Source organism: Lissotriton helveticus, chromosome 12, assembly GCF_964261635.1.
Source record: "Lissotriton helveticus chromosome 12, aLisHel1.1, whole genome shotgun sequence".
In the NCBI taxonomy this organism is placed as follows: domain Eukaryota; kingdom Metazoa; phylum Chordata; class Amphibia; order Caudata; family Salamandridae; genus Lissotriton; species Lissotriton helveticus.
The window spans coordinates 171,535,593-171,679,771 of record NC_136073.1 but is presented as its reverse complement, the minus strand read 5'-3'; the positions used below and the strand labels follow the sequence as shown (position 1 = coordinate 171,679,771).

Sequence of the window (144,179 nt, the reverse complement as noted above, 5' to 3'; positions counted from 1 at the left end):
CGTTCCCATGCAAAAATCAGCAAGCACATCACTTCGCATGTTTCTCAACCACCAGCAAGATCGTTGAAGAGAGTACAAAACAGGTGACATGGTGCGTTAGTAGCAGGAAGTTTACAGCTGCTCTGAGCTGGTGTAAAGTCGGACTACATCCTGCAACATGAAAGGGAGCCCAGCCAGAGCCACACCTGAATGACAACAGATGTAATGGAGCCAACGATCATGCAGCTCGGACACCCAGCACTGCTCTGCCACCCCCGCCACCAGCCCCTTGTCCACCATCCCCCCTCACCCCCCCACAAACAAATGTGACAGCAACCTTGGGAAATCTGAAATGAAACAAATTGGCTGATGTCGCACAATTATAATTAAGAAGATGCATGTGCGGTTGGATAAATAAGAATCACAGTCATGTATGGATTTACATATAAAACATTTTATTTAAACAAAACAACAACAAATAAAACTAGGTACAGCATGGCGTTTCATCCCTGGACCATTTGTGAATCACAGCCTGCAAGACAAAAAACAAAATAAGATTGTGCGTCATGCGTCCATCAAAGGAGAGAGAGAGAGAGAAAGAGAGGAAGAGTGAGAGAGAGGAAAAGAGAGAAAGAAAGAGTGAGAGAGAGAGGAAGACAGAGAAAGAGTGAAGGAGTGAGAGAGAGAGGAAGAGAGAGAGAAAGAGTGAGATACAAGGAAGAGAGAGAGAAAGAGAGAAACTGTGTGAGAGAGAGGAAGAGAGAGAAAGAGTGAGACAGAGAGGAAGAGCGAGAGGAAGAGAAAGAATGAGAGAGAGCGGAAGAGACAGAGAAAGAGAGAAAGAGTGTGAGATAGAGAAAGGAAGAGATAGAGAGTGAGAGAGAGAGAGAAAGAGTGTGACAGAAAGGAAGAGATAGAGAGGGAGAGTGAGTGTTGACACTGTGGACCAAATCCTCACAGCTCACCTTTCTGCCACTGGTGTGTCTCCAACCACATGCCGGGGCGTAGTGCAGCCCTCCAGTTTAGTCATCTGAAACATAGTATAGAATCAGTAAATGTAAATGTAAATGTGGGATTCTTGTAAAGCGCACTGTTACTCTACCCGAGTGTCCTGGCGCTGTAGACCGCTGGGGAACCCGTCCTGGTTTTCCCTGTGAGATGGTCCCTTTCTAGGTATCTCCAGGGTGAAACCAGGCCTCCCCGGCGTCTGTGGGGGGGCCATTATAGAGATGAGGCAAGCTTAATGCCCAGAGTTGCCGAGTGTGTTCCCTGGTTGGAGTAGGCACTGAGGCGAGAATTATCAAGTCCGTTGACCCTGGTCCAAGACCCTGCCGCGTCGGGAATTGAACCCTGGTCCTGGGCCGTTCTCTGCTTACAGGTCTGCCGCCTCTAACCAGTGAGCCACACCACTCCACGTAATGGCAGAGTACATACAACTGCACACTCCTAATTCTCTGTTTCACCCCTGCGCACCCAGGCTCTGCAGCCCATCGACTCCCGCCACCCAGAGGCGTCTGCCCGCCTCTGCGCACCCAGGCTGCTGTACCCCTTCCACTCCCACTGCCCAGAGATGTCTGCCCGCTGCTGTGTACCCAGGCTGCTGTACCCCATTCACTCCCACTGCCCAGATTTCGACTGCCCATTCCTGCGCACCCAGACTGCTGCACCCCATCCACTCCCACTGCCTAGAGGTGTCTGCCCGCTCCTAAGCACCCAGGCTGAGAGGAAGAGAGAGAGAAAGAAAGAAAGAGAGCGAGAGAGGAAGACAGAGAAAAAGAGAAAGAGTGAGAGAGAGAGGATGAAAGAGAAAGTGTGAGATACAAGGAAGAGAGAGAGAAACATTGTGAGAGAGAAATAGCGAGACAGATAGAAAGAGAGAGAGAGAAAGAGAGGAAGAGACAGAGAAAGGGAGAAAGAGTGTGAGAGAGAGAAAGGAAGAGGTCGAGGGTGAGAGAAAGAGAAAGAGTGTGAGTGACAGAAAGGTAGAGATGGAAAGTGAGAGTGAGTGTTGACACTGTGGAGAAAATCCTCACAGCTCACCTTTCTGCCACCGGTGTGTCTCCAACCACGTGCCAGGATATAGTTCAGCCCTCAAGCTTATTCATCTGAAACATAGTATGGAATCATTAATGGCAGAGTACATACCACTGTGCACGCTTAAATCACTGTCCCGCCTTTGTGCACCCAGGCTACTGCACCCCATCCACTTCCACTGCCCAGAGGTTTCTGCCCGCCGCTGCGCACCCAGGCTGCTGCACCCCATTCACTTCCACTGCCCAGAGGTTTCTGCCTGCGCTGCGCACCCAGACTGCTGCATCCCATCCTCTTCCACTGCCCAGAGGTGTCTGCCCGCTGCTGTGCACCCAGGCTGCTGCACCCCATCCCCTCCCACTACCCATAGGTGTCTGCCCACCGCTGCGCACCTAGGCTGCTGCACCCCATCCACTCCCACTGCCTGGAGGTGACTGCCCGCCGCTGCGCAAACAAGCCTCTCTGCTCACCTTCCGCCAGCGGCGTGTGTCTAAGAGTGTCCACCACGTGCCGAAGCAACCTCCTCAGCCTTTGCGTACACTCGGTCAAGCTGAGCTCACAATTCAAAATAGATGTTGATTGCCAGGATGGCCACGCATCAACGCAGGCTGCACACGCGCTCAGCTCTGGTGGCACTAACTCAGTAGAACTGAAGTCATCGCCTCGTGGCGGGAGGTCCCTGTCGAGGGGGGAGATCGTCAATCTGTGAATCAAAGCCTGCTAGACAAAAAGCAAAATAAGATTGTGCGTCAGGCGTCCATCAAAGGAGAGAGAGAGAAAGAGTGAGAGAGAGGAAGAGGGAAAGAAAGAAAGAAAGAAAGAAAGAAAGAAAGAAAGAAAGAAAGAAAGAAAGAAAGAAAGAAAGAAAGAAAGAAAGAAAGAGTGAGAGAGCGAGGAAGACCGAGAAAGAGTGGGAGAGAGAGGAAGAGAGAGAAAGTGATATACAAAGAAGAGAAAGAGAGAAACAGTGAGAGAGAGAGAGAGGAAGAGAGAGATAGAAAGAGTGAGGCAGAGAGGAAGAGAAAGAATGAGAGAGAGAGGAAGAGACAGAGAAAGAGTATGAGAGAGAGAAAGGAAGAGATAGAGAGTGAGAGAGAGAGTGTGAGTGACAGAAAGGAAGAGATGTGACCAGTGAGACGACGCCATGTGGCGGTAGGCCTGCGCTGTCTGATGGCTCAGGCCTACACTGCGGTCCAGCAGGGCACACAAAACCTGAGCTGTCCAGCCCGCCGGGACGGGCCATCACTGGAGACTGCACACCCTCTCAGCAGTTACGGTACCCGTACCTCATTGGTCCGAAAGTCACCGTCCCGTGCCGGTGTGCCTGTGCCGGCCGCCGTGCATTCGGTGTGAGCAACTCTGAAATGGTGTAGAGCACGTGCGCCCGGTCTTTATTATTGCCAGGGTCACGTGTCCTGTGACATCTGTGCTGGATGGGTGTGGTGTGGGTGTATACCAGCCGTGAGGGAGTGGCTGTGGCATATTGACAACTAGGCCTGTGACCATGTAGACGGGCCCTGTGTACCAGGAGTCGGGGAGGTATCGGATGGTGGTGTAGGAACAGGCAGTACACTGATTCTTGGTGTTAATGAGGGTTTTATTGGTATTCCCCGTTGGGATTTCAACATGAGAGTTCTCCGGGTTCGGAACGTAAGTCTCTCCCTCGCGAACTGACTGGGTTCCGTTGTGACGTTTGGAAGGACTTCTTCTCCTAGGTTGTGTGTCGCGGCCCCCTCGCGGTCTGGTCACGGATGGTGGGGTGTTTATGGCCGTCGTCGTGGCTCCGGTGACCCAGGGAAAGGAGAGACCAAGCAGAAAGGGGCCGTTAGTTCTAGCGTCCTCAGGGAGGGCATGCACCGGGGTCCCAGGGGTGTAGTGTAGGGAGACACCACTCGTGCTCACACAATCAAGTAAAATGCGGTGCGGTGGTGAGGGGAGGAAACAGACTGTGAGGGGGAGTAAACGCGGGATAAATGGACACAAGAGGGGGAAGGGGGACGCAGGATCTCACACGGGGCTATTTACACTAAAGTACACGCTTGCTCCCTACCCAAGCCGCCATACGCTGACGTACCTGGGCAAGCCACGCTCCTCCCCCGGGAGAGTGGCACGGCGACTCGCAGGGTCGTTGGCCTCCTGGCTTCCCCTCGGTCGCTCCTCCGCTAGCTCCCAGCTGTTCGTCGGGTTCTCCGCTTCTTCCTCCGTTTCTCTCGTCTCCGGTTCCTAGTTCTCCGTCTTCACTCTTCTCCGACACTTCGGGGGTGACGTCACACGCCATCCACATTGCTTCCTCACTTTTGGCCAATCCAGGCCGGTTGACGTATACAGTGGGCGGATCCTTCTCCTCAGTGTAAGTCCAGTTAAAGGAGCCGCGTTCTTCCTCGGCGTACTCCTCGGACTCCGTGTCCCATGGATCGGTCTGCAAAGAAGGAGGATGTGCCGGGTCAGAACCAGGTGCCCACCAGTCACTTACAGCACACCCCCCTACAGCACGCGGCCTCACCCTGTCACACACCTCCCCCCCTGCATTCTCCCGTTTGGGGAGAACAGGCATGCGAGAGAGGAAATCGGCGTTCCCGTTGTCCCTCCCTTTCCTATGTAGCACCGTGAATGCATAAGGCTGGAGGAAGAGGAACCACCTCAGTACCCTAGCGTTCTGTGTCCTATTCTTATGCATCCACTGCAAAGGGGCATGATCGGAGTACAGGGTAAAGGCCTTCCCCTCCAGATAGTAACGAAGCTTCTCTACAGCCCATCGGATTGCCAGACACTCCTTCTCGACTGTGGGGTATCTTTGTTCACGGGGGTGTAGTTTCCTGCTTATATACAGTATCGGGTGTTCCATATCGTCCTCCCCTGTCTGAGACAGTACAGCCCCGATACCTGAGTCGGACGCATCCGTGGCTAGTATGAACGGTTTATCGAAGTTTGGTGGTATTAACACCGGACTGGTGGTGATGGCATTCTTCAGTCGTTCGAAGGCTGCTTTGGCTTCCAGTGTAGGAGGAACAGGCTGGCTGTTCCTAACAGATTTTTGGAGCAGGTTAGTCAGGGGGGTGGCTATGTCGGCAAAGTTCTCTACGAACCGTCGATAGTAGCCCATGAGGCCTAAAAAGGCCCTTAGTTCTTTTTTTGTCCTAGGAAACGGAGTTTCGGTGATGGCTTTGATTTTCTCCACTTGGGGAGCTATCACTCCGTCCCCTAACATGAACCCAAGGTACTTCACTTTAGAGTAAGCCGCTCTGGATTTCCTGGCGTTCACGTGCAATCTGGCGTCTCTCAAGGAGGCCATAACCCTGGTGACATGTTCTCGGTGTTCAGTCCAGGTCTGACTGAATATGACTATGTCATCCAAATATACGGAGCTGTAGCCGGCATGGGGGGATAACACCGTGTTCATGAGCCTTTGGAACGTGGCAGGCGCCCCGTGTAGGCCAAAGGGAAGGACATTGAACTCGTATAACCCGTCCTCAGTGGCGAAGGCGGTCTTGTGGCGATCCTCCTCTCTCAAAGGCACCTGCCAGTATCCCTTTGTCAGATCCAGCGTTGTGATGTACTTGGCTTCCCCTATTCGCTCAATCAGTTCGTCCACCCTGGGGATGGGGAACGCATCGAAGGATGAGACGGCGTTCAGTGCCCTGAAGTCCATACAAAAACGGGTGGACCCATCAGGTTTGGGCACCATCACGATTGGGGAGGACCAGTTGCTTTTTGAGGGCCTGATGACGCCGAGGTCTAACATGCTCGCGACTTCCTTCCTCACATCAGCCCTTTTTGCTGCTGGTATGCGATAGGCTCTTAGCTGTACCCTGCTACCCGGGGTTGTATTGATCTCGTGCTCTGCCAAGTGTGTGCAACCAGGAGTGTCCGAAAACAAGGGGGAAAAAGGGCGGAGGTCGCTCAGCAGTTCATGTTTCTCCTTGTCGGACAACTCCGGGTTGATGGGTAGTTCGGATATGGTTGTTTTTTCGCCCCCTTCTGGAAGGGTCAAATTGGCTGATCGGGGTGTAGGACCCAGCCATTTTTTTAGGAGATTCATGTGAAAGGTCTGCTTGCGGGTGGGAGACATTAGTAGCCGGTATGTGGTATTGCCAATCTTTTCCAGAACACGATACGGCCCCTTCCATTCGCTCCTGAATTTCTGGGTGGAGGAAGGAAGTAGCACCAGCGCCCAGTCCCCTTGATTCATGGATCTCCAGCGTTTGCCTTTATCGTACTGTCGCTTCTGTCTTGTTTGAGCCGACTGCAGGTTTGAATACGCCAGTTCCCTCAGTTTTCCCAAGCGCGACCTCAATTGCTGGGTGTAGTCCAGGAGTGACCGCTGTTCGTTGGCCTCCTCGTGCTCCCATGTTTCCTTGGTTATGTCGAGCAGGGACCTTGGTTGCCTGCCATACAATAGCTCAAAGGGTGAGCATCCAAGGCTACTTTGGACCTGTGCCCTTACTACGTACAGTGCCAACGGGAGCATTCGGTCCCAGTCCTTATTCTCGGTGGACAGCAGTTTCTTTAGGGTGTTCTTGAGAGTCCTGTTGTACCTCTCCACCAAGCCATCCGTTTGGGGGTGGTATGCAGACGTACGGATGTGGTGGAGGTCCAATGTCTTGCAGACCTCTTTCATCATGCGAGACACAAAGGGCGTCCCCTGATCCGTCAGGATCTCACGGGGAAACCCAACCCTCGAGAACAGTTCAACGAGCTTTTCGGCTACGTTCTTTGTGGTGGGGCTGCTTAGTGGAAAGGCCTCCGGGAAACGGGTGGCATAATCCACCACCACTAGGGCGTAGGTATGCCCCCTTGAGGAGCGGGGCAGGGGCCCTATGAGGTCCATGCCGACACGTTCCCACGGATTGCCTATCACAGGTAGGGGTTGTAACGGGATTGCTGGTGGTCTGGACATGTTCTTCTTCTGGCACACCTCGCATTGTTGACAATACGTCTCGGTTTCTTTGTAGATCCCCGGCCAGTAAAACAATCGGAGTATGTTTTGTGTGGTCTTCTCTGTGCCGCTATGCCCTGCTGTCAAATGTGTGTGTGCGTAGAACAATATCTGTTCTCGGAAGTCACTCGGTACCACCAGTTGCTTGGGCTCTCCCTCCTTTCCCTCCCGATATAACAGGCCGTTTTCCATAGTGAAGCGGGGGTATCTCTGGGGTGCTCCCGTGGTCTGGGCGACGTGGGCGGCCTCCCAAGCGTTCAGGAGAGACGGGTCATTGGACTGTGCAAACTTGAACCCCCTGTCTAGGACCCATGGTTCGGAGGACAGGTAGGCTTCTGTCGGATGTTTGTTCAACTCCCGTTTAAACAAGGCTAGGAACTGCGGATTGTCCACCCCCAATATCAGTTCTTCAGGTAAGGCACTCACCACTCCTACCTTTACCGTACAGGGTTCCCTCCCCGGGGAGTGTATGGTGATACGGGCAATGGGATACGTCTTGACATCCCCATGGACGCACCGTATGTGTACTTCGCCCTCCTGCCCTATCTGTGAGGGATGTACTAGTGTCCCCCGTATTACAGACTGTCTGCAGCCGGAGTCTAGGAGTGCCTTTACTGGCGTGTGATTTACCCGTACCCTTACGTAGTAGGAGGGCCCCATCTCTGCGCTGTACATCACGGCCTTGGGTATGTAACCCACTTCCATGGGTTCCTCCGTCGGTTTTCTTCTGGGGCACAACCGGGCGATGTGGCCCCACTCCCCACATTCGAAGCATTGAGGCCCCCGTAGAGGGGTTATGTCGGGCCGGAAGGGCCGTGGTTTCAGGGGTTCAAAGACGGCTTTTTTTCTTTCCGGTTTGGGCGGAGGGAGGGTGCTTTTGGATGGCTTCTCCGGTTCCCAGGGAAAGGTGCGTGGAGCGGCTCTAGTATAGTTGGCCGCCATTTCAATCGCCTGAGCAGCAGTTAGTCCTGGATGTTGCCTCAGCCATCTTTGTGTGCCGTAGGGCAGGGTTTCCATGAACTGTTCCAGGATTATACTTGTCATGACTTCCTCTTTACTCCGGGTTTCGGGTCTCAGCCATTTTTCCGCCGCCATTTTCAGACGTAGATATAACGTCTTTGGGTTTTCTCCGGTGATGCCCTTTTCCTTGCGAAACCTAAGCCTGTAGGCTTCTGCGTCCATACCGAGGTGGTCCAGGATCACCCCCTTGATCTCGATATAGGTGGCCGTACCTGTTTGGTTAGCGACCTGGTATGCCGTCTGCGCTTCTCCTGTCAATAAGGGAGCGAGGAAGAAGGGCCACTTGTCCTCAGACCACCCACATGCACGGGCAGCTCTTTCGAAATTGACCAGGAAGGCATCCGGGTCTTCGCCCACTACATACTTCTGCAGGGATACCCCCGAAGGATGAGGTCCTTGAGGCCGTCGATCTCCTGACATAGCCGTACCGGGGGATGCCACTACCTTCTGCAGATTGTCCATTTGTTGGGTCATTGTGCTACGAAACAGGGCTCTGTCTGCATCAGCTGTGCTGATTTGTTGGCCGATAGCCCATTCCAGTTTCTGTTGGCCATCGATTAAGGTCTGTATCACTTGGTCCATTATCGGGTCTTGCTCAGAGGGAGTAGATCCCACTTCTGACACCACTGTAGACGGGCCCTGTGTACCAGGAGTCGGGGAGGTATCGGATGGTGGTGTAGGAACAGGCAGTACACTGATTCTTGGTGTTAATGAGGGTTTTATTGGTATTCCCCGTTGGGATTTCAACATGAGAGTTCTCCGGGTTCGGAACGTAAGTCTCTCCCTCGCGAACTGACTGGGTTCCGTTGTGACGTTTGGAAGGACTTCTTCTCCTAGGTTGTGTGTCGCGGCCCCCTCGCGGTCTGGTCACGGATGGTGGGGTGTTTATGGCCGTCGTCGTGGCTCCGGTGACCCAGGGAAAGGAGAGACCAAGCAGAAAGGGGCCGTTAGTTCTAGCGTCCTCAGGGAGGGCATGCACCGGGGTCCCAGGGGTGTAGTGTAGGGAGACACCACTCGTGCTCACACAATCAAGTAAAATGCGGTGCGGTGGTGAGGGGAGGAAACAGACTGTGAGGGGGAGTAAACGCGGGATAAATGGACACAAGAGGGGGAAGGGGGACGCAGGATCTCACACGGGGCTATTTACACTAAAGTACACGCTTGCTCCCTACCCAAGCCGCCATACGCTGACGTACCTGGGCAAGCCACGCTCCTCCCCCGGGAGAGTGGCACGGCGACTCGCAGGGTCGTTGGCCTCCTGGCTTCCCCTCGGTCGCTCCTCCGCTAGCTCCCAGCTGTTCGTCGGGTTCTCCGCTTCTTCCTCCGTTTCTCTCGTCTCCGGTTCCTAGTTCTCCGTCTTCACTCTTCTCCGACACTTCGGGGGTGACGTCACACGCCATCCACATTGCTTCCTCACTTTTGGCCAATCCAGGCCGGTTGACGTATACAGTGGGCGGATCCTTCTCCTCAGTGTAAGTCCAGTTAAAGGAGCCGCGTTCTTCCTCGGCGTACTCCTCGGACTCCGTGTCCCATGGATCGGTCTGCAAAGAAGGAGGATGTGCCGGGTCAGAACCAGGTGCCCACCAGTCACTTACAGCACACCCCCCTACAGCACGCGGCCTCACCCTGTCACACACCAGCAGATCACTGCAATGAAAACCTGGGCCATGTAGCGTTGTTGTCCTTCCCTGTAAGCGTAAGCAGAGTGGACTGGCCTGCCGTATGCCAGTCCTGCGTGAGGCTGTGAAGAATGACTCCGGAGCTATGGGCGTGGCTCCGTCATGAGCTGTATGAGGAATCAACTGATGCAGGTCTCAGTGTTGTAGTGCTGCCGTCACCCGGGTCACAAGCGCCAATGTGTCACTCTGTGAACCAAGTACCACAACATGGCCAACATGGTAGGTATGGGGAATCACTGACCCTACATTCATCCATAGTTCCACACATGAAAGATGGTGGACATGACACATCTGTGTGGATATGAATGTTCATTGCACATTCAGTGGAGTGTTGCAGCTGTAGCAATACAGGGCCATGGAAAGTTCAAGTTTCAGTTTTTGGCACATGGAGGGCAGCCAATTAGAACCAAGCTCGTGTTCGGGGTTAGGCTGCGCCAACATATGTAGTTATACAATCATTCCGCTAATCCCCAAGCACTTATAAATTCACTATACACTGTCCTTGCAGTACTCTAATGATCCAGTCTCTACGTACGTACTTGTACAATGACTGAGACAAAGTTACATAACCAAAGTTTTCCCCACTGCCATAGGTAACATGGTTGCATACGCTGTCCACAGCCCAATTTAATGTGGTAGGGCCCAGGGGCAGCATCTTGCATACATAATGAACACACGGACACAGATAGCTAGTGGAACTGGGTATGGGCACGTGAGCTTTGTTTTGAGCTCTCTCTCTCTCTCCCCGTACACGTCGCGGGGAACGCTACCTTTCTGGGGCAGTGATATATAAAATGACCATCCAGCTCCGGGTACCTGCATTGCCTGGAGTTTTTTATTAATGTTGGGAGGGTGGGCTTCATAATATGTCCTTGTAAATTACCATAGAAGCCTATGTTCTGGTGTTAACATGGGCTTCTATGGGAAATAACAAGGCCGTATTATGAAGCTCATTATCGCCGTTTTATCAGCAGTTTCTTGCCAATAAAACTGTGATAATTTTAACACCGGTGGTTGATGATATGCAGCTAAGTTTACTGGTAAAAAAAAAAGAGGAATGGGCCATATTATCAAGAAAAGGCGATACATTATCGCTGTTTTATCGGCAGGAAACTGTCGATAAAGCGGCGATGATGGGCTTGATAATATATCCTTGTGAATTGCCATAGAAGCTTATGTTGACACTAGAACCTGGGCTGCTATGGGAATTTATAAGGGCCTATTATCAAGCCCATTATCGTTGCTTTAGCGGCAGTTTTCTGCCGATAAAAGCGGCGATAATGTATCGCCCTTTAGTGATGATATGGCACTGACGGGTGTATTATCAAGGATCGGTGTTAAAATTATCGTTGTTTTATGGGTATGAAAGTGACGATGAAACGGCGAAAATGGTCTTGATAATACGCCTTTGTTAATTCTCATAGAAGCCCATGTTCTGGTGTTAACATGGGCTTCTATGGGAATTAACAAGGGCCTATTATGAAGCCCATTATCGCTGGTTTATCGGCAGTTACTGGCGATAAAAGCGGTGGTAATGTATCACCTTTTGTTGATAATATGCCCCTTCATTTCTATGATATTATGTAAAACTTTCCTGTTTTTGTGTAGCAGTTGTACTCTCTACGCATGCGCAGCCTCGTTTTCGAAGCCCACGTTTTTTTCTTTTTCTTCAAGTTCAACAAACAAAGCTTTCTTTATTTTAGGTATTGCATTTGGCGCTTTGTTTTCCCGGGTCGTGTGTGCCATTCGCTGCTGTACTTTTGTAATATATTAATAATCGTATTTTATCTACATTTATTTGGAACGTAGTGCCGAGGCGACAAACGTTGATCACGTACTCCGTCCACCGCCATTTTAGTAGTTTTTCACCGTTGTTTTTATTACATCTGTTACTTTCATTTTATCGTCCTCCTATTTTCTTTGTGATCGACGAGATTTCGAGTCACAGACACCATGGTGTTTGTCCTTAAACTCTGATGTTATCAGACTAGCAGCTAGATTCATCAAGCTTAAATCCGCTCGCAAAGGGGCAGATTCTCAGAATCTGCCCCTTTGCGACCGGTATTTTTGCATTTGGGATGCATCATCCCAAATGCAAAAATCACTATTTAAGAATTCGCTAAATTGCGATTCTTTGCATTTAAGGAATCTCAAATTGAGATTCCTTAAATGGAATGCATGAAAGTGAAAAAAATAGCGAATTCGCTATTAGGGCACGTAAATGACTTCATGGTAATTTGCAAAAACTTTGAAAAAGGCACTTTTGTGCATTTTTCAAAGTTTCATGTTGCGCACACATCAATTTCAGGGGTGCAACAGGGTGTCCTTTGGACACCCCTGCACCCTTGAAATCGCAATCTCAATTTGCGATTCGCTAATTGCGATTAGCAAATTGAGATTGTCTTCCCATTCATTCCTATGGGCCTTCTATATTGAATTTCACTACAAACATAAAACATATCTTAAATGTTTTTTTCTAAGAGCAATTTCTTACTACAATTTCACTACAAACAGTGAGTTCAATAGTGCTCATCACATAACAGCGGCCCAAAAAAAGACAATCCATAAGGATATCTTAAAAAAAAACAGTCAACATTGTCAATAACAATATAAAAAATAGAAATAAAACATATCTTAAATGTTTTTTTCTAAGAGCAATTTCTTACGTAAATATAAGATATCTCAAGCAATCATAAAATAACAATATATTCTGATTAATTTTCTTACACTGTAAATAATGTTACTTACAAGTACATGCTGGGAAAATACACAGCAACAAGTCCTTAATGGTGTCGCACACTTTTCCTTACGGCCAAATAGTATGCATCAAGTCCTTTGTTTGGAAGTTGTTCAATAGTAATCCTGAACGTTCGCCTCCCAGCCTTCTGTTCCAAAACCACCAACATCATCTACGGGTCTCCCAGGACTCATCCATCAATCCGACGCTGTTCATCATCTACATGGCCACCCTAACACAAGTAGCCCACCATCACAACTTCAACAACATCTCCTACACAAAGAACACCCAGCTCATCCTCTTCCTCACCAAGAAGCCACATACCAGCAAAAGCAACCTCCACGACACAATGAAGGACGTCACTAACTACATAAAGAGCAGCACTGTAAACACAAACTGGTAGAAGATGAAGGTACTCAGCCTCAGACCCACTCCATCAACCTCAGACAACTCCTGCTACCTGACTACAGTGTGAAGGGTACCAACACCTACCAACCATGTGCACAACATAGGATTCAACCTCAACTGCTCCCTCTCCATGTGTAAGCAAGTCTACACCGTGTCCTCGTACTGCTATAACACCCTCCACATGCACTGCCACATTTACAAGTGGATCCTAACCAAAAGAAGAAGAACATTGACACAGGCCCTCATCAGCAGCAGACTACACTGTGGTAAAACACATGAGTTCTAGCCAAACACCTACAACAACTACAACAAATCCAAAAGACCACTACCTGACTGATCATCAATGTCCCCGGCTGCACCCACATCACCCACCACCTGATACACCTACACTGCCTCAATATCAAGAAAAGGATCACCTTTAAGCTCCTCACTTTCACTTACAAAATACTCTACAACACCAGACTAATCTACCTTAACAGCACAAATCCTAAAGGGCAAATTTTGATCCTAAAATTTTTTCTTTAAAAATATTGGGTAAGAATTTGGTAACTCTTTGGCAAACGTTTCTTAAAAACTAATTGAGTATCATTACACTGTATCCAACCTTTCAGACATTTTAAATAAGCAATGTAATGTCCAGATGTGGTAGAAGATCCATGCACCATGCACCTGGTCGGACCACTTCCTTATATCCTTTTCCCTTCCCATTTCCCCCCCGTGTCAAAACCCCTCATCCAGGGATTAGTGGAGTAAGGAATTGGAGCCGAGTCGACATAGCCGAACTCTGTTCCCTCCTAGCCACCTCTAGACCTCCCTGCTCCCCACCCCACCACCCCCCTCCCTCTCTTCATGCCCAGGCTGAAAATCTCAATGCCTGGCTAGCCACGGGCAGAGACAGCCGGGCTCCACTCAGGAACGTAAATCACAAAAGGCCCCATGACGCACACCCCTGGTTCACCCAACACCTGAAAGAGAAGAAATTGTCCCTGCGCCAATCAGAGCGAAAGTGGAGACAGAACTATTGCCCCGCGCTGAAACTTTCCTTCTCAATGGCTTTACAGGAATACAAAGCTGCTATCCTGAAGGCAAAAGCTGATTATTTCTCACAAAAGATTCTCAGCACCGACAACAAAGCAAAGGAAATATGTTCCATTGTGGACGAACTTGTCAAACCTGATCGAATCACCATCAAACCAGCCCCCTCCCAACAGCTCTGCGATTCCCTCAATACCTACTTCTTTGATAAAATAGCCATGATAAAAGCCAGTATTCCTAAAACTATCCCCCCCCCGCGGAGCCCGTTCAGATGCATTATAATCCATCCTCATTTGATTTCTTTCCACCCATTACACAAGAGATCTTCTTCTCTCTCGTTAAAAAAGTCTGTTCTGGTTCCCCCACGGACAGTTGTCCCCCCCATATTGCTCGGGAGATCTTTCTCCAGCTACCAGAAACTCCTCTGTCTCTTCTCAATAACTCCCTATCTTCAGGGATTGTCCCCAACTGCTTTAAGATGGCAGAAGTGAGGCCCATCTTGAAGAAACCAGGGGCAGATCCCTCTGTCCCTGGCTACTTCAGACCCATCTCACTCTTACCTTTTTTGGGTAAAATCCTGGAGGCATATGTCACAAGCTGCCTTAGCACATTCATGGAACACTCCCAATACCTGGACCCTCACCAGGCAGGTTTTAGATCTGAGCATTCCACGGAATCCATCTTACTAGCAGTCCATGATGAGTTGAGACGCGGTGCAGACCATAACATCTCGCAAGCACTCGTCCTCCTGGATTTGTCGGCTGCCTTCGACACGGTCGACCACAAACTTTTGGTCGAACGTGTCGAGGGCGCCGGCATCCATGGTATCCCTTTAAAGTGGATTTCCTCCTTTCTCAGTAATTGTCAGCAAGCCGTCCACTTATCCAACTTCATGTCGGAAAAAAAGGAACTCACCTGTGGTGTCCCCCAGGGCTCTTCCCTTTCCCCACTCCTATTTAACCTTTACATTCGGCCATTAATATCAGATCTACGGAAGAGGGACGTAGCCATTTTTAACTACGCCGATGACATTCAGCTCATTTTCACCATCAATTCCTATCCCTCTGCAATCGAATCCTTTCAGTCTACCTTGATGTTCATCCATCTTGGATGAACACAAGCCAACTCATATTAAATCCTGACAAGACTGAACTAGTATTAACCAGGCCCTCATCAAACCCCTGGAACCCCAGTTTCTGGCCATCCAGCCTGGGCCTTCCACCTACCCCTGCTGAAACAGTCAAAAGCCTTGGGGTCTCCATTAGCAGCGATCTGACTCTAAAGACCCAAGTAAACTCTGTGGTCTCTTCCAGCTTCTTTCACCTGCACAGGATCAGAAAAATCAGCAAATTCCTCTCTTTCGAGGCCCTGGTTCAGGTTACCCTGGCCTTGGTAATATCACAAATTGATTATTCCAATTCTCTGTATGCCGGGATTCCCGCCTATCAGCTGCAGAGGCTTCAGCTGGTTCAGAACCAGGTGGCCAGGCTTGTACACGGCTTACCCAAGTCGCACCAAGCCAAACTTCTTCTCAAAGGTCTTCACTGGCTTTCTGTGGCGCAACGTTGCCTCTTCAAAATAGGTTGCCTGACCCATAGAGCCCTGTCCTCCCATGGACCTGTCTTTATCTCCGACAGAGTGGGGCGCTACATTCCCCGCCGTACCCTTTGTTCTGCAAATTCAAATCTCCTGACACCCTCTACCTTCAAGCGCAAGAAACACGGAGGGATGAGATTTGCCTTCCTTGCCCCCCAGTTCTGGAACTCACTGCCTCCCTCACTACGTCTAACAGAGTCCTACCCCATGTTTAGAAAATCCCTCAAAACCTGGCTGTTCTCTCAGGCCTACGATTAATAACTCACACCTTTCCATCTGTTCACGCCTCCCCACCTCAGCGCCAAGAAACCGTTGGTGAACGTGCGCTATATAAGTCCCTATTATCATATCATATCATATCATGAAAAATAATAGCAACACTTATAAAAGTTCTTCCTGATATTGAACATTGGCCGGCTACAAAATTTTTAACGTTTTCAATTTTGTTCCATCACTTCTACAACATTGCAGCATTAACATAACATACTGTCCATATCTTTGTATAAATAATGTTGATGACATTTTTGATTTACATTGGCTACACTCCATGTTTTGACTTGCTCCTTTAATTAGATTGTTAAAAGACACTGATTCACAGTCAGGTAAAGTCAAATATATGAATCTCTCAGTGTCTATGTGTGACGAGGAGGACCCGAACCCGGGTCCTCCAGGCTTACCTATTCACATGTCCCCTCTTTTTGCACAGCACACTGACGCCTGGAACACCGCAGGAGCCGACATCCACAAGCCCTTGCCGATCACGGAGGACCCATGTTTCTTTAATTGGGCGGAACCGGACCTGGGACCCGCCCTCCGTGCGCAGGTAAAACCCAGCCCAGACTTCACACAGGTGTGTATTACACCCGGAGGAGGAGACGAGTGGCTACAGGAGGACGGAGCGGAGTGGAAGAAGGACGAGGTGAGCGAGGACGGAGCGGAGTGGAGCGAGGAGAGCGAGGACGGAGCAGAGCGGAAGAAGGACGAGGAAGAGCGGAGAACGAAGGAGACAGAAGGGGAGGACCGAGGGGTCGAGACCACCGGAGGAAGCCCGAGAGTGGAGCAAGACTGCAGCGACACGCCAGGAGGCCAACGTGAAGGCGCATCGCCCAGCCACGCTTCCCGGGAAGTGTGGCTAGGACAGGTACGGTCTCGTTTCCTGGGCTGGGCGGGACGTAAGCGGGACAAGCCCCCTTGACCAGAGTTGTAATCCCGTGCACGAACCCCCCCCCACTTCACCTCACAAGTAACGGGGTTGTGACTCCTCACTCCCTTCCCCTACTTACGGGATACCGCTCACCAGAATAACGCTGATTTCCCTTTACTTTTCTGCTGCGGTATACCGGCCCTCGTGTGAAAACGGCGGATGCCCGGACTACGCCTCCCAGAAGACAACGGGAGCTGAGACGGCGTGGAACCACCAGAGAGACTACGGAGGACGTTGAAACCCCTCTCCCTTACTATCGAGTGCCTGTTCAGAAAAGGAGGCTATACAAAACAATAAAACCAGCGTTACCTAGAACCCCGTTGTCTGTGGATTTGTTCGACCACTTACCCCACACTATGTCAGTGCTACATGTAAACAAACAATTTCGACAGTCATGATGCCATTTATAAGAAAGGCCAAAAAGGTTTTCAACATCTATACCTTCATCTTCCAGTACACCAAGCATAAACATTAAAAATTCCTGACAATCTTGCTGAATATTCTGCGTAAATTGAGTAGAACCAGAACATATGTCCAAAACATTTCGAATATCAGAAACACTTTGTATTTTACTTTTATCACTAGTACATTTCTCATAAACAGAATTCAACAATGAACAGAATCTTTTGTCCCGATTTTCTACAATTTGCTGTTGGAAACTTTGAAGAAAAAAAACAACATTAACAACTACATTAGCATAGCAGTTGACACCAGAACTATTTTCAAATCGATAACCAACATTCTCTTCAACTCTGTCCTTTGTCTTTTTGCTTGGAGGAGCAACTCATCTTGTTTTTTTCCTTTCTCTACAGTTTCAGAACCGATATTCTCAAATCTTCTTTTTCTACCTACCACACGCTTTTCAATCACTGGATATTGACCTAAATTGGGTGCATATTCTCTTCTTAACCTATTATACTCTTTCACACAGTTTGTATCTGCAGAAACCTTTATCTCATCAAAATCAATCAAGTACAATCCAGATAAAGTTCTGACTCGAGACAAAGCAACATATGCCATACCTTCTTTAAACACGGTACTTCCAATATTCAGTAAAGCACAATCTACACTTAAACCGTGAGATTTATGAATGGTCCCCGCATATGCCAAACAAACAGGAAACTGTTTTCTGCAGACATACACATCTTTTACAAGCAAAAAACGAGCTGCACAACGACTAACTTGTTGTACTTCAGCAATTGCATCAAATTTGATTTTCAAAAATTCAATGCGAGCTCTGTTTAGATAGTTAACAAAATCAACAATTTTACCCATTGCTCCATTTACTAAACCTTTTTGCACATCCAAATTACGTCGCAAAATTACTCTACAATTTACACATGCATACAAATTATTTTCTAAACCAGCAGTTTTACTTATCGATTTCTCTAAACAATCCAATTTCCTCTTCAAGTTTTCACTCAAAATAATATTGATTCTCTCAGGTTCTATTTTATCAATTGCTTCCAATTTTATAATTTCTTCATTTTCCAACTTTAACATTTCTTCATTGAATATAGAACATTAACGCAGTGTTGGCATTAAGCAGATTACAGATTTGTTTTCTGCAATTCTCATGTAAATTTTTTCTGGTACAATATTTGCATTTGGAAACAAATTGGAAAGTAATCGTGTCTGTAAAGCTTTTTTTCCATGTTCGGACAATTTTCCAATTCTTATATCTTGAAGAATAGTTCCATAATCAACATCATTTGATTGTCGCATATTTGTAGTAAGTTCCTTATACTGAAAATATGACCAAATGTTTACATTGCCAATACTCCCCAAAGACTTTCTAGTATCTTCATGCACAAGTGTTTTAAACACTGGCTGTCCTTTTACAGGAGTAAGTTATAGAAGATCTCCAAAAACTATGACGTGTTTTCCTCCGAATAATACGTCATACTCTGTTTTAAGAATTTGCTGCATTCTTAAATGCACAAAGGTAAGCATTAAGTTTGAGACCATGCTTACCTCATCAATTATGAGAAGCCTAATTTTCTTCAACACTCGTGAAACTTCATAAAAAGCTTCTCCAGATAGCTTGAGGTATTGTAATTTGTTGTCATGCTCTACTGGTAGCATTATTAAACGATGTAAAGTAATTCCTTTAATATTGTGTGCCGCCAACCCAGTTGGAGCAGTGGCAACACAAGACAAATGCGACTCAGTTCTTTTCTGTAGAAAACTTGTGATTACTTTAATTAAAAAACATTTTCCTGTTCCAGCTTGTCCACTCACATACATATGGATAGGTTCAAATGATGAGCAAGAGCACTCTTTCTTCTCATGAAGAAATCCATGGTCAATCTCTTCTCTCACTTGCTCATGTATTTCTTTCTGCTCATGATTTAGTTGTTCTTCTAAGATTCCTAAGTTTGTAAGATGTCTTGACCTTGATACATTACTGTTTCCACCTCTTCCATAGCAGTTGCTGCTTCATTTAGAACAATTGGTTCTCCTAGTGGGTCCTGACTCAACGGAGGAGAAGTTTGACTGTCTCGAGAACTATCTCCAGCAATCTCAGCTGCAATTGTAGCTTCTTGCTCAATTCCGTCATTCAACATATTGACATAATTAGCAAAAACAGGACATTCTATAGTATCTTTAGTTGCATTGAAGGAATCTTCGTAGCTCTCAAAATCTCCAAGTAATTCCAATTCTGAACGCCATGGCTTGAAAAGTTGCAAAAGAGCTAAATAGTAAAATTCCCTTTTGTCAGGTGTTTCGCAACTCAGTTTACGGTGATTAATCAAATGTCCTTTTCTTTGTTTCACCAGACATCCTTCAGAACCATTAACGGCATATATACCATTATTAATGTTTTCGGTAATATTCCGTTTAAAAATATAGTTTTGCAGCACTTCATAGAGACAAATGTTCTCAAGATGATGACTTCTATTTGGATAATATGTATCCAACATGTTTGTTTTCAGAATATCAGTACTTTCTAGCTCTTGTTCAGCTAAATATTCAATTTCTTGTACAGATTTAAGAACTCGGTTTCGTGTTGCAGCAAGACCGAGACTCACCCAAATGATTCTTCTGGATTTAGAGTACAGACTTGCAGATGATAAGCGATCAGAGCATTCATACGCTCCAATTTCTCGATGAGATAACATCTTCAAACTGTAACTGTATAATTTCTTACTTAGACTCTTCTCATGGGAAATCTCTTCCCACATTTCCTTCAATTCCGTCTTTTCTGACTTTGTTATGTACGATGTCACATATCGAGCAACAGCAATGGAATTGTCTGCAACATATTGAATATCCATATTAGCATTCCACATAGACAAAATAACTGAGTTATAGTCATTTATGTATTTTGACTCTTCATTTCTTCTTAAGTTGTAGGTATTTTTTGGAGACTTTCTTGTGATATTATGTCGCAAAGATGACATAAAACTGTTCACTCTTCCTTTCGATATTACAGGTCGAGGAAATGCAAAACGGCATTTGCTGTAGAATTTGTCCTTAGATTTGTACTTTCGACAACAGTATTTGCTACAACGATGGCTTTGGAATCGTAAGACTTGTTGTCTTAAGTCCTTATCTTGTGTACTTTTGGGTACTTCACATGTAGCATATTCTTCAATAAAAGACAACACAGTATCATCTGAGTCTGTTCCAAATTTAGGAGCATCTTTGATCCATAATAGCATATGTATGTGAGGAGCACCTCTAGCTTGATACTCCTTTCTCCAAAAGAAATCCAGAAGAGGAGGACTTTTTTTGTTGGTGATAAAAGACATCATAGCTTCGCATTTATGATTTAAATACCTGCATACATTAACAGGATCCAAAGAGCACAATTCTCCAGGTGTCTTGTATTCGATATTTGGTATATTTGGATTTGCCTCTCGAAGAAATTGAAGTAAATCATCCCAAGCATATTCAGCACAGCTTAGAGTAAGGAACCATGTAGGAGTTCCTAAGTTCCTTAGCATACATTTGAGTTCTCCGTGATGACGGTCCCCGTACTCATTAGTACCACGCTGACATGCCATCAGATTAATCAGCTGAGCTTCCAACACATTATCTTTCTGCTGTACTTTATCCATAAATTCCTTTGCTGAAACATTTTGCAAATGTACACCTGTTTTCAATATGTGGTTTACTGCATAAGAAAGTCGAGACAAGTCACTCTCAAACAAAAGATGAAACAAATATGGAATACATTGTCGAAATCTTCCATCTTCTGCATATAATCTTGATGTCCTGTATTCAGATGCAGGAATCTGCACAGGTCGTTCATCATATCGTCCTCATTTTCCTGTAGGAAACAACTGAGGGAAACAACGAGCTTCCAAGCTTTTTTGTCATACACTAATGGGACTTCCTTTTGCTTCTTTCATTTGAAAAAACTCTATAGCATTCCCCATCATTTATTTGTAACGCAATGAATGAACACTTTAATGTTCGTAGATTTCTTCAGTTCTGGACACATCCACTTTTTCAATTTGACCAGATGGCAAGTCAGTATCTTCTTGTACAGATATTTCTTCTTCTCCCACATACACATTTTTGTAATATTGATTATTTTTTACCAGATACAACGTTGCCTTTTTCACTTTCCAAACACCCACTAATTCTTGCCAGATTTTCTTACTCTTAGTAGGAACGCCATTAACAAGAATAACTAAAGGTTCATCCTCTACATTTTCTACACCAATAGTTTCAATATTTTTCTTTAAATCTAGAGGCAAATATACAACTCTTCCCTTTAATCCTCTCTGTAAATCAGAAGGAGGCAATTTTCCTGTCTTAGGCTCCATACGAACAATAGCCTGAAATGGATGCACACATTGAATAAGAATAGACTCATAGGTATTTAAATCCATCAGTTCAGAAGGAATATTTACCAGCTCAAGATTATTATGCACAGCTCTAGCAGGCATTTTGTTCTCTTCTAATTTGTTTTAACAATATTTACAAATACTCTGATCAGAACCCAAATCAAAGCAATTCTCTACCAACAAATGAGTTGTAAAATCCTTCCACTCATTATTATTTTCCTTTTCACTTTTTAAATACAGATCAACAATCCTGGTCTGATTTTTATAATGAATTCGTCGTCAACAGATACAAGAATCATTTGGCCTTTCACCTGAAATCACCTTAAACTGTATCATTTCTTGTTCAAAATTTTCTACACTGCACTGTCCTACATTCTCTTCCACATTTTCTTCTATTAATCTCTCACTTTCGGCACTGTCTTCCTGAGGATCAAAGTAACTAATCTCAATTTCATCACAAACATTTGTTACGTCTGATACAGATCCACGCAAAAGAGCACTGTTCAACTTTTTTAACATTAGTGCTGGACTTTCCGCGTAATACAATGTTCTGACTAATTTCCTCATCTGAGTATGATGAACTGCTAACATCCTGAAATGGTGGAAAACACTTCGACATACTTTTTCAGAAACACAAGGTAGAGAATGACCTTGTAAACCAGAGTTTTCTCTCACTTTGCAAGGGTCTAGTCCTTGTAACATCTTAATCTTTTGTTTAACACTTTTCTTGGTTTAATTACGTAAGAAATTGCGTAAAAAATCAATAGATTCTTGCCGGACACTGCAAATACTACTATAATTCCAAGTGTACACTGGAGCTTTAGGACGTCTCCCTAAAACTTCAGCAGCTAACACCTCTTCTGCATTTCTAGGAACAATTGTTTCTTTCTCAATAGGACAACCATTTGTAACCTCATAAGCACGACCAGTAGTGTCAACTGCATGCAACAAATCATTACTCTGAAGATAACTTTCTTCATTAAAAAAAGGCTCAGAAGTTGAAGAATGTTTCCATTCACCCAAAAAAACCTCACAAAAATTACTTCTGTTAATTAGTCTTCTCCACCTACTTTTGCTCTTCATTAAATGGATTGGTTTATCTAGTGATCTAATTCTATTGATTACTAATATAAACAGTTTTCTTTTCAATTTCAAAGCTTTCTCAACTACATTTTCTATAGCTTTCTTCTTCTTACAAAATACTGTTTTTTTCTTATATACCTTAATTTCTTCCATTAACCCCTTCGGTGCTCATGACGAGCTCAGCTCCTCATGAGGTATACCTCTAGGGTGCTCATGACGAGCTGAGCTCGTCATGACCACACCCATTTACATTATGGCCCAGCACAGCAGAGGGATAACTCAAGCAGTCAAGGTGTTAAATTTGATACCAATCTATTATAAAACATTTTTTTCCTCATTTCTATGAATTGATTTTTTCTCCTTGTACTATACACAGTTTTGTCTGCACTTGATTTTCCATTATTCTTTTGTTTATTAGTAGGTTTTTTTCCGTTGCTGATACACTAAGGACATTTTTTTGTTTCTGAACACTATTCTTAGTCTTTAGTATTTTCCTCAAAAAAGTGCTCCTGCTCTTACCAGGAGTTTCTTTCTGTTTGTTAAGACATCTCTCTTCATGTAAATCTTCTTGGTGAGTTCTCTTCAAATACACACTTTTCTTTCGTTGCTTCGTCTGTTGGTACTTGGTTGGCATGATGCAGTACTTTTAGTATCGATAAACACGACCTATCATAAAAAAATATATGTAACATTACAAAAAAAATATATCAAATATTCTGTTATATTACTGTCCCACGGCAGGGGAACCCTCTATGTTAGAGTCTAGTCTCGGGGGACTACCCAGGGGTGCAGAAGGAACGTGAGAGCCAGAGTCTTTCAGCAATGCTTTTAAAGAGGGTTTTATTTTTATGTAGCAGCGTCTCTGTCTACTCGTTATACGTTCCCGGGCAAATGCTGCAGGGTCAAAGGGCGGCTTTCGCGGTGGCTCCAGTTTGCTTCACCGGATCCACAGGGCTGTCTTCCTCTACTCTTCTCCGATAACTCTCGGGGAGCCCAAAAACAAAAGAGAAACTGGTGTCAGGCAGCCATACGCGGTCATACAGTTCATCGGGCCGGGGGTGAGGAAAACAACCGGTGACGGTGCTCAGTCTCTACACGCAGTGTGGGAGTGCTCGTGTAGGGAAGGGTCTTGGTGGGGATTAATTTACACGGGTCTGTACAACTATACAGGCGGAGGTACGCGCTGAGCCACCCAACCCGCTACCCGGCCCCGTACCTGTTGCAGCCACGCCCCTCCCTTGGGTGCGTGGCGGGGCGACTCGTGGGTCCGTTGGCCTCCTGGCTTCGTATCCGCCTCTCCGCTCCACTCCTCTCATCTCGGTTTCTCTTCACTGGCCTCTCCTCTGCTCTCCGCTCTCGATCCACCTTGCTCCTCCAGGGATACGCCGTCCGTCGTCTCCTGGGCCGGTCTCCCTTTTCCTGTTTCCGTCCTGCTGAGGGACGGGGCTTCCTCCGTCCATGCCGAGGATTTAAAGGGACCGCCGTCCTCCATCTCCCTCGGCCAACCTGTTTCCAGTTCTTCCATCCATGTCGGGGCGGGCAGCTGTTGGGAACCAAAGGCAGTGGGTGAAAGGGGGGTGGATTCCCACCAATTGTTGCGTTGCTCAGTGTCCGGAGCAACGCAACAATTGGTGGCGTCACATACCTCCCCCCCTGGCATCTCCCGATCGGGGAGAGGAAAGACACGGGACAAAAAGTCAGCATTTCCGTTCTCTCTACCCTTGCGATGAGTCACTGTGAAGGAGTAGGGTTGCAATGACAGGATCCACCTTAGCACCCTCGCGTTCTTGCTACTGTTTTGGTACATCCACTTTAATGGGGCGTGATCAGTATGCAGGATGAATGGTTTCCCTTCTAAATAATACCGTAACTTCTCTACAGCCCACTTGATGGCCAGGCCCTCCCTCTCAATGGTGGAATACCTACATTCCCTGGGAAACAGCTTTCTGCTAATGTACAGAAGGGGATGCTCCTGCCCATCTGTTCCGGTTTGGGACAATACTGCCCCGATGCCGACATTAGAGGCATCGGTAGCCAGAGTAAACGATTTATTGAAGTCGGGGGACATAAGCACCGGGGCAGAGGTCATGCTTTCCTTTAGCTGCTGGAAGGCGCTAAGAGCGGCTGGTGATGGATTCGTTAGGTTTCGGGTTTTGGTCTCCTTACCTAGTAGATCTGTTAAAGGGGCAGCCCTCTCGGCAAAGTTATGGATGAAACGGCGATAATAGCCTATAAGGCCTAAAAAGGCTCGTAGATCCCGTTTGTTGTTAGGAAACGGGACATTGGCGATGGCTCTCACCTTCTCACTTTGGGGGGCTATGGTTCCCTCTCCCAAGACGTACCCCAGATACCGGACGCTCGTAAACGCTGCTCTGGACTTTTTCGAGTTGATGTGCAATCCGGCTAGACGTAAGGCGTCAAAAATGAGAGTCATATGTTCCAGATGCGTTGTCCAGTCTTTACTGTAGACCACTATGTCGTCCAAATAGGCCGAGCTGAAAGTAGAGTAGGGCTGCAGGACTGAGTTCATGAGTCTTTGGAACGTCGCCGGAGCTCCATGAAGGCCAAAGGGGAGCACGGTAAACTCATATAAACCGCTGTCTGTGACGAAGGCCGTTTACTTGTGGTCCTCCTCACGAAGAGGCACCTGCCAATACCCCTTCGTGTGGTCGACGGTCGTAATATACTGAGCCTCCCTGATTTTTTTGATCATCTCATCCACCCTCGGAATCGGATAGGTGTCGAAGTTAGAGATGGCGTTTAATGCCCTGAAATCCATACAAAACCGTTTGGATCCATCCGGCTTGGGTATCATGACAATCGGGGACGACCAGGGACTTGTAGAGGGGCGTATTACCCCTAACTGGAGCATTTCTTGTACCTCTTTTTGAACTGCTTCCCTGCGGGCAGCAGGGATTCGGTACGGTCGTTGTCTTACCGTTTTCCTAATGGGGTGTCTATGCAGTGTTCTATTCTGTTGGTCCTTCCGGGTAGGTCGGAAAAGATATCGGTGTAGGTTTTGAGGACTGCCTGCAGGTCAGACTTCATCGAGGCAGTTAGCTCCGGATTTATTACGAGCTGATCCACAGTGGATACTTCCCGGGAGGGGGGGGAAGCGGCTTCCATCCAATGGGATTCTTGGGGTATAGGCCCCATCCACTCCTTCAGTAAATTGATATGGTACGTCTGCGTCTTATTGGCGGAGATTTTTTAACCTGTATGTGGTCTTCCCTATGGTTTCTATGACCTGAAAGGGTCTCTTCCACTCGTTCTTTGCACTGCTGCTGATGGAGGGGAGAAGTACCAGGGCCCACTTCCCTATGGCAATGGATCTCAGTTTTTTTCCTTTGTCATAGTTCTTCTTGTATCGGTTTTGGTGGTGTTCCAAGCTGGTATGGGCCAGGTTCTGCAGTTTTCCCAGTCTGGACCGGAGTTGAGTGGTGAAGTCCAACATGTTTTTCTGTTCTTGTAGTTCTTCGTTTTCCCACAGATCCCGGGTCATTTCTAGGAGGGATCTGGGCATCCGTCCGTACAACAACTCAAATGAGGAACACCCCAGACTGCTTTGTTTCTGTGATCTTAGAACGTAAAGGGCCAAGGGAAGCAACCGGTCCCAGTTCGTGCCTTCTGAGGATAACATCTTTTTCAGAGTTGCTTTCAAGGATTGATTATACCGCTCGACGAGGCCATCGGTCTGCGGTGGTACACCGGCGTTTTCAGATGTTTAATGTCTAAGGATTTACATACCTCCTTCATGAGTTTAGATGTGAAAGGGGTGCCCTGATCCGTCAAGACTTCCTTCGGGAAACCGGCGCGTGCGAACAGTTCCACAAACCGTTCAGCTATGGCCGAAGTGGTAGTGATCCTCAAGGGGAAGGCCTCCACGAATCTAGTGGCGTAATCCACTATGACGAGGGCATATACGTTTCCTTTTGTGGACCGGGGTAAGGGTCCAATAAGGTCCATGCCTACGCGTTCAAAAGAAACCCCTATAATAGGCATGGGTTGCATGGGAGCTGCTCTAGGGCGATTGGTGTTTTTCCTTTGACACACCTCACACTTAGCACAATACTCTTGTACCTCCTTATATACTCCAGGCCAGAAGAAATGTCGGGTTATGCTGTCCGTAGTTTTTTCCTTCCCCGCATGTCCTGCAGTGAGATGGGTGTGTGCGAAAAACAACACTTGTTCTCGGAAAGAAGAGGGTACCAACAGTTGGCAGCAGCTGGTTTCGGTGGCCTGTCTGTACAGTAGGTCGTTCTTAATCAGGAATCGGGGGTACGTCTGGGAGGGATTATCCTGAGTCTGGTGAGCGCTGGCCCACGCATTAAAGAGGGTTCTATCTTCGCTCTGCGCGAACCTAAAACTCCTATCTATTTCCCAAGGATCCGGCGTTAGGAAAGCGGGATAGGGTTTGTCCTTCCTACAGGGACTCAGGCTTAATTTCTCCTTGAAGAGTTCAAGTTCAAGTTCAAGTTCAGTAATTTTTATAGCGCACTACTCACACAGAGGGTCTCAAGGCGCTTGAGGGAGGGTGGATGCTTTACTTGTCGAATAACCAGGTTTTTAGCTGTTTTCTGAAAGAGAGGTGGTTCTGTGTGAGGCGGAGGTGGGTGGGGAGAGAGTTCCAGGTTTTGGCCGCTAAGTAGGAAAAAGATCTTCCTCCCATGGTGGATCTATTAATGCGTAGAATTGCGGCGAGGGCTTGATTAGATGAACGAAGTTGGTGGGTGGGTGTGTAGAAGGACAGTCGTTTGTTGAGGCATTCGGGTCCTAGTTCGTAGAGGGCCTTGTGTGCGTGGGTGAGGAGACAAAACTTTATTCTCTTGTTGACGGGAAGCCAGTGGAGATCTTTCAGGTGACCGGAAATGTGAGCTTGACGGGGGATGTCCAGTATGAGTCTGGCTGAGGCGTTTTGTATGCGTTGGAGTTTTTTCTGTAGTTTGGCTGTGGTTCCGGCGTAGAGGGTGTTTCCGTAATCTAGTCGGCTAGTGACTAGTGCGTGGGTGACTGTCCTTCTTGTTTCGGTGGGGATCCAGCGGAAGATTTTTTTTGAGCATGCGCAGGTTGTTGAAGCATGATGATGAGACGGCGTTGACTTGTCTGGTCATCGATAGGGAGGAGTCAAGGATGAAGCCAAGGTTACGTGCGTGGTCCGTGGGTGTGGGTGCTGTACCTAGGGCAGGTGGCCACCATGAGTCGTCACAGGCAGAGGGGGATGATCCTAAGATGAGGACTTCTGTTTTGTCCGAGTTTAGTTTTAAGCGGCTGTTCTTCATCCATTCGGCTACTTCTTTCATTCGTTCGTGTAGATTGGTTTTGGCGGTGTTAGGGTCTTTGGTGAGGGAGAGGATCAGTTGGGTGTCGTCAGCGTAAGAGATGATGTTGAGGTTGTGTTGGCGTGCGATGGATGCGAGGGGACTCATGTATACGTTGAGGAGGGTGGGGCTAAGTGATGATCCTTGAGGTACGCCGCAGATAACTTCCGTGGCCTCTGATCTAAAAGGGGGGAGGCGGACTCTCTGGGTTCTTCTGGTGAGGAACGAGGTGATCCAGTCTAACGCTTTACCTTGTACTCCGACGTTGTTGAGGCGTTGTATGAGTGTGTTATGACAGACTGTGTCGAATGTGGCGGAGAGGTCAAGTAGGATGAGGGCAACTGTTTCTCCGTTGTCCAATAGTGTTCGGATGTCGTCTGTAGCAGCAATGAGGGCGGTTTCGGTGCTGTGTTTGGCCCGGAAGCCGGACTGTGAGGGGCCAAGTGAGTTGTTGGATTCAAGGAAGGCGGCGAGCTGATTATTGACGGCTTTCTCAATGACTTTGGCCGGGAAGGGGAGGAGTGAGATGGGGCGGTAGTTCTTAAGTTCAGAGGGGTCCGCTGTGGGTTTCTTCAGAAGGGCGCTGAGTTCGGCATGTTTCCATCTTTCTGGGAAGGTAGCGGAGATGAAGGAGCAGTTGATGACATCACGGAGATGGGGTGCGATGATGGAGTCTGCTTTGTTGAATATGTGGTGGGGACATGGGTCGGTTGGCGATCCTGAGCGGATTGAGTTCATCAGGCGAATGGTGTCTTCGGTGGTGATTGGGTTCCAGGCGCAAAGGTTGTGAGAGTGCTGTTTTGGTTCAGAGTTGGGTGGAGTGGGTTGGTCTTCGGATAGGTTTACAAAGCTGTTATGAATGTCGGCGATTTTGTTGTGGAAGAAAGAGGATAGAGAATCGCAGAGGTCCTGGGAGGGAGTGATGTCGTTGGTGCCGGTGGTGGGGTTGGTGAATTCTTTGACGATGTTGAATAGTTCCTTGCTGTTGTGGGCGTTGTTGTCGATTCGATCCTTGAAAGCTGATTTCTTGGTGGATCGGATCAATTGGTGGTGTTTGCGGGTGGCGTCTTTGAAGGCGATCAGGTTGTCAGTGGTTGGTTTTTTTTTCCATGTTTTCTCGAGGGTACGACATAGCTTCTTGGATTTCTTAAGGTCCTCGTTGAACCAAGGGGCCTTTTTGTTTCCTTGTTTGATCTGGTGGTTTTTAAAGGGTGCTAATTCGTCCGCGCTGTGGGTGATCCATTGTGTGAGATTAGTGGCAGCTTGGTTTGGGTCCGATGATATGGCGGGGGGGTTTTGGTTAAGCGATGTGAAGAGTTGGTCGGTGGTGATTTTGTTCCAGTTTCTTCGAGGAATAGGTTCTGGTGGGATGTGGGTCGTGGTCTTTTTGTAGCTGAAGTGGACGCATCTGTGGTCCGTCCAGTGGAGGGCTGTGGTGTGATCGAAGGAGATGTGTTTGCTGGAAGTGAAGATAGGGTCGAGCGTGTGTCCGGCTAAGTAGGTGGGGGTGTCAACAAGTTGTTTGAGTCCGAGATTGGCTAGGTTGTCCAGAAGGGTGGTGGTGTTGCTGTCATTTTTCTTTTCCAGGTGGAAGTTGAGGTCTCCCAGTAGGATGTAATTCTCGGAGGTGAGGGCATGTGGGCTGATGAAGTCGGTGATGACTTCGTTGAATTGTGTGCGGGATCCTGGTGGTCTGTAGATGAGGGTGCCTCTAAGTGTGGTTCTGGGGTCGGTGTGGATCTGGAAGTGAAGGTGTTCGGCGGTCGTGAGGTCAGAGCTGGTCGTGATTCGGATGGTGTTCTTATGGGCGATGGCGATGCCTCCTCCTGTTTGGTTTGTGCGATCTTTTCGGATGATCTTGTAGGTTTCCGGGATGGCTATGGCGATGTCGGGCGCTGATGAGGTGTTCATCCAGGCTTCTGTAAGGAAGGCGACGTCCGGTGATGTAGTGTCAAGTAGGTCCCTGAGTTCAGTGGCATGTTTGTGGACCGAGCGGGTGTTCAGCAGGATGCATTTCAGGTGGTTAGAATCTGTGTTTGGAGGAGGAGGATTTGGTATGGGTCTTGATGCAGGCGAACTTGCAGGAGAGGCAGGAGAAAGGACCATGAAAGTGTCCTGGGGTAGCTACGCAGCATTGTGGGGTGCTACCGGGGTTGAGGGTAAGGAGAGTGGCGGTATCATACGTTATGCGGGTGGAGGGGATTTTTTGGGGACCAGGGGGTCTGGCGCTGGGCGCGGTCCAGGCGCGGACGGGCGTAGACGGGCTTACCTTTGGCGCGCATGGGGCGCGACCGCTGCGCGTGAACGCTGCGCGTAAAAGCATCTGTCATATATAGATAGTGGAGGGGGGTGGGGCGAGGGAGGAGCAGCTGGGAGGCGGGTGCGGGCGGATAGCCGGTCTGTGAGGCAGAACAACAAACAAACAGACAAAATGGCAGCGAGCCAAAAAGCGCTACAGGACGAGATGGGGTATGGCCTAAAAGAAGCGCTAATAGACTGGTCAGCACAGTCAGATAACAGTAAACAGAGCAGGCAAAGCGGGTGACACAGACAAGAAATAATGGTGCAGTAAAAATCTATGCACGGTCTCCAAAGTACAGCGCTACAATCTTTAATCAATCTGCAGTGCGAAGCAAGTCAGGTAATAGGCGCTACAGTCAGGTAATAGATCGCTACAATGCCTAGCAGCTTCTACCAGTGCGAACAATGCGTGCAGAGCGTGATCGTAACGATACCAGCTGATGTGCAGGGAGCAGCGAGGGGAGCGACCGCTTCGCCGAGGCTCAGGACGGTCACAGCGCTATTGCCGGATGGGTAGGGCTTTACTCTCTGTGGGAGGGAGGAGCAGCTGGGAGGCGGGTGCGGGGCGGATAGCCGGTCTGTGAGGCAGAACAACAAACAAACAGACAAAATGGCAGCGAGCAAAAAAGCGCTACAGGACGAGATGGGGTACGGCCTAAAAGAAGCGATAATAGACTGGTCAGCACAGTCAGATAACAGTAAACAGAGCAGGCAAAGCGGGTGACACAGACAAGAAATAATGGTGCAGTAAAAATCTATGTACGGTCTCCAAAGTACAGCGCTACAATCTTTAATCAATCTGCAGTGCGAAGCAAGTCAGGTAATAGGCGCTACAGTCAGGTAATAGATCGCTACAATGCCTAGCAGCTTCTACCAGCGCGAGCAATGCGTGCAGAGCGTGATCGTAACGATACCAGCTGATGTGCAGGGAGCAGCGAGGGGAGCGACCGCTTCGCCGAGGCTCAGGACGGTCAAGAGGGATAGGAACTCTGGGTTATCTGTGCCCAATATCATCTCCTCAGGTAAGCTGTCCACCACTCCCACCCGGACTCTACAGGTAAATCTATTCGGTAGTTCCACCGAGATGGAAGCCAAAGGGTATGGCTTCACGTCTCCGTGGACACATCGTATGTACACCTGGTTCTCTTGTATGTACTGTTCGGGCCGGACAAAGCGCACCTGTACTACGGATTGTTTGCACCCTGAATCAAGAAGGGCTTTCATCTTGAAACCATTCATCCTCATACTCACGTGGAAGGAACTGCCCAACTCTGCTGAATACATCACTGTCTTTGGGAGGTATCCGACCTCCATCGGTTCCTCCGGCGGTCTTTTGCGGGGACACATCCTCGCTATGTGTCCTCACTCCCCACACTCATAGCACTGGGGTCCTTTAAACATCGGGGATAGCATTCCGCTAGCCCGTAGTCTGGGGGCTTCCATTGGGGGCCTTGGTTTCTTTTCGCTCTTTGGTGGCGGGAGACATTTGCTGAATTTATCCGAGTCCCCGATACCGAGTCGGGGCTGGGCCCGTGCATACTGGGCAGCCATCTCAATAGCTTGTTCTACTTCCAAGCCTACATGTTGCCCCAGCCACCTTTGTGTAGCATAGGGCAAAGCGTCCATAAATTGTTCCAGATATATTTTGTTAAGGATTTCCTCCTTGCTGCAGGTCTCCGGTTTCAGCCATTTATTGGCGGCCATCCTCAAACGGAAAAACAGTGTTTTAGGGTTCTCTCCGGGTAGGCCTCGTTCTTTCCGGAATTTCACCCGGTAGGCTTCCGGGTCTAAACCCAGGTGGTCAAGTATAACTTCCTTCACCACCACATACGGGTTGTTGCCTAGGGCGTTCGCCGCTTGGTAGGCAGATTGCGCTTCCCCGGTTAGGAGGGGGGCGAGAAAAAATGGCCATTTGTCCTCGGGCCATCCCAAGGCCCTGGCGGCTCGCTCGAAGTTAAGCAGGAAGGCATCCGGGTCTTCCCCGGGAATATACTTCTGCAGAGCAATACCGATAGGATGCGGAGTGTGGGTGCGGGCATCCCCGGCAAACAGAGGAACGGGAGGTGGCGCGCTCTCAACCCTTCTATCTGCACCGTTAATGAGGTCTTGAACAACTCCCTGTCGCGGACAACTGGCGTTCCACTGCCCACTCGAGTTTCTGTTGTCCCTTGATGATATGTTCAATCAGGGTATCCATCTTGTCGCCACAGATGGGGGATGTTACTGATCCCACTTCTGACACCACGTGTCCCAGGGCAGGGGAACCCTCTATGTTAGAGTCTAGTCTCGGGGGACTACCCAGGGGTGCAGAAGGAACGTGAGAGCTAGAGTCTTTCAGCAATGCTTTTAAAGAGGGTTTTATTTTTATGTAGCAGCGTCTCTGTCTACTCGTTATACGTTCCCGGGCAAATGCTGCAGGGTCAAAGGGCGGCTTTCGCGGTGTCTCAAGTTTGCTTCACCGGATCCACAGGGCTGTCTTCCTCTCCTCTTCTCCGATAACTCTCGGGGAGCCCAAAAACAAAAGAGAAACTGGTGTCAGGCAGCCATACGCGGTCATACAGTTCATAGGGCCGGGGTGAGGAAAACAACCGGTGACGGTGCTCAGTCTCTACACGCAGTGTGGGAGTGCTTGTGTAGGGAAGGGTCTTGGTGGGGATTAATTTACACGGGTCTGTACAACTATACAGGCGGAGGTACGTGCTGAGTCACCCAACCCGCTACCCGGCCCCGTACCTGTTGCAGCCACGCCCCTCCCTTGGGTGCGTGGCGGGGCGACCCGTGGGTCCATTGGCCTCCTGGCTTCGTATCCGCTTCTCCGCTCCACTCCTCTCGTCTCGGTTTCTCTTCACTGGCCTCTCCTCTGCTCTCCACTCTCGATCCACCTTGCTCCTCCAGGGATACGCCGTCTGTCGTCTCCTGGGCCGGTCTCCATTTTCCTGTTTCCGTCCTGCTGAGGGGCGGGGCTTCCTCCGTCCATGCCGAGGATTTAAAGGGACCACCGTCCTCCGTCTCCCTCGGCCAACCTGTTTCCAGCTCTTCCATCCATGTCGGGGCAGGCAGCTGTTGGGAACCAAAGGCAGTGGGTGAAAGGGGGGTGGATTCCCACCAATTGTTGCGATGCTCAGGGTCCGGAGGAGGGACCCCGTCACAATTACTTACAAGAAGAGAGGGAGGAGTATGAGGACAAAGCTCGGAGTATAAAAATAAGAGGACTTACAACAAAAGAACAAGGAGTATGAAGCAAGGAAAATGTAATAAAAAATGAGAGTATAAATAGACAGTACAATATAACGGAATATAGAAACAGCCGCGGCCCGTGGAGGGAGTTGCAAGGGGGCAGGCAGGTGGGGCGGAGGAGGGGCAGGGTGAGGAGTGATAAACAATGGAATCTGGGGGCATATTACCAACAAGAAGCGATATTTATCGCTAAATAGGGTTAGCGGCGATTTTTTTTATCGCTGCCTATCGCTGGATATGTTAGCGGAGAAAACATGCTATTAGCAACGTTTTTCTGCGTTGTGGTAAAATGTCCAGCGATAGCGGCGAAATGCGTGAATATCGTTGAGAATACAGCGATATTCACGCATTAGAGATGAAATGGTCTTAGCCATGTTATCCACTTGCCATTGGATAACATGGCTAAGAACTGGTCTGGGCAGGTGTTAGTATTTGGAGATAATCGCGGTCAACACAAATATTTCCAACGGTACGCCTGCCTTGCTAATAGGCGATAGCGATGTTAGCGACTGCTTTCAGTCGGTAACTGGTTGGGTACACCCACTTTGCAGGTCATTAGCGATAAACATCGCTGACATGCAAAGCGGGCCCTAAACTGCTTGCTATCGCGTAAAAGCTGTCCCTAACATCAGTTAGCGACAGGTTGCTAATAGGACGATAGAATTGTCGCCGCTTAGCGTCCGAAAACGGACGGTAAATCGATGATAATTGCCTATCGCCCCCTTTGGTAATATGCCACTTCGATCATTGCAGGTAAGTAAACAATGAAATAAAAAAATGAATTTCGGGACATATTATCAACAAAAGGCGATAGATTATTGTCGTTTTTAACGGCAGGAAAATGCTGATAAAGCGACGATAATGAGCTTAATAATATGCCCTCGAGAATTCTCATACCAGCCCAGGTTAACACTAGAACTTGGGCTTCTATAGCAATTTACAAGAAGCTATTATCAAGCCCATTTTCGCCGTTTTATCGGCAGTTTACTGTCCATAACAGTCGATAATTTTAACACTGGTTCTTAATAATATGCCCGTCAGTGCCATATTATCAGTAAAGGGCGATACATTATCGCCGCTTTTACCGGCAGGAAACTAGCACTAAAGCGGCGATAATGGTGTCGATAGTATATCCTTGTGAATTTCCATAGAAGCCCAGGTTAACACCATAACCTGGGTTTCTATGGGAATTCACAAGGATATATTATCGAGAGCATTATCACTGCTTTACCGGCAGTTTCCTGTCGATAAAAGCGGCGATAATGTATCGTCCTTTATTGATAATATGGCCCATAATCCCTTAATGTTCAGAGGCACAAAAAGATATTAAAGAAAAAAACATAACAGCATGCATTATAGCAAAACACGTTTACTACTATAAAACGTTTAACAACGGACGAATATAGGAGCATATTATCAATGCAGGCGATAATATTGATAATATATGAACACTTTATCGGCAGTTTCCTGCCGATAAAGTGATGATAATTGTATCGCCGAGTCTTGATAATATACCTTATAATTCGTTAATGTACATAGATACACCGCACATACGCACTCCCATACAACTTTTCAACTCAACTTTTAAATTGAATTCTAGATTAACAGGAATACCACTCACACAGTGGATATTCTTCTACAAAATCTCTGGAGTTCAGTGTTTGCAGCACAACCATCAAATGGAACATTTTCCCTCTTATTTTACGTATACATACATTTAAATAACCAATTAAAATCGTGTTCACATTAATTCAAAAGAAAACACACATTTTGATTGGTTTAACATTCCAAAGCTTTCGAACTAATAGAACTTTAAACCCTTCCCCGTTCCACAATCTGCCAGTTACCATAGAAACACTTCAGGGAACACCTAACTCAGCATACAGGTGAAAAGTTCATCATACATTGTTGCAAATTAAAACAGCAAGTGTGCTTGACTGTAGAATATACCAGCTTATCTTATGTAACGTTCTTTTCTATCACTTTTTCTTAACCAATAAAATTATGGCTTTTAAATAAGAGGAACATGGAACCTAGTTTTCTGTAAAATGTTGTCAAACAACCAATCATGTCTTTTCTTTTTTCAAAACTACATGTTGTCCACCATTTTAGAAAAATCTTACTTTTGAAACTAGCATTTCATTTACAGGCGCCATCAGAGTGCATCCAGACCTCTCTTCAAAATGCTTACAGTGTGGATTGTGGGACACAGCTATATTTTCTGGAGTCAAAGGTACGCAGAACGGAAAAGAATTCACAAGGACCTAGGTTTACCAAATGTAGACATTAAATGGTTTGGACAGAGAGGATTAAAGTTGCACCAATTGATGCCATTGGTGAAATCCTTTATGCATCTCCAACACCCTGACCTCATAATTGTGCACTGTGGTGGCAATGACCTAGGCACTTTGACTGGGGTAGCTCTGGAAATGCTCATGAAGGACACCTTTGCCCGATTGATGACACTGTTCCGAAAACTGTCTTTGTATATTCTAATATATGCCAAAGGCAGAGATGGAAGTGGTCCAACCACTAGTGTCCAAAGTTTGAAAAAGCTAGGAAATATGTGAATAAATCTGTTTCTGCCTTTCTTCGAGACTACCGAATGGGGTCCGTTTACAACAATAATCTGCGTTTCAATATGCATGGCATCTTTAGGAGAGATGGTGTACATTTTACAGATGAGGGGAACAGAGTGTTCCTCATAAACTTAAAAACATTGGTACTTACTTGTAGGTACTAAAATCTCGCAATAAACACAACGGCTCTTTTTAGAGCCACACAACACATAAACAAATACACTTCATAAATATCTAAAATTATTTTTAGTTTTCTTGGTTATGTACGCGTACGTGACAACTTTCAACATTACAGCTGTACGTTGTTCATACGTGGTTGGTACACGTACAATAAATGTACCACCCCCTGAGCAACACTATAGGTTGAGAATGTTTCTATTGTGCTCCCTTTCCTTATTTGTCAACTTTGTTTTACTGTTTCCTTGTGACTCGGCTGCCGTGACAAATAAGATGGATTGCAACACTTCCCGGTTTGGAGTATTGACAGCCAATCAGCATGCAGCTCCTGCTCGTAATTGTACATATTTCTGTACGCGTACGTTGCGATTTAAAAAAAAAAATAGAGCCTAAACATGTATGTACGACCCCCTAACCACGCTTGATCATTACCACGAAGCCATTAGCATGCATTTCGGGTCATATTATCAACAAAACGAGAAGGATTATCGCCACTTTATCGGCACTTTCCTGCTGATAAAAGCGGGGATAATGTGTCGTCTTTTGTTGATATCGCGTTTTGTTGATAAGTTGGCTCGAAATTAGTTTTATTAATGTAATTGTTTATTTACCTGCAATCAGCCAGATTCCGTTGTTTATCACCCCCCACCCTGCCCCTCCCCCGCCCGCCCTGCGTGTCCCACCGCAACTCCCTTCACGGGCCGCGGATGAAAGACGCGGTAGCGATCTAGTCATTTACCACAGAGTTGTGGGGAATCCTTGGTGAGGCGCGCGCTCACTAACGAGTGCGCACTTCACAAAGGACGTTCCGGAGTTCAGACCCGTTTTGAATTGCTCCTTAGACATTCCTGAAGAGAAAGTGGAAATATTTCTGTGAGAGTTAAAGATCGTTGTTTGACAAGTTAGTGAGTAAGTAAACTTACCTGACATTATAGACAATATTGAATGTAGTCAGTCGATGTATTTTCTCTAACTTAAAAGAAGAATCGATAACATTTGTGATAAGCAAGGTCTTAAGGGAAAAGAACACATTGAGTTAGGAATAGAAGAAAGACTTTTGAATTAAGAAGGAACATTAATGAAAAACACAAGATATTGAAGGATGGACAGAATAGATAACAAGCAACTGCATAAAGAAAAGTTAGTAGAAGAACACAAGAAAATTTATAATAAAAATTAGACAATAAAGTGAGAGGCGTAGGTTAATGAATGTTACGTAATTATAGGTTAAAAGCAGTGAGAAAAATAAAGAACCGTAAGCTGCAAGGTTGCAGATAAATACTAGAGGAGAGGCTAGTTCGAAATGGGAAGGAGTAGGTAATTAGTAGGGTTAGACTAGTTATAGATGAGGAACAGAGATAGAGTAAAGACATGAAGTATTCAAAAAGTAGTGTGATAATGATGTCTAAATATACACTGATACACAGTGTTGTTCACGACAATGAATACTATCTTTTCCATTATAGTAAAACACATTTACTGTTTTGGAATGGGTAAGGTGAATAGACATATTCTACACTTTTTAGTAGTGTATTTTACTATACCAGCTGAGTCTTTTCCTATAGTCATAAGGAGGGATTGCTTTCAAAATTTAAGAAAAGCTAAGAACAGGATATCCTTATAAGTAATTATAGTTGTATAATTTTGCAAAGGAGTACAACTGTACTAATGGAATGTTATTAGATAATTGTATTTATATAGTATTTTTTGTAGGCCAAAATAGGTGAAAACTGTAGTTTTGTATTATATATTACGAAAGTGATAAAATGAACTGTTTATATTTTTATGCAAGGAGTAAGAACATAAAGGAAAAATTATGGAAAGAGAACAGCCTCTTACTCAGGAGATTTTGGATATTATTTTGAGTATAATTGAAGAACTAATCGTATCTGTCACAGGCAATGAGAGTGAAGAAGGGGAAATTAGTGTTGCAGACATCAATTTTGATTTTGAAGACGAAAGCTTTGATGCAGATTTCGTTGATGTTTTAAATTATGTTGAAATTTTAGAACACATTAAATCAGAACCTGCTGACGAGGAAATGTATCTGAATTACATAGCTGATGAAGTTGTTTTGGAATGTCTGTTAAATTATGAGATGTTATAAGAATACATTTATTGTTGAAAAATAATAAATGTTTGAGAACTATCTACTAATGCATTTATTGTAGTTAAAGTAAAGCAGTTATAGATTCAGTTATATATTCTTTTAATGTTTGTATTGATTTAAAATATTCAAAGTGAGTTTGAGGGTATCGATTGCTTAAAATCCGTATGGAGTATAGATGTAGTCTTGTATGCAGGTGCAAACTTGTGTTTTATGCCTTCAATTCCCCAGTCTGTATCCTTAGACTTCTACCAAACACCCTGACACTGCTGTTTTAGTATTGTAATGAGCCACTCAGCATTATGTTATTTTTGATTGTACGGGGGTAAAACTAAAGCTGTAATAAATTTAGTGAGGGACTTTCTTTGCAGAAGTGTAATGATGCAGTCAGTATCTAGATACTCATGGATTAAAAGAGACCTTACGGCATAGGTTGTTTCAAAGCTCTATGGACTGTGGATGCACTGTTCTATGTACCAGCAAACTTATGTTTTATAGTGATGTCATGAGTGATGTCACTGACCATGTCATGAGTGATGTAGTATGCAACGTCATCAGCAGTGCACTGCGGGCGCGCGAGTTATAGTTCGCTGAACTAACTATAACGAGGGAATTTCAATGGTTTTGTATGGGAGAAATGTCCAGCTAACTATAACATGGGTGAAACCTATGGTTCTTTCAGTGAATTTCTAAGGTTTTTAAAATGCTAATTCCTAACTATAACGTGTGTGAAACCTATGGTTTTTTCAGTGAATATATATATATATATGTGGGACATCTGCTTGGGATATTGAACGGCACCTACATGCGGAGGCCCATCTGCGGGCTCGGAACTTTTTGGCAACAGCAATATTTACGTGCACCCGTTAGGGTAGAGTTCGCTGATCCAGACTACAACACCCACAAGTCAATACGCTCAACAGAGCAGCCCATCGAAGGGTGACATTTTTCCTTGTGTGTGTATGGGTCAGAACAGCACGAAAGACTGTCGAAGCCTCTGATGAAGTGCGGTAGCACAGAAACGCGTCAGGCATGCATAACTCGACATGAAAGCTGTTATTTGCATCGGCATGCCGTTTCCACTCTTACCCTTTAAAAGCCTGGTGCTAGCGGATGTCTGAGTGCGTCTTTGTTCCGGTGGGGAACTTTGGAGCTTATACATATATATATATATATATATATATATATATATATATATATATATATATATATATATATATATATATATATATTCCTCTGCTCCCAAACACCAGCCGGTAGCACACTCGAGCGGGTGCACAAACAAACGGGGGTGTACCCGTTAATAATGTCCAAGCTCCAAATATCCAAGGGTGTTCACCCATAAAGAAAATAGCACTCTCAGGGGTCGTTCCACAGATGATTTATTACGGGTCGCGTCGTTGCTGTACTGTTCCCGTAATAAATCATCTGTGGAACGACCCCTGAGAGTGCTATTTTCTTTATGGGTGAACACCCTTGGATATTTGGAGCTTGGATATATATATATATATATATATATATATCCCTGCCCTATATATATCCCTGCCCAAAACATAGTCCTATTTCTAGGGCTGTGTCCTGCTTTTTCATTCTGAAAATCTGGTCACCCTATTCGGAGATCATTCCCATGCCAAACCAGATATGGAAATCAGCTTTAGAATCCGCTATTCGAAGTCTGTATAGAAGGGTGCTGTGGATCCAGTCCCAAGAGGGGAATGGGCCAAGAGAGTGTACTCAAGAATCTTCCTACTCTCCAAGCCTTCAGGGCAATTCAGATTGATCATAGACTTGAGAGGGGTCAACAAGTGAATATGGAGGATTCTGTTCAAAATGGAGACCGTTCAGAGAATTATTCCCTTGATTCCGGACAAGGGCTTTATCATTACTATGGATCTATCAGTTGCATATTTCCATATTCCTATTGCACTGACTCATCAAAGATACCTGAATCTTTGCTCTATGGAAGCACTTTCAGTTCCAACTATTACTCTTTGGCATCAATGTTTCTCCAAGGGTGTTAGCCAAAATGATGGCACAGTTGGTTGTGCTCCTCCAGCTTCAGGTCTTGAGTGTGGTCTGTATCTAGAAGACTGGCTCCTTCCTGTCCCATCAAAAGTGGGGGCATTGAAAGGCTGGGTGGCATTGAAGGACTGCTTACAGGAACATGGTTGTCTTATCAACATGGAACATGCTGATCGATCCTACTCAGGACAGTACTTTCATCAGCGCCCATTTCAGGATTGACTCGTGCATGGTATACCTTCCAGAGGAGAGATCAGTAAATTTGAGGACAACTCTCTTATCTCTTATGGACTTCAATGAAGCAGCAGTGAGATTGTGGCACAGGGTCTATGGTGACATGGCTTCCTGTGTGTTTCTAGTCCTGTGGAAATGACTGCACAAGACCTGGATCATCTGGCAAAGTGCTGGAGACCAGCGTCCATGGACTGGGAGCAACCTATCCCAGTTACAGACTTGATAAAGACCCAACTTCGATGGTGACTGCAGGAGGACTCCTTGAACGGGTTTTCTGCTTCACACTCCATTGGAAATGATTATATCCATGAATGCCAGCCCCTTAGGTTGTAATTGCAACATTACAGACCATGGAGGTCAGGGGTGATGGTCTGTCAAGGACAACCTGCACATTTTGAACTGAAAGGAGTTGTCTCTGGGTGCTGTTACATTTCAGACCTTACATTCTGAATCAGCATGTGTTGCTAAGGACGGGCAACACTACAGTGGTGTCATATGAGAATAGACAGAGGGGGACAAAGACTGTCTCTCTCAATCTTGTAGCCTTGAGGATTGGGATCTGGAAAATATCTTCTTTCCCTGAGAGCAATTCTTAACAAGGGAAAGTACAGTACAATTGCAGACAGGCTAAGCAGGGTATTCTCCTCGTCGTAAACCGTGTCCCTCTCTCCCCTGGTGTTTTACCAGCTATGTCACAGATTTGGGGTTCCATTGATGGACCTCGCTGCTTCCATGGAAGACACTCAACTTGTGAGGTTCTTCTCTCGCTATCAGAACCCAGAGCATGAAGGGTAGATGCTCTATCTTCACCTTTGTCTTTTCAGCTTCTCTATGCATTCCCACCTACTCCTCTCATTGCTTGTCTTCTCTCAAGGTTCAGAGGGAAAGTGTGGAGATCATAGTAGTAGTCCTGTTCTCGCTCTTGGTTACATATTCTCAAGAGCCTAGAGGTTCTACCTCTTTGAGAATACCATGCTCTCCCTTCCCTCTCCAGTCAGTGGGGGTGCCTACCCCAGTGGCTGGTCGGTCTGGAGATTGAGAGTATTGGGCTCCTTAACCCCTTCCGCGCTAATGACAAAGCCAGCTCGTCATGGGCGTTACCTGCGCTACGCGGATGACGAGCTGGCTTTGTCATAAACAGCGCATTTTTGAAATTCCAGCGCACAGCGGGAAAACGCGGTAGCGGTTAAAACAGGGGTACCATAACACTTAGCTGAACTTATTTAACATGGTTCTCCTTATGAAGTCTTATGGCAAACAGTCACTGTAAAAAATGTAACGTTTGGTGTGCTGCCAACTCAATTTATGCTGTCCAGTGTGAAATCTCTCATGTTCTCCAGTTTCTTCTGGATAGGTTTCAGAAACAATTGGCAGTTATTAGTCTCAGCGACAGTGAGCTGTAATAAAAGTATTCCAAGAGCCTGGGACTCTTTCTGAAATTATTTTGAGTTCGTAGTTAGACTCTTGAAATGTGTTTTCCGTTTCTAGACCTGTATATAGACATTCATTCAGTTCCTCGTGACATTTAGCATTGGTATTTTAAGCACTGCATGTGTACTTTTTGAATCCTTTATTTTAGTGGATTTGAAATACTTATCTTTTAAGGTGTCGAGGACACAATAGACTAAGAATAATGAGATTTACCTGCTTTTAACCAGTGTAGATTCTTATCGAAGGAATAACACAGGCAACGTTCACTCTAGAAACAGCAAAAATATGTATTTATTAAGTTGAGAACAAGAACCACAACGACGGGTGCTTCCAAAAAGGTAGAAATATTCATAATAGATACGTTGGCGCTATCTCAGAAAACGGACTACTAATGGTGTTTTGGCCGCCATCTTTAAATGCGTGGCCTCCTGTACACATCACGAAGGGTGGAGACAGAAGTCTTACATTTCCGTCTTGAAGTACATATTAATTGAAAGAATGACCAAAAGGTATACTTAAATGTAAATTGAATTCAACAGTTGAAAATAAATTAGCAAATCTTTAAACGCATTATAAAATGAGATGTTATTGAGTTCATAATCTCTTGATTTGGTACCTTTTGGTGTGTATTTTTGCGACTGGTTAAGTATGAAACGGTTACATTTTTTATATGGTATTAGCTCGTTATTATGGTGTATTGCAGGCCACTTTGAGATTCGCGATTTTGCGCACTCTTGTCTCTTTACTATCGCACTATCCAGATCTACGAGGCTTGTAACGCGCGTTTGCAGCCAATTGGAGTACGCCCTGTTCAGATCCGAACCAATCGCAGACATGTTGAGAGGGAGGGACGTTAGAAGGTATTCACTAAGCTTTGCCGGGAGCTGCGGCGAAGTGGAGGGGGGAAAGCGCCGGGGAAGAGTACCGTGGGAGAGGCGCCATGACCTCAGCATCCACCAAGGTAACCTGACAATGTCCAGCAAGCCACCGCAGAGCATGTTGGGTCAAGGAGTCTTTAGATTTCTAACCCCTATGTGCGACTCGCACGAGTCGCATCGTTGGCTGTGTGACAATAGGAGTGTGACAACATGACTGCATGTGGTCGCAGGACAATGCGTTAGGGCAACCGTAAGGGGATGGCCTGAAAATGAATGGGATAATTTAGGACGGTAGTCCTAAAGTTGTCAAACCGGCGATACCAATAAATATGTTCTCGATTTAATCCTACAGCGAGTGTTTCCTTGTTATAATAACTAAAGCTAGTGTGGTCTGAGGCGTACTTAGTGGAGTGTGGCGTAATGCATCTTTAACTAGTGCTTTAAATGGGCAGGTACTGTGCACCTGCACTTCCATAATTTGACAGAGGCGCATTGCTTTTATTGGGGGAGCACCAGCACTTCTCTGTAAGCATTTATTGTAAGATAGGACTTGCTGTTCTGTGTTTTCATTTTATGCAGCGCTTTCATCTGTCAATAAACAGTAAAGTGCAAGGACAAGGCGACATGGGGGAGACCCGTGCCTTTTACTCTAGAATAGACCTTAAAATGACCACTCTGAACAACCATCAATTACAGCCTTTTAGTTCTGCAACATGCATTTGTACATGTTCTTTAAAATATACATATAGGGGCAGATTTATGTTGGTAATGCGCCACGTTTGCGTCACGCAACTGCGGCGTAAACGTGGCGCATCCCTACGACCCATTTACAACGTGACGCATCTAGGCAGATGCGTCACGTTGTAAAGCCCTGCGCCACTTGTGGGCGTTCCGGCGCAGGCTGGGCGTTCCGGGGAAGGTGCGCCTCGCAAAAGTGGCTGAGTGAAATCTATAAGATTTCACTCAGTCACTTTCAGGCCAATTCTGCGTCAAAACCCTGCGCCTGCTTGAAGCAGGCGTAGGTCTTGACGCAGCATTGGTCAGATAGGGCACCCCCGAGCCTTGCTGGAGCTGAGTCGCGCTTGCGACGCAACTCCAGCAATGCGCCACCTTTACGGCACAGATGCGTCACGCATCTGTGCGGTTTTTGCCCCATGGTGCGCCGCATTGTAAATGCGGCGCACCATGGGTGGCGGAGCAGCGGCGCAAAATAACTGGCGCATCCCTGGGGATGCACCAGTTATCATAAATCTGCCCCATAGTGTGCCTAGGTCTTCCTGGCGTTTTATAATTTATAATATCGTTAAACTATACATAAAGTGGACTTTTGGCATATTTTGCCTCTTACAAGTACAGTCAGTCATCACACTGTTAGTCGCATTCCGTTCTTTGTCGCCAGGTGCATTCTAGCGAGAAAGCTATTGTTTTTAGTAGTTTTCCCCCAGAAATGACAATGCCAAAAGGGCAGGCACCATTTGCATATATAAACAGCATTTGTAAAGTAAAGTAAAGTCCACATTTGTAAAGCGCACAATCACCCGTAAGGGTCTCTAGGCGCTGGGGGACCGTCGGGAAGATTAAGCGAGCTATTGCCCAGAGTCACATGGTGCTGGGCTAACCTGCGGCCGGAGCCGGGGATCGAACCCTGATCCCCAGATTCCAGCGTCAGTCGCCCTGGCCGCGGCGCCACACCGCCACACCTCTCCCACATTTGGGAATGTATGCCTGTATTTATTTGTATTGACACATTAAGGGGCAGATTTATGTTGGGAATGCACCACGTTTGCGTCACGCAACTGCGGCGTAAACGTGGCGCATCCCTACGACCCATTTACAACGTGACGCATCTAGGCAGATGCGTCACGTTGTAAAGCCCTGCGCCACTTGTAGGCATTCCGGCGCAAGGTGGGCGTTCCGGGGCAGGTGCGCCTCGCAAAAGTGACTGAGTGAAATCTATAAGATTTCACTCAGTCACTTTCAGGCCAATGCTGCGCCAAAACCCTGCGCCTGCTTGAAGCAGGCGTAGGTCTTGACGCAGCATTGTAAAGATGGGGCACCCCCGAGCCTTGCTGGAGCTGCGTCGCGCTTGCGACGCAACTCCAGCAATGCGCCACCTTTACGGCACAGATGCGTCACACATCTGTGCCGTTTTTGCCCCATGGTGCGCCGCATTGTAAATGCGGCGCACCATGGGTGGCGGAGCAGCGGCGCAACACAACTGGCGCATCCTTGGGGATGCGCCAGTTATCATAAATCTGCCCCCAAATCTTTTGGCATTGCTGATGCTTGCTTTCTTTGGTTTCTTTTATGTGCTGGCCTGCATAGCCAATTATAAAATTAGGACTATACGTCTCAGAATGCAAATAATACAGTTCGACTAGACGAACTAAGCCCATGTAGACTCCACATCATTGAGAACGCTATACAAACCTGTTGCCCTTCCCAGGGGAATAGAGAGGAAACTAAAATAGTCTATGTAGAAGTGGTTTTTAATAAGTATAAAGTACAATAGTAAACGGACAACGCCCTTGAGAGCAGTTAAATGAGGCTTTGGACTGGTCTCTCTTAGAGAACCAAGCAGGGGGACCATATCAATACTGGGAAGTGTGTTATATTGTGGCATCTTAGACTCGGTGATAAATCCTATTTTTACCTTTTTTTCCAAAAGAAAACACATGATAAAGATTACAAAAACGTTGCAGAAAAAAACATAAAATGATGCAAAACTTAATCCCAAACAAGAAATATGAGTTTAGGGCGATTTAGTAGCAAGATTACAATTTAGAGGTGTGAAGTTGCTAGGGTCCATAGTTGGAGAGCTGTCCATGAGTTCTTGTGTTTGTCCTGCTGTTGCATTTTGTGGTATTTTCTTTATTGCAAGGGGTTTAATGTTGAATCATGTTTGTTACCAGACCTGCAGTAGCATCTCAGGACTTGCGTGCACAGTTACTGAATCATGTTCTTGCAAGTGAGTATCTGTTAAGCATGAGCTGGTGGATTAAGGGTATGTAAGTAAGTTTGTGAGTATGAGCATTGGCCTTTTCCTGATTGTGTACTACAATATTTGTTTCTGGGTTTGAAGTGTAAGGAGATAAATAGCTAACTGGATGAAATATTGTAGTAATTCTGGGGCATAATATCAAGAAACAGAGTTAAAATTATCGCCGCTTTAGTGGCAGGAAACTGTCGCTAAACGGCGATAATGGGCTTGATAATATGCCCTTGTGAATTCCCATAGAAGCCCATGTTCTGGTGTGAACATGGGCTTCTATTGGAATTCTCAAGGGCCTATATATTAAGCCCATTATCGCCTCTTTAGCTGCAGTTTCCTGCTGCTAAAGTGGTGATAATCTTAAAGCCGTTCTTGATAATATGCCCCTCTGTGTTTTGTATGAAGATTTTTATTTCAGAGTGGGTCTCTTAGAGCTAAGAATATAGTGCAGAATTGCACCATAATCTTGCCCTTCTAAAATAAAATGGATGTGGAGATTTTATTTTTGATTATTGTGGCACCTTCTTTAGCCGGAGTAAAGATTCCTACTATATGCTGATGACCCCTTACTTGCGTCTCAATCTTGGTTGAGGATGCAGAACTTGCCTAACAACTTTCAGAATTATTGCAATAAGAATGGGTTATTTATTAAACAGACCAAAATTAAACTTATGGCATTTAACTCCCACAAGTTTTTCCGGGTAAATTAGCCTAGCACATCATTAAATTCGGAAATGTGATTAACGTTGATTTTTGAGGGTTAGATATTGCTATTGGGAAGGTCATGTCACCAGCCATGTCTTTGTACATAGCTCAGGCTCTAATGGCCTCTTGGTATGGTATTGTCATCTGGAGGAGTACTACCATACAATTGTTATCTGTCACTGAACAGATTTTTGAAAACCTTGACTCGACTTTCACGTAGTACGCCAAATATCCCCGTCAATTTTGAGTTCGAGTTAACATGATTGAGGCTTAAGGATCCTTTAATATATTGCTCTCTGTGGAGAAGTGACAATTTTCTTCTTTGTAGAGCGGCTCTTTAGGATTTCATGTAAATTAATTGTAGTATTAACTCAAAAGGGTTGAAATATATATGAAATCAGTTACATCTCTGTGGATTTAGGAAACAGTTGGCGAAATCCAGAAGATATTAGAGTTAGTACAGCATAAATTGTAATGTTTATATATTACCTAGTAAGAACAGACATTCATGTGGTGCTCGAGTGCAAGTTGCCTAAATGATCAATATAATAAATATATGCAACCAAGAATAAGGTAAAATTACAGATATTTACGTCTGACAGCTTTCCATGAAAGGATACCTGTCATTCGAATTGGCATTATGTAGATCAGTAACACTTTTCATAGAATTCTTGCCCCCTGACTCAGTAGAGCAAGAAGAAGAAGAAGGTTGTCCATGGGGAAATGTTATTCCCTCTGGGGAAAGAACATGCATTTGAACATCAATCTGCCTTTTACAAGTGCATAGTTATACACTATATACAAGTATGCATTGGGGAAATGGTTAGTTGTAAAAACGTTGCATAATATTCCAAGTAGTATTCCTGAAAGCTGCTCTAGGTGCACTTTCCAAGCAAACTACTGACACTGTTTGTGAATTACTAAAAAAATAAAAAGTGTAATACTACATTCTGGTGGGAGTGTAAATCTCCTCATGCACCTATACACTTTGTGAAAGGCTATTGTAACTATTCCTTTTACATAATAGTGATGCATTTGCTTTAAGTGTTGTGATTAAGCTGTGAATTTAAGTTCATGTTGTTATTTGTATAGTATGTTAACATCACTCTGTGGTTGTTTCGAAGTGCTGAGTTTGACAGGACGGATGACTCGCTTGGTCTGAGAGAAAGAGATGAAAAAAGGAGAAGACAATGGAACAGAATGAGGAAGGAGCCTTTGGAAGGGAGATTCCTTCCCAAACACCCTTTTGTCTAAGTAGACAGTGATAGTGTTTTCTAGGTAGCTGGCTGAAGGTTTGTTCAGCGGGGAGATGTGGGCTGTGGGTAGGAACTGTTTTGAAAGTTGTATTTGTAGCCATTGTGTTTTTGAATTTGTAGGGTGGTAATAGTGTGTTGTTGTTTTAATGTTGTAGTGTATCTATCTGTAGAGGTGTACTGTTGTGGTGTTGCTGTAGTTGTGGTGGTGGTGCATGAAGACACTTGGGTACATCTCAAAACGAGTGCCAACACAGTGTCCTCAAAAATTCTCTTAGACAATGGTCTTAAAGAGGGCTGTGGACTGGCACCTCTTCTATTCAATCTCTAAACTGCAGATATTGGGGCTGCTCTGCAAGTCGCCTGCCTAGTTTCTCCGAGGCTGGGCAGGATGAGGCTGCCGGTACTACAATATGCAGATGATACTGTAATAATGGACCATACTAGAGTTGCCCTTCAGAGAGCCCTGAATGCGCTGGATTGTTTCAACCAAGATAACCCATTTACTGATCAATCAGGAGAAGACCAAGATAATGATGTTTGGGAAACACCAGCACAAAAAGCAAAATCATTGGTTCATTGGAAACCAGCAAATTGACACAGTAGCAGCTTATAGCTATCTTGGGGTTGGCTCTCAGAAACGGCCACCCCAAATATTCATCTAAACATCTTAAAACAAAGGACAACAGTGTTACTCGTCTGCTAAGGCAATTAAAACACCATTTGTTAAGTTCAACAGCTGAGCCGATACTGACAGTCTTAAGAGCAAAACTACTTCCTGCCATCAGCTATGGTCACCTGGCCTTTTCCGGAGAGCTAGGCAAGATCCTAAACACAACTCAAACCAAAGCATGCAAATTGGTGTTGAAAAGGAAATCAAGTCTAAGACTGGTATTTGGCCTTCGGAGGCCGGACTTGATAGGCCAGGCGGACCTGATAAAGTTGTACATTAAGACCTTGAGGGCTCCGAAAGACTCATTTAGACGTCAACTAAGGTCCGTTCTCGAGGAGACAGGCACAGCCTGGCAGAGTAGCCTGAGCCGGGCCATTGCCACTTTATAGAGTCAGTAAGTCTACAACTGTCTGAAATTCCTAAATACTCTTGGAAGAAAGAGGTGAATAAGCAGCTCCTGGAAACATAATTTGCTCTTGACATCTAATCCCTCAGCACAAGTCCGCTCACAGAATCACTGTACAACTCGTTTATTTTGGGAAAGGCTCAACCGTACCTGCGGGAAGCCCTGTCAGTGGAGACTCGCAGGAAAATACTCTCCATGAGACTCATCACGCTAGGTATCACAGATTTTAACCCAGCGTGGGCTCGTAAGGGGGTGAGCATCGAGTGCAGGCTATGCCCCTTTGTTAAAGAATTTTGGCTACACCTTCTGTGCTGCTGCCCCAAATTGAACAAAGAGCGCCAGCGCCTTCTTTGCCCGCTGCACCTTGCTAATGGAGCAAGGACCTGCAGGGAAGCTTCGGCTTTGTGTTTCTCAGACTCAACGGCAAGAGACTTAGTAAGATAATTAGGAGTGCCATAAGGGAGGTGTCACAGGGAGAGGCTGCATCTGCAGTAGTTTGATGGCCCTCTTTCATCTCTTGCTACCTGTGTCTCACAAAGTGGCGATTGTGGGTGGGGGGACCGTGTTAGGCATCACTAGGGTCAATACTTTTACTTAAAGCTCCTTTTTCATAATTTTAGAATCATCCCAGTTCTTAAACTATTTTTAAATAAACCCCAGAGAGCGTGTACAAATGAATCGAGGAACCCAAGCACTCGTAAGGATGATGGAAGAACTGGGGTGTGGGCAGGGGTCTAAGGCGAAATTGTTCTTAACAATTGTTGTATTCCAACATATGTTATTTATTTATTTTTATTCTTTCTTTCTTTTCTTTTTTTTTTACTGTAATGATTTTAATTATTTGAACAGTTAATACAACCAATATTGCCAATACTGGTGGTGCAGGACAGAGGTGAAAGCAGGGAAAAGAGGGCACTAAGATAAAGCAATCAACACAAGAAAATTGGAAGTTTTTAATGCTAACAGCATTGAACAGTTTACCCTGAAATCTTACATAACACGTTACAATAATTTTGTCCTGAATAGCAGAAAAGTGCCATTAGAGTGAAACTTACAAAGCAGATTTCTGTTGTAATGTATTCGCTTTGAAGGTTTGTTGGGCTATCCCTTAAAGATACATAGCTAACAAATCTACATGTGTTAAATACTCCACCTGCCTCAATGAAGATCATTGGTGATACTATGTATTTCAGTAGCTTATTGCAGTGTTGTGGAACATATTTCGTCTAGTAATCAAAATGTAGAAACTATTGGAAATTCATGAAAGTGTTCCCTTTTCCATTAGGATAGATTTTGAATGTTTCTACTTGCCTAATGTTTGATTTCATTCACATTATAACGTAGTCACCCGTAAGTAATGTATAAAAAACAGCCTCTATTTTTCTTAATCCAGTCTAGTTGTAACAGTATTAATCACCTATAAGAATATTGCATATTACATTATTACAGTACAGTTTTGATGTTATAATGTCTACTGGTATAGCCAGTACATTGTACAAAAGGCAGATTGGTGAACATCTGTACAACTGCTGTCTAAATGATGAAATGGGTAGCTGGCTTTTCAGCTCATTCTTCTAGATATCTTTCCCTGAAAAGTCACTTATTTGAAGACAAGGAGACATTGATGACAATATATTTGTTTGGTGTGTTACTGCAGTACGTTACAAGAAAGAAAGAATGAATCTGTCTGCAAGTTACTACGCTTTCAGAACTAAAAACTGACTCCTATTGCAATGATTCAAGTATGTTTGCAACTAATTTTAAGTAGGAAATTGACGTATTTATTTTGACAGCACAGATTTCACTTTTATTGAATCCCGGAACATCTGTTTAATGAGAAGAAGCAGGAGGGTTGGAGAAAAGATAATCGTGTGACCATGTGTTTCAGTGAAAAAAATGCCCCCTACCATTTGGTTTTAAGGATATTGCTCATTGCCTCCGAGTTCTGTGACGCTACAAATTAACTCCTTGTTTTTTTAAATATCCTTATATTGCACCAACCGGGGTACTTTATCCCATATGCCCCCCTTAACTAAATAACTTTACTTTGTATGCAATAAACAGCCTGGATACAAAGAATAACCTTCCATAATATTTGTCTGTCAGACACCATTTGGAGGGAGCCATAGAGCAGGCCGATACTACTAGGTTCCAACACTGGTGCTTTAGGTTACTTGCTACTGCCATCCCGGGGTCTGTCCTACTTTGACTCTGTAAACTGGGACCAGTACAACCGCCTCTGCACCTGACTCAGGGTAGCGAGGACAAGCAGTTAGAGGCTTCTCAAGGAGGTAGTTTGGGGGGATAAGAACTCAGAACTCAACAGTCATCCAAAGACAATAATGTATGATTCAGTCCTGTTCTTATCTTTCAGTTAGGAGAAAGAAATTTCGTCTCACAGTAGAACAAAATAATACACAGCGCAATTGGGGTCCTCAGTTACAAGGTAGTAATCCTGTTTACGATCTTTGGTATCAACTTCTGCTATCTGAGCTTTTTAATATCTATAACACACAGTATATATATCATGGATAAATGCATGGATTATTAAGCACATATGCAGGTCACCCAGAAGTATCCCATTTTCTAAATGTGCAAATCAGTACAATTAGCTTTTTTTTTACTACAAGTTCACCTGGGAAAGTCTTAAGGTTGTGCATTCTTATGTCCTCATTTCTTTGTTTCACACAGTTATGACCTGCAGTTACCTATATTGCTGTAGGTGCAGTTTATGCTGATGAGAGTGGGCAGGTGAACACATTTAGCATACCTACAGCTTTTGTACTGTGGTGACCACAATAGCTACCTTACTTGGAATGTTGCTGTTGGGCGGAATCAGTACAGGAGGCTCACATGTTGGCACTCGTCTTCCGCAGTAGTGGCGTTCCAGGCCAGTGACAGATGAACCCATGTGCAGCCTCTAGGCTGTTCAGGACTTCCACATCAGCTGTGATGAGAAATCTTCAACTCTGATGGCTCTCGGCCTTTCAGCAGGTGAAGATTGGCACAGCAATATTTTGTACTTCCATCTTGGCACTATTCATAGCAAGAACTGTGCAGGGAGACAGGGGGATCTCAGCACTGCACGTGTTCCTCCTGGCTTCTCTTCCTCTTGATTGTCCACTATCCGGTTTTCTGTGCTCCTCATGCTGGAAACTCCATGGTCTTCTTGTAGACATTCCTCCTGCAGGGCTAGACACACTTGGTCCCTCTTTCAAGAGGAGCAAACACAGGCTTTTTAGCCTCTATACAGACCTCCAGCTCCTTCAGCAGAAACCGTCAGGTGAAGGCCCCTCACCTCTTGGTGAAAAACTGGCGTGCAGGTGCTAGCCCTGGGCACACAGCAGACCTTCAGTTACTCTCCAGAACACACCCCTTCCATGGTCATTAAGACCTTGCAAAAGGAACCAAATTGGATCTCACCTCAGGGGTGTGGAATTTTATAAAATATCTACTTGTCCATCGGGCAGGATGCTTCATAAAGCTACTTGTCCTGTAACAAAATCCACTTGTCCCTTTGGTGCCATGTAGTGCGGTGACAAATTATGGCAGCAATCTCATTATATAAGAGCTCTTATATAACCTCTTTGATTATGCCAGGGCTCATACCATAGTAGTGTTTGAATACTTGCAATCCCCTTATGTTGCCACGTTTCCGCAGATCTACATACTGGGGCTGTATTTAGTGGTGAGCAATAGTTCCTGGGTTAGAATGCCCTTTTGAGTCTGGGCAAACCTACTAACTTGCATGTTTTAAGTCTTTTCAAAAACTCTTCTCTAATCTTTCCCAATACTGAGAAATGTTGGAAATTTACTTCTGACAATGACAGACGTAAACCTTCTTCCAGAGTTTGGGAAAAAGTGGTTGGAGGGAAAGTGAACTTGCAAACACTCAGATTTTCGCATGAGCAAATCTACACATGCATATTTGCTAATGCTAAAATGCAGTTCACAAATATTTTCTAGGAGTACTATTTCTTGTCCTACTTCTGTAAATTCTTGGGAATTCACAAAAGCTGTATAGCTGCACTTTATGCAAGGACATATAACATGGGTGCATTTTTGAGACTTTCTTTAATATTTGGGCCCCTAATTTGGTCTGGCGTTGACCATGGCCTTTTGCGTTTATGAAAATTCTGTCTCTCTCTCTGTATCGTCTGGCTTCACTGTGAATGACAGTATTCTGCTCTTTCACAAGGAGTATATCAGTACACAAAGTAGTTATGTTCAGTGCCAGTAACCACTGTGGTAGTGTGCCCTATGAGACCAAAAACTATTTTTGCTTTTGCCAATGTTTGTTATAATGATGAGGGCCCAGCAGCACCCACACAAATAAGGTTTTACAAAAACCATGCCAAAACAAGTCACACATTGACAAAACTAAAAGCTGACCAATTTCAGACCTACTGGCTTTGCAAATGCTTGTTTATTTTTGTTTCCCATAATCTAATTGAAACTGGTTACACTGATTTTCCATTATGAATATTTTTGGGAAATACTAGCATGCATCAACACATGTTACTAAATGATGCTGCAAACAAATGGTACCTGAAAGGTTACAGTAGTTGAGCGACATGTTTTTTATGCCTGCTTTAATTTTTTATGAACATTTTATTTTGAAAGCAAAGAATCATCAATCTTGCTTTCAAATTCTGCAAATATTTGCATCAAATCAAAGAGCATTCCAGGAGCATTATACATAGCCTCATATTGCTAAACTTTGAAAACGTGGGTACACATTTTCATGCTGAAACCACTGTCAGTAGTGCAGTCAGATCTTACAATATTTACTTGGAGCGCTCACCCTAATAATAAAGGCTTTCAATTAATAAACCATAAATACAAGTTTGAACAACATTGTCGTATGGACACAAATATTACCTTAACTGGAGACCGTACCCTTCCTTGATCCATAATGTGGTACTGCAAACTGGCAGCCAAAGGTTTTGTGCTGCAGGGGGTTGGGCCTACATGTCCCAAGGACAAAATACAGATGAAAACTTATTGCCCTTGACCCCAAACAATATGTCCTGGGAGTCTGGCTATAGGAATTCCACATCCCTGCACCTTTATACCCATTTTTCAGACAGGATGTGGATACAGTGTTCTAAGTTTCAGAACTGGTGTGGGTTGGTTCTCTTTCAAATGTAATTTTCTGGCTGCTTCTCAGACACCCCCTTTGTGCAAGGTGAGGACTCTCACAGCAGGTAGCAGTGAGGCTGCCCTCAAGCAGGAATATCCAAAACAAGGGCATAATGAAGTGTGAGATCAATGCACTTGGCTGTAATGAGTCTTCTTGAAGCAGTAATCAGGGGCAGCCTAAATGGTAGGCCTTACCTAGACATGTTCTCATCTTGAAACGAAATGAAATGAAAACGGGTATTTAATAGAGCGCACAGCTATTCAAACAAGAGTGCTCTGGCGCTTAAGCAGCGATAGGAGAGGAGTGGAGTGAAAGAAAACAGTTGTTTATTGAACAGCCATGTCTTTAAGCTCTTTCTAAAAGAACGTAAGTTTGGGTCAAGCCTCAGGGTTTCCGGCAGGCTGTTCCATAATTTAGCACCCAGAAAGCCAAAAGATTTACCGTCTGTAGGAGTAAGGCCTGTTTTGGGCACAGTGGCCAAATTAGTGTTTGAGGACTGCAAGGGTCTGGATGTAGAGTAATGGTTGACTCGTTTAATAAGGTACTCAACACCAACCTTGTGGAAGGCTTTAAAAAAGATGGTCAAGGTCTTAAAGTCTATCCGCTCTTTGATGCGGAGCCAGTGCAAGGATTTAAGAACCGGGGTCATACAAGTTCTAGGACTAGCTCTTGTAATGGCTCTGGCAGCCGCATTTTGGACCACTTGCAGGCGCTGGGTCAGACATTTTAGAATATCAAGGAACAAACAGTTGACATATAGTCAAGCTTAGATGTCACAAGAGCCTGCACGACGATCCTTCTGCTCTCCAGTGGTAGGAGCGGCAGAATTTGTTGTAACATTTGGAGTATACCGAAGCATACACTAGAGAGGTGTTGAATCTGAAGGCGCATCGACAATGTTTTGTCAATGATTATTCCCAGGTTTTTTACTTTCTCTTTTTCAACAGGCCGAGGTGGCAGATCCTTGGGCCACCAAGAGCTCCAGTCGGGTGTTTCAAGATTTCCAAAGAAAACAACTTCCGGATTGCATTTTAGCTGGTTAACCTTGAGCCAATTAAAAACCTTCGAGAGACAGGAATTAATATTTGCCCCATCAAAGTCCAAGCCTTTTTCACACGAGAAGATAAGCCGCACATCGTCAGCGTAAGAGACAATTTTGGCGCCCACTTTCTCAACCAAGGATGCCATGGGAGAAAGATAAATATTGAAAAGGGTCAGGCTAAGAATGGAGCCTTGAGGGACGCGGACATTGACAACGGGGACTGGAGAGGAAAAAGGTGGAGGTCAAATGTCCTGGTGTCTATTTTCCAAATAGGAAGACATCCACTTGAGGATGGTCCCACCGAGGCCGATGTTCCTAAGTCTATTTAAAAGCCTCTCGTGTAGGAGCGTATCAAAGGCCTCCGACAGATCAAGAAGTATCAGAACGGCCTTGCCTCCCTCGTCCAGGCTACCCTTGCTGGACTCTGTCACAACAACGCAGACTCAGTACTGAAGTTAGCCCTGATCTGGACTGGGATTCATGGAGTAGCTTCCCTTCTTCAATATGTTTTTGCAAGAATTTGTTTATGAACGTCTCTAAAACATTTAAAAGGGCCGGAAGCAGGGAAATCGGCCTATAATTAGCCTTGAACAATAGGGACTGCAGTCCCACCTCTCATTACTGTCATCTGCCAAATGGCAGTGCTCAGAAAGAACTAATCGGTAAACTTCAGCTAACAAGGACAATGTTGAATGTCTAATGGTAGCCCATCTCCTTCCCTCACTTTAGTGTTCGAGTCTCCACCCCACAGGAATGTAGGTAGTACAATTCCAATGCCTTGAGAAGCTGTATCCACACTCCATCTTTTGCCCTGCTAATACAGTGGCTATAAAAGTGGATCCGCTTGTCCCAGTAGATGTACTGTCTGTCACACTCTCTCTCTTTGTCAGTGTAAAGACCATTTGTTTACTTAAAATGTGAACTTTACATGAAAGGGGTCAGTAGCCCATACTTTCCTCAAGACGTAAAAAGGTCTGGTCGCACTAATGATCCACACAAACTCTTTACACAGAACATGCATAGACTTATGCCAGCTAAGACGGCATGATTTGTGTGCCCCTCGGGGTCTCGGAAGAGGGCCTGAACCTTGTTTCAGAGCAACTTGTTTAGGTCTCTTAGCGTGATGCCAGGGCCAAATAAAATGCCCGAATACTAATTGCACATTCACTTGGGCACATGATGCAAGAGTACCTGCCTGTTCATCATGCATAGGACATTTCCACTTCAAAAGTCTCATTTATCTCTTGACTAGGTGTCCAGTAAAACTTTATTTTACACACATTTAGTATATATTCAGATGTGTAGGGTGTAATATTCTAATTATTACCAATGAGCGTATGGTGGTACAATGACTCATGAGAGGCGGAGACTTGAATGCGTCACAGTGCTCCTCTCCTCCCTTAACAATGGTACTAGCATATTCTACTCTGTGCATCTGCATATATGGATGTAGTCATGGCATTTTTCGTGTGTATTTGTTTTAACAAATATATTTCACCAAAATCAGGAAGCAATAGGTAAAATTTGTGCAGCAAGGCACAATTACACTTGAGATATTGTGAATATTAGGAGAATGTTTTTCCTTTTGTAAAGTAACTGTAACTGTTCTAGGAAATCTGTGAGGGTAGGAAGGGCACTGTAGAAAACATTGCACAAGAAAACATTAAAATGGTAACTGGGGAGAAATAAATACTTTTGATATGGAGGCCATAAGCAACTGAGAAACAAATATTTGTTGGTTCACTTCACTCTCAGCCTAGCCTTGTGTCCGATGTTTTCTTCAGGAGACAGAGAGGAGTGTACTCAAAAGGTGCGTTGCGTGAATGGTTTCATGAAAGGTGTGACTTCAGCGTTGCATACTTTGGTTGCTGTATTGCCGTTTGTATAGCACATAGCACGTTCCTATTTTGATGAGGCCTATAACAATTTGGACTGGTCTAGAAGAGGCTACACAATTTGAATGGTTGTTGGAAAGTGTATTTTTCAAAACTAGTATTTTGATGTGCATGAGCTTCAGATGTGTGCTTCAATCATATCACAATGAATTTGTAGTTGTGCTTTAAGCATATGGTGTAGTGAAAGTAAGTAGCTATTGTCTCAGTGTGATATTTATTATTAGTATATCAATTCTTACTGACAGAGTGTGATATGCTTCTTTAATAGCCTAACTGTATATTTATGTGCAGTGCCTCACACACAGACATTGAGTACCACCAGCTCTGGTCCATGCCCTAAAGCGGGGCATTCCTCTGAGAAGCTTACCTCACCTTTCTTGGGATGTGTTTAGTGATTTCAGCCCACACCAATACCAAGTGGAAACTCAATAGAAAGATGAAAGTGCTATAAAGGCTGTAACAAAGGATAAATGTAGTCTAGGCAAATGATAAAAAGATTTCATACTATACCTGCCTAAAGTGCCTTCAGCTAAGTGATGCATAACATGCCCTGCGGTAGCACATGATGCAGACGCATTAGGTAGATTTGAGGTCATAGGTGTGCTTATTGGGTGAGAGGCGAGGATGATGCTACTGCCAAGAACTCACATTAGTGATCTCCGAGGGCATTGCTTTGGCCAGCAACCTATTGACAATTCCTCTCTCTATTCTTTGAAGGTGGGTGAGATTTTCTCGGCAGCTGGAGCTGCCTTTACCAAACTTGGAGAGTTAACAATGCAGCTGCACCCTGTGGCGGATACCTCTCCAGCAGGGTAAGTACTTATTGCTACTGTTTCTTTTAACAGCACCCTAGTAGTTTATGCATATCGGTGCCTCAGTGATCATCATATCTGTTTATGGTCATGCTACATGTAGAAAAAATATGGATATACCAGCTTACCATCTTCTGTGGAGCACACTCATTACTGATTTCAGGCTCCAAGCAGACCGTCACTAACTTAGACCAAAGGATTTTGAGTGTTAATTCAGCCTCCATGGACCCGAAGAAAACAATCTAAGTTTTTAATCAGTCTTGAATGTTCTATCATACCTCAGAACAGAGTACTCAAATGGTACTGAACCATTTGAGCACACCTGTGCCAGACTGCAAGGACAGCTAAGAGTTATGTTGGCCTCTGCGTATGTATGTGTACTGTATTGGTGTGAATGCATATATTATTGATTGGTGGTTACTGTTTTGCACTTTCAGCATATTTCATTGCAGGTCAGCTGGTGAATAGTCAGAGGACCAAATTTAGTGGTGGGGAGAAGGGGGGCTTTTACCAAAAATCTGTAGATGACCCATCCTCCCACCTTGCATTTAATCGCCCCATTTCTAGGAGGAATTTGTCTCCTTATAGTTATCATTCTGGGCTGTCTTGGATGCATTCAGGCTTAATCAACGTCTTCATGTCCGGGAAACATGCACAGACTTCACAGGTGACAAGAAAGGGGAACTCCTTAGACCCATCTAGGATCACTTGTGGCATACTAGAGGTTTCCATGTCGGCCACTTTATTGCTCATTTTTAATATGGGGCTCATGAGATTCATGATGAAGGAATCCAGTTTCTCCATTCACCAAAATGCAAGCGATTTTGTAATTTATTGGTCTGGTCCATAAATTCTGAACTTATTGTCACAGGGATTCTGTTTTGGAACAGAACTATGCCTGGGATCACAGATCATCGGTATGTAGGGATCAAGTCAACATACCACATCAGTTCCCATGAACCCCAATCCAGACTAGCTCATAGTGCCTCAGCTGCACTCCTGACCTTCCCAGAGTAACATGTAATTTAGCACACCAGTACATACTCCAGTCCTCTCTGGGAAGCGCAGTAGCAGGTCATCACCTTTCATCCACAAGGAACTGAAGCAAGAAACGAAAACAGTTTATAATATTTATTGACACTATTGTGCTCTATTATGAAGCAACTGTACTCCAACTAGAAATCATACAAAACTTAGTAAAATAATTAGCATCACCAATAAACTGTACACAATGAGAAACTGTATCATGGTTATTGGTGGATCTCACTAAGCCTAGTCTCACAATAATATAATAAAGATCTCTGGGGTGGTGATGGGCCCCATACTTGGCATTTGCCGTTAGCTGGTCTGCATCTCAGATTGCACAAAGCTGGCACTCTGGTTCTGGGACCTCTTATATGCTAGAAATCTTCCTCTCTATTTCTGAAAATGCAATTTTCGGCTTCTATGATAAGAAATATCCTACTCATAAACAGCAGCTGGGTCTCTTCTATTGTGTCTAGGTATTGGTGTCCGGCCTCAGAGAATAACAGGGCACAATGTTGTTTGACCTTGAACTAAATGTTCAGATTGAATCTCAGCAGAAAAGCAGAATAAAACATGTGCAGCCTATTTCTAAAATAATAGCGTGGCACAAAACAAGCATTGGAAATGCAATAGGTCTCGCAGCATTAGAGTTAGTGCTTTTAGAATTGTTTATGGGTTTTTTTGTAAATCTTTAGCATTTTTGTTTCCTGTAGCCAATGCTAAAGAATTAAAAAAAAAAACCATAAACATTTCTAAAAGCTCTAACTCAAATGCTCCGAGACCTATTCCACTGTGTGAGGGTGAGGGGTTGAGGGTGAGTGAGGGTGAGTGAGGGTGGGTGAGGGTGAGTGAGGGTGAGGGGTTGAGGGTGAGTGAGAGTGAGGGTGAGGGTGAGTGAGGGTGAGTAAGGGTGAGGGTGAGGGTGAGTGAGGGTGAGTGTGAGTGAGGGTGAGTGAGGGTGAGTGAGGGTGAGGGTGAGTGAGGGTGAGGGGTTGATGTTGAGGGTGAGGGGTTGAGGGTGAGTGAGGGTGAGTGAGGGTGAGTGAGGGGTTGAGGGTGAGTGAGGGTGAGGGTGAGTGAGGGTGAGGGGTTGAGGGTGAGTGAGGGGTTGAGGGTGAGTGAGGGTGAGGGGTTGAGGGTGAGTGAGGGTGAGGGGTTGAGGGTGAGTGAGGGTGAGGGTGAGTGAGGGTGATGGGTTGAGGGTGAGTGAGGGTGAGTGAGGGTGAGGGTGAGTGAGGGTGAGGGTGAGTGAGGGTGAGGGGTTGAGGGTGAGTGAGGGTGAGGGTGAGTGAGGGTGATGGGTTGAGGGTGAGTGAGGGTGAGTGAGGGGTTGAGGGTGAGTGAGGGTGAGGGTGAGTGAGGGTGAGGGGTTGAGGGTGAGTGAGGGACCGCAAAGCTATGGGGGGCAGAAATACCACAGGAGGGGGCTATAGCATAAATACCACTGGGAGTTGATAGTTAGCTGAAGAGGTTTCTACGCTATGAAACGATGTTTGAAGGCCGGAGTGAGGGGAAGTACAAATGTTTACAATAAAATGTGGTGCCCAGTGATTGAAATCGAAATTTTGAAGTACAGGTACTCCTTGTTACAGAGTACCTATTTGGTACTGAGATGTGTCAGTACTCTCTCATTAAAAGCATTGGAGCAGTGCTATCCCTTCTAAATGCAGTCTTGCCATTTATTCCCCTGACTCTCAAATGCTTAGGTGTTCTATAGCGTTCGTAGGTATTGTTCACCGTTCGGTTTTCCTTAGCACTTTAAGTTCTGAGTTAATATATTACACAGTATGCACACGGAGCAGTTCTGTATGTGCAGGTAATGAACGCTGGCTCCCATGTCTGTAAACTTGTTTCTCGTCACTAAACTTTGACCCAGTGAGAAGCAGAAAAGTAAGACAATAAGAAGGCAAAGATAGAAAATAGTGCTGTCAAGTAAAATAAATAAAACACACTGCACACCTTCTGCTGTGGGCTCAGAGACGAGAATGGACAGGGAAGTAAGGCCCGGCATAAGAGCTGTGGCTATTTTATTTTTTTTAAGCGCAGCAGGCGTAGTGTTTATTAAAGAAAACATGCTGCGTGCGCCTCCTGATGTGGGCTGAGAGACGAGATGGATGTTGTGACTGCAAGTGAGGCAATGCTGTGATGCAAGATCTGACCTGCTTTCTGCATTGCAGAGGCTATGAAGTCCCTTCTGTAAAACAAGACTACACACCTAACTCCAAAGGATACGGTCCACAGGACATTTTTGCAAGGAGCGCATGTTAAATATTCTCACTCAAAGTAACTGTATGTGGTCAAACAATTAGTCTGACACCTGAGTTCCATAATATGCCAAATGCAGCTCACCACCTCCATCAGATAGTTAATACATAAATTATGGATTCATGAGAAGTGTATATGTTCTAACACTTATTGGAGGGTGGTGCTACAGATAAACATTAGACCAAATCTTTATGTGGGATGTTGGGGGAGGGGCGAGGCAAAGGACGTGTGTGTGTTGGTGTTTAGAGTGCCGGGTGTGTGTGTTAATATATGTGTGGGTGAGTGGGGGGAATGTGGCGTTAGTGCCATTGTGCATACAACCACAGATGTGTGTATCTGTGTGTGGGGTGAGGGGTGTGGTCATGCATGTGTGAGGGTGGGGGAGTGTGTATACATGTGTAGCAAGGAACAGTGTGTGTTTGGTGAGTGGGAGAGCGCGTGTGTGCTTGGAGGTGGTGAAGGATGGGGTGGGGCAAATACATTCCTAGTAGCAGGATCCGCCACAGATGGTAACCGCTGTAGCCAATCGTAGATCTGCTGATGATTATTTTTAACCCAGCTCGAGTCTTCACTCATGTTCTGGAACCATTAGAGTGCCGGTGAGGGAGGCTGGCCGGCTACACATCCCAAACCGGTAATTTTCTCAATTACAAACAAATGGCGACAGAGGGTTTCGAGCATTCAGAAAGAAGACTGGCATCTTACAAAAACCATTAATCACGGCCTAATTCGACAAGGGCCCATTAATTACAGAGCCAGAATCTCGGAACCAATGAATTCTTTTCCGTATTAAAGAAAATATTGGAACTTATGTGGGATGTTGGGGGAGGGGCGAGGCAAAGTATGTGTGTGTGTGTTGGTGTTTAGAGTGCCAGGGGTGTGTGTTAATATATGTGTGGGTTAGTGGGGGGAGTGTGGCGTTAGTGCCATTGTGCGTACAACCACAGATGTGTGTATCTGTGTGCCCCCTATACATTTTGCATGCGGCCCCCCGCAAGACTTTACATTCTCTTTCCTAACTCTTCTGACAGAGAAAATAAATCAAAGTACATGTGGACACAAGTAGGCTAAAATGATTAAAATGGAAAGTGATTTAAAAAATTGCTGGTTTGTCCTTGGACTTGATGGGAAAGCTCTGCTAGCTGGTCTATATCTTTGATTTGAAGACTATCGAACATCCTCAGTACTGGGGGGAGGGGCGGACACAGGCTCTTCTTATGCGCATAGCAAAAAACTGAAAGCACTCCTGTGGCTTTGGCTCCAAAAAATAAGTGGTCTGGCGTAGGCTGCTTTCCTATGAAAGGCGAAGTCCATTAGCCCACAGCAGGGGCACACTCTCCTGCGCTCTGCTGAGCACGAAGGCTGGACGGCCTCTGTCACTTAACAGATCGAGGGAGGGGGGGGCCTGGCATTACAAAAACCCAGATGAGGCAGTTCACGGATGAGGGAATATGCCCAAGCTCTGGCCGTACACGTTAATGTTGTCCCGTCCCAAAGCCTAGCAACACGTTAATGTTGTCCCGTCCCAAAGCCTAGCATGAGGCCGACCATATTAATGTTTTTTTTGTATATACATGTATAATTTGAATGTTCAGGGACACATTTTGCAGACTTGCCCCAGCCGAGCGGGCACCGAAGGCGAGGGTTAGGCGGGCCGCGGTGACAAGTGGGGGCCTGGAAGGGAGGAGTGTGTGTGTTTGACTGATCAGTGCACCGGCGGCAGCTGCTGAGCCCGATCGGGAGCCCCTGACAAAGAGGCGGGCTGGGAGCGCGCTCTTTTTTAATCAATATATACATATATATATTTTCATTTTTGACGGGGACACATTGTGCAGGCTTGCCCCAGCCGGGAGCGAGATGTGGGCAGTGTTACTAGGTTGCAGGCGGCCAAACACAGCGGGGTGGTGCCGGTGAGTACTTTAACGTGTGTTGGGCTCCATTAAAACATGTCCAAGGTGTTTTTTTCTTTTTCCATATTGGGAGGGGGCACCGAACGGGAGGCAGTTCACGGATGCCCGTCTGTTTGGCGGCATAGTCATATATTTTATACATCTCGCTCTTCCAGTAGTTTTCAAACACCTCCAACTGCAATTCGTGGCCATGATTCAAAATGATGCGCCTAATTCGGTTCTTGTATCTTGCGACTTTGCGCTCAAACAATACACTTCCACTTTGTTTCATTTAAAAAAAAAATACTTAATTTGGTTTCAAGCCGTGGCCTGCCAGGTCACATCGGCTTCATGGCATGTAAACAAGAACGCACAGCAATCTGTTAGAATAATTTAGAGTTGCACTCGTAACTGAGGTCAGAAAAGCAGTCGCAGAAACGCGATAACCTACGATAACCCCCAGAATTTAATGGATGGGGGTGGGCGGGGAGCGTAGGGACGGCTCAGAGGCCTGAGGCAGAGCGCACCATATGGAGAGGGAGGGGGGTGGCAGTGGGAGGGTGATTGATGGGCGGGGCAGTGCTGGGGAAGCCTTTGATGTGGCCTGGCGGCCGTGGAAGCCGGGCCTTTGAAGTGAAGCTAAGCTTCACTTCGAAGGTGTCGGAGGAATGCGGGCGGCTGTGCACGCGCTTTTAAGCTCAATGCACATGCGCATTGAGCTTAAAAGTCACGGGCACTGCAAGGAATCGCCACGATTCCTTGCAAGTTAGATAAAGTGTAGATGAGCCCCTATAGTCTCGCTTGCTCGATGCGCATGCGCATCGACAGGCGAGACCTAATAAATATGTTAGTTTGTAACATATGCACAGCAAAAGGAGCCTAGAATGTGGGCGGCGTTTGCGGTTGGGCTAACATAAGCCACTGTGGGCCCTGTAGGGAACACACAACACTATTTTCAAAACTTTCAGGACTGGATATTGTCTAACTTCCATAGTCTTATTTTAGAAAGAAGGCAAATTAATTCTACTATACAGAGAATCCCACTTAAGTAAAGGATGGGTCACTGAACTCTACATTAATGGCTGTACACCAAGTCTGCCTCCTGGTGTAATTTCACTGGGCTTTTGCATTGATTAACACCTCTCCATGAGGACCCATATCTATCATTCCTGAAAAAAAGACTGATGCTCTTCAATCCATTAAAAAATGTAAATCTTTAAGACTTCACTCAGTGGTAGAGATGTGTGTGATCTCTCAAACTGTATCTGGAAATGCTGCACTTATTGGAGTATCTAAAACCTCATTGGCATATTTTAAAGTGCCTACTTTCAGCAGCAAGGCTGCTATCTGCAAAAAAGTTTGACCACATCACCCAGGTGTTGCACAATCTCCACTGTCTTTCGACAGAAGCCAGAATTAGATTTTAATTGGCTTCATTGTTTTCATAGTGCTCCATTGTCAACACTCTTTATACCTCACCACTTAATTGAAATTCTTAGGAAAGAAGCTACGCTTTAGAAGCAGAGACTACTTCAAACTGGAACCCCAAAAATAAAATCCTACCAAGCTGCACCACAAGTGATTCCAGAGCAATTTCCTAATTTGTAGAATTCTCTCCCTAAAGACATTGGGCGTCTAGATGAACTCTTTCATTATAGGAAAAATTGTTAACTCTCTCGTTAAATGGCTTTTTAATGATAGGTGGACTAAAGCCCCCATCCCCCCACACACCCTATTAACTGCTTTTCTTCTTCCTGGGTTCTTACTGCTTCTGTTTCATTGCTGCTTCCAGCTATATTTGTAAAGAGGAATTGGTTCTCCATCATTGTTACGATGTAAAGCACAGTAGCACCCATCATGAAAAGAGCAGTGCTATATGAAAATGTTAAATACATTTAGGGGTGGCAAAACAGTCTACTTTCGGAGGGCGGAGACACACCTAGTGCAGCTGTCGGGAATCCCTTGCTAGCCGGCCACTTGTTACTTGTCCCGTGATTCTACATTTTAGGAATCTCCAGTCTATTTAGGGCAGATTTTTTTCCCCTTCGCAGTCTTTGACCGGAACATTCCAAAAATTTCTCACACTTGCCTTTTGTCTGGGAAGAGGAGCTAGGTTATATTGACTTTTTATGAATACTCCCATCTGTATTCTTTTTTTTATAAATAAGTGGTAGCCTGCATTTTTGTACAGTGGTTAGAGTATTCTTTGTAATGAGGCACACCTATTATCCCAACCAGCACTCCCCTTTCCAGCATCAAAAGATCAATAGGTGCAGAGATTCTTCAGTCTTTCTAGGAGGTCTGTTTCATTAATTATCACTGAACACTGTTTAGACCTCAGACTATTTCGTTAAGTTACTCATAAATTCTGACTTTGTAATTATCTTGATGCATGTAATGACTAGACTTTCCTTGCAAATATTTCTACATCTTTTTGAGGCGCTGAAGTCCCATCAAACAATCTAGAGAGGGCAGGGCATGTGGGCTCCAATTGCATCCCACATAATTAGTCTATGGTTTCTCACTTGTCATGCCAACTTTGCAGCCAGGTTATGAGTTAAAAAGCCAAATCTTGGTATTGTTACTGCTTCGGATTGGGTGCGCATCTTGACTTACTTGAAGACAACACTCTAATACATATAAGCACCTTCTGTGCAAAGTCCTGCAGGTTACTTTGTGCACCTCCTCCATGCCTAAAGGCCTGCTGGATCTTTTTTTGATGGTTTTCTCCTGATTGGGTAAACATTTTCCCCAGATTTGGCTGAATGAATAACAACACACTGTCATTGAAGGCAAAACGCATTCTATTTATCTGGGTTTTGTAGACCACTATTATCTTTGCTCTTATTTTTCTGTGATTCAACGTTGCTCTTTGCAAGTTTTAAAGACCAGCAGCCTTTTCATATGGTCAACCAATATAACACTTTTATTAACCATTCATTATAAAGAAGGCTGTAGGATGTGTGCAGTTCTTCAGAATCCAGTGCTGGTGTTTTTAGCAGCTCATTGTTGGAATGCATTTATTTGAGTTTTGTAAATCACTACTTGCTGTTTCACATTCCATTGGTGAGCTCTTGTGCCAGTCTTTTGTAGACAATCCACAGTTCTGTGGTGGTGACTTGTTCAGAGCCCAGTGTCCTTCTTGTCTTTGTATTTTATGGCTGTGCATTTTACAGGTTGCACACTACAGATCTGATGCGAGGTGCATTCTTGATAAACCTGGTAAAGCAGGAGTTTGGGTCTTTCATGCCCGGTTCTTTCACCAAAGAGTGGGAGAATCATGTTGATGCAAGCCAGCAGATAAATGCTTGTCTGACCAGGTGGATTATCAAGTTTAGTCCTGAACGCAGATATTTGCATAGCAACTACTTTTAACTCTTAATTCCAAGTTCAGATTGTTTCATACTATGAGCACCAATGCGTCGAGGACCCTTTCTCAATGTTTATTTCTCCTGCATCCCTTCCAACCATGAAAGTTTTTGAAGAGTGAATGTTCTGGGCAGGGATGTAATGAGTGTAGGCTGCCTGTACCCCCTGCAAACTCGAAATTAGATCCCCTGAGGCAGAGGCAACTATTGCAGATTGGCTGACAACACCGATAGAAAAGATCAAAACACAGAGACCAACTCTGATTGTCTTAAAGGGCATTTTATGTTTCTTAGAGATGGAAGGGAAGCCCCCAGTAAACGCAGGTTTGGCACTAGGTTTCTTCCGTTAACTGTGGAATAAAAAAATAATAATTCACCCACTCTTAACGTAAGTGTTTTTGAGGGCACTCTGTCTCCATGTATATTTCAGACACCAAGTATTGATTTCTTGAACTGAGTTCTGTGCTGTCAGGGTCTCTGCAAGAGTTTATGCCTGTATTATTGGGGCTACTGGGTCTCTCTTTACGTATTCTGCAGGAACTGAACTCTTATTTCTTGGTGCGGGATGTATGACGTCATGTTATTCAGTCTCTCTGGCTGTGTTCCTTGGGGCACTGGGCATTTCCTTGTGTACACCTCAGGCTCAGAGTACGGATTTCTTGAAGCAGACTGTATGACGTCCGAGTTCCTGGTCGCTTTGGCTGTGTCTGTGATCTCTCTGTGGGTATCAAGCAACACACTGAATCCTGTCCTCTGATAAATTAATAGGTGGGGTGGGCACTGCAAAGTTGTATCTCACACTATTCTCACATTGTCTCTCTCATTCTCCCCCTCTCTTTGTTTCTCTGCAGAGCCAAATGGACAGATACAGAGATTGAGATGTTGAGAACGGCAGTGAGACGTTTTGGGGACGACCTCAATAAAATCAGCTCCGTTATCAAAGACAGAACAGTGTAAGGAGCAAAAGGGAATGTTTTGCTAAATTATGGACACAGACCCACCATGTTAGGAAAGTTACCAAAAGAGACTAAGAAAGACAAAAGAGTTTGTGTCACCAGCCTGTGAAAGGCAAGGCTGACTAGCAATAAATGATCAGGAGTGCGAACACTGAATATATTCAGTTATTGTAGCCTACTTACATGGGCCTCATATCCAGAAGAAAGTCCCTCCATAATGCAGGTTCTTTTTCATAATGCAAGAAGAGGAACACAGCACTTCATAGAGAGAGAAAAAAGAAAGCCATGTGCTTATCTTTGGCAGAACCAATGTTGAGAACTCCTGTATTTAGAAGCATATCACTTGAGATACACATAGGTTTGAAATGTAAATTACTGTTGTCGTGTCCTGGAAACTGAGTAATTTCTCCTTTATTAAGTGTAAAGTCTTTCGTTGGCAATTACAGTTTGGTCACCTCAGAGACTGATAACAGTTTTTCTGTATGAGTAAGCGTGAAAGGTCGCAGGACATTAGTAGTGACAAGAAATGGGCATGATTTAAGATATGAACAATGATGGGGAAAGTGAGTCGGGTTGGAAGATGATAAACTGCGTAGCTTACCTTTGATAGATGAGATGGTTTTTAAATAGGTACATCTTCAGGTGTTACTGAACTTCTGGAGTTATGACACAAGCATTTGTATGACAAAAGGTTAGGGTGGTTTTGCAGTGTTTTAAACCGGTGACTTGCTTGCCTTTTGGCTTATCTTCAGCCCTTTGAACTATGTTACGGCCTCAGGCCTTCCACTATATTTAGAAGGAGACAAAAACTGTTTTGGTATGGGGGGAAAAAGCAGTCACTATCGAGCTAAGAGTCACGTCAGGCAAAGGGTGAACTCTACTGCAATCTTGGAATTATGGTCACCTACCAGTTCATATCACCGCCAATGACTTGCCTGTCTCTACTCCGCATTGGCGCATACATTCTCTAGCATGCAGAGTGTGTGCTAACGTGTTGGTGGAGTGATTCCAGTATTGCATTTGAGTGTAGCTTTCTTTCTACCTCTCCTTCCAAACTATTAAGGAGCCAAAACCACAAGCACTATCCAAGTCTCACTGTTATGTAAATGTCAGCTGCACTGGTCTCCGTGTCATGTCTTTGCATTACATCAGAAGGAGTATCCTTCTTCTATGACTAGTGCTTGGCACAAATAGCCAACTCTTAAGTTTCCTGGCCATGAAAAGCTTTAGCCAAGCTGACAAACTTGGTTGTTTTTAATTGATTCGTTTAGATTTCTTATTTGAAGAATAAAGGGGCAGTCATCTGTTTGGCACCTTACTCCTCAGCTACCAAACTGCTCAACCTATGGCTCCTCAGTGCTGATCCATGAGCCGCCTCTATTTAATATCTATATAGCCCCCTTGGTTGAGTCTTTTGGATTCAAAATGGTCTCTTATGCAGATGATACGTAGCTGATCCTCTCATTTGAGAATAACTCTGCTGCAGTTCAGGAATCCTTCAATGCCTGTGTAGTTTCAGTTTTGGATTGGATGTGGTCAAGCAACCTTAAATGCAATATGGATAAGGCTGGAATTTTATTGTTTTGGTCATTCCAAATCAAGTGGTGGGAGAATAGGAGGCCGGAAGCTTTTCCTACGGAACCAGCCATAGTAGCCAAAAACATGAAGTTAAAGTAGATAGCTCTTTTTTTCAGTCCAAGGTGTCTTTGGTGGTGGGTACCTGTTTTGCTGGTACGTATTTTTTCCATGCTATGATGTAACTATGTATGAGAGAGAACTTTTCTACCAATTCTCTCTCATTGCCGTATATACATACGACAATGTTACTTGCATGGTCCTTTGTCTATATTTTTGGGTTATTGTATTAAAATATGACAATTATTTTGGTACCCAATATCGTGACCAAGGTCTGAGAAGGACCGAAAGGAGTTGATGCGTCAAGTCGGGTTTCGTAGATGGTGTACATACGTCCGAGGAGAAAATCAAGATCATTTTGCATTCGGTCAACATCTGTTAACGCTTATGCTGGCAGATGCATCAAAGTAAATACCGGGAGCAAATGGGCAGATTCTCAGAATCTGCCCCTTTGCTCCCGGTACTTTTGCATTTGGGATGCATCATCCCAAATGCAAAAATCGCAATTTAAGGAATCTCTAAATTGAGATTCCTTAAATTGCGATAGCATTTAAGGAATCCCAAATTGAGATTCCTTAAATGCAATGCATGAAAGTCAAAAAATAGCGAATTCGCTAATAATAGGGGGAGCAAATTACCATGAAGTTGGACTTCATGGTAATTTGCTAAAACTTTGAAAAAAGCACTTTTGTGCAATTTTCAAAGTTTCATGTTGCGCACACACATGCCCTTAGGGCATGTGTGTGTGCAACATATGTACATAGATCAATTTGAGGGGTGCAACAGGGTGTCATTTTGACACCCTTGCACCCTTGAAATTGCAAGAGCAATTTGCGAGTACCTACTGGTACTCGCAAATTGCTCATGCAATCTCCAATACATTCCTATGGGCCTGTAGGCCCATAGGAATTAATGGGACAGCATTCCTTAATTGCGACTAGCAATTAAGGAATGTTAAGGAATCGCTATTTTAATAGCGATTCCTACATGCATAGGCTTTTGCTATTCCTAAATAGCGATTCCTTAAAAATCGCTATTTAGGAATAGCAAAAGGCTATGTTGATGCATCTGCCAGTTGGACTTTACTTCAGCAATTCTGAATCGGATAGAAATCTTCTCTAGTTTTTCTGCGTGCAAGATCAGTTGGGGCAAGAGTGAGGCATTTGTCAGTATCAATTTACATTTATCCAGAGGAACCACTAAAGCAGCGGAATCGGACTAACCATTCATGTGGGTTCCATTAAACCTTAAATATTTGGATATCATAATTAATACAGGTTCTCACAAAATAATGGAGGACAACAATCGACTCTTGCTGGAAAAGACCAAATACAGACTTTGTATATCGATCAGCTCTCCAACTTTCCATCTGGGGAGGAGTGTAGATTAAGATGACAATACCACCACATTTTAATTTAATTTCTGGTATGGTACCATTCTCATACCCAACTATTGGCTGCAAGCAATATCTGGACTGAATTGAAGTTGTAGCCAAGTTATATACCACCATCTTGGGTTGTCTCATATTTTGTTATATAGAGCTGATTTTCCAACCTGGCTCCATCTAGAACAAAAACTGCTTTAATCCCTTGAAATCATATATATGTTACACAGTGTTGACCAAAAACCTGGGAAGACCTTTAATCCAATAATACACTGTATGTGCCCATTGGAAGCTTAGTGTGTATATTGATACATACAAAAGCACAAGGCATCAGTGAATCACAGCATACATAATAACCCCTTATGACCTGCTTGTAAATGGCAGACTGACATCCCTGAATGAGCTACATTTGGAATTCGCTCTTGATACTTGAGCTTACAACTAGGGTGCTATCAGCAGTACTCATCTGGCCTCGCAGCCACCAGATGTCAGAAAACCTGGGGATTCCTCTTGGGAGTACAGCACACTGATTAACGAAATGTACTCTGAACTGACAAATTGCCACCAGGATGCATTGGTAGACATCACTGTCGTGTGAACTAGATGAGGAATCCTCATTCACCCTCAGTCTTACTCATGAAGAAGGCTTCCATGAAGCGCATGAGCGACATGTTATTTCTAAATACTGCTTGAATGGTACTTGACTCTTCTTCATTTAAAAAACATTGGTGCCTTTTACTCGATTCTTGCTGTATGAGGTGCAATGAAAAGAATGAAACTTGATGCTCATCCCTTGGTCATGTCCACAGCTGACCACCTTCTGGTCCACAGTTTGGTCAGCAATAGCCGTCACCAGTGGATACACATTGCCACACTAGCACTCTTGTATGATACAGCAGAAATTTCAGGGATGGCCCCTTACCTGCCCTCTCCATCCCCCACAAGACCTGGAAGGTGGATTCACACGTCACTTGTTGTGGCCACACTATGCATCCTGAGACATTGGAGATTCCCCCAAACACCAGCTGGTGGCAAATAGAGTTCTAAAATGAGTATAATGGCAACACAGTAACAATTGATCTTCAGGCTGCAGGATAAGCAAATACAGGGTAGGTGCCTTGAACCCATAGTATATAAAACCCTTAATATTAGAGTGGTATTAAAAAAAAAAAAAAAAAAAAGCGAATAGGTACATCTCTAGATAATTAAGAATCTATAGGGCCTACCTAAGTGTGGTGTAAGTGCATCCTGCTGGAGGGGACAGCTTTCCTACAACCACTGGATAATTTTGATTCTTTTGAAGATGCCACCCACTGTTTAATGTAGATTCTGCGAGTTATACTTGGCAGAGTTACAACCACCAGCTTACGATTGTTTGAATAATTTGTGTTCCTTAATGTCTAATAAATTAAGTAGCTATACAGAATTAATGCAGCTTCCCAAACAGTCAGTTAATAAAGAATCTAATGGGAACCTTTGGGGCTTAGCGTAGTCCGGGCACTCTAGTAGGACACGGTTTGGAAATTTAAGTAGTATGGGTTAATTTGCAGATAATACATTTGAGTGCTTGTGATGCATTTTTGAGTGAGAGCCCCTTTAAGCCATAACTGGCTGTAAGAGTAGGAAATGTTGGCTTGCCCAGGGATAGTATGGTTCTATTTTGTATGAGACTCAACTGAACTTTGCTAGAGAATGGTGCAGTGTAAGTTTTTCAAAACTTGCAACAGGGTCATCCGGCGTGAACTTATTTTTAGCCTCAGAAAGGGATGCGTATGAATGACATGTATGCTCCTGCAAGTTGGGTTAGATTTGGTTTGCTCACTACAGTTGGAAGACTAACTGGCCCATTATGTCTTGGCTCCTGAAGTCCCTCACCAATTCGACTTCATTATCTACAATTCCCGTTGTTTTTATGTAACTTGCCACTTTTGTGTTTGGTTTCAAAACCTATAAAATATTTTGGGGGAAATGTTTGAGGAGGATGGAGAGAGATCAAGATACAACAGTTGGGAACTGTTAATTTAGTTAATTTTTTCTTTTACCCAGTAGTGGATCTTTTATAGATTTGAAGGCATGAACCAAGACTAACAAGCAGCATATATTAAGTGACAAAAGGAAAGAGGCCCTCATTATTGCAAGCGATTCCTTGAAACCCTAGTTAATTCTGATCGCAAGTCTGCTGTAGACATCCAGTCAGTAATTTCTTGTAAACTCACATGACTTCCATTCTGAAGTTTTGCAGTTTACTACATCCCTGTAAAGTGGGGAACTGTTGACAGTCAAATGCCCCCTGGCTCTCCTAGAGAGAGTGTTCTTAGAGTTATGGCAGAGTGCAATGCATGTTTCAATCCAGAATCCTATACGTTGGATATTGTCTAGCCTGGGTGACCCTGTCCAAAGGAGGGAAGAGATAGTTTGATTTCCAAAACCTTTTAGTTGTCTCCAAATAGAATTCAAGCCATCCGTAGCAAGCATATTTCATTATCAACTGAAGTTGATGGATTTTTGGAAAAGATAGTTCGCATTATTAGTTCAGTCAAGTGAAAAGCCATAGGTATTTTATGAAGGATCTGTGGAGCATGAGCTTTTGCAGCGAGAGATGGTATCTCGAGAAGGACCTCCAGGATGTGCCCGCGAAAAACAGGCCTTTCTTTCAAGGGGCAAATTTTACATCCGCTTTGTGAACGGGTTGAAAGAATGGAGCAATGAGATTGGCTAATGCAGTAAGGAGGTAGAATTATAGTATGGCTGTATTGACGCGTGATTAAACCCTTGTTGTCGACGCCTAACTGTAAACCTTACATTTCATGTCTCTTTGTATTGAAGACTGTGCACTTGAACCCTACTTTATTTACAAACTTACCTTTGTGAAGACAGGCCCAGGTGGTTAGCATCTTGTTGTTTTGTCCCGTGACATGCAGCAAGCATAAATCACCTCATAGGTATAGATTCATAATCTAGCCCACACCTGGCCTTTTGCCTTGTATTGGCATCTGACCAATATATCAATGATAGAGGCATGTGTTCCATGCTCTTCTTCTATTGGCGAACTTCTGTTATGAGCATCTCCAGCATATACTTCAGGCTTTATTTATGTATTTCTACTAAATTATTTGTGGTCTGGTGTTAACTTTTGGTACATAAGAGATTTGTTTTAGTGGCAGGCCACGGAATATGTTTTGTTTTTAGTTTGAAAACCCTTGTTCTCAACTGTAAGCCCATAGAGCAACAACCACATTCCTGCAGACATTGTTCTGACCTTCATACTGCCTTAATTTAGACAAAAGCTTGAGCATTTCCTCTTCGTAGAGACCCTACTCAATGCTTGCTCCCCATGTGAAAATCGTGAATAAGGTTGTTGCTAACAGGATACAGACCGGCAACTGCAATTGGTCTGCTTAGCCCGGTGGTTTTATCCCTGGGTGAAGCATTAAAGTCTACCTAAGATGCCTTAGCCACAGAAAAGACATGGTCAATGATGGGGAGGCTGCCCCGTGGTAGTCTCACTTGATTCCAGGAAGGCATTGGGCCTCCACAAGTGGGACCATCTCTAATGCATTTTAAGAAAATGTAACTTTGACCATGAGCTGTTAAAAAAGTTAAGATCACGATGTAACAAACTCAGTCCCATGCTTGTCAGGAACATACTGCCAAGACCAGTCCTGACAAATTATCTGCGAGAGAGAGTGGGAGGTGTTCGCAATGTGGCACACTTTTGACTGCTGTCGCAAATCTTCTTTGACAGTGGATATCTTGGATGTCCACTGATAGACATGAATGGTGAAGTAGAGGTGATATTACAGTACGAAGACCACATTGTGTGTCCTTATTTGTGTGAAGCCTTTTGTATCAGAAGTTTGATACAGAGGCTGCCCAAATTGAAAGATAATTATCCTCAAGTGTTGGACTTGTCTCTGTGAGGATGAATTCAGACTATTTGCTAGATATGGTGTTAACCCGGCACTTCACCAAGCTATAAATAGAGCCCAGGGACCATGGGTTTGGTAGGGTGGGAGGACCATGAGGTACGCCCTTGTTTGGTAGCTTTGGGCAGTCTGTGGCTGGTCTTTGAACACTTCCACAGCTGCCTTCAAATTATTCTCCTGGTGTCATGAGTTGAAAGTACGATTGTTGCTGTGTACAGTAAATGCCCACATTGTCTTTAGATGCCACTGTGTATGTAGAATCTTCCAACCCTTAAGACAAATTAGTATTTGCTTTGCCCATGAGAGTCGTCTACATGGTTTAACCAGCTGCTGATCACTATCTTTATAAGTGATAAAGTATCCTGAAGCCTCCCTCTTTTATCTTTGTGTGATGTGCCTTGAATAGCCACTTAATTTGTAATGCTCACTAATCGCATGTTTAAGATAGAGTGGCTCTACTTGATTCACTGTAATTTGGTTTAAAGGGTTCTGGTCACAAATATAAAGCATGTCAGTACCTTCCTAATAGATAGGCATCCCATGTAATCTTCAGATAGTCTGACATCTTTGTTGTCAAAATACCAAAATCCAAAATACTTACCCACCCTAGCTTCGGTAGTTGAGCAAGTTCCCATTACAGTAGAATTGGCAATGCAGAAATAAAGTTGCTGCTCCATGTGTATGCATATATGCTCTTCTCCATACTGTTTCCATTCTGTTTGTTTTCTCCTGTACCGTTGTCCCTTGAGCCTGGGTCTCTGCCACTTGCCTTTGTGTCTCTGTCCCCTTTTGAGAATGTTGCTTTATTGCTGGTGAGAATTTGTTTCACACTCACCCTGGCTACTATTGCCCTTGCCTTTATCCCTTCTTTAGGCCTGACTAAGTTGTCATTCTCATCTACAGGGCTCAGATTAAGACCACAGTGAAGCGGAAGATCTATGAGGACAGTGGTGTCCCTGTACATTCTGAGTCTCCGAAGAAACCACAGAAGAAGTCTCATATGCTGGCTTCATCCGGTGGACCAGCCGTCATTGCGGTCCCTACGGCTCAGGCATCACTGGGTGGTGTTGTGCCAGAGCGGTCCTCGGGCACTGTTAAAAAACAAAAAACATCAGGTACTGCTTTTAAAAATGTTTTGGGAGGGTGGGGAGTTACTATGTAAAGGTACACCCCATAGAAGAGTCCACTGTGTGGTGTAAGGTCTTCCTCTTAAGTCTAGCTTCCTAGGACTTGGAGAGGGCCCTTACCATGCTGGTCGTGGTGAAGGGAAAGCAGCAAAGTCAAGTGAGGACATTGCTTGGAGGATATGGTTGCTAGCATGACTCTGGAAGAACTGTGTGACTGGCAGTGCTGGGTTTTGTAGTTCTGGGGGATTGGGGCACCTATGGCTCACAGTGCTGGAAATGGAAAGTAATTGGGTTTCACAAGTGTTTCGTTGACCGTGCTATGGTCTGAATTGCTGGACTGCTAATGCTGTGTGCCAAAGTTGGCTGGGCTAGTGCGGATGCCAATTGTTGGTGACCAAGAAGTGTTTGAGTGGCAGTAGGATAAAGGGTGAGAACTAGTTAAGAGTGACAGTGCCTGGGGAAGCAGTGCTTGGGGGAGAGTTATGAGGTTGGCAGGAAGTGGACGAATTGAGTGTGGATTTCAGTTTCGGGGCGTTAGGTTTGCTGTAGTGGCAGTCCAGTAAGCATTTTTCGCTTTCAATGGATCACCATTGACATCCTAAGCACTTACTATTTATTGATAATCATAAGCATTGAATAGTCTCGCCCACACGCAGGGATCCCGAAGCAGTTCTTTCAAAGTTACACCTACTTAGCCTTACTTCGGTGAAGGTCAAGAAAACATATGTGACAGACATGCTACATTTTTGCAGCCTTAAAAACAAGCTATACAGTCAATATTTATTGAACTACTTTAAAACTTAGAAGATAAAAAAAGGGTTAGACTCCTAAAAATCTCTTAAGCAAAAATGAAAAGTGATCTTTTAAAAACATCCTTCACAAACGCTTATACTTCTTTTTAAAGTAAGCGAAGGAATAACACATACCAATGTAGTTTCAATAGACTGCAGCACTGAAACAACGTAAACAGGACAATGCACCTTTAAGGGCTGTCTGACCTCCATTGTCCCATCATGCCCTGTAGGTGGCAGTTTACAAAGTTCTTTTTGACGAGCGAATCAGAAGTATAGTGTTATACTATACATTTATTATCTCTTCCGTCTGGGAGGAGGGAGAGTTGCATTGGATTTCAATGGAGATTCCCCTGAGAGAGAACTAGGATTAAAGTTAAGAAACATTCCTTCTTTCCCAGGGGATCTTCATTGATATGGATTTGCAAGCTTATCCCTTCAAGATTCTGCAAAGGAAAAAGGTAAAAAAGGAGAAAAGTAAAATTAGGCTAACAAATTATTTAGAGATTCTTGCCCTACGTCAGCATCAGCCTAAGTGTCCGAATCAAGACAATCGTGTCTTTTAAAGGAGATTCCCCTGAGAGAGACCTAGGGTTACTGGTAAGAACCCTAAAAGGCCGGGGGAAGATAGTCCGGATGTACATGGCACTACTGGAGAGTGAAAGTGATGTGGTAGTTGCTTTCACAGCTCTGAAAGTGTGGAAAGGGGTCACAGTGCAGCTATGCCACTGCCAGTACTAAAACATGTAACATCGCATGACAATATTTTAGATGTCAGTGGATGGGTGTTGCTGCACAGGGAGTGAGAATGGGTGAGTAGCCATCCTTGTAGGCCTTGAAGTGCTTTGCATATGGGAAATCTTCTGATGCTAACCATGGGTTGTGGGGATTGAGGTCTTAAATTCTGTAGCACACAAGGCCCACATGCCCCATTGAGACCTCTGCATTGTCGATCCTTTGGAAGGTGCTTCAAAGTCCTCCTAGATTTGTCTCTGCAGTTGGTGCTTGTGCTGTGCCTCTAAAAGGGGGAATGTTTTTAAGTCCTCTGCACGACAAATGCCTATTCAACAACTCTTGACCCCAATAATGTAGTTTATGAGATATGGTCATGTTTTAAAACGTCTGGTATTTGCCACACCCACTTTTTCCTAGGGGACAAATGAAAGGAAACCCACCCAAACACCCTTGCACTCCTATTTCTCCCCCAAAGCCCCAAAAAATGAACATGATACCAATTCTATTCTGCAGATCTCAGTTTCTCTCTGTAAACTGGAGATGAGTGCTATGCCATAATCACGCTGAAAGCATGCCCGTGCTTTTTTTTGTCTGTTTACAAGCAAATGTTTTAAGCTTTTACACGTCTCAAGGCTGGTATGGGGTTCAGTCTGTGACAAACCTCACCACTTCATGAAAGCTGTGCTGTCAATCAATTGCAGCCTACGAGTAATGTCTTTACGTCTGGCTTGCTCACCCATCATGGAGTTAGTGTCACAATTGCTTCCATCTCCACTTCCTCCCGACTTAAAGTACGGCTTGACATCATTTCTCACTCGGTCACTGGTCTGTAGTGGACATCCTTGAATAGATACTTACATCCTTTAATGAATGAGCTGTTCCCTCTTCCGTTCACATTGACAACTGGTCTACCTTGCTGGCTGTTAATTGTTTTTAATTTGTTTTTGTGCCATCGAGTGAGGTTACTCTAAATTCTGTTGAGTTAAAAGGATTAATATTGAATCATTGAAGAGTTCCTAGGTTAAACATGGTTCTCTCATAAGGTACTTTTTTTATAGATTGTAGGGTTGCAAGCAATAATGTTCCTGGTTGTGGATTCCATTTGCTTGCTAAACTGTGAGCAAAGATGGATACCTCACCTCCAGGTGCAAATTGTCGGCCCAGCCTTCCATAATGGTCCACTTTTGCAGCTGATCTCGGCTGCGTGTTTCTAGAAATACTTTAGGGCTCCACCTAGAATGATATTGAGTTAGACGGGCAAGTCAGTAACTTTATGTTCAGGCTTCTAGACTGGTTTGTAGTCTTGGGCGATTATTCTTCTGTGATTCTGGTCTTAAATGATGCTAGTAACATACTCCTGTTTCCTTTCTATGTAGCGGGAAGCACAGGAATGCTTGTTTTCTTAGCTTTTCCTATATTTTCTTTATCTCCTGGATCTACCAGTGCTCGTCGATGCCTTCTTTTGTCTCGCTCTTTTCTTTTTTTTTGTCTGTACAGTTACTTTAATGTGGTGTTCCTTTTGGGGCGTTGGCCTCAGATTACTTATTTAATGGCCACCGCATGAAAATATATTTGCACAGCTTTTATTGCTGGGTCCTTTTCATGCCAGCAGGCATAGTAAGCACAAGGTCCTGGATGGGTGGAAGTGGTCTGATGCTCATTGGGAGTAACACTGTTGTTACTTTCGTTTTTTTTTTTTGCTTGAGTGCCGGTATTGAGGCTTCTCTGGGTGTGGGTGCTGCAAAGAAACACTGCCCGCTTTTCTTTGTTTTTCTTTTCAACAACATGATTTGTTAAAATTCGCCATGTATTTCTTAGGATTCTCAATCTCCATATTTTAACAATCTACCACACTCTGTTTCACCTTTTTATTAGCCGCTTTAGCTCGCCATCTTAATGTAGCCAAACCAATTCATAAATCACCTAGTATTGACATAGCCAATACGACTGGACTTGGCAATCATGCATTTTTATATTTTATTTGCAAACACATGCAGTACACCAAAAATATTGAAGAATAAAGGAGTGGTCCAGCAGCCAAAGAGCACCAAACCTGGCTCATAAGTGCATTCCTTTTCAGGCAGCTGTGCAATTGTGATCAGGTAAAATGCTGTCCTTACCAGTGCAATTAAGTCAGGGTTCTCCTAAGTCCGTCCTGGAGGGCTGGATCCATGCCAGATTTGAAAGATAATTACATTTATCTTAATGGGGATATGCTAAAAATCTGGCATGGATCCAGCCCTCCAGGTCCGACTTTAGCGAACCCTGAATTAAGCCAATGAATGAATGAAGTGGGCTGACTCATTGGCCCATGTAATATGGGGCAATGTTCACAGAAGAAAATTTTGAATCTCGCTTAAACAGACCAATGAATGGGATGGCTGACCAAACACCTCTGTATTTGTGTGTGTGTGTGTATTTGTATTAGGATTTTTTTGAATTCGAGGCTAGCTGGACCGCTAGGAATGTCTGTTGAGCAGTCCTAAAAAGACATATTCACAGAGAGTATAACCGTGGATATGTATAGTTAGTCACACTTGTGCCTTAAGGCACTTAGATGCCAGAGGCCCCATATATTCTGCATGTTTCTTGCTAGTAACTTTTCTTGTAAGTGGCTACTACTTGTAACCTCGCCAGTCACACCCACGAGTGGACACACCAAAGTCACATAAACTGGCAGTAATCTTCAGTGCTGCAACGTAGGACAATACTTTTCTGTTGATTCCAAAACCATGCATCTCTAAAGTTATGGTCACCTTTCTGCCAAAACATGCTCTTTTCATCAGAGATCCATCCTATATGTCCATTGCAACACTGACTGCTAATTAAAATTTCTAGTGCTTTAGGTGTGTCCACCCTCAATACCCAAATTGTAGATGAGTATTGATTAATTCTGGAAACTGGAGTACTTCTTCCTTCTGATGGCAACAAAACTAATGTTGGATTTTTTCCACCACTGCGCTCTTGGTATTGCATGTTACAGACAGAATTAAGAAAAGTGATGGTTTCTTGTGATTTATGTGCCTTGGTGTAGATTGCACAAATAACAAAAATAAACTATTACAATGAGTGAACATAACAGACCAAAGGCTGAATTAATGATGTTGGAGGTCATGTCATAGTGGCCTAGTAACCACTCTCTTGGAAATTCAAAGATGTTGACGTCACACAAATAGGAGTCTTTAAACTCTGCTTGAATAAGATTTGCCAGAGTCCATATAACTGTACCATGTCCCTTTTGTGTCAATGCTTTCCACTGTGCCTCTCTTGCTCCTTGTAGAATTGAGTTCTTCCTATGGATATGTCTGACAGTGATAATAGGATAGCAGCAGCATTCATGGTCAGCCCTTCTGAAATGCTGCTTAGCCATTGCTCAAATTTAGACTTATGTGCCAACATGCGGCACAGAGTTGTGGGCAATGTCATTCACATATTGTATTATTAGATGCTTCATATTGCATTAAGCACTGTAAATAAGGTGTGTTGCTACTCCTTTTAACAACGCTCAATTTACTGACTTGGGAACGGTGAAAGGTTGAGTTGATCTTGCCGACATTCAACCTCGACTTGCAGATCACATAAAGTGTTGTCAGTGTATGGTTATTCATGGAGTCATCTTGCTTCCCCTCTTACAGCACCTATCCCACCTACTGCGTAGGAGGCCCAGTGCAATAATATGCTTGTGTACTTCCTTCTACTGCTTGTCCCCAGTGGCACAGGGCAAGCATGTAGAGCTACAGCCATGAGTTATACTACATCTAGCCTGTGTATGGTAAATCGGCAAGACAAGGAAGTTGATGGCATATTCCCCAGCCCTGTGCACTTACAAGGGTAATGGACCATTCTACCACCTTACCCGAGGTGGTATATCCAACCCACCAATAAAGAAGTGATGGTTCGATAAATGCTAGCAACTGCCAAACATCCCCATTCTACCAGACAAAGCAATGTACATCTCCTTCCATGAAGGCGATGAAGCCTCAAAGCCAATAGGTGATCAATCTGCCATTATGCACAATTTCAGATCTAGAGAACTAAGAGACTCGGAGTATTTCCAAACGCTCGATAGTTCGTACAGTTTGGGAGTTGGGTTGTATGGCAGCCCCTTTACAACCCTAACGTCTGCTTCACATAAATTCTGTCCTCCTCACCACTGAAAGGAACTGAGACACTGACACGTTCTCTGATGGTTCTTTATCTGCATATGTTACCCATGACAACACAATGTTCTCTCCGTTTGATCTGCTCAAATTAGCCAGTTACCTACTAGCAATCCACACATATTCAAGTCACACATTCACATCTAAACACTTTATCATCCAACAGTTTACCTAATCACAGCCTACACTGTAGCTGAGCCCCATGTATAAGCTGTGTAGGTAAACTAGTAGGGCACATCATTACAAGGACTATAGTGGCTGAGAGATAGCAGAGGGAGGAGGATCATACAGATCAAGGGCCGGTGGTGCACAGCAGTTGTTTGCTATAGTGTTCACTGTGGGTTTAAAAGATCGGTTTAAATCAGAAGTGACATCTGGGTGCTGATCCTTTGTAGGAAGAAACGGTTAATCCCCTAGTTAACTAGATGAAAGAGAAGAGGTGGGTTCCACTGGGAACCCAAGCAGCATCTGTCTTTTACACATTTCGGCAAAGGCAATCCTGCATCTGGTCTGTAGAATATGTTGGATAATAACTGTGAAGAATACTGAGTGGCCGATTGTCTCAACTCTTGGAGTTTGGAGTGAGCACTAAATTGTGACTTATCGTTTTATCTTTTAGTGATGGAAACTGGAGGAAAAAGCTGAAATACAGTGAGTCCTGTATAATGATTTGCATTGCAAGTAGATTGATCGGGTTGGTATGTTGTCTTCATGGTAACTTTAGCCAGTTCTGTTGGATCACTTTTGGGTGTACATTAAGCAGTCTGCAACTTGATGGTGATCTTCAGATTCCCCTTGCAGTTTCAGATGGCTCTCTGTTTAGCTGCATAAATGTAAAAACTCTGAGCCACCAATGAGAGATATATCATTCAAAGTGCTACTATGGACAAAAAATACTTCAGTGCTAGTCCTCCTACTACCATTGAGCCACAGGGCATGTTTTTAACAGTGTACTGAAATTGAGCAGAATACGTTCACCAGCCTGTATCATCTTGAGTGGTAAGATGTTTCTTTCTGATGTAAACCCCTGTTTAAGCAATCGAGGTGCAACAGAATTGTGGCCAGGTTATTTCCATCTGGGTTCCTAGCTATGTTAATTCTTTATATGATCTACATTCAAACGTTGTTTACCACAGGTATGTAAACTACATCGAAGTGTGTATAAAGTAGACAAAGCCTTGAACTGATTTAGACTTTGATGGAAGAGAAGTGACTATGCCACGTCTCCAAAACTGAATTTCTTCTCATTAGTTTTAATCCTCTTGAGATAAAGGTGAAGGCTAGTTAGCATGCATTTGAAGTGTTGTATCGCAGAATATCTTTACAGGATATGTCATGTCTTAAGTATCCTTTACAAAGATATCGTCCCACAGGGGGGAGGTTGTCTATTAATAACTCCAATGGGGCAATAATTTTGTAATCCATCTTTCTGTCTGATATTTGTTTTCCACATTCTAGTATCCTACCATTTAAAATGGGTCACTGGGAAATCTGTCTAAAGAACAAAGTAAAGAAACTACGAGTCCAAATTGATTCTAGAACATCCTTGGATTCTCAGAGCAATTATACATTTTCAATCAACTAACTATAAACTTAGTTAATTTTATAATTTTATTTTGCAGTTTCATATTGCTCTTAAAAGATTCATGGGTGTCCAATTCAATTAACATGATCAAAACATACAAACGGAGAGAACAGAGGATGCTAATTGCGTTATTAGTAGTCGCAGAGCGTTAACATCACACAAAAGGTGGTATGTTACAAAATCTATACCCGCATCCAAAGGACAACGCCTTACATCAGTTATGAAACAAAAATTGATAATGTACATGATAAAAGAAGCCCTGACCGGCCCAACTACAGAGATAGTATATTCACAGGAAGAAATCATCTCTGGAGATATAGTTTGTTTACGAAAACCTTCATAAAGTGGGTTGTGTGTAGAATTCGAGATTTATGGGGTACTTCATAATACTTATTGCAAGTTGATTCTTTGTTTTCTGCACATGGGCATTTCTAGGGCCGTTGATTCAGAACCATGAGGTGGCTAGGTTATGAGCCAGGTATTTTGGAGTGCCAAGCAGTATGACCTTGTGTGTGATGCATGTTTTGAATATACCAAATGACAATGTGGTCTGTGTTCAAAGCATTTCACTCCCGAGACCAGTTCAACTCCCCTTTTATAGATGCCTTGTTGAAATAAGGTTTGACAGGACCGATTTTAACCTGCATCAGTATGAGGCGTAATGTGATAGGCAAACCTGTTATGTCGTGGTGTGGTCTGAGCTAGCTCTACCAAAGGATATAACAAAAACTCTCTTGCTAGTTCCTCAATGAAATCTGCAAAACAGTAGCTTAGATGGCTCATGTCTTTGCTAAGCATGACTACTTTTGCAGTTTAGAGCAAAGTGAACAGTGGGACTAGCTGTGCTATGCGTATGATTTGGCCACGTTGACCTTCATTCCCATCTACCACTTTTTTCTTTCTGATAGTGTTTTGTTAGATTGGATTCAATCATTTGAACATGTAAAATATCCAGTGCCGGAAAATAAAAAGGTACTAACTGTGACTACAGTTGTGCCCACGTTAGTGTCTCCTCATCTCATTCACCTTAGTTTTGGGTAATCCTCTGAGGTGTATAGGTTTTAAGTAGTATATGCTTGTTTTCATTGTTAAGTGTATACCACATTACTTTGTAAGTATTGACTACTGAAGAATGTGAATATGCAAAATCTTCAAGGCATCGGCAAGGAGAGTAGATGGCATGCAAGTATTTACTGTGAAAAAGCATTTCTCTGCTTAACAAGGGACATGGGCACCTTGAAGATCAATCCTAAATTCATACCAAAGACCCCTGCTGCCTTCCATCTCAACGAGCTTGTCATTCTATGATCTTTATTATCGAATCTCAGAACATTAGTTGAAAAGTCATTGCACATGTTAGATGTACGCAGATGCATTCAATTTTACATGGATAAGTCAAAAGAAATATGGTCATATGCCCAACTGTTTGTGTCCTTCAGCCATGGAGGAAGAGGGCGACCCCTGTCCAAGCAATAGCTAGCACATTCTTTTTCAGCCTGCATCACCGTCTACCACCACCAAGCAAAGCGTTCACCCCAGGGCAGAGTGAGGGCACATTCCCCCAGGTGCATGGTGGCAACAGCTGCACTATATGCTGGGATGCCTTTACAAGATATCTGCTGAGTAGCTGCCTGGAAGAGCAGGCACACGTTCACTAAGCACTACTGGTTGGACGAGAATGCAGCAGCTGCCTTGACAGTAACCTGTTTGAGTAAACGTGAGGCTGCTTCTCACATTATTCTGAATGTTATGTACTACTTGATATTTTAATTCAAGCTTGTGAATATATGAAACAGCTATGGCTGGAGAAGAAATTAGTTACCTACCTGTAACAGCAGTTCTCCAGCGTTTGTATCTTTCATATACTCATGTGCGACCTACCCAGATGGAGGCTCCTACATATTAATTACCCTACTCACGCGTGTTCTATGATATCTGAGCTACAGTGGACTTGGGTGCTTCAGAGAGCTTACCACTTTCACCTCATTGACTAAAGTTCATGTTGTCTCAAATGAGGTAGATGTGCTACTAAACAACTACTTGTAGAGCCCGGTGATCTTTTTAACACTGTTTACTGTTATTGAAAGTTACTCCCAGAAATTGCCAGCCTGACGATGGGAAATGACTCAAGCAAGTGAATATACGAAAGACACCAACACTTGAGAATTGGAGTTATAGATAAGTAATATCTTTAAATGTCTCTGAATTGTCCCTCAGGTTTAGAATGGTCTATCAAAAACGAATTCCTATTTTTTCCCCATCTCTTGAATGCTCCCACTTCGGGATTGAGACCAAGGATTTGATAGTCCCCTACGGAGATACATTCATGGATCTCCGGGATATTGTTACAGCTAGAGAAATCTGTTTTCTGCAATGATGCATCTGAATTTTCATGCTTACATATTCTTTGGGCATTTTGGAAAATGTATTAATGTAGGTAAGTCTATAACCAATTCCTTAAACATTACATTTGTAACTGTATTATATGTGCAAGATTGTAAAGCACACTTCCATTAAGTAAAAAAAAAGTTGCGAGGGTAGAAAAATAGTAAAACCTAAAGTTTTGCCTAGCTCATCTACAATATTCTTCATCAGTCAGTATCTTAGGCAGTTTGTGAGTCTCTCCTTTCTAAAGAAAATCTGATAGTGATTTTTGTGTTCATGGAAAACAAATATGAAGTTCATTGAGAACATTATTGAATTCATAAAAGGGGAAAAATTGACTGTTTAATTAATAAGGTGCGACTGATAGTTGACAGTGGGAGGGCTTCCCCTCTTCTGGCTAAATATTTAATTGCATTCAGCCTTGGAAATTAGTTTAATTTAAATAAGTCAGCATAAGCTGCTGTTATAATTCTAATTTATCTTATTGGATAATTTGAATCCTAGGTTTCTCATAAACTCGATGACAAACTACCAGCAGAGGTATTAAACAGGATAGTTTCTGTTTTGTTGATGGATCTTACAGTCACCTTTGTTAAAAGCGTTCCTGGGTCTGGTCCACAATGTAATTAATAGATGTTTTCTACCTGCTTTCAGATATAGAATCAAAAAATCTACATATACTTTTAGTTCATCCATGTGTGGAGTTTGAGGATGAATCTTATTATCTCAGAAAATGTTTTATTGCCAAGTGTTTTAAAAATGGTGAAAAAAACACCAGGAACATGGGGCACTCCTGGAATGTCCCCCTTGTGATGGACATGGACCTAGCTGCTCAGAGTTAATTATTGTAGTAGGTGTTGCTTTTCAATATAGCTTTCTTGGGATTTGTGTAACATGGATTGGAAAGGCAAATGTTTGCGAATCGAGAAATCATGCGTCCCAAAAAGTGTGTGTTTGATGTAACTGGTGTACCTGGCAGAAGGTCACTTCTTGTTGACCAAATGTTGTGCTGCCTTCCTAAGGTGATTGCATAGAATTTTTGCTGATAGTTTAGTTTTAGTTTTTTAAATCAGTCTGGGACTGTATGACCCTGGCTTGTCTTTTTTTTTTTTTAAAGATACATTAACTCAACTACATTTTAAAAAGAATTTGGCTTGGATCCAGCCTGACGGATTTCATTATTTAGGCTTCATGACACCATAATTTCTGCCAGCCTCCAATTCTTCAAACTTTTTTGGGCCAAGACTCATTTAGACTCCGTTATGGGTCTCACAAAATCTTGAACTTTTTCTATATGTAAGTTAGGGACCTGCATTTAGTCTACCTAATCCATAATTTGACTTGCTGATGTATTATCAGTTTGATAAAGTGGGTTATAATGTTGCAGAAAGATATCTCTTATCCCTAGCTCCTCTTTAATTATCTGCCTAGTAGCTAGATCAGAAATTGACTTGATAATATTGTGCTTGGTTGGCTGCAGCGTTTTTCTTTTTGCAAGTGTGTTGTCTGCTTGTTTAATCATTGATTAATTGCTCCCAGAGACAAAAACCTTTTAATAGTTTTCCAATTATAGTCCCATTTAGTCTGTCCTCAGTCGAGCCAGATTTTAACATCTGTGAGGCGGCACTTCAATATGTTTGCATTTTTGCCATTTGGATTCGCCTCTTTTTTAAAATAAAATAATCTTAAAGCGTAGGCTATATTGTGGCCCCATAATGCATCCTTGAATGCATCCTCCACATTAGATTGCTTGACTGAACCTAGGACTGAACCTAGATTGATATAAAATAAACCTTTACTAAAGATGTGGGTATTGCGTAACCTGCCATCATCCACTAACAGAAGCCTATTAAAAGACCATCTGGGAGTGGGTAGAATTTAATACTTATATTTGAACATTTGAACGGTCTGAGCAAGAGTTTTTTGAATATGTAAACTGTATCAAAGACAGGTTACCAGGCCTCCAAGAAACCTTTGGCCAATATTCTTTCTCTAAGCTTGCAATTATCTCCGAAGTTGTTGGTTTGAATTGCTTTTTGTCTTTTCTGGAAGAATGTGACTGTAAAGTTTGTATAAATAAATAAATTGCCTCCCACTATCAGATGGTCAGTGCTGTTCATTAATGAAATACGCAATCACCGTAAGGATTTACAATCATTTTTGCTGACCTGTAATTGCTAATCAGCATGAATATAGTATTATAGATTGATGCTGTAACCATTGCCTATCATTACCTGAAATTGGCTCCAGGATTTCACATTGGAGGGTTCGCTACCATCTAACACCCCCCGTGACCCCAAATCCTCGAGGGGTAGCTTGTGTGGATGAGAAATATGTAAATGATACACACTCTGGGATCCAAATTGGAATCATGCTAAGTGGGTCTTTTGAACAAAAATCAAGTCTGGCTTATAATCATGTAACGTCTTAACAATGTGTGTTAATCAAATGGGGATGATCCAGAGAAAGAAGATTGACTATCTTTAGCTGAACAGCTGGTTTTAAAGATGATCTCCTCAGTGTTTCCATGGCATTATTGTGATATTGCCAAGTCAGCAGAGTCTATCGAGGCCCTAATGGTCTGATTTGGGATAAGGAGACTCTACTCAATTTCATGGACGTTCTATCATCTTTCTCTAGGCAACTTATCGGCAGGGTTCTGTAGGGTCTCGTAGAGCATTTGATTGTACTTCCTGATCAGGGCAGTAACACAGCAGCTTTAAGGGCAGTGGCAGAAATACCCTAAAATCATCTTTCCTTCAGCGTCCATTCTTTCGCTTTCCCTGTTGAGCGGAGCAGATTTTTCTGGAGCGGAGGCATGTCGCTTTTTAAACGTCAACACTATACCCAAATCTGTCTTTGAAAAGCTGTATTTTGTTCTTGTGTAATATATTTCCTTTTTATAGGTGATGTGTTGCTGCTCTTGTAGTTGCCAAAGTCAAATAATTTCCTGCTGCTATCTCTAAAACACCAGGTAGTAGAGGATGTAACGGTCTAGGCATTGAGATCTTCAAACTCGCCCCCATAGTCGGATGTGCGCTCATCGTCATGTTCCTAGGTCCCACGTCATGAGCTGAGAAAGCAGAACTAGCTCAGACATGTAGCTGCCAGTACATGCATCTTTAGAAATGGAAATTATCTAGGTTTCTTAGAGGTACAGATGAACTTTGTTTGCACTGTGAAAATGTAATGACTATCAGACCTCCTTTTATGTTTATTCAATACACCTTTAGCAGCAGTCTAGAGCTAAGATGCTGCAGTATAGTATTGTAATGGTATTACTGGTAGTGGAGTGTAAATTTGGTAGGCTGGTACAAGGTGCATTTATTTTTGTTTACACTGAGCATGTTAAATTTCTCAAAGAAAAAAGAGAACAACCCGTATAGGCTAAGGGGAGAAATAGGAGACTTTTTGTTTGTTAAGTTGTACATTAACCTATCGTACTATGAACAGTAAATACAAAGTGATGTGCATGCTGTGCAAAAGGAAAAGTAACTAACTTTTCAGAATATATATAAACATTCTTACTCCTACATACATCAGATAACACAAAAACATAACACAAACTAATTGTTTTTTTTGTCCCCCACTTAATTCATCATTATACAGTGAATAAATCAATACTTATATTGATAGTATATTGCAAAAATGGTAATGATTGCCAAACAAACGTCTACAAATTTCGGCGAACTCGCGTGATGTAAACCACCTTCTTCTGACATTTATAAATCTTTCGAAGCATACATGCACATGTGTAGCATGTATTGTCAGGCTATCATATTTAATTATAAGCACAAGCCAAAAACAAACCAACAAACACATTATTTGCACAGAAAACACAAAAAAGTTTTTACAAAAATGTATATCTTTTTAGGCCCCAGTCTTGTAACTCTAGCTCATTGAGTATCCGAATTTGGTCTCAATTGAAAGGAATACTGATAACCCCGTATAAAGGTAAACCATATGTGAGTTACTTTGGTAGACTACATTAATAATTATTTTTTGTGATCCATTCCCCATGGTTCAGAGTAAGCATCATATGGCCAGATGGCATGAGGACAAATAAAGGGCATCCTTATACCAAAGGATAGGAGCATTTATTAGAAATCCGCTTTAGACAGCTGCTGTGCATTCAACTTGCTATGGCCGAGAGACTGTCCTTAAAGTTGCTGGCCATAGTGTCATCCAGTTATTAAAATGCAAGCATCAGCTATGTACCATCCGCATAAGACATGATATTGAAGCTCCAAGGATATACTATAAATTCAGCGGGACGATATAAATATTGAATAGGGTTAGGACTAAGTGCTGACCCCTTCGGAACTCCACATTTCAATTCTCAGTATCATTAAGTATGGTGAAGTAGAAAAAATGCTGGTTTCCTGTTGGAGAGATACGATTTTGGCCAATTCCAAGCTTTATCCTCTATACCAGTCTTATCCAGTCTCTACAAAAGGATGTAATGAAACCCGTATCAAATGGGGCAGACAGATCAAGGAGGATGACTACAGATTTGTTTGCCTTGATCAAAATTGCATCTGATAAATTGAGTCACCTCCAAAAGGGGCAGGTTCTGTGCTAAAACCTGAACAAAAACCGGATTGAGACGGGTGGAGAATATTGTTCCTTTCAATGTGTGGTGATCTGAAGATTTACCAATTTTTCAACATTTCCTGAAACGCATGGAGTAAAGAATGGGGCTGTAGTCCTCAAGCTTAAAGGGTGCAAGTTAGTTTTTTCTTCTTCTTGAAAAGTGGCAAACCTAAGAATTTGTCAACTAGAAGTTAAAGCCCCACAGGGGTCTTAAAAATAACAGGGGTTCGTTGTCTGCATATAAAAGAATGGGTATCTTTCTATTATTCAGAACAGGGAAATAGATTATAAAATGTTCTAAAACATCCACAACACCGTTCAGGCAGCTCTCCATTTGGACCCCAGCGGACTTGTGCAGTTATTCTCATGAAGTTTTCTTATACGCTGAATAAGGTTACCTGAAGCCCTCATATTTATCAAAACTCCCAGTTTTGCAAGGTCAATTCATTTTCTTAATTAAGGTTGGCTGACTTTATTAAGCCAGGATTAAAAACGCTGCTTTTTCTATAATTATGATTATGTAAATGGCAAGTAGTGCTCCTCTGGTGAGCAAAATGGCGGTATTTTCAGACTTTAAGGCTGATTTTGGTGAAGACGAGGGAGCATAGTACTCTCAAGAACAGCACTGACAATCAGCAATAGTTTCTTACAGTAGCAGGGAGGATTCAGTGAATCGGAAAGGATTTTAGCCATTGTCTTAATATATTTTTTGCAGATTGGTTACTGGTGAAATTAGGGAAGAAGGTATTTAAAGCTGCTGCAGGCCATCCATATCCCTTTCCCTCAATGTTTTGTTTTACTGAAAGATCACATTTAGTGTTTGGGAAGTCACTGGATGTAAAGGGACGGTTTGGTCTAGCCAAACATGGAGTTTACTCATTGTGATGTCTGTAACGCTTTAGGCTTTGTGAAAGGAGGCTAGTAGTTGTTGATGTAAGAGGGTTTGTATCGCCATTCCTGGGCATGACCCTGCCTATTTCAAAAAGAGATTCATTCCTAGTAGCGGAGGAGTGTTGAGGCGAAAGGGAGGAGGTGAGCGAGTTAATTGCCATTCATCGGATATGACGGTATGCCAGTTCCCCAGTTTGGAACCTTCCTTCCAATTTTCTTTTCTTTTTGACATCAGATGAGGGAGGTGAGACATATTTCTGGTGCTGAGCATGTGCTTTCATGTCTTTTCTCATATGATTTGCTTAGAAAGTGTTGGGGTGCATGGGAGAGTTAGGAGTGAAGGTTATTCTTATATATATATATATATATATATATATATATATATATAAAGAGAGTACATTATTCCGAGTACTATCTCTTCGCTTGCGTCTTCCCCTTACAAACGAACTGCTTGTGGTGTCTAGTGATACAGCCTGGAGCATGAAAGTCTTTGACTGCCTCCTCTATATCTATTATTGCTGCATCTGCTATGGTTTTTAAGGAGGTGTTCTACTCACTTTTAGTGTGTTGACATAATGTGGTGAATGTTAGTCTGGCAGTTAGATAGGTTTGCCTAGCCCCAAGTTGAATGAACACTCCTGTTCCTCTTTACTAAAATAAATACAATAGGTTTAATACCTCGGTTGTTGGGGAGTCGGGCTGGCAGGCTAGTTGGGTGGGGGTTTGTCCAGTACTTATCAGTAGAGGTAGACGAGCCAACAAATTAATAGGGAGAAACGAGACACGGTCCAGCTTGGCTCTACAAGTCTGTGCGAGCAAAGCCATGAAAATCTTTAGCATTTAATTCATGCAACAAACAGCTTGTGAAAATTTGATAGTGTCTTCAAATTTATTTTAAAGAAAAATTTCTTTAGCATGTTAAAGTATTTGACTTTAGTACATTAGTTATATCACTGCATTGAGATGCATTTATTAAAAGTGATAGACTTAAACATTAACTTGGAAACATTCATGCCTGCTCCGGACAACAATGCCATTAGTGAACTAAGAGGCAAGTTAGTTGTCATGTGCCCCCTATATGTAGCCTTGATTCCTATAAGGCGTGGCACAAAATTATAATGCCTTAAATCAAGCAAAAGAGAGATTTGTTTAGGATCACATCATTTGGTCAGCGGTGGGGGGGAAGGTTAGGGACGGTGTCAATTTTTCTGGTTTTCACATTGTGCAGTTCAGCCACTAGACTTTTATCTCTCCTGTTTTACATCAGCGGTTAGTGCTTTTTCTTTAATTGTTACCGCTTGTGGTTAGAGTTGGAGGCAGAAGACACCTATAAGCTTGCTCGAGGTCCAAGATGACCTCGAGCCGAGACAGTCATCTGGCTTGAGGTTTTAGTGGCTAGCCCACCTCTGCTTATCTGGTTATTGCCCCTTGTACCCATGTTTAGTGATCTATTATGCATTCATAATTCAAGGTTTTGGGGGCGGGTGATTGGTGGATGGAGGTTAGTCTGGCCATTTGGTGAGCGAGGGGTGTTTCATATTCCCAGGTTGAGTGGTCACTCCCGCGTCCCTCTTTCAGGAGATGTCACTCTCAGTGCTCTGAATGACTCGGATGCCAACAGTGACCTGGTGGATATTGAAGGCCTTGGAGACGGAACGGTCTCCAAAAAGCTCAACTTCGATCAGGGTGAGTTCCAAGTGATGCAGCCTCTCGCTCAGTTGAACTCTACCGGAGCATCATCTTATACATCTGTCTTTCCACATTACACTGCAAACGCTTCCATATGTCCTGCCCCTACTCATCTGTCACACAACCGCCCTTCTGTCCCACATTACACTGCCACCCCCTTCCATGTGCTCCGACCCTACTCATTTGTCACACAAGAGCCCATTTGTCCCACCCACACTACTACTCCTTCATCTTATCAAATCTCTTATCGGTCTATATCCCCTTAATCCTCATATCTCTATTGAACAGCATCTCTTCTAATCCTCTGTACCATCATGACCTGTCATTACAGCACTTAAATGACCCCAGCCTTTCAATGTCTCTCATTTTAGATCCTATAGTTTAACCATTGAGACTCAACGCTGTTTATTATCAGCCATCATGCGCCTAATGGAAAAGTGGAAAATCAAACCTTTTTCATTACCTTGAAAAATGTTGCTCTTGATCCGTGATACATAAAGTGCGAACATCCTATAGTGCTTTCCGTGTTCCCATTACGGTCCTGGGGCATTAACATGTCACAATGAAGACATTTGCGTTTTTTTAATTCTTTTCTTGTACATACTGGACACAGAGTGATGTTTTGCCATGATCTGTACCTCATGTTGTGTTGGTTTGTACCTTATATTTGATTCTCAATTTCCAGCATTAATTGGTTCCCCAATTTGGCCCTTTACCTCCAAGGTAATGTTAGTCACCTTACAAGGCATAACTGTGTTTGTCTTGGTTCCATCCCAAATATAAAAATAATGTGTACAGATCTATCCCCACTCCCCAAAAACCATCTTGGACATCTTTCTAGTGTTTACGTTAATTATATTTTGTGCTGTTTTCACAACTGCTTCATTGTATTTCTCTAAACTTTATGGCCAGGCTAGAATCAAGTCGATATTTCATACCCTTTAGCCTTTTGTCCTGTAAAAGGGTGCCTGGGGGTGTTAAAAAACCCCACAACAAGCATGATAATAGTTTCTTCAGTATTTTGGGACTGCATACGTACTTACGTGGATTAGTGTGAAATTTGCATGTTTTAGAACATGTCTGTGAGCTCTCTCTGCTTTTGCTAATGTAACCAAATCGTCACCAGATACACCTTTATTTGCCCCAGATGTGACAAACGATTTTGCTTCCTCCCAGAGAGAGACTAACCTGAGCAAAGGAGGCACAGTTACAGGTGATCTGCTTAAACTATCAAATTGTACCACAAAGGTATGGAGGTTTATTTAAAATGGATAGTAACTCTTAGGTGGAGTAGCCTTTTCTCTGTAATTTATACAATACATAGAATAGATTGTTGATGCATCACAGTGGAACCATGTAATCAGAAAATTGCAGTAATTCAAATTGGAGTTGTTGAAAGATGTGTAATAAGCTTTTAGTCTGTGCCTCATTTTTAGTTCACTAGGCATGGACACCCTGTTGAACCCAACTAATTGAATGAACTCCCCTTTCATCCCTCCCTTCCCAAGTGCTGGTGTGGTGTCCTTTCAACTCTGAAGTAGACCTGTGCCATTTGTGGTTAGATCATAGAGCCCTGTTGTTTTCTTCTCATTCTGGCACTTGTACTGCTTCTTTAAAAAATTGAAATTTCTAAGTTGCCACACTACTCAATACTAACATGGTATCATTTTAGATGTTGTTTTCATGTACCCTTTGTTTAATTAGAGATAGGAATAGCCAGCATCCTCCAAATGGGAAGAGAAACGTATCTCTGAAATCTTGATGGGAAAGATGCATCCCCACCAAATTCAAGCCTGGAAAAGTATGAAGTTGAAAGATTCAACTATCGTGGTTATGCTTGTTAAAATACAATTGTGTTTGCATAATATCTTTATCAGTCTCAGTTGCAAAAGTCTGGAGCATTAAGTGTAGACTTTTTGGTTTTTTCTGTACTCAGCAGTTTTGGAATCCTTTCTTCCTGTTCCTCCGCGATCTATAAATCTCTTGTTCTTGAGTGAGGCCTTGCGTTATAACACTTAAAGGGTTCCAGGCCAATCTAACTGATGGATAGCTACTCCTTGTGGATCATAGTTTACTTTCTAGATTCTACAGAGTCCTCTTGGGGCATTGAGTTACCTATATCTTCCTGAGACTTACTGCTCAGTAATCTACAGACATTTCTTCTGTGGCTTGGTCTTCCTATTACTTGCCACCTCACTTCATGAGTAATCAAATAAATATATATTTCTAGAAGCCTTTGTGAAATTCCTGGAAGGAGCTTTGCTGCACCAGTTTGGCTAGGCAGGTCACTACAATAAAAATATGCACAGATGGAATTAAGAGCCCTTAGACCTCTACTGATCGCTCCAAGTTATTGTTTATATCAGAGGGTTTGTGCTCTTAATCCCTCTTTCTCTTGTTGCAGAGATTAATGTGACTCAGTGGTGCAAGTTCCCTCTCCCAACTATCTTTTGATGGCTTTCTATTAAAGTAGTAGTTGCCTGCTTCATGGTGTTTAAGATCGATCAATCAGCTTTGTGATGGAATTCTGGGGTGCAACGGCTATATTGTCATGTAATAGTTTTCGCTTTACTACTTTACCTCCTTGCACATTCACATGTCCCTTTCTCTAAGCTTGCGTACCTTGTGGACATTGAGCTGTTCATATAATGTTGTGTCACAATGTATTGCCCAAGAGTGCAGAGGTTGCTGCGATATAGCTCTTGTACTGAGAGTTCCTACAGTGTCTGGCTCAGTGTTTTGGATTTCTGATACAAAACCTTTGTACCATCTAGGCGAGGAATCGAAATGGAGCTCTGCGTTGCAAAGCTGGAGAAAGCTTCTGGATGCGGACACGTTTGCTGTTACTAAGAGCCACTTGGGCTGACCAGCACCTATCACATCTTAACAATGAATTGTCATTTATCGTTCACAGCCCGCATTGAGGGTGGCCCATGTGCTGGTGCCCCAGAGGAATGACTTGTCCACGCAACAACCCCAAACCCATGTCAGCTGTGCGCAACAACCTCAAACCCATGTCAGCTGTGTCAGGGACCCTATTTGTCCACCTTGGAATCAATAGAAACGTGTTCTGTTGAGATACAAAGGTTGCTTTTTAATGAATTACTTTCCAAAAGTACCATATTAAAATGTTTAAAAGTAGTTTTCTTGGACTGTTGACCCTTTGCTGCATTTTTTGGGTCACCAAAAGAAAGAGGGGGGAACATTAACCTCCAGTGCTTCTCAGAACTAATGCCTCTACATAGTAAGCATTAAAGAGTACAGTACCATATTTTATCAATCGGAAGCATAACGCACTTCATGCACTTATTTTTAGTGTTGTTTCAAGCCACACAATACCCCATGCTGTGGTACAATGCAGTACTTGAGTGTAACATAATGACTAAGCATATCACTCTAAGAAAGCAGACCTATCAACAAGGTATTTGATCAGCAAGGCAGCCATCTCTTTGTGAGAGAGTTTTATACTTTTAAATTCTAAAATGTAATTTCCAAAAAAGAGTGAAATAATTCTTTTGTTTTGTTGCATGTGTTTGCAGATCTGAAGAACAATGTTGCTGCTATCTCAAATACAATAAAACATATATCGTTAGCATTATAACAGTATTTATAAGTTGAAAAGGACTTCATATTGAACAAATTATTAAGGGTCACTATCTCTTTTGTAAATTGAGACTAACTAGAGAGATTTCAGCCACAATCTCCATGTCTTGCGTTGATGTTTGGTAACAAAATGGTTAAAAAAAACAAGAACTGTTTAACATTCAGTGCCCCTCACTGTTGTTGTCGAATACATGCAAAGGTCAGAAGCATTCATAATGCGTAAATTGAATGATTGATAGAATACCTAAAGTTCTGGAGATATGATAGGGAGCATCCTTACATCTGTAGTGTAGCGTTATAGCAGAAGCAGGATTTGAAATAGTATCAGAAGTGCAACGGATTAGTTCTCGTCAATTAAGGTTGTGAATAGAAATTACATCCTTGATGTGACTATGAAACTTTGGAACGACTCTTGAATGGAGAAAGTGTCAATCCCTCTGACTCTTAGTGGCGTGCGAAACCTGCAATGAAGTGCGCGAGTACAATGAACATTTCAAGCTGTAGGATCATGTGGTCTGAAATAGATATCACATAGGTTTGACGATCACTGCGTTACGCTCTCAAACCAGTTGTGGGCATCCTTACCGCCTAAAATCAGTGTATCTTTCAAGGATTCCTTTTCTTCTAGAAATGTGAACAGCAGTGTTTTCATATTTGAAGGGACTTTTATATCCACCTGTTAGAAATTGTAGTTCTGTATGACTGGGGTTGTGAACACTGGTCAAGCAGTAATCACAACCCTAGTCGGGGTAAGGCACCAGCAAGCCCCCAATTCCCCTGTGCTCACCCACTGGTACAGAGCTGTCAGTTTTGACTGGAAAGCAATGTATAAAGTATTTGTGCAACACTTCAGACAGTAAAATCAGTGAAAACACCACACAAAAAGATCCCAAGCAAGGTTTGCAAAAATAGTGTATATTTTGATAAAACAAGACCAACACGGCAATAATCCAAATCTGGGATATTGAACTTCAAGCTTTAAAGGTAAATTTGGCACAAACATCCACCTAACAAAGTACCTTAAATCCTGGTTGTGGATTGTTGAGTGGATCCGAGGCGAAGAAGTGTCTCCCAGTCAAAGTGATGCGTGGGTTCCGTGGTGCAGCGAGGCTGCGGTGCGAGGTCCAGTTGTGTAGGCATCAAGTATCCTGTTGACGGACTTGCGATGCGAAGTCCAGAAATTGAGGAAGCAACACGCAGTAGATGATGCGTTGATTCCAAAGAGCTGCGATGCAGAAGTCGTCGGGTAGCTGCCGTTGATGACAGATGCGAGTACCTGGGTCTGAGATGCTCCGCGCAGCGGGCAATGCATCAGTTCCGAAGACTGCAAGGACAATGCAGACCATCAGCAGTAGGTCCGATTCATACAGCAGTGGCAATGGATTTGTTATGCTCCAGGATGCCCTGCTCAGCCAAGGAGATACATCAGTATGGCTTGAGGATGCGTCGCTCAGCCAATGAGATGCATTAGTTCTGATCGAGGATGCGACACTCAGCCGGGGAGATGTTGGTTTGGCTCAAGGATGCGCCGTTCAGCCGAGAAGATGCGTCTGTTCAGTTCGAGGATGCGCCTCTCAGCTGAAAAGATGTGTTGGCTCTGCTAGTAAGCACTTTAGGCCCCCTTCCAGTGGTCCAGGACTAGGGGGGGCACTACTTGGGTGGGGAGACTCACAGATGGCAGAGTCCAGGTGCAGATGCAGGGTTGTTTGAAGCCCTTTATGTCCCTAAGGCTTCAGATCAGGAGGCCAGCCAACTAGGCCTTGGAGTCACTCTGGGCTCAAGAGATGATGGTCCAGTCCTGCTCACCCAGGCAAGAGGGCAGCAGGTCATCAAAGCAGGAGTCCAGCGGAGTTGCAGTCCAGCAGAGTGGCAGTCCTTTCAGCAGCATAGCAGTCCTTCCTGGCAGAGTATCCAAGGTCCAGAAGTGTACTATAATGGTGGTGTCTGAGGTCCAGTATGTATACACAGTGGTGCCTTTGTAGTGGGGGAGACTTCGAAGAGATGCATTTGAAGTGCACATATTCCCCCCCCCCCTTTTTTTGCCCTGGTTCCAGACTCATTACAGGGGACTATGCAGCCCATTGCGCAGGGAAAGGATACAGCCTATGCAAGTGTAAATAACGCTGTGCCCAGCTCCTCCCTCCTACCCTGCCAGGATGGCCCATCAAGTCACAGCTAAGCTCCCATTGTATGTGGCATGGTGGAATGCACAAGGCCCAACTGCCATCTACACCGAGACATGTGACCAGAGACAGGCTGGCTAAGGCAAGACAATGCCCACTTTCTTAAAGTGATATTTTCTGAATTGTAATTTAAAATCCAACTTCATGTTAGGATTTTAACTATGGATTCCACAGTCACCAAACTTGACCCAATTATATCCTCCCATTTGGAAATTATACTTATTAAATGTAACAAGGTAACTTCAGTGTTATCCTAGGAGAGAGATAGGCCTTGCAGAAGTGAAATACTAATTTGGGTGTTTTTCACTACCAGGACATGTAAAGCTTAAATATATATCCTACTTTTTAAATACATTGCACCCTGCCCTCTGAGCTGGCTAGGGTCTACCTGAGAGATGACTTGTATGTATTAAAAGAGTAGTTTTAGGCCCTGGCAAGAGGTTTAACTTGCCAGGTCGACACAGCAGTCTGAACTGCACACATAGGCTGTACAATGGCACATGGAATCAGTATTTTACTTTAGGAGGAAAATAGCAAACAGGGTGTCAATTGAGAACACATCCAAGGGCTGAGGTGTACAGGACTCTGAGATAGCGTTGGGGGCATAGCATTCGAATCTTCTCACTCAGGGGCTGACAGGGACAGAGCTTAAGGATGGCTGTGGAGCTTTAAAAGAGAGAAGTCTGTAAAATATTCACTGCATTATAAGACTGTATAGTGATTATTAGCTCATAAAAAGCTAGCAAATCTATGAAATTCCGAACATACAAGAACTTTGGCCAAACTGACCCTTATCCAAAACTAAATGCTAAAGCTAGCCAGCACTGTATGACTCGTTAAGTTCTCTGGAATGCTGCTTTGCAGCATGTGACTTCTGCAAATGGGTTGCCTCTGTCTATTGCGTGACATTGTAAGACATAGTCCATTACAGACCAAGATGAAAGAGGAGTGCATCAGAGGACAGAGGGACACATTACAGGCTCAACTAAGAACGTGGGCAGAAGGCAGTCTGTACTGCCCCTTCTCTTTTTGGGAACAATGGTACAGCCAATTAAGGTTCAGCTTGAGAGGAACTCACTGTATGAACTATAGGTAAAATGTAAGACCAGGGTTTTCTCTTTGCTCTAAAGGCAATGTGGTTCCACCTACAAAGGCTAGTGTCTCACCTGGTATTTGAGCACAGAAAGAGGTGTTTTTGCAAGTGTATTTTGGCCCTTCTTTCACGTCCCCCTAAACTATCAAACAATGATACCCTTGGTTTTAGCAAATTGTTTCTTGATACACCATCCCCACCCCCCAACACTCTTCTTTTAATGCCTGGGTGAAAATTAGCTTAGCAAACTTATTCCTTTAATTGCACATGGTTGCTTTACCATGAGAAAGTATGTGGTGACCTGTGCATTATGGTTACTCAAGGTGCGCTGTATAGGTAGTAGGTGCACACTGGTGCTTCTATACCTCACGGTTTCTCTTTCTCATTTGAGTACTTGCAAGTATATCATGGTGTTTTAGGGTGAGATGCTCTAGGACTTTCCTCATTGAATTAATTTCGGTAGAGTTCATTTATCTCGTTTATCTTCTGCCAGGCACTGATGTGTTCACCTTGCTTGGTAAACAAAATCAAATCTTCAAAAAAAAAAAGGTGTTTCTTTTGAAAATCAGAATATTCCTTCAGCCCTCCCAACTCTAGTCCGCCACTACCCTTATGCATCCTGTCCCACCACAGTTCTCCAACCACTTTAGCCAAACATGTATTTTACCCTTTCATCCCACTGCCACCTTTATACTCATTTTCCTTTTTACCTTTTGGGTTTAACCTCAATTAGCTTTAAACCATCTCATCTTGGTATATTCTTTCACCCTTTCCGCGCCTTCTTTGACCCTCCCCCTCCACTCCTTCCGATTGATTCCACCTTGTCTTTTATTCCATTTGCTTCCTGCCATCTATACTCTGCTCTTGCCCCTCTCTGTACGTTCACCCTCTCTTCACTATCCTATCTTTTCTATGATATGGAATATTCTGAAAATAGCACACTCAGTAGAAATATTCTGCTGTTTTCTTAGTCTGTTTTACTGCTTTTGTTCTGTGTAGCTGTAGTAAGCGTGGGTGGGTTATCATATGGGGAATGAGGCTGTGGAGGTAGTGTCTTGTAGTGGGTGGTTTACTTTTGAAGGAATGACTGGTATTGGGGACCCATGTATTTGGTGTGCATGTGAGTGGTTTTTCAAATGATTGATAGGGCAGGGGTATATTTTTTTGTCAAATGTTAGGATGTATGAGATTTGTTTTTGAAATAATTATCTCGTCTCTCTCCAATTTCACTTTTCAGACAACCTAAATCTGGACTCCAGTCTCATCATGAATTCCAGTGATCTACCGCTGCTCTCCCGCTGAAGGCATTGTGGCCAAGCAATCTGCGACTAAAGACCATACAAGGCTTCCCTATTCTCAAAGCAGCATAGGCAGAACCTTCATTCCCAAATGCCTACCACATCCCTAGAACTCTAGAGAAGCTACCAGCCACCCTCCTTATTCATCAACCAAAACCCCAGCCAATTTCTTTTATCCACAGTGACTTCTCATATCTTGACTTCCCGAGCTGTTGTCTTTGTCCTCACTGGTTCAATTGCATATCTAGCTAACCAGTCTCCTCTGATCTCACTTGCTCTCAAACTTCATTTAAAAATCTTCCTATCTTCAACTGGACCCCCCAATTGAATCCTGCCAACCAGCTTCCTCACTCACCCTGGCAAAACCTTTGCACGGCTGGACTGCACCTTGTTTTTCAGTCTTGTGGCCTCAAAAAGGCCACTTTTATTGTTCATGTACAATCTTAAATGTGCCATCTGTGTCCTTCCTTCTATACTGTACCATTGTTCTGCTCACTGCTTTCCTTTAACATTTGTGCACACTGAACCATTCTGCCCTCGACTGCGAGTGTGTGCCCAAGAACCTCTTCCTGCTCTGTGCTAGTCCAGTTTAGAGTCCACCGCAGTGACGCACTCCTATCCATTTTTACTGTTACTGTGCCCACCATCTGTCCAGTGCTCTCCATATACCTGTTTTACTTCTGCGATCCACTACTAGCATGCACTCCTTATGCCCAGTTCTTTACTCCACACCATGCTTCCGGGCATGTGGAAGCTGGCTATGGTCTGGGAATCCTCCACGAGTGTGTATGTACGTTCTGAGCTCCTTGTTCCATGAAGAAAAAATGTAGCCCCCCCCCCCCCCCAGCTGTTTGAGATGCTTTTCTTGGAGAATGCTCATTATTGGGAAGATGCTGTCCCTCAAAATCCACATGTTCACATTTTCACGCATAGTCGAGAAGGGTGTGCAGAGACTCCAGGCTTGCATTTAGGAATGGGAGCTCAACAGAAATCCGTTTTTTCCCTTTCAACATTTCATTTTTTCTTTTGCTCATGTTGATGCTGTATTATCCTTGTGTCCCCTTACTCAATAGCATATGAGAGGTCAATGACTAGCAAACGTCAGCTGATCTATCAATATGTTTGTTTTTAATGTATTTGGATGTATGTTATCACAATTTTATTGTCTGTATGTATATATTGTATATAAGTTACAAACCTTGTCAGCTAAGGCTTCTAGGCAATGGTTTATTTACCTAACCCCTGTAGTAAATCATGTTTATTGTAAATCTTATCTGGCTTCTTGCTGTTTCTTCAACTTGGTAATTTGTTCAAGGCATATGTGCTGTAGATACACATGCTTTACATACGTCAATCATCTAGTGTTGGACTCTGATGATTACAGGTTGTTTTTGTTGTAAGAAGTTTTCTTCAATCCACGAGGCTGTGTGACTCCTCCTCTTGGTGATACTGTGCATGGTCATCGACTCCATTTGCAGATAGTTTTTTTCGGCCGACTGCTTCAGATGTAATCTCTTGTGCTCTAGTTCGAGACTCCTTCAGGCTCCCTTCTGTTTTCTACTACATACCAACTTGGCGGTATTGTCTCAATCGCGTCGTTTCATTGCAAACCGAGCGATTACCTTTCTGTTTAGCAGGTCTTCAACTCGCTTTCTCCACCCACGCCCAGCTGGGCCTTTTATTCACTACCATGGTCAGTCGGAAACTGACCGGCTAAAGGAACAAACCTGGTTCTGCTTCTGTCCAAAGTGTCACTCTAAATATCCCAATAGTGACCAACACTATATGCAACCTATGCCTCTCAATGGATCATCGAGAGGAAAGCTGTGAGACCTGCAAGTTATTTCGACAAAAAGACTCTTTGAGATAGGCATGCTCTACGCCAAAAGATGCAACATAAACAAACAGAGGACTCTGCCTCCCTCCAGCCAGCCAGCACAGAAGCGTTGGACTGCGAGTCATTTTACCCCTGATCCAAAGCCCAAAACATTGGATCCGTCCGAAAAGACTTATGCTGCAAAAAAGCCATGGTGCGCACTGAAAAACTGACTATGAAGCCCCACCCGTGGGCTCGGCTCCAAAAGCTGGGCTTACATCAGAGGCCTTAACCTCCTCGACCTCTGGATCTACAACGCTACGACCATCCGTTTCAGCAGCAAAACAGAAACTTACCATTTCGGATCCAACCACAGCTGCACCTAAATCGAAACATCCTTCACCCAAGTGTTTCACTTTCAGACCAAAATAACCACGGAGCCGATCCTCAATGTAATGCAGGAACAGCTCGATCCAAGGCAGAGAACGCTCCCAATTTAGCCTGGAATAAAGAACAAAATTGCTCTTCAACCAGCTAAACATCACTCTTCTAAGAAGTAAGAGGCATTGGACGTTCCTCTACAGCCTCCAAAGAAATAGGATGCTGCTAAGGCAGGTGACATATCTCCTCTCTCACCTACAGTAGAGCATGTTAATGATATACCATAGAACATACATCCTGAGGATGCTTGGAATTACTCTGATACTGAACCACAAGGGGATACAGACCCTGATCTCTATCCCACATGACCATCACCACCTGAGGATGCCTCTGCGTCTCAGGATTTAATAGCAAGGGAAGCAGCTATCCATCAGGTACCTTTAAATAAGGACACAATAGAAGAGGACTTCCTTTTTGAAACCTTATCTAAGAATCAGAGAGGGGCACAGTATCTACCACTCTTACGCCACTCAGACTACCCTGTCAAGGATAGAATCATAACACCACGCATTGACAAAAAGTATAAAGTTGCATCCCCCAATCCTATATTTATATATATTTTTATCCAACAAACGCCAAAGCTTCTAAAGATGCAGTGGACAGTGCGTCTGCCATTCGGCATCACGGTTCAGCCCACCCCAGCCATCCAAGTTCGTTGTACTGCCTGACGCATTTCTGTTGCCAACGTACCACTTCATCAGAGGCATTTCTCCTTTACGCATTGGAGCGTGCTTTATACTACATGCTGATTGGTTGAAAAAACCTTCATGGGTTCAACTACATATCTGATTTCTTCATACAGCATGCTGGGATGTGTAGTCACATCGAGCTTTCATTGAACACCTATAGTAGGTTCCAATGCGCACATATTTCAGAGAGTCGGTGAAAGCTCGATGTGACTACACATCTCAGCATGCTGTATGAAGAAATTAAGAACATAATTGAACCCATGAGGGGTCGAACTTACCAAAGTAAATAATTTTACTCACGGCATGGACTCTGTCCCAGCATACACCAAGTGAGTTTGGACTAAACAAACACGCCCACTGGGGGCCAGTATGCCAATAAAAAATGCCGGAAATCAAATGCTGTGAGCTGTTGATGTACCGTCCATGCAAGCCCAGGAAGAAGAGGAGAATTCCTTGAAAAGCGTCTGCTTTGATAATTTGAGTCGGAGCGAGATGACATGTTGCATTTCAATACCAACGGGAGAACACAGTTGAGTGACCTCTTAATGCTTCTGGGCATCTTGGTTTCAAATATATATATATATATATATATATATATATATATATATATATATATATCGTTTGGCAGACTTTTAGAAGCAGAATTCTCAGGCAGCATATCTAGGAGCCTTGCTCAACACACAATCAGCATTGTCATACCCCAGATGTAGACAGAATAAACAGCATAGTAACATTAATTCAACAGTTTCAAACTGGGACTCAAATCCAAGCCAGAACATTTCTACAACGTCTAGGCACGATAGTCTTGTATTTCAAAAGTCTCACGTGCCATACTATACATGAGACTTCTCCAGGAATGTCTCTGCCATCAGTGGACACAGTCACTGGGTCAACGTCACGATCTAGTGTTGGTAGACTGCCGCATACATCACTCTGCAATGGTGGCATCCACAGAATTTATCCAAGGGGCGGCAGTTTCAAGACCAAGTTCCACAAATAATTCTCACAGCATATGCTTCCTTGATTGGTTAGAGAGCTCATCTACAAAATCTCACAATTCAGGGTACATGGGACTCCAAACAGAAAGATCTCCATATCATTCACCTATAGCTGCAAGCTGTTCACGTAGAAGTGAAAGCCTTCCTGCCTGACGTACAACACAAAGTTGTCCTAATTTGAACAGACATATAGCAACTACGTATTGCATACTAAAACGGGGGAGGACATGCTCTCTCCAATTATCTCAGTTAGCACAGAAAATATGGAGGATATATTTACATCACAACATTCATCTCCTAGCAGAACATGCCTCAGGGACAAGCAATCAAGCTGCAGACTTTCTAAGCAGGATGCAGCAACAAGTCGATGAATGGGAACTGCACCCCACAGTGCTCCTACTATACTTTCAAAGCTGGGGGTTTCCACAAATAGATCTGTTCGCAACCCCAGAAAATACAAAATGCCCAAACTTTGCAAACAGGTACCCACAAGTGCAAGGGCAACAGTCTGTGGGTGAACTGGTCAGGGATATTTGCATACGCCTTTCCTCCTCTCCCACTACTTCCATTCTCAGACAAACATTTCTTATAATGATACTTATAACCCCAACATGGGCTTGCCAACCATGGTTGTCAATGCTGTTGGAGCTCTCGCTAGTCCCACCTTCTCACACAGAACATAGGAACACTAAGAGACCCCAATCCCAAAGAAACAAAACTTGCAATATGGCTTCTGAAGTCTTAGAATTTGGATACTTAAACTTACCACAGTAATGTGTGGCCATTCTTATAGAAGCTAGCAAACCTACCACAAGGCAATGTTAGACTGCTAAATGGAAAATATTTGTTATATACTGCCAGAAACTAAAACATCAACATCCTTAACACAAAAGTACAAACAATAATTACTTACTTATTGCATTTGCTAACCACAGGGTTGACCTTTCACTTCAATACGATTACACCTGGATCTATTGCTGCCTATTTGCAAAATAGACAACACTTCTCATTATTTAAAATACTTGTTATCACAGCTTTTATGGAAGAACTTAAGAATCATTCCTCCCACACTTCCACCTGCACCAGCATGGAACTTAAACATCGTACTAACGAAACTAATGGGGCCTCCATTTGAACCACTCCCCTCTTGTCAATTGCACTTTTTATCCTGGAAACTGGCATTCTTAATTGCTATTACTTCACTTAGAAGAGTCAGTGAAATTCAGGCACTTACCCTTGAGGAACCTTTCTTTCAAGTTCATAGGGACAAGGCAGAACTTATGACGAACCCGAAATTCCTTCCAAAAGTGGTTTCTCAATTTCATATTATTCAATAGAATGACCTGTTTTTTCCCACAACCAGATTAATTTACATACTTTTAGACGTTAAAAGAGCCCTAATGTATTACATATACAGGACCAAAACATTCAGAAAGACTAAGCAATTATTTATTACCTTCACACCTCCTCACATAAAGGGAATTTCTAAATCTGGAATTTCAAGATGGATAATCAAATGCATCCAAACTTGCTGTGCTAAAGCTAAAAGGCTTTTCTGTTCCACCCAAAGCTCACTCCACTAGGTAAGTAGGATATTATGTGGGTTTTTCTTTAGGGAACATTCCTATTACTTATATTTGCAAAGCAGCAACATGGTCCACTCCACACACATTCACAACACATTATTGTGTGGATGTCTTTGCATGTCAACCAGCCAATGTTGGCCAAGCTTTTTCTAAAAACTTTCAAACAACTGCATCCCCCACAGATTAACCACTGTCTATGGGGAGGGACTGCTTCACAATCTATACAAAGCATGTGTATCTGCAGCACACATACCTCGAACGGATTAGGATTAGGTTACCCTGTACGCATCTGTTCTTGGCATGTAGTGCTATAGATTCTCATTCTCCAGCCCTTTTCCCCAGAAACCCTTTGTAAGTTGCAGTGTATATATTTTACATACTTGCATCGTATTGATTCTTACAACGTTTTCGCAAGGGGGAAACATGGTGGCAGCAGGCTAGGCTGCTGCGGTGCTCCGTACCTGAGCTCCTGGTGGCGGCTTGTTTCACCTTATTTAACTATTTTTAAGACGGTTTTCTTGACGCGGAAAAGAAAGGAGAGGAAAAAAAGAGAAGCCATAGGATGAAGAATGGTTTAATTTCAGATTAATAATCTGTTTTTGTCGTCTTCCTGACCTCTTCTTCCTGAAAGACGTCTGTTTTCTCTCTCCATGTGTTTTTTTTCGTCGGAGGCAGAGGCACAACACTCGCGGACAGCTGCATCCACGCCCGACGCCGCCAACGGCCCCGCTGGGTCTGTGGCTCTGGTCTTTGGCCGCCCTGGAGCTCAGGAGAGGCAGAAAGCTCTGGAGTCTTCTGCAGGTTTCTTGCGTCGGCTCTCCTGGTTGCCGGGAGAGTGAGAGAGCTCCAGCGGCTACGGAGGTGGTGGGGGTGGCGGCGGAGGGGGGGGCTTGACAGTGGTGACTTCAGCTACTGCTCAGATCGCTCACAGTGAAAGGAAGAGCACGGATTGTGCAATTTCAGTATTGCCAGTGATATCTGCAGCATACCAGCTACCTCGGCGCAAAGGTAAGCGCGTGTATAAAAGGAAAGAGGCTAGAGGTGCAGATAACTCGGCTAACTCAGACATAGTCACAGCCGCAGCCCTGAATGTTGGTTTAATCTCCACAGCAGAGCCTACGACAGATCCTCAGAATATTAGTGCAACCCCGGAGGCATGTTCAGTGAGAAAAAAAAACCTCGTCATATTTGTCTACTGAGGTTAAAGCAAAACGTGCAAAGGGGAGTAACCAGGCTGCTAAGAATTTAAAATCAATGCTCAACCTTGGGTCAAAAATCACGCCATCGCTGCGCTCATATTTTAAGGTCGTGCCACAAATACTAGACCTTACAGAGAATCGGGCTTTATCTTTATACGGTCCTGTAAGTTCTCCCACGGTTCCTGCACAGCTAGAGATACCCCTTCCGTTAATATCTAATCTCTCTTTAAATAGCCCCATAGAAGTGTCACGGGTTTATGGCGTTGAGGCAGAAGGCAGCGTAGTACCTTCAGTTCCTCCCTTGGAAGAAACTCACCTGCAGTCCTCCTCACAGGCAGCCTCATCGCCCCCTTCGTTATCAGGAGAGCCTAGCAGTGTAGAGGGCGATGCCCCTACTACCGTTTCTACCAGGGGTACTGCGATGTAGGGTTAGAGGAGTTGCAGGAGGTACAAGGGATGCAAGGGGATGATCAACAAGGGGTCATGAATACTTCCCCTATTACTGCTATAGAAGGTAGTAATATTGGCACCACTGGTATTATGGCAGCTTCCTTGCAACTAATGTTTGCCACTTTATCAATGGACATTAAAAAGGGTTTTGATGAGTCCACGGCCAACCAGAGGGAAATCAGAACTTACTGTGAATCTCTGGCCAATAAGATTGATGGTCTCACCTCAAGAACAGAAGCTTTGGAGGAAACAGTGTCTGAACTATCTTTACAGGCTAACTCGGAAGATCCTCCCCTTACTACCCTTCGTAGCAAGGAAAATACTGGTTCAAGGCCTAGTCCTATCCAGACTGGACTTTGGAAACGCCCTGTACTTAGGTGCCCCCCAATTCACTCTTAACATTCTTCAGGTGGCGCAGAATTCTGCGGCTCGGACTCTTCTTCAAATCCCCCGGCGTCTTCCAATAAAGGCCGGTCTGAGGACCCTACACTGGCTACCAGTGAGGCGTAGAATTGAGTTTAAGACTCTCTGCATTTCCCAACAAGCCTACTGGAAAACTGGTCCATCCATAAATCATTCTCTGATCACCCCATACAACCCTGTAAGACATCTTAGATCAGCATCCTCAGATTAAAAAATCCAGAAGTGGAGGCCGCTCTTTTTCTTATAATGCCTCAAAACTCTGGAACTCGCTCCCCCTTACAATGCGTTCAGAATCTAATCTGCTCTGTTTTCGCAAACAGTTAAAACCCCTACTGTTCTCTCACCCTGACTAATTTTCTTCTATCTTCAGCTCGCATCTGTCTGTTAGTGCTGGGAGGCCTCAGGGTAACCATCGCGCTTTATACATTTTCTTTTCATCCCCGGAATTAATCATGCCGAAAGTTGAAGGACAAAAGCGGCTTCAGATAGAGCCTTGCCGGATCATAAATTAAAATCAGAGTAACTGTGGGGTAAAAGTGATATACAACTTCCAGTTCCAAAAGTGCCAGGTACTACAATTAAATCATTCTAAAGGGATTTCCCAAGACTATGGTTGCTCAGTGTCTTACCCGATGAAGGAAGGGTGCTTGATATCTTACTCAAGAAAGGGAACAGGTAATGATATCTTGGCCAATCTTGTTTGAAGACATTCCCAGTCATCCGTTTTGTGTCACAACAATCAATACATGGCCATTGCTCAGTTACCTCAAATAGCTACAACTTGTCCATGGACACTGTATTGCTGGAATCCTTAAGATAACACTGTATTCGTAGCATGTGTTGGTAGTAGATACATATGCTTGGCCCAACACTAGATGGCAGGAGTATGCTGAGGCGTTTTCAGCTTTTTTTCTTCTTCAAAGAAGTCTTTAGAATCACACTGTTTAGGGACTCTGATACTCTGTATTGCACATGGTCATCGGTAGGCCTGGGCGGTAAATTCCGTTCTGCTTGCAGAATTTGCGGAATTTGGGTAATTTCGCATTCTGCAGAGAACGCGGAATTGCCAAAAATACCGCAGCATCACTGAATTATTTGTTTGTTCGTACTTTCAAAATGCGTGTTTGTGAGATATTTCTCCCCGAGCACGCAAACAGCGTTCACGAACAGGAAAAAAGCATTGCGAACGGGCGGAACAAGCAATTCCGCGTGTTCGCAGAACTTTTGCGTACTCGCAGAGATTTGTTACCGTTTCGCAGAGCTTTGCATAGCGCGACTATGCAAATTCCGCCCACCGCAGGCCATCAGCTCCTTTGTTAGATTGTTTTTCTCCGCTATCGGGTTCAGACCTCTACTTTGCAGTTCCAAGCTTCAATGCAGTTTTATCAGCCTTTCTGTGAACAATACATCGCACTTTGAAGGGTAACAAAGGTTAAAAGGAAAGCAGACAGCTTATTGTTTTCTGCAGGCTTTCCCCGCCCTCCCTGGCCAGGCATTGTCTTCTATGTTTCACCACCATCTTCATTCACTCGACGCACACATAGTGATGGAAAAGACTCCTTTCAGCTTCTGCCCCAAGTGCTACACAAAGTACTCCAGGCAAGGTCACCATCCAGTCTGCAATAATTGTCTGTCTCAAGAACACAAAGAAACACCTTGTGAAGGGTACCTGGCCTTCTGATTGAAGAAAACGATTTGACTGCAAAGAGTGGAGCTAGGCCAATAGCACAATGCTGGCACACCGAAACGAAGAATCACCTGATATCTTTTGGGACCAGACGCAACCAGATACTGAATAAATCCTCGATGCGGAGGGCTACTCGGAATGCTTTGGGCTTCTGCCTCTTCTTCAAATAGACGCCCCCATTCTTCTTACCGGCACTGGGGAAGGGTCTGACTCTGACCACAAACTTGAAGCCTAACAAAATGCTTCCAAGGGTTACATGAGTACTGTGGTGAAAGCTTTCCACACACCAACAAAGGTAGAAGCACAGGCTCACAAAACCCCTCGGGCCATCTGCAAAGGACCAGACAGTCGTCCCTGTGCCTAAACAACCCTTAAAGTTCACAGAGAAAACTAAAGCACCAGCTCCTCAAAAGTCGAAGCTACGATTGCAGCTTTACCAACATGGAGTGATGTTGTCTTGGGTGACTGTGAAGGCTTCAGTCTGTGGCTCTTTGATGCCAAAGATATTTGGTGTTGTGCTTTTGATGTAGATGACGATATTCTTACCACTGACACTAGTGCCTTTGATATCAACAAAACAGCATGCTTTGGCCACCGGTGGCCCATGTCTCTGTGGCGGTAGTGGGATGAGGTTGAACCCACCTTTGAGGGCTAGAATGTCGGGGTCGATGCTGTCAACATCTAGTCTTGATGTGGACAGTGGTGATGTGAGGGAAAGACTTCACCTCAACTCTCTTTCAGAGGATCCCCCTCTTGAAGATTCCTTACTTACCGGAGTGTTCCTTTTTAGGAGGAGATGCATGAGTGGCTGCCTCATCTAGCATTATCATCTTCCTTCCTCTGCCTTCATGTTCTGAAGCATCCCATATGCTCCCTCTCCTATTGAGAGTTGGCTTGAACATTATTTTGCCAATACTGCAGTTCTTCACAGAAGGGGGTGAGGGAAGTTCTACAACAAAGACTGTGGAGATCCAACTGCTTTCTCCCACAGGAGGGGCACCCATCAAACGGAAATGGCATCATGTGTGGAAAATGTGTCCAAACCGGGGGCAGGATTAGTACACCTAAACCCCACGGCAATATGGGGAGGAGGGGGAATTCAGGTTGAGAGTACTGTGGTACCTGGCAGTACAACCCTCCGCGGTACCGTGGTACCAGTTCTGTTCACAACAAAAAAAAAATAAGAGGAGGTAGTCCTCACTAACTAACCTGTAGTGAGAGCCACCGTGGCCCTTCCTCACCTCCTGACCAGAAGTCAGCTCCCTGCAGGAGAGTTGGCAAAACAATAGCTTTGCTACTCGCGAGTACACCCCTTTTTATTTAAAGCATCTGTTTTACAACCTTTATCAATCAGTTTACCTTGACAAGGATTTTCACGTCCAAATATTTGATATTGGGGAACACCTATCCAAAGTGACTTCAAGGACAGAGAAATAAGATGAGGCATTGTAAAAATAGACACTGAATTGGATGCTTCAAAATCCACAGATCTTTCACTGTTTTACTACTTAAAGTACAAACTATTCTGTTGTACTTTCTCATGTTATCCGGTAAAGGAACTGTTAAGTCATGTTCTTGCACACATTATTTAAGAATTTCATCAGAAAATTAATGTCAATGCAGTGCTTTAAGGACACCAGGACACATTTTTGGGGCCGTCATATCTACTAGCGCACTACTAAATTACATCGGAGCTGAACATCAGGGATGTGCCCAGTGATCCCGAAACGGTTCTCAGAGGGGGGCGCTGTTCTCCGTGTTACATCACTGAAGTCAAAAGGACTGTGAAAAATTCACGCGTTTCACAAAGAACAAGTCTAGTAAATGAGCCACGCCCATTCAGCAGGTGAGTGGTACGTAGCCAGTGGTGCATTTTGGGATACCGTATTGCAAATATTTCGCTAACGCATGCTATGGTAGCTCACTGTCATTTACAGACCGCACATTTTCCATTTCTATAGACACAAAATCTGCACTGGCATGCATCTTTACTGATAAGACTAAATAGCGCACAAACAATGGGGTCGATGTCCGTCCGCCATCCTGTCCGGGGCAGGGACTGTCCGCCACAAGGGCGGAGGTACCGTGCCCCGAATTAGGATGCACCCACAGTGGCGGGTGCATCCCGCATTTTTAACATTGCGGCCGCAACAGGCCCCCAAAGCAAAGCCCTTATGCCTTTCTGTGGCGGCATTGCCGCCACGGAAAGGCATCTGCATCCGGCCATCGTAATATGGCTGGCGGTGTCTGGAGGACACCGCCAGCCATATGAACCCTTTTCCGCCCTGGCCGTAAGGCGACCGGGGCGGAAAAGTGGCGGACGGTGTTTCTGTCCGCCGCGGTCCCCCCGCCATTGTAATATGGCGGGGGAAATTGGTGGCGGACGGGCACAGATGGCGGACGGATCGCCACTGCCTGCATGGCGGTGGCGATCCGTCCGCCATCCTAATCGGCCCCAATGTTTGGAAATCTGGTTTGAGCAAATATTCATCATTTACACCGCACCAAGTAAAGTCTTGATTTGGTTTGATCCCATTAAAATCTTTGTTTCCATCCCACTTCAGAATTACAGGGAAATGTGCTTCATTTGTGCTTTCCTAACTGTTGCTATATATTTAAATATTTGTACAGTTCATTTACAAGTATTTGAAACGATAGAAGTCCATTAAAAAAAATGCAAACTCCCTTTATCCCAACAATACTGCAAGATAGTTCACTTTACAAAGTCCTAAGAAGAAAAGTAAACACCAATCTTATGTTAAAAGCATAAAAGCAGTTTGTCAAAATTGTAGCCTGACATTTGACCACTGGCTTCGAACACAAATTTAAAGGCATCTTTATTGCTCATTCACTTTCTGAACTCCAGTTATTTTGGGCTTGCTGCAGCACCCCGACTGCCAACGCCAGTTGCTGATATGTTTAAACAAATTAGTTATGTCAGATTCTTTTTGTGAATGATTGCTTTTTATTAAGCGCACACAGGACTGTAGAGGGCACGCCGTACTGCAGCATTCATTGAACGCTTGATACCCCATTGCGGGGTATCCTCGGAGCGGGAGCACGAGTTACAATGGCGGAGTACCTGGATATCTGGAAAACACATCAAAGGATTGTTTCTTTAAGCAAATTCAATGGTATTTTTGAGCAAATGGAGGAACAAACTAGGCCTAGCATTTTAAGAACGTTTAAGTGGTTGCATTTTTAAGCACCTCTTATTGACATGAACGTGTCGAGATAGTTTTTTGAGAGAGACAGTCCGAAAGGGCATTGGATTACACTCTCAAATATGCAGTGTGCTGTGCTGCGCTCACCGGTCCCCAGCGGGTTTGTCGGAGGCGGTGCTGTTGCAGTGGCCTACACTGAGCGGGCTGCCAGAGCTTCTGGGCGGTGCTTACTGCCAGCGCTTCTGGGCGCTGGTACTGTATGAGCACTAGAGAAAAATGTTGTGCACGAAAACAATAACGGTTTAAAAAAAACCACCAACAATAGTCAGTGCTTAATTTGTGTAAAAAATGTTTTTTTTAAAGTGCCAGGGCCCTTGTCAGGAGGCCACACATTGCCCCTCCCAATGTTGCAAGTGGCAGTACCAGCACAACCACTAACCATCACACTCCTACAAGTGTGACAGTTCAGCCTATTCCAGGCCTCTAACGCAATAAGAATGGCTTGGGTGGCAGTCAACAGTCATTTGTAATGTATATTGAATTAATAAACTATTATTCTGCTACTTTTTAAATTAGACAGATAGTGCCACCATGTGGCAGACTGTTGCAAGCCCCAGTGTTGACATTAAAGTGCCGGTGCCGAGTACAGAAACTACTGGCTCAGATTAAGCACTGACAATATTGGCCATCTCCCGCGCTTTTGTATGTGTTCTCAGTGACCAGGGATTGAGGGTTTGAACTGCAAACGTGCACACCCGTTCTCCGTCAACAACCTTCCTAGCGTGTCCAGGTGCTCTCTATTGACCGCTTGGAAACATTTTCCTCGCCATATTTCAAAGTCACTGTCCGTTTATGATGCAAACCATTTTTCACTTTAAAACGTAAAAGCGTGTGCGTGTGTCTGCACAGCCTACAAATAAGTAATTCTCGGTCTACACCATCTGCTATTTATTCAGAACTTCAGGGCACTGGACGCCTTTCGTTGAGATGTGAACAATAAAAAACAAACAATGTGCTATTTCAAAGCTTTAAAAAATGACTGTGATGGTAGTGGTTTGTCCTCCTTAAGGTGGGTGAGCCAACAAATGAACACAGAGAGCCGAGTCAAGGGTCAGCACTTATGTCTAAGAGCACGTGCACGTGCCGATCTGTGAAACTATTTAACGTGTAAATCATGCAACAAGCCTGCTAGGATATAGGGGCATATTCTCAAGGACCCATCGACGATTTATCTGCACTTTTCCGCCACAAAAGTGGCGAAAGATTTATCGCCCTATTCACAAGCCTGCGCTAACAGATTTACATTGCCAGTTTTCCTGCGATAGTTGCCGCCAAAAACATTGCCAAGCCAGACAGCGACAATTAACGCTAATCATATGCAGAGTAGGCGTTCCTGTCCAAAAAAATCACGATAACACCACTTCGCCATATTCTCAACGACCAGCCAGATCGGCGATGCGGGCCAAAAACAGGCGAAAAGGCATGTAGCAGCAGGGACTTAAGACCTGCTTTTTTCTGGTCTTGGGTAGGACGAAAGCCTGCAGTAGAAAGGGAGCCCAGCCCAGAGCCACATCTGAAGACCAACAGGTGCCATAGAGCTACGATTCATGCAGCTCGGAGACGCAAGAGGGCCCCAACACCCACCGCCCCCAGGACCATCCCCACCCCTGGACTACCACCGAAAGACAATCTCACACACTCTCGTACTTGTCCACAATAAGAATAATCTGAGTCACTAAATAAATCCAAAATCTTTATTCTGAATATAATGATTCATGAAACAGTATGCGAACCACAGCAAAATGCATGCGGCAAGCATCATCAGCATTGTCACAACACCATAGAATACAAAAGTAGCCGTCATGTCATAATGACTGTGAAAAGGGCAAAACAACTAGGCCAAAATCACCCTCCCCATGGCAGGAAGAAGTTCTGTTACATAACAGAAGATCCCCAGGCGTGATTAGCAGACCCCCAACACGAAAGCCCAAACCCAAAGCACCGCTCCATGGAACGGCTACCTTAGAGTGCCTCAAAAACATGCAACCACAGCATATCAAAGCTTGATTATTCCACATTGCAGCTGTTGCTAACATGTCATGACCAGTTAATAGGGACTGACCAGTACAGAATAACAAAAGACATCGTTGAACGAATTTTCACATCATGAACAGACAGAATTGTGAGTGAAAGCTGAGGACATGAAAATAAATCTGTAAACATGTACAGGCCAGAGGCAAAGTGCCGCGAAAACAAACTCCAGCTGAGACGGGCACAAAAGCAGCAGCACGTGTCAAGCAAACTCATCCTGACTTAGCAATGTCGACAAGGTATCCAAAGGGACACATAACCCCAGATGATAGCCTCCCCCTGGTGAGTCTGTAGGACATAGACAGAAGAAACAAAACAGAGTTCAAAAGTCAGGCAGTGTTCAACATATCGGTGAGGAACTCCTCCCAAAAAATAAGACTTAATCGACGGACCAATGGGTATGTTCGCAGACATGTGCAAAAGGCACTTGAGCTTTTGGAAGAGGAGTCAATAATGCAGAAAGCGTAGTTGCGATGACCTAAGCAGTTAATCCATGAAGGTACGTGAGCAAAGTTCATCCCCGTCCTTGTCAGAAAACAGCGATGACATCCAATTCAGTAAGTCGAAGGAACATTCATGTACCTCATAAGCAGGAGCATCCAAAACCAGCAATGTGTATTGCACAGCATATGTGTGCGCAACAATGACCCATGGATCCAGGTGCCAGATGCACCGGGCAATGATGAGAGAGGGGAGGCTGGTGGACCAAGCCCCACTGCGCTGCTTATCACTGATATTTTAATTGCTGTTGGACGCACCATTTTTCACGTTCGGGTATCCTTTGTTTTCGGCTTCCCAGTGGGTTTACCGTGGACATTTGACGCGTTATCGGGATACTATCGCCTGTTGCTGGCGTGTTGGGAATATGCCGTTAAAACGACGTTGGTTTCCCGCGATGGACGGCGTTGTGTAAAGGTGCGTTCTCCTAGGTTGGCGACGATTATCGCTTGTTCTTGAGAATATCCCCAATACAGTCTTAAATTTTTTTTATTTACAAAAAGTGTATTTATTTAGCATATGGAAGCGTTTTACATTAGTACATCGGATTGTATCTCTGCTTTGAGAAGTAATTATTAACAGTGAGAGATTTTAAACATGAACTGGGACAAATTGCTGCTCCCGCCCTTATGACCATTCTATAAGTGAACTTGGAGACAAACCAGTTGATGTGTCCTCTTCATATAGCCTAGTTTCCTATCGATAGATTAACATGAAAGGCCATTAGATCAAACAAAATATATTATTGTACAGCGTACATCCTGAACTTTCATATTTGTAATTTCTCTCATATCTGATAATGAACAAACTGGAAGTTTGCTGAAATAAAATACCTAGAATCACTTAATTTGGTTAAGTAGGAAAGCCAGAATTGTGCTCAGATTTTCCAGTTTACACTATCTAATTCAGTCACTAGAGGAGCATCTCTTTCCGACATCAAAGGTTGATACTTAGGCCTTAATTCTTGGAGGATGAGTTTAGAGCTTGCAGGCAGAAAGCTCGTTTTATTTTTGACAGTTTTACACAGTGCAGACTTTGCCGAAAGACATAGCCAGCTTCACAAGAGACTTAAACTTTTTTTGTAACCTAGGGAACATTTCTGGATGTAAAGACTATATTCTACATTTTTTTAAGCACAGTTTAACATGGATTGACAAGATGCTGAGCCAAGTACAAATTCAAACTGGATCACCATGTTACACAATCAGCAAAAGTAGCCACTAGACCAGATCACCTCCCGTGATAGTGCCGCTTGTTTTGGGCTCAAGGTCCCAAGAGGACTACGAGCTGAGCCAGGCATCTCTCGAGCTTTCATCGGCTCGCCTACCTCTAGTTTCCAGATTTCAATGGTGCGAATGGATTTGTGCAACCCAAAGGAAGTTTATATCTTCAGACTGATTCCACTGGTGCCGAACTCGTACGCAAGGAGTATTTATTTTATGAGGCAAAGGGGCATATGTAGGTAGCCGTTTGCGATTCGCAAACGCCGTAATTCGGCGAATTTCGGCGTTTGCGAATCGCAAATAGCGTTTTAATATGTAGGTGCCACTTAGCAAAATAAGGAATCGCAAAAATTGCAATTCTTTATTTTGCTTATAGCATTTAAGGAATCGCAATTTTGCGATTCCTTAAATGCTATGTAGGGGTGCTTTAAAAATTGTGATTTTTGCATAAGGAATCGCAAAATACCACCTACTTCAAGTAGACGGTATTTTGCGATTTCCTTCAAAAATGCATTTTTTTTACAAAATTCAAAGTGCCATGTGGCGCACAGACATGCCATTAGGGCATGTATGTGTGCCACATGTACTTACAGGCACATTCCAGGGGTGCAACAGGTGTCCTTTGACGCCATGGCACCCTTGGAATTGCTATTCTCAAATTGCGATTTTCACACAGAAAATCGCAATTTGAGAATGTATCCCCATTCATTCCTACGGGCCTTTTGGCCCATAGGAATGAATGGGACACTCATTCCTTAATTGCGATTCGCAATTTGCTAATCGCAAATAAGGAATGTTAGAGATTTGCCAAAAAATAGCAAATTTTTACCTACATTCGATTTTGCTATTCTCAAATAGCGATTCCTTAAAAATCGCTATTTGGGAATCGCAAAATGGAAATTACCTACATATGCCCCAAAGTTACCTAAATTGCGCCCTACAATCTGTCAATATTTTCATCCATTTGAGATAGAAACAGCATTTTGGTGAAGTCTGCAACTTTTGCAATTCGCACATCAATTTATGTAGCAAATGTCAGTCTCCCATGAGGGGGTTGAGCACAAGGCCTAGGCAGGCACCGCAGCCAACCCCCTTCTGCACACGACCAAAGGCCATGCACAGCAGGTCTACTGGCCGCAGATTGTCTGAAGGTGATCAAGTTTGAATATCACCAAAAAGAACTGAAACTCACTGAAAATCAAAAGTTAAAGTGACATTATATTAAGGTGTGGGAATGAGATAAAAACTAACATTTAAATACCAACAAAACCCTAAATTGATGTTATAATTTATTGAGCTAATCATAACTTGTGCCTCTTCAGTGCACTGCTTATGACCTCACATGTTACATTACTCATGACATGTTAAAGGACAGGGAAAAGCTCTCCCTAATTTGGGAGGAGGCAGAGAGAAACTGCATGCTGGGGGAACATGCTGCCTTACGAGGCATTTAAAGGAGAACCCTCTGATCCGTAGAGGGGTTACTACTTGACTGTGCAATAGACAGCAAAAGAATATACTGCTACAGACAGATAGTGCATTTTAGACCAATTGATTTGATGATGTTCATGGTCACTGAGTGATTAATCATTGTACTGATAATCTAATGCAAACCATATTAATTAGGATCAACAATTAACAATTATCCTAAAATACTACAGTTTGTGTGTGTACTGATTCTGGGGTTTATGGTGGGGTGACTTGTCAATACACTGCTAGAGATTCTCTGACAAGTCTGTTTCTAAATACCCCTACACTCCTGCAAGTATAATACAGAGGTAGATGTGGGAAGAGCGGGGTGGAGCTTGCCGCCTTGCCATAGGCAGCAAAGGGCCTTATGGGCCCTGCATTCGCCCGAGGTTGATCACCTCGGGTGCCTTAGCAACCGTGCACCCTGAGGGCACGTGCCGACTTTCAACCAGCAGCCAGATCACCGCTGAGGACCATGCAGAGCCGAGAGGAATCGGTGCCGCCTGCTGATTCAAGATGGCGGCTCCTCCTTAATTGCTGCAGCACACAAGGCTCTCATTGTTCCACTAATGGACGCTGGTTTCAACAGGACCCAGGCTGCAACTGGTGAGCATACCCCCCCTTTTTTTTTCATCAACTTGCTTTTGTTGGGCTGCGGCTTGCCCCCCGACTCCCCTCTTCCTATGGGTTGTGGAGCCCAGTAGCCCACCCTTTTTTCATTCACCTGTGGCCCTGAACGGGCGCCTGAAAAAAGGCGGCCTAAAGGGTTTCTTTTAGTCACCCCCTCATCCTTGGACCATATACCACGTGCTGGTGCCGGCTGGATAGCGGCCCCAGCGGTCAGGGCAAATCTAGGGAGGACAGCGCCTGGAAGCCTGAATTACAGCTACACCACTGAGACTCAGCCCGCCTACCCCCTGGATTCACTCCTCCCGCACTAGCCCTTCTGTCTGCCCTTCTGTGTGCGTAGATTGCTGGGCATGTGTGGCCCTCCTTACAGGTATGCATCATTGATGTCCCCTTTGTGGGATTGACGGACACCCCCAGATGGGAGGCGGTGTGCCTGACAGAGGGTGCTACAATTCTGACTGTGCTACAGGAGGGGGCAATGATGAGTTTGGCCTACTCGGTCTACTCTGCTGCCCGGCGCAGAGGGTAGGATGACCATGTCCTAGGCTGCGGACAGGTGGTGGGGCCGAATTTGAGTCAGTGTTGGGACAGCACAGGGTAGGGGTGATACCCACATACCTGTACTTACTGGTGACTGCCTCCCGCCTCCTTCAGGGGGGATTGCACTGATTCCTACTGGTTTCCCTCTTAACACGGATGCTATGGAAGCACTGTATGTGGTTATACTTTGATAACTGTTGTGCACTATGGCCCGCTCCCATTGATTAAAGGATGACACCTCAACGGGCACTCTCAAAGACCGCATCAATCAGGGTGCCGGGAGCAACATGGCCTCCCAATTGGATGAAAAGTTGGACAGGCTGATTGCGGCCATCGATGCCTCCAGGGAGAGGCTGGAGGGTAAGATTGACTCAATATTGGTAGGGCAGGGCCTTATCTGGGACGATTCGAAGATGATGTCTGCTGAGGTGTCTACCCTTGAGACCTCCCTCCACACCCTATTGCCAGAGACAGCAAGCATGGATCGCCGCCTCACTGATTTGGAGGCGCACACTCGCCGGCTAAAGGCCAGGATTGATGATCAAGCGGGAACGATCTCATCTGGACTGTTTTTCTAATGTGAACTGGATTATACCTGTGATCTTGCATTCATGGGGCTGTGTTTTCTCTCCTTGTGTGACTTACTTTTTTATGATGGGCCTGGGGAGGACTGAACGTGACCCGGGGGAGGAGAGGGGTTCCCATGTTTCCCTTTCTAGCTACTACTGGAGCGGACATCATTTGACTGGCACGTCTCTCTCCCCTACGGAACTTTCTGTGATGGAACTTGTTGGGCCTTATATTAGGGCTTTAGTTTGTGCCCTGTGCCTATATAGGTTTGGACAGGATGTGTACATTTCACAGTCCAGGGAAGGAGTTGTGGGTATTTCGTTGGTTAGCAATGTTTATTTGTTATATTGAATATTTAATGGGTGTGGATACGGTGAATGCGGTTGTGATGAGTGACTGGGTGGTGGTGCTGCAGTTGTATGAGTGGCAGGGAAGGCCCTGGTGCACAGTCACATGCACTTCAATACAGCAATGACCAGTAGTGTACGAGTGATTACCTGTAATGTGAGGGGGCTGAATACACTGTCAAAGCGGTACAACATTCTTGCATATATAAAACGTAGAGGAGCGCAGATGGCATTCCTGCAAGAGACTCATTTGATGGAGAGTGAGGAGGGCTCTCCGGAAGAGATGGAGGGGATAGCTTTACTACACTGCCTAGAGTATTTAACAAGAACATTCTAAGATCATAACCCCCCTACTTTCCCCTTACCACTGGTCACGTCACAGGGCTAATGTCCCAACATAGCACCAGGATCCCACCCTTTTGAAGGAAACAATGATTGAGCATTATTCTGACATTCCGGAAACAGCTTAAGATCTGGCTTTCCTCATCGGTTTAGGCACTCTCCCTCACTCATCAGGATGCTCTGTTAGTCAGCGCCATGAAGCCCTTGGGTGTCCATGCGCTTTACAAAATACTGTTAACATAACATAACATAACATTATTGCAGGAGGTGATGCTTAACTACTGGCTGGAAAATGCAGGCATAGCATCATGGCTTGTGGTGAAATGGGTGGAGTTCAAGGTAGTGGTGCGGGTACATTGTGTTTCCAATAAATCAGATTATGCACCCAGCTACATGCTGATATTCGACAACAGGAAGGGGTGATTGACAATCTGCCCCTAGATCTGGAAGCGATGAGCGATCGTAGGGTCTAGCTCCTGGAGGAAAGGGGAAATCTATTTCCAGTGGCGGATAGCCTAACAGAGTAAGAATCGAAGGGCGTACATCATGTGTGCTCACGCGGAAAGCGAAGTCGGGTAGTATGCAGGTTTTAGACATGCAGGAGCTCTTCCCGCTGGACTCCTTAGTGCTATTAGAGGACATTCAAAACGCATTTCATTCCCTCCGCTGTGATGTTCTGTATACTACCATGCCTTGGATGGGAGTTGGACTCCAGTTAGTCTAGTGGACACAGCTACTATACACTGAGCAGGCGGCAAGAGTACAGCTGGGATCAGTGATATCATCATCCTACCTGGGTGGACGGGGCCCCAGGCAGGGTTACCCGCTCTCCCTGCTTTTGTTTGCTCTGGCTGTGGAACCTTTTGCGCTGACTGAAAGGTGGGGAGGAAATATAGGGGACTGACGATTACGGTAGATACTCTATATATCTTGCTATATGCTATTGACAATAGGCTTCTGTACATGCGTGTGGAGGAATCCGAATGGAGGGGGCAGAAGTGGCTCTATCCTCATTTGGTGAGTTGTTAGGTCTTTTGGGCAATTGTCATAAATCTAGTGCCTACTCGCTACACTCAGTTTTTGGGGAACCATGGGAGGCTTGGATCGCGCCAGCGCTGTGCTGGGATTAGACCACTATTTAATACCTAGGTGTGTCGATTTATAGAACAGCAGAAATGCTCTTTAAAGGGAATTATGGCAATGCTTTAGTTGTGCTGCGACTCACGGTTGCCTTTTGGATTACACTCCCCCTATCGGTGAGGGTCAAGATAGCGATTTGAAAGATGGTTGTATTGCTGTGCTTTCTTTACTTGTTTGCAGCTCTACCGGTGGAACACCCTGGGAGGTTCTTTCGAGAACTGGATGGCACATTGTTGTGCTTGAACTGGAACTCCTCCTGACCGCAAGTAGCCCTACGGAAGCTATGGGTTCCAGCGGACAAAGTGGGAATGGCGGTCCTAGACCTTGAACTATGTCACCTGGCTGCGCAACTGCAGTGGGTGGCGCTCCCATTTATGGGGCTCCCTGGGTCACAAGAGCTTAGCCTGTTGCACCAAAATCTCTTGACCCAGGTCCTACAGAAATCACACCCCTCATTGATGGTACATAATGAAAATAGAAAATATACCTATTAGGACGGCAAGGCACGGCTGGGCTAGGGGACTGTAAAGGGCACACAAAAGCTCCCTAAACGTCGGAGCTCCCCCTGCTAACTGCATTATACTGACTTCACTGGGGAACTGGGTGTGTCTAAGCACATGGGCCAAGATGGTACTCACTATAATGGGTGACCTGTATACCCCTTTCCCGGAATTGCAGGACTCTTGCGACCTCCCGGCTGGGGACTTTCTCCTTATGGGGCATTGACTGGTAAGGTGCGGAATTGGTGAGGTTTAGGGCCTGAGGAACCTCCAGAACATGAATGTCTCCGTTACTTATTCATACACAAAGGGAGTCGCTGTTCCTTGTAGAGAATGAAAGAAGAAGAAACTTTTTCGTGTGCTACTCTATCTGTGGGGGACAGTGTGTCCTTATCATAATGCCTTCACACACCCCGAAGGATGTTATGCTTCATCATTTAGGTTTTGCTCCTCGTCGGGCCGGTGCTGCAATGCCCTATGGGCCCCCCAAAGGGTCTCTATTGGAGATTTTTGATGAGAAGCCATTTGGGTGCGTAGGTGTAAGTGGCAGTGAAGTCTAAAGTGGTGTGTTAAAAAAATGACTGGAGAGAGAGTGGGTATTATTTATTAGGCTGATCCCTCTGTCATTGTTAAAAAAAAGTGTGTAGTGCTGCTGCAGGGGATATTATGTCCCTCTGTAGCCTGGGTATATGTCCCTAATGGAAATATATAACGGTGAACATGTTTCACGCTGTATTTGGCCTCAGAAGGAGATCCAAAGCGCTTCTTCAGGACCAAAGGAAGGTCAATTTTAGTATCAGTGGCAGCTTGAACTAACCAGTGCCACCAAGTTTGTAGAAGGGAGAGGCGTTTCTGAAAAGAGAGAAAGTGTAGGACAAAAGTATAGTATAGTTAATATCTTGTCATGATAGGTTGTCCAGATCATCCATTGGAGGGCCTGGTGCGCATTACCCTTAGCATGAGTATTATCACTATAGATTGGCATATGTGCATGCATAATAACAGTGATGTGAATAATTAAAATGATTTTTTCTCAGCATAGTGACAGACATACATAAATAGGTATAAGATCAATGATCAGATTTTGCCAGTGTAGTTCTATATCCTGGGTACTTTACCTAGGGGTACTGTATGAACGACAGAGTAAATGTATTGATATAGAACTACACAGGCAAAATGTAATCATTGATTACTCACTTATACAGACAGTCATGCACTTACTAAATCATCCATTCAAACACTTATACACCCACTCATTCTCATTCTTCAATACACCTTGGCATATATATAAATATAAAACATATTTTAAACTTTCCATATTTAAACTTTGCAGAAACACACAGTCACTGGATGATGTCATCAGTGATGTCATTTGAGATGTCATCAGTAATGACACTGATCATGTCATGAATTATGTAATATGTGATGTCATCAGCAGTGCATTGCGGGGGCACGAGTTACAGTTGCTGAACTAACTAAAACGGTGGAATTTCTATGGTTTTGTAAGAGTGAAATGTCCAGCTAACTATAACGTCCCTGAAACCTATGGTTTTTTCAGTGAATTTCTAAGATTTTTTTAAATGCTAATTTCTAACTGTAAAGTACCTGAAATCTATGGTTTTTTCAGTGCATTTCAATGTTTTTTTAAATGCTAATTTCTAACTATGACATCCCTATTAAGTCCCCTTGAATCCTGTCGGTCCCTGGTGGTCAAGTAGCCCACCAGGTACATTCAGCAAGTGCCACAGACCTGCGTTTCAGAGAAGTGTTCTGAGGCCACGCCCCTTTTTACACCACGCTGCAAACGCAGCTTCTGGCACACTGCTGCTCAGAGGATGAAGTCCACTTGTGTCTTGAGGTCCCCAGAACACTCAAGGACCTCATCGTCCCACCAGCAACGCACGGGAAGGCGCGTTTGCAGAGTGGTGTAAAACAGGGTGTGGCATCGGACCACCTCTCTGCAACACACCACTGTGGCGTTTACAAAAGGTACCTGGTGGACTAGTTGGCCCCCAGGGACCCTCAGGATTAAAGGGGATTGAATACCCCAACTTAAAATACGCCACAAATGTATTTGTTTTTTTTTGGGAAGGGAGGCCGCGTGGCCCCCTTCCTGGGCCGGCCCTATCTGTTGGGAACCATGGGGGGGACCCCAAGTCCCCCACAGTCCCGCCGGCTCCCCACCTCCTGCGGGAGCCAGCATTGCTTTTCCACACGGGGAAATGCTGACATGCAGCTCCCCGTGTGTCATAGCAAACAGCAGTGTCCCGGTGGTAGGCACCCCTGGATACTGCAGGAGCCGGCCCTGGGGGGTGGGGTGGTCTCCAGGGCCATGAAGGGCTCCAGGAGGGAGCCCGCGCTTAATTTTGTTTATTTTGGCGGGATTCGTGACCCCAGCGTGAATTTCACTGCATTAAAAAAAAATGCTTTTTATGGTCCTGGGGGTCCTTGTGGGACTCCCTGAGCAGGCCCAGGGGATCAGGGTGTTTCTACCCTGCCCCCTTTTCTTTTTTTTCACCTTTGTTTTTCTATTTTCTTGTGAATTGGTTCTACCGAGTCACAAGAGGGCTGCCAACACTTCCTGGTTTGGAGTGTTGGCAGCCAATTAAAATGAAGGTCGTGGTCGGGAGGGTTCACGGATCGACCGTGCCCCTAGATCTCAATATTTGTTTTTTAACAATTTCTCAGCAACTACTGAATGGATGCACACCATTTTTAAAAAGGTCGCTTTCTGAGACAAGCAGTACCTTTTTGCCAAATTTGGTGTAATTCCGTTCAGCAGTTCGGGCTGTAGCCTTGGCTAAAGTTTCCTGTGGGAAATAGATTTTTTTTACTCTTATTTTTTTAAATTCCCAGCAACTACTGAACAGATTTACACCATTTAAAAAAAAGGTTGCTTTCTGAACCAAGAGGTACCTTTTTGCCAAATTTCGTGTAATTCCATTCAGCAGTTCGGACTGTAGCCTTGGCTAAAATATCCAATGGAAATCAACATGGAGAAAACACTTGTTGGGACCCCATCTTTTTTCTCAGCCCCCTCTTGACAAATCACCCCCAAACTTTCAGGATAGGAGCTGACCTGGATAGACTTTTTTCCTGAGAATTTCACGAAGAATTGTCAAACGACACCAAAGTCATTAGCAAATCAAAAAATGCTTTTCCTATGGAAACTAGGTTCTAACTATAACTACCTACTGGCGACTGCCAGTAGCTAATTTTATATATATATATATATATATATATATATATATATATATTTATATATTTATATTTATTTTCTATATGCATTTAGTAGTTTTGAGTTTGCTCACATCTGGTGAAGCATTTTTTAATACTTCCGCCAATCAGGAGCAAATACGTAAATCTGCACCCAGTCAGCCGGAGATTTAGAAATGCTCTGCCGGTTGGGAGTGCACTTGTTTTCTGTTTCCCTGCCCGCATTGATGCACGCAGGGAACAGAACACACATTTCTTCCACCCTGAGAGAGCAAGCATGGATTGCTGCTCCAACTGAGATGGAGCAATGCTGGCTCTCGCATCATGCTAGGAGTCAGCTGGTTTAGCGGGGGTCCTAATGCTCCCCCAACATATGCTTATGGGTGCCCCAGGTGGCCACAGGGTCACCCACCTCTGGCCCCTACGTATGATGTACCTGGGACCCAAAAAGGGCTGGGATCCCAAGGCCCCCTCCCCTTTGAAATTAGTTATGGCCCTGGGGAAGAGGGTCATAATGAGGCTCGCGGTGCGAGCAGCACCCCTACCCTTTTTAAGTACACTGGGTCACTGGGGCGTATTAAGTCTCAGGGAGGGAATCTGCAAGTGCCCCTCCCCTTTAATTTTGGCCCCATGTGAATGGGTCCCATGGCCATTTAAAAGCTGTGGAGGGTGGCTGGGTGGCTCTCCTCCCCTTTTTATTGAAATCGCCTCCGAGGCCTGAAGGACTACCCACCCCTGCGCACTCCAAAGGCTGTGATTTTAAATCAATGTGTTAACATACCTACGTAATCACAGAATAATAGAGATAATAGAGCAGAATATGAGCCTCATAATATGCCTCTCTGTGCTGTGTAATTTAGCTTTGCTGCATAGCTTGGTTCTCAATGGCTGCATTGTTCCAGTTCACCGTCACACATCACAGGCTCAGGCACCCAGTTGTAAAGATATGCCTCAGATCAAAAAGACTCAAGCATCTGAAAAGAAAGCTATACCTCCTCTAATAAAAATGTGACGGTCTGAGGCAGAGACAGAAGAGCCACTATTCAGGTTACAGAGGTACCACTGGTTGTCATACGTATTCACAGTTTTCAGAGATTGTTCAGGCCCAGGCTTTTGACAGCTAAGCTACAGAGATTTTCAAGGCTCAGGGATCCGACAGCATTACTGGTTAGAACGCCTTAGAGGTTCCAGCTTCAAGCAAAAAGCCTTCCTTTTCTTTTACAGTGACATAATGATATCACAGGATGTTGGGTCAGTCAGAACTATTCATTAAAGAGCTGTGCCTGCGCCTCTCTATGTCACTATATGTACTCCTAAATATGTTAAAGCAACTGTGCAGCATGGGGTCTTGCACTATCCCAATGAAATGGTCACAACACTCTCCTCATTACTTCTTGGTTTGCACTGGTGCTGGAACACTTTTCACAGTGAAAGTGACGTCATCAATGTTACATCAGTGAAGTCAAAGGGTTATGAAATATCCAAGCGTCGCACAAAGGGTAGCAAATAAACCACACCCATTCAGTAGGAGAATAGTGGACTCAATGGTGCCTTTTAAGTATATTGTCCGAAATATTTGCCTAAGGCGGGATTTGGGAAGACACTGCCTTTTACAGAAAGTGCATTTTCCTTTGAAATGGCCACTAAATGTATATCAGACATGCTGTTTTACTGCTAATCTTACACGGCACACAAAAGGTAACATTTGAAAAAAATAAATTGGATATCTATGCCTCTGTATCATTTAGAAAGAGTGTTAGTTTGTTTTAGTCCCATAAAATCTTTGTATCCATCACACTTCAAATTGCAACTTAAGTGCCTCATTTGAATTTTTCATACTGCGGATATATTTTGAATACAGTTAATCTACAAGCATTTATATTGTGTTACTTTTTAGAAAAGGGTTGCCAACCTGTATCCTTTTCTTTCATACTTCTTGTATCCCAACAAGATTGTCACTTTGATAACATTACAAAATCCCCTCACTTTACAATCAAGGAGGAGAAAAATTAAACACCAGTCTCTATACTATACAAGCAACAGTTTGACTGAAGTCATTGCGTGATACTTGACCCCTGTCTTTGAACTCATAATAAATGCCACAAGTTAAAAACAAATTGTAAAGGCCCGTTTGCTGCTCATTCCACTTCTGACCTCCTGCAGATTTACCTTGGGGATACAGTAGCACCCCTACTCTACTTTTAGTTTGTGTAATCTGATTTCAGATGGACCACAAACACACCATAAAGTTCTATTTACAGTTTGAGCTAATTCTGCTACAATACAAATGTTCTAATTAAAAAAATACTGGGGCATATTATCAAGGGATTTATCTCTGCTTTTTTGGCTTTAGAAGCCAAGAAAGCGGATATAAAATTATCTCCCTATTACCTAGCTGTCGTTAACACCAGTTAGCGACAGCTAGTAGGAGATAGCAACCATCTTTGGCACCGCTTTGCATATCAGAGAAATGTATCACTAATGACATGCAAAGTGGGCGTGCTAAGATGTTAGCGACTGGAAACAGTCCTATTATCAACTTTTGGAGATATTCGCGCTAAGCGCGAATATCTCCAAAAGCTAACACCTGCCCTGAGCAGTTCTTAGCCATGTTATACAATGGGAGGTGGATAACATGGCTAAGAGCATTTGCTCGGTAATGCATGAATATCGCTGACTTTTCAGCGATATTCATGCATTTCGGCCGATTTTTATCGCTTAGGAGATAAACCTTGATAATATCAAGGCTACTAAGCGCTAAAAATCGTCGCTACACGGCGATAAAAATTATTGCCGCTAAGCCAACCTAGCGATAATTATCGCTAGTTGTTGGTAATATGCCCCACTGTTCCTAAGAGCTAGATTGACATGACATCAAACTACCCAAATATCAAAATAAATCATAATAAATAGTGAACAGATGTCCCTTTACATTTTATGTTGCTTGTATATGAGGTGTACAACTGGCAGAAGTTTTCTGCATTAAAGGCATGTTGGACTCAGATATTGTTTTGAAAGAATTAGCCATGGCAAAAGTCATCTTTAATCCGGGCCACTGGAATTATGTGGCAGGGGAGGCCCAGATTATGTGGCAGGCGTCGTAAATTATGCAGCACAAATTTGGGATAGCATTACTTCATTATTTTAATATTGTCTAGGCATTGGTTGCAGATCATTAGTACTAGTATAACACCCAAACCCAGCAATAAGCTGCAGAAAGGTGACTAGTCAACCGTTGCAAAGGGCCTTTGACTGCACGGCAATGCGTGTCACTACGTTTTCAGTAATGTTTGAACCATTTGAGCTAGACATTTTTTGGGGGAGGTTAAAATCTGCAGTTTATGCAGCAAGTTATGGATCATGTGGCGAATCTATATTAATGCTAAAAACGTGGAAGCCGCATAATTCCAGTGGCCCTGGCTTTAATAAAATAATTGTGTGATGAGATCGGTGAAGGGAAGGGCGGTGTAAATTGTAATAACAAATTTGATTTGGGATGTCATTAATGGCGTTGTGTGAAATCATAAGCATGTTGCATATTAGGAGCGAGGGGGAGTTATGTGCTGCGATTAACTTGCAAATTACAGTGTTTGTTAGGTTTCACATTGCTACACAGATGTTTTAATGGATTTTTTTATTTATAATGTTATTTCCTCTTTAGACCCATACCATACCATCCCTTTCAGTTTTAGTTTTTTTTAGGTGTTCTTTTTTTAATGAAAATGTTTGATCCCAGTCTAGCAATATCATGCTGCATACAGCCGAAGGTTGTGCACAACAGGATTTAGGCTCAGAGCTTGGTCTGCTGCCACTCCATGCACACAGCCTATGCACCCTAAAATCCCTCTGCAGTCACAGGCCATGGCCTGCATCCAAACCTTTTTTCTCCAGAATCTTCACTGTGGATTCCCTGCACACAGCCTTGCCTCTGATAATTTACTCAATCCTACCATTGGCCAAGGTCTGGGTTGAGGGTATGGTAACAGGGCCAGACTGGGCGTTTTGGATTTCTGCCGAGCTGGGGCTGATTTCACTGCGGTGGGGACTGATTTTATTCATGGAGACCTGCGTGTACTTCAAAATAATTAAAGCAAAACGAATTTTGTTCAGTACACGCAGGTCCCCATCAACGAAATCAGCCCCCAGCTCAGCATGTTTCCAAAACGCCCGGTAGCCAGTCCGGCCCTTTATGCTATTCAGCAAAACTCTTCACTGAGCCACTCTTCAAATACAGACTTCAGAACTGTGGGATATCCATATATTTTTTTAATTTGTGGTTCTCTCAAGGGCATCAAGAAAGTGCCCGACTTCATTGCTTGGGTCTACAGGACAGATGCATATCTGTTGGTTCCACAGTCCCCAGGTTTTGGATCTGTGTATACTACATTGTAAGCTGTAGTTTTAAATTTATTTCAGTATTGGGTTTGCCCTTCTTTGATCTTCCTTTAGTGATAAGATGTTCATCCAGTCTCAAAATATTTACAAAAGTATTTTGTTTTCTACAATGCTACATCCAGAAATATCAATGGGTCTGCTGTTCTCTTATCTTCATGTATGGATGCCACGTTTCAAAGGAAATGTGTTATCTTTATTTTTAAGTACATGATTTTCCCTTATGAAATTTCCCCAAATCTTGACTTTGTTCGGAAGAATTCTGCAGCACCCCCATTTTATTATGTCTGTAACACACTATCCGCAAACAGCCGCTGAACCCCTACCTTTGCAGAATAGTGACTGAAATGGCTGATGACGTGCAAACTCCAATCAATCTCCCCAAAGTGTGGCATGAAGGATCTGGAGTGGTGTAGTCCCCAGGCAGACCTTGGTGTTCCCCGCTGGGCAGGTCTCATTTTAAAAAGTCAAAGGTCACAATTTTAAATAACAGTATTGCAGAACACATTTGGTCCTACAACAATGACAGACAATGGAGTCTCAACCTTAAATGTTTTATTTTAGACTTTTACTCATACAGCAGTTAATTCAATATCGTTACAATCAATTAGTCAATAGATTAGAATGCAAAGCTCAGTTAAAGTACAAAATCCATCAAGAACTCAGTAAAGTACAGAGTATAAGATGGGGAAACATTCCGGCATATATTTGTCATTTAAAGCAAGTGGAAAGGGTCTATCTCCACATCCAACCCCCCACCCCCACTATAATAGGATTCTAAACAAAATATGTCATACATTCAATACTGTAGTATGTGGTTCACAGGCTCTGAATAAATCAGAAAAAAATCAAAAGAGAAATAATATGCATTCGGTGGGAATCTCATGATTCTACTATATAGAGCTTTTAATGAGCAGTCGTCTACACATGGCACAGAACAGATTATGTAACATGTGATTCTCCCGGGGACAGCTAGATTTAACCTTGAATGTGTATACTTTATTCAGAACAGTCTGTGAAAGTCTTTATCCTGCTCTGTGGGACACATTTAATTTTTATTCTATAAGATATGAAAATACAGGTCTATTCATGTGGTGTAATGAAATGTCACAGTAAGGGGTTTAGTCGGAGATGTTGTTTGCTCTAAGTTAGCTCGAGTACAAATTTTTCATTACTGTAAAGCGTTAAATTCAGCAAAACCGCGATACTGTGGCTAATAATCACAAACTAAAAAAATAATTTCCCTAACAATGCCTCAATCAAATCTAGCAATGCCAACTCACTTTTTGATAGATATAGTACAGGGCTGCAAATAGGCAAATGGGGTTCTGTAGTTAAAGATTGAGGTGTTGATCCAGAACAAAAAAAATATTTGGATTGCTAATAACATGATGGTGACTAAGACATCCAACTGTGAGGTTCAACAATGAATATGTTTTTGGAGATTGTCGGGGGGAGGGGGCACAAGTAAATGTTCTAACAGGAGCTCAAAAGATGAACACACCATTATACTACCACAGCAATTTTGCTTTTTCTGCAGAGTACATCTTTTTCAATAGTGTAAAACCATCCAATGGTTTACTTTGATATTGCCCAAACCTAACCCTACGCCAATACTAGTATGCTGTACATACTATGCATAAAAGAATGCCCTGTTGCAAGTATCAGTCGCTAATCGTACATTTGAAATTTGAAAGCAGCTTGTAAAAAAATAAGATTTCTTGGATTGATTAGCAATTTAGACTTGTATACAAACCTGCACTCCAACTTTCTCCTTTTTCGCCAATCTGCATACAATTTTTCAATGTAAAACTTAAATAAACAGTGCTCATGGACTAGGCCTATGAGAAACTATATTTCATATTTTTCCTGTCTTTAGTGCTGCATTTTATTTCAAAGAGAAAAACATGTTTACTAGATCAGCCAGGTGCAGCCGTTTTTACAAATTATCACTTAAATCAGTCATAATGAAAATGTTCTAACCTCAGAATCTTCCTGATATTGTCCAAGTTTTGCTTCATCTGCCTCCCCAGTTGGCGAGTCAAAAGGGGACAATAATCTGTATACTGTGGTAACTGGCAAACTATCTAAACTGCCCCAGTGAAGCTGTATCCTGTCAAGGACATGTGAGATTGCTATTAAATGTGTCTGCTCAAATCATCATGTTTTCATTGCCTTCCTTACAGTTACAAAAGGTATAAAAGCTCAGCAGTGTGTATGCTAAGCAGATTCTCCGACATCAAGCGTTCAGAGATCCCTGTTGTAGCAGAGCCTAATAAAGACTGATCACCACCCATGACTGACTTCTCCTTTGATGCAAGGCTTCTGTATTTCATCTTTAACAATTGGTGGCCTATAAAAGGATGAACAGGGGTCACACTTTTTTTTATTAAACACAATTTTATTGACATTTAAAGTTAAACAAACATATCCCCAATGAGTTTGTCAGGATATACATGTGCAAATATCACAGCATTGTAAGAAAAAGTCATTACATAGACATTCGGTAGCAATGCATTTCTGTTTATCAAAGAAAACAACCCTACTGGGGATTAAACAGTACCTCCCACTCATCCCCCACCACCGCCATCCCCTTAGGAAGGTCTCTCAGACATCTCTGATCAAATAGTTAGTGACTTTGGAAAGGGAATGATACCCCCATTTGGCATAATGCTCCAATCTCCTGAAATTAGAAGGATGGGTTGTCTGTTAGAGGTAACAGTCAATGAAACAGCTGCATTGAGTAATCTGCCCATGGAGTTAGCAGCGACACGCCCAGTTACCCATCAGAACCATGCAGCCCTTGATATGCTTTGCATGCAGCCCTTGATATGCCTTTAGCAGAAAAGGGAGGCGTCTGCAAAATTACACAGAGATTGTTGCATGCACATCCTCGATAATGAAGGCAATAAGGGAACTTACACCACATTGGAACAGAAGTTGATAACTTGGGAGAAAGAACTCTGTGGGACAAGTTGAGGGGCCTGGATTTGGTTCTTGGGGTTCATGGTTATTGAAAGGATTATTAATTTGCTTGGCAATATTGTTAATAGTATGTATTCCTATAAATGCATTACATGCGTGTATTTCAGCATGTATTTCTAAGACTCATGTAAATATAAGTAAAACCATGGTATGTCAATATTATCCCAGATCAGCATGAAATTATGTGAATGATGCAGATAGAAACTGATTAAATGCCCATCTAGAAGGGCATCCAAAGAGAGGATTAAGGAAGTGTAATTCATATTTATCCTGTCTTTTGTGCTACATTTTATTTCAAAGAGAAAAACAAGTTTAATAGATTAGTCCGGTGCAGCTGGTTTTTGTAAAGAAATGCTTAAATCATTCATAACAAAATATTTTAATCACAGAACACCCCTGATGTAGTCCAGAGACTGCTTTTGTTTAATCTGCCTCCCCAGCTGGTGAGTGAAAAGGGGCGCAATAAACTGTAGACAGTAGTAACTGCCTAATACGCCACCGTGCATCCGTATTGTCAACTAAATGTGAGATTGCTGATGTTTCTGCTCAAATCATCTTGTTTTTATTGACTTCTATGGGGTTACAAAGGTATAAAACCTGAGAAGTGTATTATATAAGGCAGATTTTCTGACGTCTAATGCTCAGAGAACCATGTAGCAGCAGAGCCTAATAAAGTTTATGAAGACCTCCCATGACTGACTTCTCCTTTGATGCAAGACTTCTGAATTTCATCTTGAATACCTGTTAGAAATGGGGGTATCTAGTTGGCAGAAGTAGGTACCTTTGTCCAAGTAGGGACTATTCTTCCTAGTCATGGTAAGGTGTATACAATTCTAAAATAACCCTTGCTCACCCCCTCTTTAGCATGGCACGAGCAGACAGGCTTATCTCAGAGGCAGTGTGTAAAGCATTTGTGAACACATACAGTTATACAGTGAAAACACTACAAATGGACACCACACCAGTTTAGAAAAATAAGTAATCTTTATCTAAACCAAACAAGACCTAATACGACAAAAAAAAACACAATACAATACTGTAAAAATAGTTACTTCACAAGATAACATTTAAATTGCAGAAATAGCTGAAAAACACAGTTCCTCCAAGTCGTTAGCTCCGTCCGGGGCTACCGCGATACTGAACACGACAGAGTCTAACAATTCCAGCCATCCGCATCGGTACGGGACAGCTAAAGGGTCGACAGACTCGGAGACAGTACCTTTCTTGTTGCGGCCAACGTGCTGATGAGTCGGTTGGGGCAACCGTTGCGGTTGCGATGGGAGATGGAAGTATTGCAGCGTGCGGTGTCCTCACGGTTCGGTGCAGGTAGCGGGTCGGTGAGACCGAGTAGAGCAGCGACAGAGTCGGTGACATCTGTGCAGCATGTAGCAAAACGGTGTGGAGTGCGGTGCAGACAGGACGCAGTGCAAGCAGCGGCTCGTTGACCGAGTCGATGTGGACAGAGTTGCGTTGCAAAGCGAGGCACTGCTCTCTACGATGCCTTCAGGACACAGCGTCTGCAACAGACTCAGTGACGGAGTCGGCTGCTCTTTTCTTCTGTGGTGACTGGAACCAGCAGAACCAGAGACAGTGCCCAGAAGGATGGTGAGGTCTTTGCTGTTCCCGAGACCTCTTGAACAGGGGGCAAGCTCCATTTCAAGCCCCTGAAGATACTTTCTCAAGCAGGATGTACACACAGTTCCTATCCTTTGCATAAACAGCCACTGAAGGCCAACCCCAGACAGCACACAGCAAAGGGGCAGTACTCCTCCTCCAGTTTCTCCAGCTCTTCTCCTTGGCAGAGGTTCCGCTTGAAGTCCGAAAAGTGAACTTTGAAGTCTTTTCTATCCCAGAGACTTCCAACAGGAGGCAAGCTCCACTTCAAGCCCTTGGAGAAAACTATAACAAAAGGGTGATGAAAGCACAGTCCTGTCCTTTCCCTGCCCAAGACAGAAGCAACCAGTGCAGGCCAACCCCAACAGCACTGGGGCAGTACTCTTCCTCCAGCTTTCTGGGTTCTTCTTCCTGGCAGGTTCCTTAGTTCAGCAGTAGTCTATAGTTCAGGGGTCTGGTCCCCAATATCTATGCAGCAAATGCCTTTGTTCTCTTGGTGCAGAGAGGCTCTTTGCCCAGCCAAAACCAGTTGTGTCCTCTCTGGAGCAGCTTCCTGGCAGGAGGTGGAGACAGCATTATATAAGGCAAACAGGGCCTATTCAGGTGCAAGGGAAATCTCCTGCCCCTACTCTGAATGCAGCCCAGGTCTATTCAGCCCAGTCCTGACTCATTCAGGAAAGGCCGGACACACATCAACCCCACCCCATGGCTGTCAGAGAATGCCTCTCCCCAGCCCCTTCACTCCAAAGCCAGACAGTCAATACACAAAACAGCAGAGGCACACAGGATGGCTAAGCAACAAAATGCCCACTTTCTAAAAGTGGTATTTTCAAACACACAATATAAAAATCATCCTTACTAAAACATGCATTTTTATATTTTGAGTTCAGGCATACTAACTCTATTTTCTTATCTTGTTCCCATTGGCAGTTATACTTATAAAATAAACTCCCCATTCTATCCTATGGGACATAAAGCCTTTCAATAGTGAAAAACAAAATTGACAGTATTTCACGATCAGGACATGCCACACACATCGGGGCATGTCCTACCTTTCATATACACAGCAACCTGCCCACAGGGGTACCTTGGCCTACCTTAAGGGTGACTCACACATAAGAAAAGGGAAGGTAAGTGGGTGCACAAGGAAGGTTTGGGCCAGGTAATTCACCTCCAGTGTATGCCTTGAACAGCCCAGATGGCAGGGTGCAGTGTATTTAAAAAAGAAGGACTCATACTTTTAAGTTTTACATGTCCTGGTAGTGAAAACGTCCTAAAACTTATTTTTCACTACTGCAGGGCCTACCGCTCCAATAGGATAAAATTAGAGTTAATTTATTACATTTAACAAGCTGTAATGTCCACTTAGAAGCTCAGGTAGAGTTTGCTGAATCCAAGAATAATTAAAGGCCCTCTGTAATGGTAAAGTCGGATTTCTTTATCCCAATTCGGAGATTACCACTTTTGCAAAGGTGGCATTTTCCTACTTTAGACATTTAGTGCCTGTAGCCTGTCTCTGGGTCACATGACTGGGTGTAGTTGGCAGTTGGGCTTTGTGCATTCCTCCTAGACAGCCACACACAATAGGGAGTTTAGGTGTGCCTAAATGGGCCATGACTGGCAGGATGGGAGGGTGGAACGGGGCACAGCCCTACTTACAATTGAATAGGGTGTGCCCTGCCTCCACACAAAGCTTTACATAACCCTTGTAGTTCGTCTTGGGCCAGGACAGGGAAGGCAGGATGCCTGGGGACTTCAAAGGAAAACCTCTTGAAGTTTCTCCCACTACAAAGAAAGACCCAGGTGCAAATATTGACCCCAGACACCAACTCTTCAGTAAACTTTTGGACCTGTAGATACTCTGCCAGGAAGAAGGACTGCTGTGCTGCTGCAAGGACAGCCACTCTGAAGGACTGCTGCTCTGAGGGACCTGCTGCACTGCTGTGCTGAACTGTTGCCTGCTGCCATCATGCCTGTGTGAGAAGGACTGGACCTGCATCTGTTGAACCCAGGACCCCAAAGTGACTCCAAGGGCTAGTTGGCGGGCCACCTGACTAGAGACTCCGGGACAGAAGGCCCCAACAACCTTTAACCCAGCACTTGGACTCTGCCGTCTTCAAGTCCTACCCTGCGAAGCGGTGCCATCCTAGTCCTGGACCCTTGGAAGTGGGCCTGAAGGTGCTCCGCCAACACATCTGTGTACCCAGAAGAACCAATGCATCACCTCTGCTGTGAGGGTTCACTCAATCCAAGGACTTTGCATCAACCCGCAACCGGCATCGGAACCGCCACCTGGCTAAAGCTTTCCAGACCAAGTCCCTCGCATCGCAAATCTCTCATCAACAGCAGCCTAGATGATGACGCAAGTTCTTGCATCTCAGCCTCACAACTCTTCGGAACAAATGTATAGCCTTGATTGACCGACGCATTCCTCAGCCGAACTTCGCATCACAAGCCCTAATCGACAGGACTCTCTACAACGTAGGACCTTGCATCACAGTTGTGCAGCCCCTCGGAACCAATGCATCACCTTGGCTGCATGACGCATCCTCGGTGCGGGAACTCGCAACGCTCCGCAATCTAGGATTAAAGGTACAATTGTTCAGCAGGCCTTACTGGGTCCCTGTGCTGTGTTTTCACTTAATGACTGCTTGGAGTGCTTCATAAATGCTCTACACATTACCTCCATGTTAAACCTGACTGCTCTGAGCCAAACTACCAGAGGGTGAGCACAGGTTAATACAGGGTTTGCTTGTGCTTTACCTGACAAGGATTGTGGTTGCTACTGAAGTAGGTTTTCACTCTCCCAACCAGTAACCCAATTTCACCACAGGGCACAATCCCAACTCAAAAACGAAAACGCAGTAAATATGACCCAGAGTATGGCCTTTGCCACTGCCTGCTAAGAGGGTTCGGAGATTAGGCCTTACTTCTGGAAATTATGAAAGACTAGTATTTCTTAAGGTAATCCTCGTAAATTTGCTGAGTTCACAAACAAAAGAGCATACATCTATGACAAACATATTTACTCCTTCTTTTGCCATGAGCCAAATATTACTTATAATCCTGTTGTTGGGCGAGTTAATTTTTATTCATTGATGTTATAATAAGATATATATTTTTTAAAGCGTCCAATATATTTTAGTATAAACTCTTTACAGTTACAATTACTATATTGTGAATAACATTACCTGTAAACTACGAAGGTAGAGTCTGCTTCAAAGGTTGGTAAATGATATTGAATTTGCAAGTCCTGATCTTCAAAGAATCAGGATTGGAGGAATATTTCAGCCTAAAATCCCACATACAAAGGATGAAAACCCACTGAAATGCCAGATGTTCTGCCGTTGTGCATTTAGGATAATGGGTATGAACATGGGTGCCCTCACATGTGGCACAGATGGCTGGCCATTGGGAATGCATCGAACGCCCATACAAGTATAACCCAATGAACTTTCAGGTACATTTTGGGCAACAAACTTTATAGGTGAAATGCGGAGTAAATCTGCAATTCACGTTTTTTAAATTCCCATATGCCTCTACACTTAAAGGATCTATTGCCACAGAGAAACATGTTTTCTATGTGCATTAAAAAAACACACACTTATGATACATTGGCTCTAATCCAAAATCGATTTAAAGATTAAGAGCTTCAAATTTCATAGATTTGCCCGTGTATGGCAAAGTGGCACTGAGAAATGTTGTGGCTAACTGTACGAACAAAGTACTTTAGCGAGAAATTTAATGAGCTCTAACTTTGTATCTTATACTTCTAGCGACAGCTATCCATCATCTATTTTCCTTATATTGTTATCAACTTTAACTTAAAGCTACTAAAAGTTACATGTTTTGTACACACACACATATATATATATATATATTATATATATATATATATATATATATACACACACATACATATAACACCACAAAGCCATGCGAGAAACAATTAAACCAATGCTACACCTTACAACAACCTATCTCTAGGTATACACAAAAATGCGACTGGATGTCCTCACACACCACCAGGTGTCATGCTTCATCATAGGACTCTCCACGCAAAAATCTGGTTTGATGAAGAGTGGGCTTACACCAGAAAATCAAGAAGGCACTTCTAGGTATGGACCTGTGACATAGTATAGTTAAAAAACAATGCAATATTCCAAACTGACTTTTATATTAAATGAAATACCACTTGGTATTAAAAAAACAAACGTGGAGAAAATGGGAGCAAGTACCCCATCATCACTCCAACCGTCAACATGTTTTGGCCTGGTGGCTCATATGTGTCCGTGGCATTCTTCAGGGCGGAAGTACTGGCTCCCTGCGTAGCACACACCCTTGTGAAAGCCACTATCAGTATAGGGCTGACATTTGTAGACCCTCTCAAATCTTTGGTCCCTAGGTATCCCAACTTTGAGTCATCTGGCCGCTCATGGAGGAAGGTCTCAGGAACCCTTGTAGTCACACATTCGTCATGGTGCGTTCCTCTCCGTAAACCTACTGGCTCTGGCTCCTTCCTCGCAATGTGAGTGCATGCATGTTTATTTGTGTGTTCTCGTTCTCCCTCGCTCTATATTAAAATAAGGGAATGTACAAGTCCCATGGAATTAACGGACCTGCCTTTTGTAGCCCTTGCCATAGGGGTCTTGATGGCAGCCATGCATGTATCATTTTGTAGCTCGATGCAAAAAATTGTATAAAAATATTTTGGTGACCTAAGTCAGAAAGTTAGGCTTGTACTAGCCTAACATGCAAATGATATTAGGTAAACAAGCAGCACTAGCACAACCCTCATCCCTGTGACCAGGTGAGACTATGCCATCAACGTGTAATGCTCAGGTCCTGGGCTTCAAAATACATTGTGGTAGTTTTATTCTGGATTCCCATGAAAAAACCACAGTTAAATTTACCAGCTAATTGTGGGCTAAAATTGTGAACTTTATTTATCAACAGCAGAAAATGTAATGCCAGAGTTGGTAAATGTTTATCCATGCATTTCTTCTTGATTATTTTTGCCTACGTGTAATATATTAACATCTATAAGTATGTATACCTTTTATGTAAATGTAAATGTCATGGTACTTTTAGAGCGCACTGTCACCAGACGGTCACCTTGCGGTGTCGCCTATTCGGCTTCCTGGCGCTGATACTCATACCGCTGTGGAACCCCTCCTGGCTTTCCCTGTGAAGTGTCCACTCCTGGGCACCCCCAGGGTGAAGCCAGGCATCCTTAGCGCTGTTGGGGCCGGTGTGGAGGCTAAGCAAGCTATTGCCCAGAGTTGCAGCGTGGGGCCCGTGATTAGAATAGGCACTGAGGCGAGAATTATCAGGCCCGAGGAAATTGAGCCCGAGACCCCGCCGAGGCGGGAATCGAACCCTGGTCCCTGGCCAGAACTCTGCATCAGGGTCTGCCGCTCTAACCACTCCTCCACCTTTATGTGTTGGGTATGTATATCCATTTATATGTTGTACACCTGCTGCAGAGGGGGAAAAAACCCTTACAACTTTCGCCAAACACCCTGCGCCATGACTCATCCTAAACCTATTCCAACCTATCACCCTTCCTCCACTTTCAGACTCATCCGAAATCTCTCATCCTACAATAGACTCTCGAATAACCCTTTCCAAACTCTTCCCTCCTTTATCCCATTCATCAAAGTAACAGGCGCACATGTCCACCACTCCCAACAACATTTTATATTTTCCCTGAAGTAATCCACTGCAGGTTCCGGAGTAGCACGCTACTCGCTGAAAAGTGCTTCAACCCCTCAGGGGTAGAAAGCACTATGAAAATACAAATACAATTTACAATTAGAATAAGTTCAGAAGTCGAAGCCAGCACACGTCATGTTGAATCACCAGTTTTTTTAGGTGGGATTCGTTTAGTAACATTGCTCATTTTATTTACTTTATCCCTTAGTTATCAAATCTTTAATCAATGAGAAGCGGACAGTAAAAAATAGTTTATTATTGGGATGACATAATTTAAAGTGGTATTAGTGCTGTGCTAATCTGTCAAAACCATGCCATCACCTGTTCGAATATCAAAATCATCAGACAAGTTCGGCTTGTGCTTTTCAAGCGGAAATAGACTTTAACAGGTTTATTAAAAGAAAGAAGCCTTTATTTCCTAAAGGCAAATTGTAGCAATGCATAAAGTGCCCCTCCTCAGAGTGTGCCAAAGTGCTCTAAACCACATCCTTGCCACAAGTAAACGCTGATCCTCCAACCCCACCAGATCTTGCCCTCAATCACCGCCCGCCTCAGTTTCTCACAAGCAGAACTTGCTGACTTACTCGAATGTAAGGAAGTGATAAAGAAAAACAATCACTGACCAAGCCAATAGGTCTCTCCATTGTGATCTATTGGCTTTGCCAATGGATTTCAGCCACGCTCCACAACATCTCTGGTGCTGTGCAGCGTGGCTACAACATTGATAAAGCAAATGAGTATCACCTATGCAAGAGCTACTGGCTTTGCCAATGTGCTTTTGCCTTGTTGTACACCAGCATGGCTCAAAGTTAGTGGCAAAGAGGAGAGCGGAGTAGAGTGTCGTAGAGTAGACTGCCATAGGGTGGAGTCCCATAGACTGGTGAAGAGTAGAGTGGACTGGTGTAGAGTGCATTGGTGTAGAGTGTTGCAGAGCGCAGAGTAGTTGAATGCAGTGGCGCAAATTTGAGTCTTGCATAAAAGAGTGCAGTGGCGTGGAGTGGCACAGAGTGGAGTGCCATAGCTCATTCATAATCTTTATTCGATTTTACAAATAAAATCATGAAAGTCAAGTCATTAAAAATAACATCTGATTTTTCGTTACCCAACTCATTCTTAATTTAAAACCCCCCATCAAATAGCGTACAAGAAAAAAGCAAATAGAGGGAGCGTTTAACAGCTGTAAAAACAGTAAGGCAGGTTTGACTGGAGTAAAATTCAATGGTTTTAATATTGGGCGTAAGAACTTAAGTCTCAAATTATTGTATTTTGGGCAGAGCATGACAACATTTAATGTATCCATTTAGTGTATCATTGATCGATGTATTATCACAATTACAAAGGGGCAAGTCTGAGTTCATAAAACAAATATGGTAAAAAGGATTAGGCTGGGAAATAAAGTTACGCTGAAATAAGTCAACATGCGGCATTGATGACGTGTCATATTCCAGGTCAAATAAGGTTATATGTTGCTGACAGTTTTCATTATTATTTCAGGTCACATGGATGGTTTCATTAGAGCAGAGTCCTCGCGTTCTGATGCCAACTTGTCCCTATAAGCAGTTTTGAACTATTTGCCATCAGAGTGAGTTATGGCAGAATGATTATCATACAGATCAGTCCTCCCTAGAGCCTGCAAATAACACACCACATACTCCAGCCACAGGATCAGGGAGAATTTCTACAATTTTTAACAATCCTGCAAAATTAGTTTACTGAAAGTAAGATCCTCCTTTGCCCAAATTGAGTTCCTAAGCTTTAGAGGACCAAGGCAAAGCTGATCAATAATAAAATCTAAACCTAGTTCTTCGTGGACAATTTCATAAGGTACACTTTGTGGAACTCCCATTAGGCCCCTTAAGAATTTATTTTTGGCTACTTGAAGTGGAGCAACCCGGTCATATCCCCAAATTCCACTGCCGTAGCTCACCAGTGGGATACACTTGGCCCTCTAAATTTCCAGGATCAATTGAATAGGAGTGTGCCCAAGCCTGCGGGAAAAATCTCCAATGTTGAATATCGCTCTGTTAAAAGACAAATCATTCTGAGTTATAAGTGAGTCCCATTAAACTCAGAGTCCAGTTGCACCCCCAAATACCTGAACTTGTCTACCTGGCTGATATGTTGGCCATCGACTACGTATTTCATAGTTTTCGTTGACTGCTGTTCAACATGGCAAAAAGTTAGTGGCATTGAGGAGAGCAGAGTAGAGTGTCGTAGAGTGGACTGGCATAGAGTGGAGTCCCATAAAGTGGTGTAGAGTAAAGTGAACTGGTGTAGAGTGCATTGGTGTAGAATGTTGCAGAGTACAGCATAGTTGAATGCAGTGGCATAAACTAAACTGCTGCATAAAAGAGTGCAGTAAAGTGGTACAGAGTTGAATTTAGGGCCACAGAGTGGAGTGCTGCAGAGGGCAGTGGCGTAAAGTAGAGTGATGAGTAGAATGGCAGAGAATGAAGTGATGCTGAATAGGGTGGTGTAGGGTGGAGTGATACAGAGTAGAGAGGTATAGAGTGCAGTATTGCATAGTGTATTGACAGAATGCAGTACTGTGATGTAGAGTGCAGTGTTGCAGAGAAGAGTGGCATAGAGTGCTGCAGAGTAGAGTGCTGCAGAGTGGAATAGAGTGGAGTGGCATAGAGTAGAAGGGACTGATGTAAAGTGCAGCGGGATAGAGTGCAGCGGCGTACCATGCAGCATCACAGATTAGAGTGGTGCATAGGAGAGTGCAGTGACGCAGAGTGTATTTTCATAGAGTGCAGCCGTTCATATTAGCCTGTTGAAGAGTGCAGTGCAGTGGCGGTTGGGGACAAAAAATTGTCAGGGGCTACATACATTTAAAGCAAACATGCATTAAAACAAACATACATTAGTACATCCATAAAAAATTACAAGAAAGAAAAAATAAAAGTTTCACTTACCTTATCCTGCAGCATGTCCTTGATGCTCTCCAATCTCTGGCTCCAGACTCTTCTGGGCACAAGGTCCCGTCACACATCCAGCTACTTTATCCAATCCAAACACTGTTCATGCTGTTAACAATGCTAAGCAGCATGAGTGAAGCGTCTAACTTGGCTGCAGCAGGCTGCCTCAACACTCCGGAAAGCCCTGGAGGCCTATGCCTGCTCTCCAACCCAGCTGTCTTTGGAGAAGTTTGAATTGTGCATGTTTGGTTGACCGTAGTAAGACAGCCGGCAAACCTACATGCGCACTTCAAACTTAAATGGCCACTCCTCATTGCTGTCAATCAGCAGCAATTATGCACTGGCCCCGCCCCCACACTCAGTTTGTCACAGATCAAAATATAAAATGATAATAAAATCATGTATTACCATTTTATTTTTCACTCTTTCTGCAGTAGTGTTGGGGAGCAACACTCCTCTGGAGGAACCGCCGCTGGCACAGTGGTGTTCGAAGCAGTGGCACGGAGAACCTGCATCATCATTGACCCATGCTATGCTCTTCAGGTGCCTGCAACAACATGTCCCTGAGAGACCTGTGGGTTCAGAACATCAAACCACTCAGACTGCAGATTTTGTGATTCCAGAACCATCTGAAATGTATTTCTAGCCCCTATAGTTCCAGAGATGATAGGTTTTAAGCAGCTACCTAACCTACAAGTTCAGTACTCTTGTGAAGGGGTGAGTTCCTAGAAACTGAGTGCCACCAGTCCGCATAAGAGATTTCATCACTTGGGTACAGCTACTTCAATATATTTCTTTAGAAGTGAGCACAATTTTAAGGTAGGATAGTCGTAATAAATAAGATCAACTTTAGGACTCAATATAGTCGAGAGTTAAAAAGAATAGGCCTATAGGTATTATTCAACGTAAAGCCTACTATTTAAATCCGTTTACTGTTTCAGATTTCTAAATGTATAAATGAAGTACATTTTTCCTCATTTTACGTTATTTATTGAAGAGTTACCTTGGTAACCACATCCATTCCCTCGTTCTTCATTTTAGGATTTCAAGTGTCATTCAATACCACTTCTTTACTACAGAGGCTGGCTTACACAATAAAAAAAATTTATGTGAACTTAATTCTGCGGCAGGGACATGTCAACATTTAGCGGAGTTACAATGTATATTAAGAAAAGCTGTTGCACTCTCTCCCTTCATTTTAGGCACAGAGTTTGCCTCCTTGTAAGGCATTCAAGAAA

General features: G+C 43.9%; 1 protein-coding gene across 3 annotated transcripts; it reads left to right on the top strand.

Moving 5' to 3' along the window:
- Positions 1–42,741: 42,741 nt before the first annotated feature.
- On the top strand, positions 42,742–101,567 carry BACC1 (BPTF associated chromatin complex component 1). 3 transcript variants are annotated; one of them, XM_078671094.1, is made up of 6 exons: positions 42,742–42,874; positions 57,618–57,712; positions 67,112–67,213; positions 75,065–75,276; positions 92,007–92,114; positions 100,234–101,567. In XM_078671094.1, exons 1-6 carry the CDS (start codon positions 42,854–42,856, stop codon positions 100,296–100,298), a joined length of 603 nt encoding a protein of 200 aa, XP_078527220.1. In that variant the 5' UTR covers positions 42,742–42,853; the 3' UTR covers positions 100,299–101,567. The 3 variants fall into 3 exon arrangements, with proteins under 3 accessions (XP_078527220.1, XP_078527221.1, XP_078527222.1); XM_078671095.1 differs by lacking the exon at positions 67,112–67,213; XM_078671096.1 differs by lacking the exon at positions 92,007–92,114.
- Positions 101,568–144,179: the final 42,612 nt, after the last annotated feature.

Bases quoted from the DNA above. Each gene is read 5' to 3' on its own strand.
- BACC1 (XM_078671094.1), top strand. From the start codon at position 42,854: ATGACCTCAGCATCCACCAAG. The intron at 42,875-57,617 runs GTAACCTGACAA...TATTCTTTGAAG, and splicing joins TGACCTCAGCATCCACCAAG to GTGGGTGAGATTTTCTCGGC. The intron at 92,115-100,233 runs GTGAGTTCCAAG...TTCACTTTTCAG, and splicing joins AAAGCTCAACTTCGATCAGG to ACAACCTAAATCTGGACTCC.